The 144,179-nt window shown below is 37.2% G+C and overlaps 2 protein-coding genes across 4 annotated transcripts in view; one reads left to right on the top strand and one right to left on the bottom strand.

Annotated features, from left to right (window-relative positions):
• Nucleotides 1–17,558: 17,558 nt before the first annotated feature.
• LOC121369221 lies at nt 17,559–90,684 on the bottom strand. Of its 3 annotated transcripts, none has more exons than XM_041494163.1 (19): nt 90,597–90,684; nt 68,989–69,852; nt 66,073–66,280; nt 64,958–65,181; nt 63,478–63,659; nt 62,252–62,693; nt 59,656–59,904; nt 57,116–57,320; nt 53,955–54,117; nt 46,270–46,338; nt 45,693–45,755; nt 44,376–44,457; nt 43,179–43,321; nt 42,511–42,700; nt 35,553–35,706; nt 31,952–32,098; nt 30,384–30,490; nt 25,813–25,905; nt 17,559–22,165 (listed from the first exon to the last, which is right to left on the bottom strand). In XM_041494163.1, exons 2-19 carry the CDS (start codon nt 69,785–69,787, stop codon nt 20,913–20,915), a joined length of 4,773 nt encoding a protein of 1,590 aa, XP_041350097.1. In that variant the 5' UTR covers nt 69,788–69,852; nt 90,597–90,684; the 3' UTR covers nt 17,559–20,912. The 3 variants fall into 3 exon arrangements, with proteins under 3 accessions (XP_041350097.1, XP_041350098.1, XP_041350099.1); XM_041494164.1 differs by having other exon boundaries at nt 68,989–69,849; nt 90,597–90,680; XM_041494165.1 differs by lacking the exon at nt 90,597–90,684 and adding an exon at nt 83,151–83,271.
• A 6,003-nt stretch (nt 90,685–96,687) lies between these two features.
• Nucleotides 96,688–144,179, top strand: part of LOC121369223 (endoplasmin-like) — a 60,269-nt gene continuing 12,777 nt past the window's right edge. Inside the window, exons 1-9 of the mRNA XM_041494167.1 lie at nt 96,688–96,841; nt 100,273–100,384; nt 112,079–112,220; nt 112,697–112,813; nt 126,436–126,634; nt 127,113–127,242; nt 128,248–128,359; nt 141,552–141,772; nt 142,682–142,871. Of these exons, the coding sequence (XP_041350101.1) occupies nt 96,793–96,841; nt 100,273–100,384; nt 112,079–112,220; nt 112,697–112,813; nt 126,436–126,634; nt 127,113–127,242; nt 128,248–128,359; nt 141,552–141,772; nt 142,682–142,871 (1,272 nt within the window). The 5' untranslated portion in view covers nt 96,688–96,792. The remainder of the gene's footprint in view (nt 96,842–100,272; nt 100,385–112,078; nt 112,221–112,696; nt 112,814–126,435; nt 126,635–127,112; nt 127,243–128,247; nt 128,360–141,551; nt 141,773–142,681; nt 142,872–144,179) is intronic.

The following is a 144,179-nucleotide window of genomic DNA, read 5'->3' on the forward strand; positions in this document are numbered from 1 at the left end:
AGTATCACCATAGCCGGCTATACAGTAAAAACAAGCATCACCATAGCCAGCTATACAGTAAAAACAAGTATCACCATAGCCGGCTATACAGTAAAAACAAGTATCACCATAGCCGGCTATACAGTAAAAACAAGCATCACCATAGCCGGCTATACAGTAAAACCAGTAGCTGCATAGAATTAGCTATCGTGTCTCCTTTTGAACACCACAGGACGACGAGCCGGGTGCCTTATTTATTTCCAGTCTGTGTAACTATGTACAATTATCGGGTTCTTGTTAAAAACAAAAACCATATATATTATGTACAACAACTATAGTGTACCATTTATACTGAAATATTGAATATCAGAATTAATATTAAAGCAAAAATACATTTATTTCATTAGCATTTGTACTTAAAATGTTTTTTGTTTCTTCATACAAATACAAATAAAAACCCCAATGTATTTTGAGTATTGCTTTTTGTACATATAACTAAAACAGCTTTAGCTATAAATACAAATTACCAAGGGTTTTGTTTTTTCTTTCTTTCTTAAGTTGTAAATACCAAACCAATTACCATCTGACTTGATTGTAACTAACCATTAATCTATGTTTAGACGGTAGCAGTAAGTACTGTTGTATCAGATCTCACCGGGTCAAAGTTGGAAGTGCATCTAACTTCCAGTTAAAATTGACCATGTGTGCCATTCGTCACAGGACTTGTCATAAAAGGTTTTCTTTCATCTGGCCAGTACATTCCTTTACCGGCCTCGGTGGTGTCGTGGTTAATCTATCGGACATAAGGCTGGTAGATACAGAGTTCGCAGCCCGGCACAGGCCTCGGTGGTCGTGGTTAATCTATCGGACATAAGGCTGGTAGATAAAGAGTTCGCAGCCCGGTACCGGCCTCGTTGGTGTCGTGGTTAAGCTATCGGACATAAGGCTGGTAGATAAAGAGTTCGCAGCCCGGTACCGGCCTCGGTGGTGTAGTGGTTAAGCTATCGGACATAAGACTGGTAGGTACTGGGTTCGCAGCCCGGTACCGGTTTCCACCCAGAGCGAGTTTTAACGACTCATTGGGTAGGTGTAAGACCACTACACCCACTTCTCTCTCACTAACCACTAACAAATAGCCACTAACCCTCTGTCCTAGACAGACAACCCAGATATCTGAGGTGTGTGTGCCCAGGACAGCGTGCTTCAACCTTAATTGGATATAAACACGAAAATAAGTTGAATTGAAATTCCCGTAATTTAATGTGAACTAGTATAATTCATGTACCGACTATACTAATGCGCTTGAAACATGTTCTGGGTCCTACTAAAACAGAATGACAATTTTTGTGCTGGGCTAGGGTAGTCAAAGACGTATCCCGTCATGTCTGACGTGGACGTGGACCTCTATTAACGTGCACAATACCGGCCTTGGTGGCGTCGTAGTTAGACCATCGGTATACAGGCTGGTAGGTACTGGGTTCGGATCCCAGTCGAGGCATGGGATTTTTAATCGAGATACCGACTCCAAACCCTGAGTGAGTGCTCCGCAAGGCTCAATGGGTAGGTGTAAACCACTTGCACCGACCAGTGATTCATAACTGGTTCAAGAAAGGCCATGGTTTGTGCTATCCTGCCTGTGGAAATAAAAGATCCCTTACTGCTTGTCGTAAAAGAGTAGCCTATGTGGCGACAGCGGGTTTCCTTTAAAAAAAACAGTGTCAGAATGACCATATGTTTGACGTCCAATAGCCGGTGATAAGATAAAAAAAATCAATGTGCTCTAGTGGCGTCGTTAAATAAAACAAACTTTACTATTAACGTGCACATGTCCCAAGAGAGGTTCGGGCACGTTTAGCCCAGGGTTGATCTCTGGCATGGCCAGTGGCCTGGTTTGAGACAGAAAAGTCATGTCTTAAACTAGCAGCTTACCCCCTCCATTGTTTTCTTTTTGTACTTTAAATGTAAGAGGTTTTAATATATATATATATATACATGGTATATTATTTGTTCATTTCTACGACTGCTATTCATATTTTTGTTACTAAATCGGTATAATGTTTACCTCACAACTACAAATAAGATACGCAATGTATATACGAATACAATCGACACAAATGCACGTATTTCCGATATCGGACACTGACAAAAGAACTGGTAAGATCTTTTTGTTTAATCTAAAGATACAGACCCATATCTAAAATAAATGTCGCTGTGGTAGAGGTAGTATTCTATGTCTCTAAAGGCATAAACGCTAAAATTAATCATTTTGAATTGAATGCATTTGTACTTATTGGTTTTGGTTGTTAAAATGAAGGGGGGGGGGGGGGGGGGGGCTTCATCGTATGTCTCATTTGTTGCCACTAACGCGTGAATTTGATACTAATCTGCAGCATTTTGTTTTGTTTTGTTTTAATTTTCTTGTTTTGTTTTGTTTTGTTTTTATTTTAGTATTTAGTAGTAGTACCTAAAATGTTACAATATCTCGACTACGTTGTACAGGGTGGATTATTTATAGTCTGCAATGGTCTTCTGCTATAGAATGTTGAAGCGTCATTTCTCAAAAAAAAAAATTATGGTACCTTTTACTTTATTGTTGGGAATCGGTTGCAAGTTCATGATGGATTATCGGTTATAATCGATTTGCACCAACCTATCAACTTTCGATTATACAATCGGTTAGAATTGAATGCACTTAAGAATTTAAATGCTAAGGACATGACTTTGTTGACAATATAATTTTGGGGGGTATTCCGAATATAATTTAAACTAATATTAATAAAATATAAACAAATAACAAGTTAAAAATAAACATAAAGTAATTTCTTAAATATTATTAAAACATAAAGAAATTTCTTAAATATTATTAAAACAGAAATAAATTTAAAGGATTAACTTAAAATATAATAAAATATCTTACCGAAGGATCAACTTGAGCAATAGACTTGAATGACGTTGAAACTCAACGTCGGTGAAATTTGTATACGAAATCAACGTAATATTCTTCCAAATTCACTTTTGTTTTCTGTTTACAACTGTTTAAATATCACTGGAAGTCACTATAAAATCCACGAATGAGTATGTCACAACGAAACAACTTGAGCGACGTTGATGTATCAGCATGATAACGTGTTCAACAAATGGTTTTCTCTTTAAGCCAAAATGTAGGACTCTGAAACTGAGGTGAAGGTAACGCCAGAACACAATACAGTTACAACACTACCTGACAGGTAACTGTTTTCAAGTGACTTTGATCTCGCCGCTCGCTGGGTAAAAAGTGCAGCTACCATCAAGCAATCACCACGACAACTTGCGGCCAACGTCACAATTTAAATTTAGCAACGTAGGTGCTCGCCTAGCCAGTGACATTCGAACATCACCTGTGGTCCGGGTCACGTGACGTCGTTCTCGTTTTCGGCTGGTTCATGGTATTTGCTGCCATGGACGACTGTTTGAAGGAAGCTTAGGAAGTTATTTGAAAGATTTCGGGACCAACAGACAAGAAATGTTACGAGACTGACATCATTTCCAAACAAACATGGACAAGGGGGAAATAAACTGCCGGTGTCGGTGAACACCTTTAAGAGAGTTTTGTAGCTTATTTGTTTTGAACTTCTTGATGAGGGATCCGGGGTAAGGAAATGGTCAGTTGTTTTCAGCATTGCAATGTCAGCCATGCTTGTTCTAACATAGTATAGAATATTCTATGGTGAACTTCTAAGTCGTATTATTCTAACACTGAATTTATGTCTCTGTCTCTCTCTGTCTCTCTGTCTCTGTCTCTCTCTAGAGAGAGAGAGAGAGAGAGAGAGAGAGAGAGAGAGAGAGAGAGAGAGAGAGAGAGAGAGAGAGCACGCGCAAAATCCAGTAGGTCCGTCGAGGAGGTTAGATCCTACGGCTCAATCACCTGAGGCGAGCGCTTTGCCGACTAAGCTTAATTAAACGCCGCTCTCTTGAAATAAGACATATACACGGTATGAGTCTCCAGATACCCTGTCAGGTACAGAGAAGGAAACGAAAGAATGCAGTTTCAAAACATATACCCCCAAAAACATAATATTGGCGTTTCATTTCTTGTTAACTAAAATGAATAAAATACCGTATATGATATTGTTAAAGTGTACATATCAAACTTAAAGAATAATCCTCGTTGCGGTATTTATCCTGTATGTGCACAATAATATATTGTCATTGTCCTTGTAGTGTATTGTAGTGTAGTGTAGTGTAGTATACGAGGGGTGTTCTAAACGTTTCCGGCTTGACTATGAAACGCAGCTCGCACCAAATATTTTATTCCATCATTCTACTTAGTCTCCTTTGAGTTCAATACATTTTGTCTCACACCCCTAAAAACTCTTCTACATCACCTATCACCTCTTCAGCCGTCTCAAATGTACAGCCCCTGAGCTCAGATTTGACCTAGGAAATAAGTAGAAGTCCGAGGAAGCGAGATCTGGAGAATAAGCAGGGTGGGGAAGACTTCGAAAGCCACAGTCACTGACAACTCCAACCGCAACTAGCAAGGAATAAGTTGGAGCATTGTCCTGAAGCAACCAGACACCTCTTCCCTGTTTTTCATGACGTTTTTTCTTAATTTCCTCTCGGAGTTGGCGAAGCTCGTTTGCATAATATCCACCAGTGACTGTGGAACCTGTCTGTAGGTAGTCAATCATGATAACACCTTCGCAATCCCAAAACACGGATGTCATGACTTTGCCACTGCAAGCGGTTGTCTTGAACTTTTTGGGAACGGGTGATTCAGGGTGTTTCCATTGCATGCTTTGACGTTTTGTTTCGGGGTCACAATATGCGCAAAAAAGCTTCTGGGTCAGTGCGGTATTCCTCTAGACGTTGACGCGATATGTATATCCTGGCCCATTTCTTGTTTGCTGTTAACAATCTTAGCACCCACCTTGCAAACACTTTCTTCATGTGTAGATGCCCATGTAGAATTCGTTCCATCGATGTTTTACTAACATTATGAAAACAGGCTAACTGTCTGATGGTGATTCGCCTGTCCTGCATGACCTTGTCAATGACAGCATTAATGTAATGTCAGTGGACACTTCACATGGGCGACCAGAGCGTGAATCATCTTTAGTGTTTTTTCTACCCCGTGTGGAATCAGCACACCAATACTTTATGGTACTGTACGAAGAAGCATCATCCCCTTATGTTTCAGACATATCCTCATTAATTTGCTTTGGCGTTATTTTCTTTAAATGAAAGTAATTAATTACTGCATGACAGTCAGTTTTATCCATTTTCTGTGAAATTCAGAGGGTATCTGGAAAAATGTATTGCTCTAATAGGTTGTACACAATGGAATCATTTAAAGGGGCATTCCTGAGTTTGCTGCAATGTTTATAGATGTTATCGACAAATAAAATAATTCTACGACTAAACTTACATATTAAATATATTTTCTTGTTTAGAATATTAGTGGCTGTATATTAAACGTGTTTCTGATCGTTCTAATATTTGTACTAGGTTAATTTTCATTTTATTTCCTAAAAAATATGTTTTCGTACGTACGAAATTATTTGAAGACAAAATCCAGTTTGGGCTTCTTACAAATATTAAGACGATCAGAAACACATTGAATATACAGAAACTGATATTCTAAACAAAAAAATATATTTAATATGTAAGTTTGATCGTAGAAATATTTTTTTACTCGGAAACATCTTACAATACAGCAAACCCAGGAATGTCTCTTTAACATCGACCATTCATCACTTCAGATGTGGTTCGACTTCACTTAAAATTTTGGAATCATTGTGACATCTCTGTCATAGACAGGCCGGAAACGTTTGGAACATCCCTTGTAGTGTAGTGCAGTGCAGTGCAGTGCAGTGCAGTGCAGTGTATAAAATACTGTATATTGTAATGGTGTATATATGAAACTAGAAGCATCAAGGTAGCGTTTATTACTCAACCAATCAGCAGAGTATCAAGGACCCAGTTTAAACGTATATATTATCAGGCGCATATGCAGAAATGTATGCAGGAAATGAAGGGTCTAGACTGTGGCGAGCAAACTGTTAGGTGTGTGTGTGTGTGTGTCTGTGTGTGTGTGTGTATGTGCGCGTGTTTGTGTGTGTGTGTGTGTGTTTGTGTGTGTGTCGTGTGTGTGTGTGTGTGTGTGTGTGTGTCTGTGTGTGTGTGTGTGTGTGTGTGTGTGTGTTTGTGTGTGTGTTTGTGTGTGTGTGTCGTGTGTGTGTGTGTGTGTGTGTGTGTGTGTGTGTGTGTGTGTGTGTGTGTGTGTGTTTGTGTGTTTGTGTGTGTTTGTGTGTGTGTCGTGTGTGTGTATGTGTGTGTATTGTCTGAGTAGGTGTGTGTGTATTTGTGTGTGTTGTGTGTGTATGTATATTTTGTGTGTGATGTGTGTGTATGTGTGTGTATGTGTTTTGTGTGTGTGTGTGTGTGTGTGTATTTGTGTGTGTTGTGTGTGTATATGTGTGTGTGTTGTGTAAGTGTGTGTATATGTGTGTGTGTTGTGTGTGCGCCTGATTTTATTGCTTTGTGTTGTATTATATTGTATACAGTACTGTATATTGTAACGGTGTACATGTGGCACAAGAAGCAATGAGGTGGATTTTATTGCCCAACCAATCAGTAGAGTTTCCTGGACAGTGTTTACATTTGTACATTATATTGTGGTGTGGTGTAGTGTATATATAGCATTGTAAAAGTGTACAAATCTTACTAAATTAATAAAGTTGAAGTTTATAGCTCAGCCACAAAGTACTTTGGATGGTGTTTATATTTGAAAAAGTGTCGCGTATTCCTCTCTAAGACAGTATGTCAGAATTACCAAATGTGTGACATCCAGTAGCCGATGATTAATAAATCAATGTGCTGTAGTGGTGTCGTTAAACAAAACAAATTTAACTTTTAAAACTGTTTAAATTTGTATATTGTACTATATTGCATTGCATTACTTTATATATTTTATATATGTCTTGCATTGCAATTGTTTTGTTGCATCGTGTTGTATTGAATAGTATTGTATTGTATTCATTATTGTATTGCATATTGTTTTGTATTGTATAGGTGTACTTGTGGCAATAAAAAAAAATACCTATGAGGTTTCTTACCCTGCTACAGTTAAATACTCTGGCCGGATATTAAATTGCAATATTACATTGTTTTGTAATGCATTGTATTTGCATTATATTTATCCTAGTTGTATTTTGTATATCTCTCGTTCCAACCAGTGCATCATATAAAAGAGTCCTTGCTGCATTAGGAAAAATGTAGCGGGTTTCCTCCGATGACTACGTGTCAGAATTACTAAATGTTTGACATCCAATAGCCGGTGATTAATTAATAAATGTGCTCTAGTGGTGTTGTTAAACAAACAAAAAAAAGAAAAAAGTATTGTATACAGTATTTTTAAGGTGTGTGTATATATGACACTAAAAGAAATAAGGCAGGGTTTATACTTGAACAATCAACACGCTATAACGTTTCTTTCTCATGTTACGATTCTCTAACATCACCAGCTTCAGTTCCGCGTTGTTCCAGTCAAGGTCAAGTCCAGTTTTGACTTTACGACTTCATCGCCTGTTGTTTGTCCTCGTTTGGGCAGAGCCAGGCATTGTTAATCAAGGGAGGGGAGAGAACGGATCAAAGGAATTTCACTCCAGACAAAGAAATCATTCAGGCGAGTTTGTCAGCCTGCACAACTTTGCACATCGGCTGTTTGTGCCCGCTCGCTGAAACAACAGGTATGGCCGGATTTTGTCGCGAATGTCAAAGTTGGCTAATTTGGACAGTACTGATTTGTGTAAAAAAGGTAACGTTGTTTCTACAACGACACCCTGTCACTTTTGGGGGAAACATTTGAGAAAACTGTTTTATCATCTAACTTGTCGTTGTTGTTGTTGCTGTTGTTGCTGCTGCTGTCTTTGTTATTGGTGTAATTATTAACAAAAAACTTAATATTTTATGTTGTCAAACAATTGGTTTGACGTCTATGTTACAAAGACCCAGCCTAGACGAGGTTTGATGGACCTTAATTAACGCCTCATCAGTACAGTTGCCAGAACTAAACCTATATGGGGCGGAGTGTAGCCTAGTGGTACAGCGTTCGCTCGATGCGCGGTCGGTGTGGGATCGATCCCTGTCTGTGGGCCCATTGGGCTATTTCTCGTTCCAGCCAGTGCACCACGACTGGTATATCAAAGGCCGTGGTATGTACTATCCTGTCTGTGGGATGGTGCATATAAAAGATCCCTTGCTGCAAATCGGAAAGAGTAGCCCATGAAGTGGCGACGGCGGGTTTCCTCTCTCAATATCTGTGTGGTCCTTAATCGTATGTCTGACGCCACATAACCGTAAATAAAATGTGTTGAGTGTGTCGTTAAATAAAACATGTCTTTTTAAACTTATATATATACATGTGTATATATATATATATATATATATAAACCATCGTTGCTGCTACTGGACCCAGATTAGCCACGTGCCCTCTTCCTACGCCAGTGGCACTGAAAATGTTTTGGAACATTATAACCATATAGATAATATTGCGTTTTGCAGTCAGTCGTCTCGGGGTCCGTGTGGATTCCAATCGAAACTTGTATATACGGATCCTCTGGCTATATCAAAAATCAAACAAGCTTTGGTCCTGGTGATTGCATGTGTGGATGTCACAACTACATAAATAGAAAGGAAACAATAGCTAATTGATCAGCAAATATCTATTTTAAAAAGAAGAATATATTCCTGGTACTAATGAAGGTTAATGTTGTAGCCGTATCTGCCATTCGACATGACGTAAATAATCCAATAGGTTCGCCAAGATGGTTCGATCCTACGACCCACGCGTTTCTGATGAGCGATCTACCGACAGATCTAAAGGGCGAATACTCCAAATCCAAATGTGACTCCAACTGTTACACACATCGTTTCAGTCAACATAATTTTTTTTATACACTATGTATATAAATACTACCACGTTAAAGTATGGCCCCAAAACACCAGATATGGGTCTGGCGAGTATGGTACAAAACACACCTCGAACTTGCAACAGATCACATTGAACATGCGCTATAGTTTCAAAGTGCTGGATTGGTAGTTGCACAATGTTCGAATTAAAAAATTTCTTCTCTTTTTTTTAATAAACAGGAGAGGTATATAATAATGAATCAATGTGGAATTCAATTCAGTTCTCATAATTATAGTTGGTGTTTTTAGAAGAAAATAAATCTAAAGATATGAGCAAAGTTAATGTATATTATATTGATTTAAAACAAATAAGTTACATACCCAGACGTCAAAATACACTAGAGATGGTGTCTTTGCCACACTCGCTAGGCCCAGATTCAGTTCCAGATCCAGCTTTGGGCTTTAATCAGAAAAAAGGGGTGTAAGCTGCTAATTTCAGACATAACGGGAAGAGTCTTTTACTACACAGGTTCCGCATAAAACTTGTCATCCAATGTTCTGTAGGCCCGCGCACATGTTTCAAACAAAAGAGTATCTGGTACATTGACACTAGTTAAATCAAATTATAGAATTTCAATTACTGTTTGTACTTAATTACGTGCTGTGTGTATATTGTTTAGTTTTTTCCTTGTATTTTGTAATATATGTTTTGTAAACTACCTTTACCAATAAAAAAAGAGAAAGAATAAAAATTTTTTTTTTTAAAGTTACTGGTCAGATGAAGTATTTTTTTTTATATAACAATGACACTGTCACATTTATGACAAATGACAGGACTGATAATGGTAACTGTAGAATCAGAAGATAGATGTACCATGAACCTTGACCCGCTCAGGTACTCTTTGGTGTAGGTCTACTGCTACCTCCCACCCTCTGTAATTTTACTTGAGGTGCTTGCGTCGCAGGATCGAGCCACCTGATTGGGTTTTTTCTCGTTCCAACCAGTGCACCACAACTGGACAGAGGCCGTGGTATGAACTTTCCTGTCTGTGGGAAAGTGCATATAAAAGATCCCTTGCTGCATTAGAAAAAAAAATGTAGCGGGTTTCCTTTGATGACTACGAGTCAGAATTATCAAATGTTTGACATCCAATAGCCGATGATTAACTAATCAATGTGTTCCAGTGGTGTTTGACTCAGTCGGTATAGCGCTCGCCTGAGGTATGCCTACATGGGTCGTAGAATCGAAATCCTCGGCGGACCCATTAGCTGTGATATTTGTTTGTTGGTCGCGCATATTAAAGGCAGTGTTATGTGCTGTCTGTCTGCGGAAAGGTGTATATGAAAGATCCTTTCCTGCTAATGGAAAAATATAGAAGTTTTCTTTAAGATTATATGTCACAATTATCAAGATGGTTGACATCTAATAACTGATGATTAATAAATCAATGTGCTTTAGCGGTGTCGTTAAACAAAACAAACTTTAACTTTTAACATGCAATATGCTATCCTGTCTAGCATGGCGGTGGTGGTGGCAATAATATCATTGCAGCTGATATGTAATATAATCCTGGGGTTTGCTTTTTTGGAACATAAAGTTATTTTGGTGGGGGCTTCCTTAATCCCCCCCCCCCCCCAAAAAAAAAAAACAACAACAAAAAAAACACAACAACAACATACATATAAATCCATCATCCATCCATTCATTCATACGCACGCACGCACGCACACACACCCACATACATACTAGCCAGTGCCAGGTATGCCCACTGTTTCATGCACGTAAGCGGGATCGACCGCGTAGCTTGTAGGCCCCATGCATATAGCCCCTGCGTGTGCTGTAACCTCACCGTGGTGCAGGGGTGTAACATTCTCTTTGAGAATGGCCAATACAGCACAAATTGAAGTTTAGAGTAAAATTCAGTATCCGTAAAATTCTGTGATATTTGTATTTGTATTTTTGCACAGTTCTTTACACTGTTTTTGTTTAAACCTTGAATTTTTATATTGATGTTGATCATCACTTTATTTATTTGCATTACCATAGTTTGACACCCAATAGCCGATGTATTTTTTCGTGCTGGGGTGTCGTTAAACATTCATTCATTCATTCCATGCATATAGTTGAGTTAAAGAGCATCCGTTTTATGGATGCCTCAATAGTTCAAAACGTAGATTGTAGGCCCCATGCATATGGTTGAGTTAAAGAAACTTCCTTTATATGGAAGCTTCGATAGCTCAGAGCGTATCGTGGTTAGTCTTGCAATTTGTGGGCGAATCGGTGCCACAGGCTCGAGTCCCAGCAACGGCATGGGACAATTTTTGAGGCCAGAAAGGATTTAATTATCCCCTGCGCCAGTGCGTTAATATCTATGTATGTAATAGTCAACCTCGACATACATACAATATATAGATATTCATACATCAATACATACTAGCCAGTGCCAGGTATGCCCACTGTTTCATGCGCGTAAGCGGGATCGACCGCGTAACTTGTAGACCCCATGCATATGGTTGAGTTAAAGAGCATCCGTTTTATGGATGCCTCAATAGATCAAAAGGTATCGTGACATGTATGTAAGTTGCGGGCGATTCGGTGCCATAGGTTCAAGTCCCAGCAGCGGCATGGGACAATTTGTAAGGCCAGAAAGGATTTAATTATCCCCTGTGCCAGTGCGTTAATATCTATGTATGTAATCGTCAACCTCCACATACATATAATAAATAAATATACATACATACATACATACATACATATACGTATTCATCCATGCATACACACATACACACCCAGATGTATTTGAAATCGATGATCACGACTGAAGTTCACATAAAGGGAGACATTTCAGCGTAAATAAATTCGCCAAAAGGAAAGACCAGACATGTGGGAATCCGGAGCATTCGATATGCAGTCCGGTGCAGCCGGAAGCAAACAGTGGTCTTAGCGCCGTGCTGCCACCTGGCGAGAAATCCCTCAGGAAACACACGCCGACTCGTTTGCATTTGGGCGCGCCGTCGACAATAACGTAATTCATTGAATGAAAGTATTTTCGCACTGCATTTCCTTGTTTGCGCAAAATGAAATTCTATCACATTGCACAACTCGAGAAATTCAACGACGATAATTATGTTAGCACGTTATGAATGTTCAAAACCCAAACACAAAAATGTAAGTTGGCTCATAATATCCGGGTAAATAAATACACAAAGAAACTATTATTCAGGCACAATGGAGTAGAATTTTAGACATTTTTATTCCATTTCTAAAACTGCTATGAGAAATAAGCCCTTAATGCATGTCCAGCATGAAAGGTTTGGCGGAAAGAAAGGAAACATGCATTTCTCTTTTCAAAATGTCCTTAAAAGGTGTTAAAAACCTCATTTTGGACTTATCATGGTTCGGTTAAATAAATCCAGGTTTACTATTAAATAATTCTCAATGTCTTCTGTGTTATACAGAATAATCACATCATACTATCCTTGAAAAAACCCACCATATTTTATTTTATTTATTTTATTACCATTCAATATTGTATTTAAACTTCAATGTAAAAACTGAACCATGATATAAATTTATAAAGTTATTAATTTGAGTTTAATAATGTTTAAAATCTCAGCTGAGTGACACCGCATTGCATATATTGATATTCTTAATTTAAAATCTCAGCTGAGTGACAACGCATTGCATATATTGATATTCTTAATTTAAAATCTCAGCTGAGTGACAACGCATTGCATATATTGATATTCTTAATTTAAAATCTCAGCTGAGTGACAACGCATTGCATATATTGATATTCTTAATTTAAAATCTCAGCTGAGTGACAACGCATTGCATATATTGATATTGTTAATTTAAAATCTCAGCTGAGTGACAACGCATTGCATATATTGATATTCTTAATTTAATTTTGAAAATGTTATTTGTGGGATGGATTAATATGTAGATATTATCACAATAACCTGAACAAATAGCTACACAGAATGCACATTTATATATTGCTTAATCATTCTAAGTATTATCACGATCACCTGAACAAATAGCTACACAGAATGCACATTTATATATTGCTTAATCATTCTAAGTAAAACTAATTTTTCAGTACACATCTTTAAGTGTCGGGGAATATTTTGTTTTCGAAATCTTGATGTAGTCAGTTCATTAGCAACTGCTGTTTAATATTTTAAAATTATGTAGTAATCTCTAAACCTCACATAAAGCGATGCGCGACGCAATTCTGTACAAAATGTTTCCTGAGTGTTATGTAATATTTTTAAATGATGCTACTCCAAGAATACGGAAATTGTTCAAATTATTACAAAAATCAACATGCTTGCAAAATACACACAAATACATTGAACTAATATTTTGTTTTGCAATTATTCTTCCTGGAAGTGACTTGTACTAACATAATTTATGTGAAATATAAAGTGCACCATGTGACACAGAAAGACGTGTAATCCTGCACTAGTAATCGAGCCACATGCGCGTTAGTTTCGGCCGGCCAATAATCGGTCTATCTTCCGAACACACGCCACTCGCAGGATCTCGAGATGATCCACAAATCCATTCTTCCGTCGCGTCTCCAGCGCAACGCTTCATGTCACACAAACGTCGATGTTTGCTCGCTTATTATTTTATGAATTCTCATGTTTTTAAAAATTAAATATTTTGGCGAAAACTCAAAAGACAAATAACGGGAAGTTATAGGTTCTGTTGTACCGGGGTAGTTGCATTTGTGTGTGCCAAATGCAGAGTTATGAAATATTTATTTACACGAAGAATCTTGAAGAGGTCGGATGTAATGGTTCTAATCTCGAATAATTAAAGACATCATGTTTTAGGCACGGGTTTAATTAAGCGCGTGGTTTTGTTTGGAAGACTTAATTTCGCTGATCTTAAAGAATGCAAAATTCCATATGCTAATTTGGTTGTAAAAGTAAAATCAAAACAAGTAATATGATTCCGTATTTAAGAGGATGGCTGTTAAATGAATGTATTTGACATTAAGATAGAAGCAGTAGTTGCATCATAAGTTACATGTATGGCTAATGATATTCTGTTTATTTTACCAGCATGACAAACCTCCACGGACAAAAGTTTGGTAAAAGATATATGTACCATTAAGAAGGTTTGTGTAATTCAATGTGACTGTGCGGATTAGTGCTTACCTCATGATCATCAACAGCACTACCCTCACCACCTCCTCCCCCAAAACAAACAAAAACAAGCAAACAAAAAACTAAAACGTTTGCAATGACTCACAAAATAGTAGATGTTCTTCAAGCTCAATAGAACGTGCGACCACACGGGGTCGATACTTAGCCCGGGTACTCTTGACGGTAAGAGAGCTAGACGGACATTTGGATGGTAACTGTCGAAATATCCGTCTAGCTATTTTACCGTCAGAGTAGTCGGACTAGGGGTCAATATATACTTGACAACATCATCTCATGAACTAAATTTAGTAATCGTGTTCTACAACATAACTAGGAAGTTGTGTCCACCTCTACAAGGGTCTGCTGCAGCTGCCGAATGTTCATCGATTAAAGTTAAAAGTTAAAGTTTGTTTTGTTCATTGACACCACTAGAGCACATTGATTTATTAATCATCGGCTATTGGATGTCACACATTTTGTCATTTTGGTCTTAGAGAGAAAACCCGCTACATTTTCAGTGGTTAAAGCGTTTGCACGTTAACATGTCCCCACGTTCATGCCATAAGCGTTCTATGGGACTGAGGTCTGTTTACACAGCTGGATAAGGCAACACGTCCACTCGGTTAACTATATTCGCAAAACAAGGTACCATTCCGTATAGTATTATAGGATGTTGTACGGAATGATACCATGGCTTGTGAAGATGTATGTCAACGTGCAGATGTGCGTTATTATGTTAAAAGATCATATATGCGGGCGTGGTGCAAGATATGGAAGAACAGCCGTCATTCCTGGGTGTTGTATACCCTCAGTTGGTTTCTTACAGTTTGGGCAATGGTCAATAATGATGGGCGATTGAACCCAGTTTCAAGGGGTTGTAGTTCGAATTTACCGCTCTCCTGCGTAACTGACACATAACTCGTGACCAGCCACTGCAAGGACGGTTATTGGTGGATCCAGTGACATTTAGTTGATTAACAAGTCTGTGTACAGTCGATCTAGTCACACCAAAACGTCTGAAAACGTCACTGATACTAACTAGTGCCTGCTTGAAGAATTCTAACTACTCTCACGGCTATATAAAACACCCTTTCAAATTAAATGTTTTAAAATATACATTAAAAAAAAATCATGATAAATCATCGGAGGTTGGTGAAGTTGCAACGGTGAATCTGTGCCCCCTCCCCACTTGCGACGCCTGTAATATCTTAACAGAAATAGTCGTGGAACTTTTGAAGGTCATTAGTTTAGATGAAGCCCCTCACCTCGTCTATGACAAAAATGACGAAAGAAAAAATAGGACGCATAGATCTTATATATACATATAATATGAAAACTGGCATAGCCGAGGAGTGGGGGAGGGGGCAGAATTTTTTTTACCCCACCACCTTTATATTTGCCTGTACAGTAACCACACAAAACGAATGTGTGAAACACCCCCCCCCCCCCCCCCGACCCCCGTATAAAAGAACTGATTACGCCAATGACAAGAAGCCATCTATAGGGATTAGTACATACACGTCCAAGTATCATAAACAAATGCTATAATATTAAGTCATGTGCAGTAAGATTTTTTTTTAAATATGCACCATCCCACAGACAGGATAGTACATTACATGACTTTTGATATACCAGCTGTGGAGCACTGGCTGGAATGAGGGATCGACACTAGATTGAACACGAATCGGGTATGCATTTTATTACTTAGTCTACATCCCACCCCATAGTGGAAACAATTACACATTTATATATACTCTTCAAAAAAGTAGGGGAACTATTAGACCACAGATATCCTAGTAAAGAACGTTCAAGTCTGTTTATCAACACACAGAAACACATTCCATATTTTGCATCACGCAGTTGCCCCGTACACGTGCGTGGGGTGTCATTGTCGATTTTGACAATTTCCAGGAAGGTCCATTAATCACTGTGGAACATTATTTCTGTCAATCCTTTTTCATTCTGTTGATCATACAGTTGTTATTGTTTTGTTTTTAGTCATTTTTGTTTGAATTTGCGATTTACGGATAAAAAACGTCAACTTTCAAATTTCACTTCTGACCCCAATCGTCCTTCAATATCTTTGATGGTCATAAAACCTACTGTAATACTGAACTACCGGTTGTAATGTTTGCCCAACTAATTCACTATTATCATATAACCATTCCCCACTGCTAATATACCTTACAATTTTGGCAGTAAAATCTTATTAGAGTTCCCCTACTTTTTTTGAAGAGTATATTTTGACATGTCTGTGAGCAAATAGCAGAATCTTAGCCTTATGTGGATAAACCTTTTTTGGCTTTAGTTTCTTCAGAAACTTGTTTGTGCAGACATTCAACTATTGTGTAAAGAGGTTGATACCACAATAAGACTTGCTAGCGACAGTTTTATTGAAAAGGCGTGTCTGGAGACAAGAGAAATAATACTGTCATCCCACCATTCATATCTCTATTGGATCTTCAAACCCATACTAGGTTGTAGCCAGCCTTACATGGCAGTTCTTGCTTCCATGTTATTGTATTGTGTATTTTATTATACGACTATGGGTAGGTCTATCTAGTTTTTGGAAGGCAATAGCTTGTCAAATACGTATTTGGTTGTTCATTTGGCGATTGCGCTTAATACCTCAAAACACAATACCAGGAAGCAAAACTTCCCAACCTCCAATATTTCACTACGCCAGTGGTTAGCAAAGAACGAATTAGAAAATGCATGTAGAACAATCAGAGCTGCTTAATTGTTCAAAACAGCCTTGTTTTTCAATCAACAAGGGTTGAGCCCGCGTCGCAGCGTGTTGCCTGGCATCAAATAATTACCTTATCCAGACGGTAAGCAAAAGACCTTCACAAAGCAACGACTCAACAGCAGCCAAGGGTAAGCTTTGTTTGCGAGCAGACCTTTGTCACACTGCCATCGTGGGCATTCAATGGAGGCTTCTTGGCAGCACGTTAGTTTATACAGCTGAGGTCAATGTCAGAAACCACCCTTTGTTGGTCTGGTCACACTGACAAAAGGCAAATTTTAATTTTAAAACAAATTCAGGAAAAGAATGTATTTTGTATTAACTGTAACCTGCGTCATTTAAATGGCATTCTAGTCAGCAAGTGACAAACTGACTTGATTATGTAGGGGATTTTGTCAGTAATACGATTCTGACAATGATTATGGTGATGACGTATTATAATAATTTTATGGTGACAAGTACTTAAAGCTGTATCTAGCGGGGAGTGGGGGTGGGGTGGTGGTGATTAGAGACCAAAAATATGAAAAAGTGATATTTTTTGTTTTAAAATGTCCATTTTGTTTTGTATTACTGTGACTGTCTTTGGTTGGTTTAGGCTACATATGACCTTGGTACCGATGAAAGCAAGTCATCGAATGAAATTTGAAAGGGATTATTTGGCAACAAATGCTAAGGAGCAGAGGCATTGTATACATCTTTGTATCAATACAACAAATTACAATTTTTAAATTCAAGTCTAAATATGTAATAAAACTATCATCAAACAACAAAAACACAGAAAAAAATATAAATTGTGGTTTAATTTGCATATACATATACAATAATAACTTAGAATAGCTCGATGTAGATGTAAATAAATAGCACGGTAGAGAATCACTAGTATAAATATGTGTTCATATTGTATTATCTTATAAATTATTAAAACCACTTATACATCCACTAGGTTGACTAACATTGTGAAGTGGGAGGACTGCTGTAAATAGATTAAATTAATGTAGAGGATATTCTATTAAATACTGTGTGTTAAACACAAACCACAGACACTTTCTTGTTCTTTCACAGTCTTGTATATCTATTAGCATGTTTGTACATTATGGAAATTACTCAGGTTTAAACTTAACAGAAAATATTGTTAGCTGTTTGGCAAACTGTGTTTAAAAATGTGTAGCCAAATTCAATTTTAATTCTTTGCCAAACAAAATGCAAAAAACCCTGAAGGTTCCGTAAGGCCAGTCGTTTTTGATTAATAGGTTTACGGATCCGCCGAAGTTCATTAAAAAGTCCCGCTGGAAAAAGAAAAATGCAAACCTACATTTTTTTATTTTTTTTACCGCCGTTCTGACCAAAAAAAAAAAAAAAAAAAAAAAAGTAATTTAAGGGTATTTTTCCCAAAATTATACTTGTCAAATCATATTCTGTCTTTGTTAAATTATTTATTCAGAAGTACGTTGCGTTTTGACTTTGCCGTGTACTGTGCGGGTACTGTAGACCCTTAGACCCGTTCACCCAGGGTTGGTTCGTTGTAAAATCTTATTCGTACGGAGTCGTTTTGCCCCAAAAGTGAGTCGATTCGCCCCGATTATATATTTATTAGTGTAATTGTTTTGAAATAACATGAATATATCCACATTAGTTATTTAAACGAGATATAAATACTGTAAAACCCGGGAAGCAGAATGGTAGTGAATGAGAAAGTACATGCAACCACAAAATCCATTTGCAACATATACGTGTGTGTGTGTGTTCATGATGAATAATCTGGATTTGAACATTTTCTTTTTTTTTCCTCCAACAGAAAAAAATTGGTCAGAATTTTTTTTTTTTTAAATGGATCCAAAACTTTTATTTTTATTTTTATTTCGACCACCTACATATATTTTGTGGAAAAAAATCCGTAAACCATTTAATAAAAAATAGGTGGCCTAAATATGCAAGCTCTCAAATTAGCTGTTAAGACAAATCATAATGAAAAATATTTTATTTGAATTTGGCAAACAGCTTCAACTCTGGCTGTAAAGGAAATGAGAAGAATTGGCCCAGTGCTTAAATGGGTTTTTTAAAGTCTTGACTCAAATCTTTAATAACGGTCTTGAGACTTTCATGTAATGGCAACACCATACAAACTGATTATATGGGACACCATAAAAGATTTGAGTTTAGGCTCAAAGTCTTTGGGCATTTAAAGAATCACATATGTTAAAGGTTTCTTGTGTTTAAAATATAACCTGCTCCACAATGTCTTGAGACCATTACTATCAAGGTCATGCATAATAAACTTTGAGTCTGTTATCGGGACTTTGAGTCTGTTATCAGAACTTTGAATCTGTTCTCAGGACTTATTCTTGGCCATCTAGATAATACAGCCAAACAGTGCTGTGCATACATGTCTGAGCTTTCAGTTTAAACCCCAAAGGCTAATTTCTCATTCAGCTGTGATTACATTTGTAAACCTTCATTTTTAAGTTGATATCAAAATCCGATTGGCAACAAGAAATTCATATTTCAGCTGACTCTTTTTCAATAATTCTCTGAAAATGAGATTAACTACTAATGTTGTTTTTGTGGGATTTTTTTTTTTAAATAAATATCTATAGGCATACAGTAATTAAATCATTGCAATATCAAAGACTACAATCCTAATTGTGAGAGTGCAAACATAGAAATATACCATGACTAAAACTCCAGGTCTGATGTGAAATGTCACACACCAATATGTTTGACTGCAAGATCCCAATACATGAACCTTAACAGTTATGTTATATATGGACGGACAAACAAATTGTTGGACAATAACAATCATTGACTGTTTTTTCCTAAAATATTCACTAGATGTAGATGGTATCGAATCAACATTAAAGACAATAATTCTAAAATGTCAGACAATATTTATAACATGTGTATATCATATGAAATAAAACAGACATGTAAATAATTTTAACAATAATGTTATAAAATGGTTGAATAAATCTTTGTTTTAAAAGTTACTAGAATGGACAAAAATTACCTCATACATCAATGTTGTTCTAATGTGACTAACAAAGATGAAATATATCACAATAAGCATGTTGAGAATAAACATTTAGAGCATGTCGTATTCTGTTCATTGATCTGGCTATTTGCTAATGTGACTAACAAAGATGAAATATATCACAATAAGCATGTTGAGAATCAACATTTAGAGCATGTCGTATTCTGTTCATTGATCTGGCTATTTGCTATAAGAAACCATATGACCTGGATTATTACTATTTGAAAGGCATGTAGGTTACAAATGGCTCAATTTGTCAATGCTGAATCAAAGTTTTTATCTTGTAATCTCATTACTTTTATCAATCAAACAGGAAGTTTCAATTTATGCCTCACCAACTTCAAATGTATATATAAGATTGCCTAGCAAAAGGTTATGTATTGTAAGTTTTATTCTTTTAAATTTTGTTGGTCAATTAATTTTGATGTTTGTATCTTTCTGAATAACTGATATCAAAGATATTCACTTAAAGACAATAATTTTTTATTTGGAAATAGAATTGTTCCAAAAAGGCATTTATTTTAATATACATGTGTCTTTGATAAAAAAAAAATTGTATGTCAAATATCCTTAAAAAGTCTATTTTTCAATATAACAAAAATATGTTTTAAAGATACCCATGTTATGTCTTAGATGTGCTAAATGCATTTTTACATTATTTATAGGTTAAAGTTGCAAACTGAAAAACAAGACAGCATGTATTAAATAATATATTGATATTTGTCTTTCATCAAAATGATTCAGATAAGTACCTTTTAAAATCAACCAAAACGACCAGATAAAAGTATTGACAAAACAGACTTGAACTTCGATAATACTTTTTATGAAAGTCTTTTCCTAATGTTTTACTTAAATATGTTATGCAGTTATATATTTTTTTTTATTTACTTAAATTGAGAACAATTTGTTTATATGTTTTATTAATTTTAGTTCTTTAATTTCTTAGAACCTTTGTGAAATGTAAAAACATCAATTTTTTAAAGTTTTATCTTATTCCTATAACCATCAATCTTTCTTCTTATAATTATTTTTCTGTTTCAAAATTAAGTTTAGTCTTGTATTAACAAAATGTTTCCTAATGCCGATATTCACAGTAGTTTGGGGATTTTAGCCAACACTGATGGTTTCTTGGAAGGTCACCATCGTGGAAGAAATTCCGTTTTGCATGCATTGTTTATTTTCCATCAACTGTGCCACCTTCTGCTCTGAATCTTGCTCGGACTGGTACGACTGTTCGAACCCTCTTCCCAACTTATACTCCGACTGTTCACCCTCCCTACCCGACGGCACTGACAATGAGACGTTGTTGTTGCTGTCCCCTCGACTTCCCTCTGGTCTCTTCCGACTCGACTGACTCGACATGCTCCTGGTCTTGCACTTGTGCGAATACCCCGACACCACCGATGATGGTCTCGTCTGGCAGCGTTTGGGTGGGTACGATGCCTCGGAAGTCGGGTACCGCCCGGGCACGTGGTACCATGCTGACTGGTGGTGGATCTTCCGGCTCGAGTCTGGGAAGGGGTAGTCCATCAGACAGTTGAGGGCACTGTGTGGGCCCACCACCGCCTGCTGGTTGCTGAGTTGGAGGGACTGGCGCCCCGGCACGGCGCACCGCGACTGGTGACCCCGCGAGCTGCTGCCGTCTGTGGAGCCCGGCGTTATCGAAGATACAGACGACTTGCTGCGACCCTTGCCGGAGCTCGACAGCCGCTTTGAACCGCGACTCCGGTCGCTGCTGGCACTGGCGAACCTCATGAACATTTTGAACGGATCGTTGCGCCCCGACATGCTGCTTATACGAGACCGGACCAAGCTTTTCTTCGGCTGGATCTGCTTGTCTGGACCCTCCATGTCGCCACCCAGAGCGAAACTGTCAATGATGAGTTCTTTGTGCAGATCACTGCTGTCTCCCGTCGTGGAATCGGCCACGAAGTTCATGTCCACCGTCAGGCGCGACCTCGGGACAGGGGAAGTGGGTGACTCACCGCTGGACGAATGTTTTAGCTTCCGTTCAATGGAATTTCTGTGGAGCAGTCGGTCGCCTTCTGAGAACAACTTTTCCGAAGCACTCAGGTAACTGTTTGTGCTGCTCATGTAACTCATGGGCCGGGTGTGTCGCAGTATCTCCTCCCGACTGACCGCGCGGATGGTCAGCGACTCCTGTACTGGTTTGTCGATGCCGTACTTCTGCTGGATCCGTTTCAGATCTTTGTCCCTCAGAGTAAGAGTGCTGAACGGATTCCTCCTGTTCCTCGTGTCCAAGGGCTTGGCGTGTCCAAACTCGTAGTTACCAAGCCGCAACATCACTTCCTGGGTCGTCAGTTCCTGCTGGATTCGCTTGGTATCAGTATTTGTCAATCCTTTTGAAACAAAAAAACATAAGCAAACAACAAGTTATTAAATCAATTTTCAGTTTCACACTTCTTTATATACTGATGGAAAGAAATAAAGGATCACACAGATAGCAACAAAAAATAATGACTGCATCAAAAATCAATTCATATTGTCAGAAGTTGACTGGGAACATATAGGCAGCTCATTCAACACTACATACATTCAATCCCATGTTACAACTTGATATGAAATACAGACATTATGCTAGTTGTGAATTAAATTTGGTCTACAATTTGATGTGTTCCCTTATTTCTTTCCATCAGTATATATACAATCTAAAATGCATTAAAAGCATATGGTTCTCTTAGAATATACTGTACAGTATGTCTGGCAAAATGTTGGGGGGGGTTTTGCTTAAAATAGTAACTGCTCCACATCTAGTCATGAAAAATATACACTGTGCTACTGACTTTCAATCTCACATCACATCTTTGTATTTTACACACACATTATGCAGCTAATTTCATTTCTCAATCCAGTGAAACTTGTCTAAACCGGACACTGAACTGAACTGGAATCCTGTCAAAACCAGCCAAGTTTCACGATCCCAAATTTTCTAAATTTCAAAATCAAGACCTTCTAAACACCAGATCCTGTTTTTCTAAATTCCAAATCGAGACTTTCTAAACACCAGATCCTGTTTTTCTAAATTCCATATCGAGACCTTCTAAGCACCAGGTCCTGTCTAAATTGGATAAATTTTAGGTCCCCGGTGTGATCCTGTTTAGACAGGTTTCACTGAATAAGCAAAAAACCTGTACATTTTAACCAGAATTACTGTATAGTGTTACACTCAGTTTGAACTTTGACCCAGCCGTATATTATTTGGTACAGTGCTACCTTCTGTGTAGTTTACAACTCGTATTTGCTTAATGTTATGTATCTCGGGAATGACACTACAAAATACACAAAATTACAAAAACCTTTTCATTTTACCAGGATAAAATCTTACACAGAAATGTCATTAACCTGGACTTTCTAATAATCTGGAAATTCTTCCCTGTAACTGAATGATGAAACATTTTTACTCTCCAAATTAATTCGGCTTCCAGAACCTATTTTAGATGCAAAATCAATGAGTGAAAAAACAATAAGGGCAATTTGATTAATTTGATCAGACATCTCTAATACAACAAATTGTTTAATCACAAACAAAAACATTAACTTGCCCTGTTTTCATTAAACATTGCTACATCAGGACCTCGCATAGTGTACACTCAAGCTAAGGGTGAATTTCTCTGCTCAGATTTTCATCATTTCTGATTCAAGGGGGGCAACTTTTGATAGACAAATTAGTAGTGAAGAACACAAATTCTTATGTTAGACATTTTTGTGGAAAACCATGATGTCTAGATTATGACCTATATATTGGTTCCCCAAAAACCCAAACTAACCCAAACCAAACCTATAATAAATAATAACAGTTCTATAAAGCAAGGCTTAATATTGAGATTTCATTCAACTGTGTCTTCTGCCGAATCACACTTCTTTATTCCTACCACCTTTCCTGTCACACATAATATTGATATTTCATTCAACTGTGTCTTCTGCCGAATCACACTTCTTTATTCCTACCACCTTTCCTGTCACACATAATATTGAGATTTCATTCAACTGTGTCTTCTGCCGAATCACACTTCTTTATTCCTACCACCTTTCCTGTCACACATAATATTCAGATTTCATTCAACTGTGTCTTCTGCCGAATCACACTTCTTTTTTCCTACCACCTTTCCTGTCACACATAATATTCAGATTTCATTCAACTGTGTCTTCTGCCGAATCACACTTCTTTTTTCCTACCACCTTTCCTGTCACACATAATATTCAGATTTCATTCAACTGTGTCTTCTGCCGAATCACACTTCTGTTTTCCTACCACCTTTCCTGTCACACATAATATTCAGATTTCATTCAACTGTGTCTTCTGCCGAATCACACTTCTTTATTCCTACCACCTTTCCTGTCACACATAATATTCAGATTTCATTCAACTGTGTCTTCTGCCGAATCACACTTCTTTATTCCTACCACCTTTCCTGTCACACATAATATTCAGATTTCATTCAACTGTGTCTTCTGCCGAATCACACTTCTGTTTTCCTACCACCTTTCCTGTCACACATAATATTCAGATTTCATTCAACTGTGTCTTCTGCCGAATCACACTTCTTTATTCCTACCACCTTTCCTGTCACACATAATATTCAGATTTCATTCAACTGTGTCTTCTGCCGAATCACACTTCTTTATTCCTACCACCTTTCCTGTCACACATAATATTCAGATTTCATTCAACTGTGTCTTCTGCCGAATCACACTTCTTTATTCCTACCACCTTTCCTGTCACACATAACACAACTCATAGAGAGTGTGGTGCCCCATCCCACCCACCAATAAAACTCCAGTCTACTGCAATCGAATCTCATACCATTACCAAGTGATCATACTATTTATAAATTACTTGTATACAAGTATTTAATACACAAGGTACACGTAACATACATGTAGATACTTACCACTTGGTGACATACATGTAGGTACTTACCACTTGGTGACGTACATGTAGGTACTTACCAAGGTGACATACATGTAGGTACTTACCAAGATGACATACATGTAGATACGTACAAGGTGACTTACATGTAAGTACTTACCAAGGTGACATACATGTAGGTACTTACCAAGGTGACGTACATGTAGGTACTTAACAAGGTGACGTACATGTAGGTACTTAACAAGGTGACGTACATGTAAGTACTTTACCAAGGTGACGTACATGTAAGTACTTACCAAGGTGAGGTACATGTAAGTACTTAACAAGGTGACATACATGTAGGTACTTACCAAGGTGACGTACATGTAGGTACTTAACAAGGTGACGTACATGTAAGTACTTAACAAGGTGACGTACATGTAGGTACTTACCAAGGTGACGTACATGTAGGTACTTAACAAGGTGACTTACATGTAAGTACTTACCAAGGTGACATACATGTAGGTACTTAACAAGGTGACGTACATGTAGGTACTTACCAAGGTGACGTACATGTAGGTACTTACCAAGGTGACGTACATGTAGGTACTTACCAAGGTGACGTACATGTAGGTACTTACCAAGGTGACGTACATGTAGGTACTTACCAAGGTGACGTACATGTAGGTACTTACCAAGGTGACGTACATGTAAGTACTTTACCAAGGTGACGTGCATGTAGGTACTTACCAAGGTGACGTACATGTAAGTACTTTACCAAGGTGACATACATGTAGGTACTTACCAAGGTGACATACATGTAGGTACTTACCAAGGTGACATACATGTAAGTTCTTACAAAGGTGACATACATGTAGGTACTTACCAAGGTGACATATATGTAGGTACTTACCAAGGTGACATACATGTAAGTTCTTACTAAGGTGACATACATGTAAGTACTTACAAATGTACCAAGGTGACGTACATGTAAGTTCTTACCAAGGTGATGTACATGTAGGTACTTACGAAGGTGACATACATGTAAGTTCTTACTAAGGTGACATACATGTAAGTACTTATCAAGGTGACATACATGTAGGTACTTACTAAGGTGACATATATGTAGGTACTTACCAAGGTGACTTGTTGTAATATCCAGAGCTTGTCTTAGAAGGTCGATGGAGTCATTCTTTGCTGTAAGACTTGTCTGATTTCCAATTAACTGACCTATAGTAACAGAACAAACAGTTAATAATTTTGATACCATAAAATCATAATTATTGATGGTAGAATTCTTGTTAAGCCGTCAGACGTAAAGCTGGTAGTTACTTGATTCACATCCCGATAATGGCTCCACCCAGAGTTAGTCCTAATGACTCAATGAGAAGGCTTAAGGCTACTTCACTGATGTCTCTCTCAGACAGCCCGCATAGCTGATGTATGCCCAGGGCAGCATGCTTTGACCTTAATTGGTTATACACATGAAAAATAAGTTGAAATGAAAACAGGTAGAATCCCCAGATTCTTTAGGGTGCTCAAAATAATAATACAATGTTTTTGTGTAACAAAATCCCATAAAATAATGTGTTCATCTGATAAAATCCATGACATAGCTTTAACATTAGAAATAATAAGTCACAATTACAAAACAGATATGCACATTTATCCTACTCAATAATAAACCAATGAAATGATTATTACATCTAATAAACAGAAGAAGACTGGTTATCATGGAACATTATTGGTTTGATCATTAATGGAGTAATCCTAACAAACCCAGAAACTGGTGGTACAGGTTGGATTGCAGCTTACAAAGGCAATAGGATTTGGAATATTAATGTATGATCCACCCAATATATGACCCACCCAAAATAAAGGAATACAGTTAAAGTTTGTTTTGTTTAATGACACCACTAGAGCACATTGATTTATTTTGGTCATTTTGACAGTCATAGAGAGGAAATCTGCTACATTTTTCCATTAGTAGCAAGGGTCTTTTATATGCACTATCCCACACAGGATAGCACATACCACGGCTTTTAATATACCAGTTGTGGTGCACTGGCTGGAACGAGAAATAGTAATACAGCTCAGCATATATTGCTGAAAATATATATTATATTTAATTAATCACTTGTTAATAGATGTACTACTGACTAGATCATTAGATGTTGGGTTTTATAGAATGTTTGTTTTACTTGGACTGGGTAGACAAGGTTAAAGACGGTTGTCAGTATATGTGGATAAATTAAGTATGTGTTCTAAGTATCATATAATCAGTAAATGTATAATTTGTCAATTGTATTGTTGGTAATTATTATTAAAACACGTTCTGTGATATTTGTCGGGTTGTTCAATGGGATTAACTTCAAGTCAGACATTATTTGAGAGATGAGAACACCTTCGATAAATTGTTAAAGCATGTTTACTTGTTTGTAATCATTACTGTAAAAACAAACGTGGTGCATCACGTTTATTGCTTTTGCGATGTCCAAGTCATATGGCTGGCGACTGATTGAAGTTTGCTTAGTTCACGTGAGCATGTGGCCAGTAAAGTAATTGAATGTCCAAGTCATATGGCTGGCGACTGATTGAAGTTTGCTTAGTTCACGTGAGCATGTGGCCAGTAAAGTAATTGAATGTCCAAGTCATATGGCTGGCGACTGATTGAAGTTTGCTTAGTTCACGTGAGCATGTGGGCGGTAAAGTAATTGAATGTCCAAGTCATATGGCTGGCGACTGATTGAAGTTTGCTTAGTTCACGTGAGCATGTGGCCGGTAAAGTAATTGAATGTCCAAGTCATATGGCTGGCGACTGATTGAAGTTTGCTTAGTTCACGTGAGCATGTGGCCAGTAAAGTAATTGAATGTCCAAGTCATATGGCTGGCGACTGATTGAAGTTTGCTTAGTTCACGTGAGCATGTGGCAGTAAAGTAATTGAATGTCCAAGTCATATGGCTGGCGACTGATTGAAGTTTGCTTAGTTCACGTGAGCATGTGGCCAGTAAAGTAATTGAATGTCCAAGTCATATGGCTGGCGACTGATTGAAGTTTGCTTAGTTCACGTGAGCATGTGGCCAGTAAAGTAAATGAATAGTAATTTCAAATATTTTGCTTGAGAAGAGGTATTGGGGTGGGATTTTAAAATTATATTTTAGGTGTGGGGTTGTTTGTATTTAACGTGAGCATGTGGCCAGTAAAGTAATTGAATGTGGCGAATGATTGAAGTTTGCAGTAGTTCCGTGGGAGCATGTGGCTCGGTAAAGTAATTGTATTTAAAAAAAAAAATTCTCCCAGTAGCCCGCCGGGCTTACGTCATGAGCGAAACTGGTTGCCCGATATTGAAATCTGGTAGCCCCGGGAGTCCAAGCATGGTATTTTTCCAACCCTGCTACAGCACTGTACAAATTCACTGAAAATGAAACCTGTGTACCACAAAATATGATTCAGTACAATTTGTGGATTAAAACAAAATTCTAAAAATTAGTCCCGTTCAGTTTAGAAACTGAATATCTGTTTATACCATACCCTGTTGTTTACGTTATATTAAAATGTATACTGAAGAACAAAAAGAGAAGAAAATAAAAAGGAATTATTGATGAAACAAAATGAGCTGGGGTGTTTTTTCATAAGTCTCCTGGGTAGGATGCATTTCTTCCAAGAGATCGTCAACACAACTATGATCTCAAATGTGAATGAATGGGTTCTATATCCAACAATTCATTTCCACCAAGCAAACATGAACATGAAGGTGAAGTGGCTCGCAAAAGCAAATGCAAACTTCCTCTTTTGCATTTCTCTGCTTGATCTACATAGCAAAGTCCTAAAAAAAAAATTATCTAATGTAAAAGCTCAAGCTGTTGGTGGAAAATCTTTGCTGCTCATGTTTGCGATCAGTCACATTTGCATTTACTTGGTGGAATAATACTTAGGCCCTGTTTTACGAAGCAATCTTAGTGCTAAGATCACTTTAAGTGCATAGCTACCTTATACACTTAAGGTGATCTTAGAGCTAAGATCGCTTCATAAAATGGGGCCCTGTACAACAAATAGTTTTAAATTTCACTTCAACTTCAGCTGTACAGTATATGAAGAAAGTGGACCTTTGTTGTACCATGCATAAAGTAAGTGATTAACAAGGGAACCTCTGCAGTTACGTAGTGAAAACAGGACCTCTACTGTACAGTGCATAAAGTAAGTAATTAACAAGGAAATTTCTGTAGTTACATAGTGAAAACAGGACCTCTACTGTACAGTGCATGAAGTAAATGATTAACAAGGGAACCTCTGTAGTTACCTAGTGAAAACAGGACCTCTACTGTACAGTGCATGAAGTAAATGATTAACAAGGGAACCTCTGTAGTTACCTAGTGAAAACAGGACATCAACTGTACAGTGCATAAAGTAAGTAATTAACAAGGGAACCTCTGTAGTTACCTAGTGAAAACAGGACCTCTACTGTACAGTGCATAAAGTAAGTAATTAACAAGGGAACCTCTGTAGTTACCTAGTGAAAACAGGACATCAACTGTACAGTGCATAAAGTAAGTAATTAACAAGGGAACCTCTGTAGTTACGTAGTAAAAACAGGACCTCTACTGTACAGTGCATAAAGTAAGTAATTAACAAGGGAACCTCTGTAGTTACCTAGTGAAAACAGGACCTCTACTGTACAGTACATGAAGTAAATGATTAACAAGGGAACCTCTGTAGTTACCTAGTGAAAACAGGACCTCTACTGTACAGTGCATAAAGTAAGTCATTAACAAGGGAACCTCTGTAGTTACCTAGTGAAAACAGGACCTTTACTGTACAGTACATGAAGTAAATGATTAACAAGGGAACCTCTGTAGTTACCTAGTGAAAACAGGACCTTTACTGTACAGTACATGAAGTAAATGATTAACAAGGGAACCTCTGTAGTTACCTAGTGAAAACAGGACCTTTACTGTACAGTGCATGAAGTAAATGATTAACAAGGGAACCTCTGTAGTTACCTAGTGAAAACAGGACATCAACTGTACAGTACATAAAGTAAATGATTAACAAGGGAACCTCTGTAGTTACCTAGTGAAAACAGGACCTTTACTGTACAGTACATAAAGTAAATGATTAACAAGGGAACCTCTGTAGTTACCTAGTGAAAACAGGACCTCTACTGTACAGTACATAAAGTAAATGATTAACAAGGGAACCTCTGTAGTTACCTAGTGAAAACAGGACCTTTACTGTACAGTACATAAAGTAAGTCATTAACAAGGGAACCTCTGTAGTTACCTAGTGAAAACAGGACCTTTACTGTACAGTACATGAAGTAAATGATTAACAAGGGAACCTCTGTAGTTACCTAGTGAAAACAGGACCTCTACTGTACAGTGCATGAAGTAAATGATTAACAAGGGAACCTCTGTAGTTACCTAGTGAAAACAGGACCTTTACTGTACAGTACATGAAGTAAGTAATTAACAAGGGAACCTCTGTAGTTACCTAGTGAAAACAGGACATCAACTGTACAGTACATAAAGTAAATGATTAAAAAGGGAACCTCTGTAGTTACCTAGTGAAAACAGGACCTCTACTGTACAGTGCATAAAGTAAGTAATTAACAAGGGAACCTCTGTATTGGGTAGTTTCCTAGTGCAAACAGGACCTTTACTCTACAGTATATGAAGTAAATGATTGACAAGGGAACCTCTGTAGTTACCTAGTGCAAACAGGACCTCCGCTGTGAGCAGGTGTTGGTTACCCAGACACTCCTCCCGGATCTGTATGGCCCGGCGATACAGATGTTCTGCCTGGATCCTATCCCGTCTGAAATATACATGTAGATACATGTATCTCTATTATTACCACTACTTTTACTAACACTAAAACCTGGAGTCTTTAACAAACAGAAAAGCACATTCTCAGTCTGGTAAAATCTTCTCAGTTCCAGCTGTTTAACATAATACCTTTTCTTTAATTTGATGACTTTGATTTAGCACAAAAGCAAAATATATTTACATTAAATTTAATACCTTTTTAATTATTTGATTTAGTACATTATCATAAGAAGAGTTACATTTGATGACTTGATATACATATGTATATATATTTCAAATATAAAGCTTAGCACTGAATGTTAACCCTTTGTAACATAACAAAATATTAATGTAGGTTTTTTTTAATCTTATAACTTACCCATAATATCCACGTCATAAACTGTCAACAGGTCACTTGTTTACAATCCCAAAAGACCAGGACCCATATTCACAAAAAGGTGTAAATTTACGTCTACGACTAGCACTTACGTCTGCCCTAGATTTACGTTTACGTGCAAGAAGCACCTTATTCTCAAAGACAGTCGTAAATGTAGACGTAACTTAGTTGGACATAAATCCACGATTTAACACTCTCACCGGAGAAATTAAAAAACCCACATTAGAACGATGGCTACTGGGTAAATAACAAATGTGCAAAATGCAATTTCATTTGTCTTCTGCTAATAATAACATCGCGAACGGCGAACCATGACATTTTGGTATTTGTGAGGATCTGCGTTTTGGTACGAACATGAGGATATTTCTTAAAAAGGAAAAGATAACTCAGGAGAAATTGGCTGAGTCGAAAACATCCGTTTGATCACCAACAGAAATATGTTAAATCCGTGGGTGTTTGCCATCGCAAACTGCTTCAATTATTGGAAATGCTGCCAGTTTTCGTAAATAATAGTAAATAACAGTGATCGTGCTTGATTTATTATATGTATACAACTTACGTGCAGCGTTAGTTGTAACTGGAGGCACTCTTATGTTTATGTCCAACTTTACACGTAACTTACGTTTTCGTTGTTTCGTGAATAGCTCTTCAGTTGTAGATTTACGTTTACGTGTAAAACTAGGCTTACGATGTTTTGTGAATATGGGTCCTGTTCACCGAGTGTAACATTTTAACAAGATTTAGTTAAAGAGTGTGACGTCAAACTACATGTACATTTGTGCCAATCGTGATGATGTCATATTACCGGTGAAGGCAATTTTACAACATGATTTACTAAATAACAAATTAGAATGTTATTTTAGAAGTGTCATATGATAAACTACAATTCGCTACGTGTGTTTTAAAATGTAAGATGTAAAATATCAACCATGTGTAATTAATCGGTGTTCGTCTCGGCAGAGTCTCGACAAATACTGGTAACATAGACTTGGTTGATATTTTCTATGTTAAAAAAAATCTTGTGACGAATCCTCTATTTCTATAAAATTTAAACAGATTACACAAAACACCAACCCTTTGTACTCATGCAATGACAGGAGTTTTGCTAGGTGGTTGAGAACATCTGCCACCAAAGGGTGAGTTTTTCCAAACCACGTTTCTCGAAGAGTCAGCGACTGGCGTAGATTGGACTCTGCCCGATGATAGTCACCTTGCTTCAACCTACAATAAACAAATGCTGTATAACATACACACAACAGTACAGGGCTACAACAGGCACATGCTGTATGACATACACACCACAGTGCAGGGCCACAACAGGCACATGCTGTATGACATACACACCACAGTGCAGGGCCACAACAGGCAAATGCTGTATGACATACACACAACAGTGCAGGGCCACAACAGGCACATGCTGTATGACATACACACAACAGTGCAGGCCCACAACAGGCAAATGCTGTATGACATACACACAACAGTGCAGGGCCACAACAGGCAAATGCTGTATGACATACACACAACAGTGCAGGGCCACAACAGGCACATGCTGTATGACATACACACAACAGTGCAGGGCCACAACAGGCAAATGCTGTATGACATACACACAACAGTGCAGGGCCACAACAGGCACATGCTGTATGACATACACACCACAGTGCAGGGCCACAACAGGCACATGCTGTATGACATACACACCACAGTGCAGGGCCACAACAGGCACATGCTGTATGACATACACACCACAGTGCAGGGCCACAACAGGCACATGCTGTATGACATACACACCACAGTGCAGGGCCACAACAGGCACATGCTGTATGACATACACACCACAGTGCAGGGCCACAACAGACAAATGCTGTATAACATACACACCACAGTACAGGGCTCAAACTCAAGAACTTGTTAACTACTTGTTAAGAAAGGGAGGGGGCGGAATGTAGCCCAGTGGTAAAGTGCTCGCTTGGTGCGCCATTGATCAAGGATCGATCTCTGTCTGTGTGCCCAATGGGATATTTCTCGTTCCAGCCAGTGCACCAAGGCCATGGTATGTGATATCCTGTCTATGGGATGGTGCATATAAAAGATCCATTGCTACTAATGGACAAATGTTTCCTCTCTAAGAATTACCAAATGTTTGACATCCAATATCCAATGATTAATTAATCAATGTGCTCTAGTGGTGTCATTAAACAAAACAAACCTTTTTGGTTAAGAAATGACTTCGCCAAAAGCAAAATGCTCACCTACTGCGTATCTACAGCAATTTTAATACAGTACCTTTTACAAGCAAACAAAATTAATAATAAAATAAAACATTATTCCTTTAAAGCCGCACACCCTAGTTCCATCCAGCGAAAATAAATTATAATTTGGTTAATCTACAAACCTGTAACACACTTAGATCACATTTTTATCAAATGGAGTGAAAAAGCAGGTTTTATATCGATAAATACCATGGGAATCCCCATGTCCCAATTGCTTGAAATAATTTTGAAAGTTAGTATTCTGATGTCACCGGTAGATGTCGCTTGAAGCACAACAATGCCTACATCACGACAAATTTCACAGACTTGGGGTGCATTCCTTTCACCTCTCCTGGACATGTTCCAACTGTTCTGTCCTACTTGTATCCCCTCTCCAGATATCGTAAGACTTAGCAAAATCATTGGTTTTAAGGGTTTGTAACGTTTTGTATTGAGACACTTACTTGTCTGAACTTTATTGTTACTGAAAATGTTCACGAACTGTGAAGAAAAATCTCACAAACGAACAACAACAAATCGGATGTTGATTGCGCGAACCGTGCACGAGAAAACAAACCGAACCAAAATGATAACGGTCACATGGTATACCAACGTCTGTTACATTGAAATGGAAATATCCCCTCTAAAAATAGATTAGACCTTGTCTGCTCAACATTTTTTTCTCAGAGGCCCATGCCATTTTATGAAATACGAAAAATGCATTTTGTTGTATTATAAAAACCAGGATTACCAGGATTACCAAAAAACACTTCAGGTGAATGGAAATGTATATTCTAAATAATAAACGGTAAGTAAAGTGCAATTTTATTTGTGAAAAAATGGGTTTAATAGCGAAAAACAACGCCGTAATGGTTAACAACTAGCCGTAACTAGGGTGTGTCCCTTTAACCATGCAACAGTAATAACGTTTAATTTAGTGGCAAAAAGCTGCCATCAGTAAAAGCCCTGACCCTTTGACAATTCACATCACAGCTACAGCAATTGCTGTTGGTGTAGCTGTTAAGTTCAAATCCTGCAGCAGACCTGCTTGGAAAGGGAAATGTCAAATCTACCGTGGTGGACTGATCATACAATGGAGATCACACCAGCAGGCAACATTTTGTTCAGTATCTCACGTCGTGATTCACTAAGCAAGTTTTAGAGATCGCTACACAATTTTAAAAATTAAACAGTAGTTGTTAATCTATTTTCAATTGACTAGAAATATCACTAATGAAGATTTCCAAAACAAAATGTTCCCTGACCAGGCACCACCATGTTAAATGAACGGATGAACAAGACATTGGACAAATAATCTGGACAACCGTGCAGGGTTTTCAACAGTAGGAGATGGTTAGCTTCTTTCTCATCAAAGACCAAATAATCTGGACAACCTTGCAGGGTTTTCAACAGTAGGAGATGGTTAGCTTCTTTCTCAGCAAAGACCAAATAATCTGGACAACCTTGCAGGGTTTTCAACAGTAGGAGATGGTTAGCTTCTTTCTCATCAAAGACCAAATAATCTGGACAACCTTGTAGGGTTTTCAACAGTAGGAGATGGTTAGCTTCTTTCTCATCAAAGACCAAATAATCTGGACAACCTTGCAGGGTTTTCAACAGTAGGAGATGGTTAGCTTCTTTCTCATCAAAGACCAAATAATCTGGACAACCTTGCAGGGTTTTCAACAGTAGGAGATGGTTAGCTTCTTTCTCAGCAAAGACCAAATAATCTGGACAACCTTGCAGGGTTTTCAACAGTAGGAGATGGTTAGCTTCTTTCTCATCAAAGACCAAATAATCTGGACAACCTTGCAGGGTTTTCAACAGTAGGAGATGGTTAGCTTCTTTCTCAGCAAAGACCAAAGACAGTTTTTGGGTAGTGGTAAAATTCACAGGATTTTTATCTCTGTACATAATTAAATAGAATTTAATAATCTTATTAATAAAAAAAACCCTCAAAAGTGTACTGCTTGAACCATTTGATACTCTGAAAATGAAATCTTTATACACATGTAACAGTTTTAAAAAAAGGAACAAAGAAAACAAAAGCAAACTGTGAATTGTTTGTAGAAAATATTAAGCATGGCTTCTAGATTATGGTAGCCCCACTCCCATGGCTAGTGATATTTAATGTTGGGCTAGTAAATAAATACCATCATCATGCCCAACGGCTAGTAAAAAACTAAGTTGTTAAATCTTGCATTTATGTCTGTTTTGTAAATATGACTTTCCTGCCCCACGCACCTACCCAAATCAAAGGGGTTTTAAGCTATCCCTCTTTGGGTGACATACCTGCATCTAATTGTATTTATTAAAGTAGGGCTAGTGAATTTATAATCATGGCTAGTAAATTTTCTAAATCACCGATCCCATGGCTAGTGGATTTTTATAAAATTCTACAAGCCCTGTATTAAGACTACCTCAGCAAGCCCAGGTTGTACAAGACGGTGGCTGTTAGAGGAATGTTCTTCAAGGAATCATCTGTGTATTCCAGGGCTTCCTTCAGCAGTTCCTGGGCGTCATACAGTTCATCCTGTTCTAGAAGAATGCTGCCGTGGTGACATAGCATACGACCTGTGGTCAAAAACAAGAATTCCGCAGAATTAAATGTCTCGCCTACCATAAACATTTTCTGATGCACTGTGATGAACATTCATAGGTGCAACTATAAACCAAGTTTCATTGACCTATAGGATTTAGAGTTTGTAAGAAATAGATCTAACCGCAAAACTTTAACATTAAACATTATAACACAAAAGTTGACGAGACCAAAAAACCTATAGGACTTACAGTTTGTAAGAAATGGATCTAACCCCAAAACTTTAACATTAAACATTATAACACAAAAGTTGACGAGACCAAAAAACCCCCAAAGATAATACTTACAGAGCAGTTATAACTACAGTACACTATGGAGAAGACAGAGTATTTTATTCTGCTACCAGTGTTTGTATTGGATGATTACAATGGCTAATTAAAGCAGAATGATCAACTGCTAATAACAATTTATGCAGACACGTGAGCCGCGACTACCTCGTTTACTTTAATTCTTATTGTTAATTGCATTGTCATAGTCTATGACTCATAGAAAAAGAAATTAATGACACATGTACCGGTACATGTATTTATTATAAATATTGAGCTTACAGTTCTACCATTATAAAAATTTAACATTAAAATGTCATCATGAATCTTGTATCATGTCATACAACAAAAGGCTTGTGTGGTTTTTTTGTGTATAAGTTAGGAACAAAGAAGACTACCCCATTTGTTTTGTTGTAGGATAAAAACAATGATAGCCAAGTTAATATTGCAAAGGATATCAGCTTCATCTACATTTAGTTCAGGATGACCTGGGGAACTTGGCAAGCCTTGCACAGTTCTTCATTTTTACCCTCACAGCTACGATAAAGTCAACATGCAATGTCATTATAACCAGTTATTCTCTATTTAAAAAATATTAACTGAGAGTCTAGCATTTTAATGGTCTATGACATCGCAGTTATTTACTTTCAATAGGTTTACATTATAATTATAGACTTAATGGATCAATAAAGTTTAGCTAATTTTTAATCCAAAAATAAAAAACAATTCTGAAAAATGTATAATTATGTGGTATAATTGTATATATAGATTTACTAAATCAACTGCCAGCATATACATACATGTATTTATGTTTTATAACTGATTCAGTGGTGCTGAAAATGGAGGGAGGGGCATGACGTAGCCCAACGGTAAGGTGCTTGCCTGATGCGTGGTAGGTTTAGGATCAATCCTAGTCGGTGGGCCAAATGAGCTATATCTCGTTCCAACCAGTACACCAGTATATCAAAGGTCATCGTATGTGCTATCCTTCTGTGGTATGGTGCATATAAAAGATCCCTTGCTGCATTAGGAAAAATGTAGCAGATTTCCTCTGATGACTACGTGCAGAATTACCAAATGTTTGACATCCAATAGCTGATGATTAATTAATCAATGTGCTTTAGTGGTGTCGTTAAAGAAAAACAAAACAAAACTGAAAATGAAGGGTTTTGGGTTTGTTTTCTTCAAATATTGTAACATTATGTTTCAACCATTTTGAAAACAATATGAAAACATTAAGTTTATAACCTACTCACAATGGCAAATAATCAATAACATCTGCTAAATGCAATCTATGTATAGTGTGAGTGAACATGCTATTACTTTGTTTAACTTTAATATACTGTAATGTTCATGCATGATACTGAATGGCTTTTTAATTCTGGATACAATCAAGAACAATATCCAGAATTACTAGCAATGAAGGTAAGTAAAATAAATTATTACTAAAGTAGTGATCAGCAATACACCAAACCATTTTTTTTTTTATTATTATTATTATTTAACAAATGTTTAATAGAGAGACAAAAACTTTTTTTTTTTCTTCTTTTTTTTGGGGGGGGGGGGGGGGGGGGGGGGGGGTATTACAAACATGGATGATAAGATGAATGATGAAGGCACAGTATTTCCATTTCAGTATGGGACTACTTGACAGGTCCATGCTCCATGCTTGCTGTCAGTTGAGCTATCTCGGTATTACACAAGCCCGGGGTATATGGAAGTTAATGTTTGCCTGGTTATCATCCCGTGTGTGTTGTCATATACTCGGGAGACACATTCATAATTGCCACAGTTATGTGGTTGAAACTTGGTGCACTCACTCTGGGTTGGAGCTGGTACTGGCTGGATACAAACCTAGTACGATACCAGATACCAGCTGCAAGACCAGGCATACACCATGCAAAATTACTAAACATACATCTATTGTTATTATACTGAAACCTTTCATACTTTCAAACTTTCAAACATTCTAGCTTCTAGTTTTTCATCATTCATCATAAAAGCTAGTCATACTATGAAAATGGGATAATGCAAACAAATAATATTATAAGTGTCACTATGGTCAAAAATACATGTAATGCATACTATTTTTTAAGAAAACTTACCATCAATGTCACACTATACAGCTATCCACCCTGGTATAGTATTGTACTCATAAAGAAAGCTATATTTAATGAAGCTTACGGGTAACAGTTGTACATGAACATCATAGGGGTCATCTCAAAAAATTATTTATGTTTCTGCTAGGACAATCATAATTATTTAAAAAAAATTAATATCTAAAGTATTGTACATGTATTCCTAATATGTTTAATGCAATTGTTGTTTTTTTTAAACAAGTGTTTGTCATCCAAAATTAATAAGGTTATGTATTCAAACATTTTATTTTTGAAAATTAAGGATCTAGTTATAAATTAGTGATCCATCTTTTCTAAAATATACATCTTTGAATGTATGAGATTTCTTTTATTCAATTAATTATAATTAAATTTCTGTTACATTCATTACAACGTAACATCATCCGATTGGTCCAGACATAGCAACGGGAGTTTGTTCATTTTTCGATGAACGTAAAAATTACGTTGTCAGGGAACGTCATATGTGATGACGTCATTTTATATGGGCAAGTTGTCTTAATGAGCGTTATTGTTTATGGATAAAAAATAATTCAAAATAAAGTATGATGTTTTAGTGTTATTATTAGCATGTATGATTCAAATTTAATTATAAGTATTGTCTGTTATTTCTTTTACGTTCATCTGGGTATGAACAAAAAAATCATCTGCAAACTGTATCGTTCTCACATAAGTTGATTTTTTTTGTTCATACCTCAATGAACGTAAAAGAAATAACAGACAATCCTTAAAAATTTGAATAAAAAATATACATATATCTGCATTATACCTACATTATATGTGTACATAAACCTACTTTTGAAACACTGAAACGACCCCTTCAGCTATGGTATATGAATATGAGACAGAAACAAATGAAGCATGACAAAGGGTCTTATTATAACATATTAACCAGCCGTGATCCAGTAAATAGGTATTGTGTTCTTAGCTTGAGGCAAAAATTAATCCCATGATCCCCCACACAGTAACACGAGATTGATAATAAATAATATGAAGCTGTTTCATTTACAATCATGTACTCTCTGATTGTTGCATACAGCAGTCCGGCAACCGTGTTAACAAAACGTTTAAGGGTTCATGAATCATTACACATTCAAACTGAGACTTGAATACACTTCGTGTTCCTGTCAACTTTATTTGCAGGATCAATCAATCAGTTCAAGAAAAAAATATATATACATGTATATATGAATTAAGACTTATAATACTGATTCATAAGAAAAGATAAAACTGTAGCACATTGTCTTTTCAAATTGTTCATATAATCATATACAGGTATAAATCAAATTATGTATTCCAGCAATTAAAAAGAAAAATGTAATTTTGTTTATTGACTGACATCCACAATAACATTTAATACATGTATATCAGTTTGATCTTAAAAAGCCACTACATTTAATATTTGTAGTTACATTCAACATCTAACAAATGCCAATGGCAGGTCATGTTCACGTGACCTTTCATATTCAACCAATCAAACAAGAGTTGACAAAAATATGCCAGCAGCTCAATGCATTTGGAATACAGGTGCCTTGTCCAGTTCACCAACTGGCTAATGGGTTTTGCACATGCTATTCACTGGCTCATATATTGCAATAAAACCAATATTTAGTGGAATTAATAAAAATTCTAATGTAACTGTCATATAAGCCTTTTTGCCATTGGTTAATTTTCGTGATAAATTGGACGATAGATGTACACTGTCATGGGCAACCAGGATTTATCACGATGAAAAAATTCCAAAAACTTGTCCGATATGCTATCACTTGGCCTCATGTGTGGTGTTTTCATTAGTATATTAATTCTGTGCATTCCACTGTATTTAAACATTGTAATAAGTAATTTTCCAAAATATTACTAACTTCATATCAAAATTATGTTATTGTTCCTATTTTGTTATTGTTTCGTGCATTGTAATTTTTTTAAATATATTGCGTCATAATTTTACTTACTACAAGTGTTTTCATTGAAGTAAGTAAGGAGAATAGATAATTAGGGTTTTAAAACTTGTGGGATTTCTTTAATTAAAAAAAATTAAATTGCTTACAGAACCTCCTAATAGGTCTAGTATTAGAATAGGGATAATATCACTGTGTTTCATTGTTAAGGATTTATCACAAAATGTTTGGATTTAGGGACTCGATATCGTCTCGTCCCTAAATCCAAATTTTGTGATAAATCCTTATAGTTAACAACGAAACACAGTGATATTATCCCCTAAATGTACTATAATTCCGTCAACTATCATTAATCCACTTTCCTAGACATACAGCACAGATATCTGTGTGATATTTGTTTGTTCTGGACAGCATGCTTGAATCTTAATTGAAAGTCAAAATAATATTTTTTGCACAATATACAGATTTTCCACTATGGGATTTAGTTTCTTTTGTCAGGTAACCACAAGCAGGTAATTAGTTGACTAACTTCTAATTGAATTTAATAACATTATGTAATTGCAGTCCTTTGATTTTTGCTTGTCAGACAGGCAGTAATGAAACCAGATAGACCATCCACATTTATGCACATCAGTCTTGATTTTGTATTTTACAAGAATACCTCCTACTGTACCTATTAGCTCGAAAGTGGTACATTGCTTGCCTGATACACAGTCTATTGGATCAATCCCCATCGGTGGGCTCATTGGGCTATTTCTTGTTCCAACCATGCAGTGCTACACAACTGGTATGTCAAAGGCCATGGTATGTGCTACCCTGTCTGTGGGATAGTGGGATAAAAGATCCCTTGCTAAATTGGAAAAATGTAGCGGGTTTCCTCTCTAAGACTATATCTCAAAACTACCAAATGTTTGACATCCAATAGCCGATGATTAATAAATCAATGTGCTCTAGTGGTGTTGTTAAAGAACACAAAGTTTAATTGTTTCCAGAGGTTGGTCCCAGGGTGGACGTGCCTGAATCACTAGTGGTATATGGGAACGTTAATAGAGTTCTACTCCTCTACCACTGAACTACAGTGTACATCCTGCCTCACACATAGAAGACAAACTTTAATTGTTTCCAGAGGTTGGTCCCAGGGTGGACATGCCTGAATCACTAGTGGTATATGGGAACGTTAATAGAGTTCTACTCCTCTCAACTACAGTATACATCCTGCCTCACACATAGAAGACAAACTTTAATTGTTTCCAGAGGTTGGTCCCAGGGTGGACGTGCCTGAATCACTAGTGGTATATGGGAACGTTAATAGAGTTCTACTCCTCTACCACTCAACTACAGTATACATCCTGCCTCACACATAGAAGACAAACTTTAATTGTTTCCAGAGGTTGGTCCCAGGGTGGACGTGCCTGAATCACTAGTGGTATATGGGAACGTTAATAGAGTTCTACTCCTCTACCACTCAACTACAGTGTACATCCTGCCTCACACATAGAAGACAAAAACATGGAAGAGACCAAAGATTAAACAAGCTGAGAATGCAAGAATATTAAGTCAAAGCTTGTTTTGTTTAAGGACACCACTAGAACACATTTATTTATTAATCATCCATTATTAGATGTCAAACATTTGGTAATTTTGACATATACATGTAGTCTTAAAGGAAACTTCTATATTTCATCTGGATGGAGCAGGGAAAAAAAAAGAATCCGAGAATGGGTCACCCGAGGGGTTTGATCCTACAACCCACGCACCTCAGGTAAGCATTATACTAACTGATCTAGATTCCACCACAGAACATTGAGACATTGAGAATGAAAGACTGATCTAGATTCCACCACACATCAATAAGACATTGAGAATGACAGACTGATCTAGATTCCACCACAGAACATTAAGACATTGAGAATGACAGACAAGACAGAACACAAAGTCGAATGCATGTGAGCAAGCCTCTGCCAAGATTTGAACTCATTTCCTTCATCTTCAGAGTTCCAACTCTAGGACACACAACACATTGCCTACTAGGGTGGGCTAGTTAGTCACTGTGTTAAGATAACTCAAACTACTTACTTGTCAGTTTACGAAATTCTGGCCGGGCTAGTTAGTCACTGTGCTAAGATAACTCAAACTACTTACTTCTCAGTTAATGAAATTCTGGATGGGCTAGTTAGTCAGTTAAGATTCTGATAACTCAAACTACTTACTTCTCAGTTCAAAAAATTCTGGGCGGGCTAGTTAGTCACTGTGTTAAGATAACTCAAACTACTTACTTTTCAGTTTACGAAATTCTGGCCGGGCTAGTTAGTCACTGTGCTAAGATAACTCAAACTACTTACTTCTCAGGTTACAAAATTCTGGGCGGGCTGGTTAGTCACTGTGTTAAGATAACTCAAACTACTTACTTTTCAGGTTACAAAATTCTGGGTGGGCTAGTTAGTCACTGTGTTAAGATTCTGATAACTCAAACTACTTACTTCTCAGTTTACGAAATTCTGGCTGACTTGTCAGTTCGTCATCAGCGTCCATTACATCGACAATTATTTTCAGCGCCTCCCTGTAGCTAGTCTCCGCTTTCCCCATTTTAACTCCAGCGAGATTTATGTCGCCAATCACTTCAAGAGTCTTAGCACGCATAACCAAGTGGTCCAGTGACAGAGGGTAGTTCTATTTAGTAAAAAAAATTACAATTTTTAAAATTAAATTTTCATTTTCAGTACATACAAATTATGATTCTAGTTGAAATATATATATTATTTTTTAATATGAAAAATATCAATTTCAACTGGGCCTTCATCAGTAATATGACATCATCATCATTGGCACAAATGTAGTTTGACATCATGCACATTAAGTAAACAAACCACTGACATCAAATGGTTAAATGGTTTAATACGCTAAAATATTAAATGCTATTGTCTTTATGACATGAGATGCTTAGGGAAAGTTAAGGAGAGATTCTGACATATTACTCTCTTCAGAAGAAACCATTATATTTTCCACTAGAAGCAAGGAATCTTTTACATGCATATTGTGTACATTGTATAAAACAATTTCTCTCTTTTTAAAATTCATAATTTGTGTAAAGCACATGAATTCAATTGAAGAATTTGCCACATGGATGTCCGAAGTAGGATGCAATTACCTTGTTGAGAAATGTAATCAGTGCAGACAGGATCTTTTCAGTGGACTCGCTGTAACCCAGCTCCAAGAGCAGCTGTGATGCGTGCCACGCGAGGATCACCACTTTCTTGATTCCATTTTTAACATTCAGAACCTTTCCATCTCCTGTCAGAATCAAACACTAATACTTGGTAACAATGATACTTGGGAAGAGAGATACTTGGGAACAATGATACTTGGTAACAGAGACACTTGGGAACAGAGATACTTGGGAACAATGATACTTGGGAACAGAGATACTTGGGAACAGAGATACTTGGGAACAGAGATACTTGGGAACGATGATACTTGGGAACAGAGATATTTGGGAACAATGATACAGGGGAACAGAGGTACTTGGGAACAGAGATACTTGGGAACAGAGATACTTGGGAACAATGATACTTGGGAACAGAGATAACTGGGAACAATGATACTTGGGAACAGAGATACTTGGGAACAGAGATACTTGGGAACAATAATACTTGGGAACAGAGATACTTGGGAACAGTGATACTTGGGAACAGTGATACTTGGGAACAGAGATACTTGGGAACAATGATACTTGGGAACAGAGATACTTGGGAACACCGATACTTGGTAACACCGATACTTGGTAACAATGATACTTGGTAACAATGATACTTGGTAACACCGGTACTTGGTAACAATGATACTTGGGAACACTGGTACTTGGTAACAATGATACTTGGGAACACCGATACTTGGTAACACCAATACTTGGTAACAATGATACTTGGTAACACCGGTACTTGGTAATAATGATACTTGGGAACACCAATACTTGGTAACACCGATACTTGGTAACAATGATACTTGGGAACACCGATACTTGGTAACACTGATACTTGGTAACATCGATACTTGGTAACATCGGTACTTGGTAACAATGATACTTGGTAAAACCGATACTTGGTAACACCAATACTTGGTAACAATGATTCTTGACAACAATGATACTTGGGGAAACCGATACTTTGTAACAAGAAGTGGAGGAAGTTACTAACAACTAACAAAACAGATACATGTAGCTTATCTGAATGTCAAAACAAATGCCAACTTCTTTTGTGAAACCAATGTGAGAAAAATTCAAGTAAATTTATAATACATAATGGGAATGCAAGATTTTGGCTTTAACAAAGTAAGAAATATAATTTACCTGTTATAAGAAGGGAATGTTTTTGACTTTCTGCGATGAAAAATTGACTGTCTGTCATTCCTTGTAGACCATGCTCAAATGACTGCAAGTTCAAGAAAAAAAGGCATTCTGAGAATACTGCTAAAGTAATACATGTCTCCTACTGGGCTAATTTTGTTTTTATATCTCCTAACTTCAAGGGCCATAACTGTAAAAGAAATTGTTAAATTGCCATGAAAGTCAAACGTGATCTGTATGAGAACTTGATAAAGCTATACACAAAATTTCAGCTCAATATCTTAAGGCAATGCAAAACAAAAACAGCTAGGAAAACAAATTTTCATATCTTATAAGTTCAAGGTCCATAACTGTGTAAAAAATGGGTAAATCACCATGATAGTAAAACAATTTTTTTATTTGTAACAGTACATGATAAAGTTATACACAAAATTTCAGCTTAGTATTTCAAGACATTGTGGATTTTTCCGGAAAACTATATGTAACTATATGTGGGACAGCTAGACAGAAGTACAGAGATGAAACCTATAAACATTATGATGGTATTCTGTGTCAGTAATTACAAGAGAGATAAACATGATGATCGTATTCTTTAACTGTAATGACAATAGAAACAAGCATTACATGTCCCTTACCGAACCAAACAATTTTTCGTATCTCCTACAATTAAGGGACATACCTTTGTGAGAAGTGGGTAAAACACCATAAAAGACAAACTATTTGATCAGTAACAGACATTGCAAAACAAAAGTCCGGAAAACTAAATTTTAAATCTCCTAAGTTCAATAAAAGTCAAACTTCATCAGTAACAGTAAATTATAAAGCTATACAAAAATTTCCAGCTCAATATCTCAAGGCTTTCTGGAAAAAAAAAGAGTCTGGAAAACAACTTTTCACATCTCCTAAGTTCAAGAGCCATAACTGTCAAAAATGGGTAAATCACCATGAAAGTCAAACTTGATCTGTAACAGTACCGGTATATTATAAAGCTACACAATAAATTTCAGCTCAATATTTCAAGGCATTCTAAAAAAAAACATCCGGAAAACTATATGTGGGACAGACACATGGATGGACACACAGACAGAAGGCCGGACAGAGAGACAGAAGGACGGAGGTGAAACCTATAGTCCCCTCCAGTAGGACCGGTAGGGGACAAATAAACACAATGGTATTCTATGACTGCAATTACAAGAGAAATACACAATATGAGGGTATTCAATTTATACAGCTTGCCACAAAATACATACATGTCGGCATGCAAACACACACTCACACACACACACATATGCACAAACATACAAGATTTAAATACAGTACCTGGTACGGACTTCCACATATTTTCTTTCTTCTAAACTCAGTAAAACATTCATGGCAATCCACCTGAAAATAATAAAAAATGAATGTCAGTATTTACAATATGAAAACCCAGAACTAAAACATTTTCAGAGCTGTAAAAATCATTGAACTTGGAATGATGACTAGCTGTTTAAACTGCAAAAATGTATTCAAGGTGATAAAGTCTGTACCAAAATTAATTTGTCCAAAATAATGGTTCTCAAATTAATTATAAACATGTTGACTACTAAACTAATTGACCATAAATCCAATCAAATATTAAGCCTTAACCAGCTTATCTTAACTAGAACACGTCGCTGCATTTTGTAACTTCTACAACCTTTTATGGGGTCGTGGTTACCCACTCCCCCTTTTTCTCTATCAAATGCTCTCTCACACACATACACACACCACAAACACACACACACACACAAACACACACACAAAAACAAACAGACACAAAAAAGTTAGGTTAAATGCACTGTATCAAACTTTGCCAAACACTTGATAAAAAAAAAAAAAAAAAAAAAAGACAGACGAAACCAGGTGTAAGATTTACCGCACTTTCTTCATCATCTTCAATGGGCTTCTCTTCAATAACAGTCAGGCTGCTGAGAACTGATGGCGACTGTTAAAAATAAACATTACAGTCAAAAACTCTGTATTTACATACACAGTCAAATGTCCTGTATTTACATACACAGTCAAATGTCCTGTATTTACATACATAGTCAAATGTCCTGTATTTACATACAGTCAAATGCCCAGTATTTACATACACAGTCAAATGTCCAGTATTTACATACAGTCAAATGTCCAGTATTTACATACAGTCAAATGTCCAGTATTTACATACACAGTCAAATGTCCAGTATTTACATACACAGTCAAATATCCAGTATTTACATACACAGTCAAATGTCCAGTATTTACATACAGTCAAATGTCCAGTATTTACATAGTCAAATGTCCAGTATTTACAGTCAAATGTCCAGTATTTACATACACAGTCAAATGTCCAGTATTTACATACAGTCAAATGTCCAGTATTTACATAGTCAAATGTCCAGTATTTACATACAGTCAAATGCCCAGTATTTACATACAGTCAAATGTCCAGTATTTAAATACACAGTCAAATGCCCAGTATTTACATACACAGCCAAATGCCCAGTATTTACATACACAGCCAAATGTCCAGTATTTACATACACAGCCAAATGTCCAGTATTTACATAGTCAAATGTCCAGTATTTACATACAGTCAAATGTCCAGTATTTACATAGTCAAATGTCCAGTATTTACATACACAGCCAAATGCCCAGTATTTACATACACAGCCAAATGTCCAGTATTTACATACACAGCCAAATGTCCAGTATTTACATACACAGCCAAATGTCCAGTATTTACATAGTCAAATGTCCAGTATTTACATACAGTCAAATGTCCAGTATTTACATACAGTCAAATGTCCAGTATTTACATACACAGCCAAATGCCCAGTATTTACATACACAGCCAAATGTCCAGTATTTACATACACAGCCAAATGTCCAGTATTTACATACACAGCCAAATGTCCAGTATTTACATACAGCCAAATGTCCGTATTTACATACAGTCAAATGTCCAGTATTTACATACACAGTCAAATGTCCAGTATTTACATACACAGTCAAATGTTCAGTATTTAAATACAGTCAAATGTCCAGTATTTACATACAGTCAAATGTCCAGTATTTACATAGTCAAATGTCCAGTATTTACATACACAGTCAAATGTCCAGTATTTACATACACAGTCAAATGTCCAGTATTTACAAATGTCCAGTATACACACAAATGTCCAGTATTTACATACACAGTCAAATGTCCAGTATTTACATACAGTCAAAAGTCCAGTATTTACATACACAAATGTCCAGTATTTACATACACAGTCAAATGTCCAGTATTTACATACACAGTCAAATGTCCAGTATTTACATACAGTCAAATGTCCAGTATTTACATACACAGTCAAATGTCCAGTATTTACATACACAGTCAAATGTCCAGTATTTACATACAGTCAAATGTCCAGTATTTACATACAGTGAAATGTCCAGTATTTACATACACAGCCAAATGTCCAGTATTTACATAGTCAAATGTTCAGCATTTAAATACTAAGTCAAGACTCAAATGCTCTGTATTTACATAGACAAAAAAAGAAAGAAAGAAAGAAATGTTTTATTTAACAATGCACTCAACACATTTTATTTATGGTTATATCGCATCAGACATACATGTATGGTTAAGGACCACACAGATATTGACTTAAGATGAAACCTGCTGTAGCCACTTTATGGGCTACTCTTTTCCATTAGCAGCAAGGGGACTTTTATATGCACCACCCCACAGACAGGGTAGTACATACCACCACCCACGATATACCAGTCGTGGTGCACTGGCTGGAACGAGAAATAGCCCAATGGGCCCACTGATGGGAATCGATCCCACACCGACCGTACATCGAGCGAGCGCTGTACGACTGGGCACTCAATTGTTTGTATTTACATGCATACACAATCAAATGCTCAGAATTTATATACACAGTAAAATGCTCAGAAATTATGTACAGTCAAATTTCTTATGTTCTCTATTTACATAGTTAAATGCTGTGTATTTATACAATCAAATGCTCTGTATTTAAATACATGTCAAATGTTCTGTATTTATATAGTCAAATGTTCTGTATTTAAATACATGTCAAATGTTCTGTATTTATATAGTCAAATGTTCTGTATTTAAATACAGTTAAATGTTCTGTATTTAAATACATGTCAAATGTTCTGTATTTATATAGTCAAATGTTCTGTATTTAAATACAGTTAAATGTTCTGTATTTAAATACATGTCAAATGTTCTGTATTTATATAGTCAAATGTTCTGTATTTAAATACAGTTAAATGTTCTGTATTTAAATACATGTCAAATGTTCTGTATTTATATAGTAAAATGTTCTGTATTTAAATACAGTTAAATGTTCTGTATTTAAATACACAATCAAATGCTCTGTATTTAAATACACAATCAAATGCTCTGTATTTAAATACACAATCAAATGCTCTGTACTTAAATACACAATCAAATGCTCTGTACTTAAATACACAATCAAATGCTCTGTACTTAAATACACAATCAAATGCTCAGTATTTGCTTTTACTTGAAGGCATATGGTTTGATTATTTAACACCTAATATTAAATCATGTTGTTCGGTAGCAAGAACTTGTTTACTATAATGACACCTTTCATGCAAATTGATTAAGATGCCAACCAATTGGTAATTCTGACACGTATACGTAGACTTCAGAGGAAATCTGCACCATTTGTCCACTAGCAGCAAGAGATCTTTCAAATGCATTTTCCCACAGATAGGACAGCACATACCATGGCCTTTGATACACCAGTCGTGGAACTCTGGCTGTGATGGAAAAAAACCTAATGGCTCTGCTGAGAAGTTTCGATCCTATGACCCAAGCACCTCAGGTGAGTGCTCTACCATCTGAGCTAAATCCTGCTTTATTTAACAACACACTCAACACATTTTATTTACAGTTATATGGCGTCGGACATATGGTTAAAGGTCCACAATCATGGCACATTATTAATACACAGTATATACAAAAAATACATAAAGGTTACATTATTAAACATAAAAAACAAAAATATCACCCCAATTATTAATAAAGCGACTTTTTGTAAAATGCTTCGGGAAAAAATACTGATCCAATCGATTTGACCCGCATCTGACCTGTGACGCAGCATCCGGTGAATTCCACTCATTCATTAGTAGGTTAGCATGGCGACAACATGTAATGATTTTTTGGTAAATAGCTCATTATTATCGGACATTAGTTTGGACATTTTGGACTTGTCACATTTGTCTATTTATTCTAATGCTACCTCAATTGGTGAGGAAGAAGGAGAAAATCTGTTATGGGTACTTCCCTATCAGTTTGATCTGGAGTACACCGACAATGATCTGGCGAGTCAAATGCGGTCAGCCTATTTGCAGCCCGGAGCCCGAATGTTACCCGGAGACAAAAACAAAGCCCGAATGTTAATGCCGAGGTGTACATTGTTCATATTTGGCACAAAGATTCACCTCAACACGATGCATTTATATATGTTAAAAAAATAAATGTAGAAAAAATATTTTTTAGAAAAAATCGCATTAACATTCGGTAGGCCTATCTATTTTTGTCTTCGTGCGATGTTCGGGATTTCGTTATGTACAGCCCGAACATGAAAAATGTGATTTTTTTTCTAAAAACTATTTTTCCTACATTTTTTTTTTTTTAACATACATAAATGCATCGTGTTGAGGTGTATCTTTGTGCCAAATATGAACAATGTACTCCTCGGCATTAACATTCAGGCTTTGTTTTTGTCTCCGGGTGACGTTCGGGTCCAGGCTGCAAATAGGCTGAACCGGAGGGTACAAGCATGGGACCAAAGTTTTGGTGCCATTCCCATCGACCATCTTAGATAATTGTCGTAATCCCCAGGTGTGAAGTGGTCACTGCAAATGGTATCCCATCTTGACGATCCTTTCCAATACACACGTGTTTGGTTTAAGAACCGCTTCCATGCAAACAATGTCTGTTTGTTTTTCGGAAAAATATGCAAACTTCTTTTGCCTTTAACTGCAGCTTTTGTACATCCATACACCAAACATTGATTCACCATGTTTCACATTTGAAAGATATCTTCAAAATAACATTCCACACATACAATTCAATTCAACAGAATAACATGTTTGCGTTTTAAAAAAACATGTGTTCCACTTCCATGTAAAATGTATGAAAGGCTGCGAATCACGCTTTCATGTTATGCCGGTTAGCGCGTCACGGGGTCACGTGACTTAACTCTTGGAGTTCAGAGGCTTTTTGGCAAGCGATGGGAAAAACGCGACTTTTTATTGCGAATATATTAAAAACGGGTAAATTTTTAAAAATTTATTTTACTGATACTTCATATATATTGTAAAAGGTATACGTACATGTAGATACCAAACAATAGTGAATTATGTTTTTGATAAATGTAGACCTTTAAGGACCACACAGATATTGAGAGAGGAAACCCGCTGTCACCACTTCATAGGCTACTCTTTTCGATTAGCTGCAAGGGATCTTTTATATGCACCATCCCACAGACAGGATATTACATACCACGGCCTTTGTTACACCAGTTGTGGAGCACTGGCTGGAACGAGAAATAGCCCAATGGGCTCATCGACAGGAACTGATACTAGATTGATTGCGCATCAGGCGAGCGCTGTACCAGTGAGCTACATCCCGCCATCCTGTAGCGGTAAAACACTAGCCCAAGGTGCAGTGGATCACAGGATCGATCAACCTTGGTAGACAAATAGTTTTCCACCATTCAAACAAGAGCCTTATGACCAGTACATCAAAGTCTGTGGTATGTATTGTCATGCCTATACTGGAAAGTCAGGGCTTAGCTCTGCCACTTGCCAAATTCGCCAATTGTGAATTTTGATAACAATTAGTAGATTTTAGTTTAATTTGGCGAAATAATTTCATTTAATAATTAATATGTTGTTAGAAAATAACTGGGTTCCTGCAATTTTTAAAGTTTAATAGATAATTTGGTGAAACATTCTGCTCAGCTGGAAAGTGCATATAAAAGATCCCTTGTAGGAGTAGTCAATATATGGAGGCAGTGTGTTTTCTCTCGTTATCTAGACCAAGTGTCAAAACGACCATCGGTTTGACACCAAACAGACACAGTTTATTAAAATTAAAATGTGTTGTGGTGTCATTAAATAAAAGTTTCTTTTACTTCTGTATTAAAAGTATCTGGCAATGCAAAAATAAAGTTCTAATTCTTTTATTCTGACTTGCTGCATTGTAAGATGTTTCTGACTAATAAAATCTTTTAACAACTAAAATTACATATTAAATATATTTTCAGGTTTAGAAGATCAGTGTCTGTATATTCAATGTGTTTCTGATCGACCTAATATTTGCAAGAAGCCCAAACTGGATTAGGTCTCCCAATAATTTTGTTATAATATAAATAAATATTTGGAAATAAAAATGAAGTATGACATAATACAAAAACTAGGACGATTTAAAAAATATATTTAATATACAGCCACTAATATTTTATGCAGAAAGATATGTTTAATATGTATAGTCGTTAGTCATCAACATATTAACAAGAGAAGCAAGCTCAGGATAGTCCCTGTACTTATTAACTTAACTTTAAATGATCATTCATACTTACCAGTTTAAATGTGATGATGAATTATTTCCCTTAGTCACCTGACAGGTGGAGAACAATAAAAATAGATGAAACTCACATGAAGATATTTCCGATTTTACCATGAGATAAAATTCAATTACAGTAATCTTAAAAAAATAAAATAAAACTAATTAATTAAAAAACCATGGCGTTATTGGTGATATTACCTGGATACGTAAGTCTCAATTAAACCCATATCCATGAATAGTGACAGGTATTGGTGATATTACCTGGATATGTAAGTCTCAATTAAACCCATATCCATGAACAGTGACAGGTATTGGTGATATTACCTGGATATGTAAGTCTCAATTAAACCCATATCCATGAACAGAAAGAAAGAAAGAAATGGTTTATTTAACGACGCACTCAACACATTTTATTTACGGTTATATGGCGTCAGACATATGGTTAAGGACCACACATATTTTGAGAGGAAACCCGCTGTCGCCACTACATGGGCTACTCTTCCGATTAGCAGCAAGGGATCTTTTATTTGCACTTCCCACAGGCAGGATAGCACAAACCATGGCCTTTGTTGAACCGGTTATGGATCACTGGTCGGTGCAAGTGGTTTACACCTACCCATTGAGCCTTGCGGAGCACTCACTCAGGGTTTGGAGTCGGTATCTGGATTAAAAATCCCATGCCTCGACTGGGATCCGAACCCAGTACCTACCAGCCTGTAGACCGATGACCTGCCACGACGCCACCGAGGCCGGTATATCCATGAACAGTGACAGGTATTGGTGATATTACCTGGATACGTAAGTCTCAATTAAACCCATATCCGTGAACAGTGACAGGCATTGGTGATATTACCTGGATACGTAAGTCTCAATTAAACCCATGTCCGTGAACAGTGACAGGTATTGGTGATATTACCTGGATACGTAAGTCTCAATTAAACCCATGTCCGTGAACAGTGACAGGTATTGGTGATATTACCTGGATACATAAGTCTCAATTAAACCCATGTCCGTGAACAGTGACAGGTATTGGTGATATTACCTGGATACGTAAGTCTCAATTAAACCCATGTCCGTGAACAGTGACAGGTATTGGTGATATTACCTGGATACGTAAGTCTCAATTAAACCCATGTCCGTGAACAGTGACAGGTATTGGTGATATTACCTGGGTACGTAAGTCTCAATTAAACCTATGTCCGTGAACAGTGACAGGTATTGGTGATATTACCTGGATATGTAAGTCTCAATTAAACCCATATCCATGAACAGTGACAGGTATTGGTGATATTACCTGGATAGGTAAGTCTCAATTAAACCCATATCCATGAACAGTGACAGGTATTGGTGATATTACCTGGATATGTAAGTCTCAATTAAACCCATATCCATGAACAGTGACAGGTACATGTATTGGTGATATTACCTGGATATGTAAGTCTCAATTAAACCCATGTCCGTGAACAGTGACAGGTATTGGTGACATTACCTGGATACGTAAGTCAATTAAACCCATATCCATGAACAGTGACAGGTATTGGTGATATTACCTGGATATGTAAATCTCAATTAAACCCATATCCATGAACAGTGACAGGTATTGGTGATATTACCTGGATACGTAAGTCTCAATTAAACCCATATCCATGAACAGTGACAGGTATTGGTGATATTACCTGGATACGTAAGTCTCAATTAAACCCATATCCATGAACAGTGACAGGTATTGGTGATATTACCTGGATATGTAAGTCTTAATTAAACCCATATCCATGAACAGTGACAGGTATTGGTGATATTACCTGGATACGTAAGTCTCAATTAAACCCATATCCATGAACAGTGACAGGTACATGTATTGGTGATATTACCTGGATATGTAAGTCTCAATTAAATGTAAGTTAGCCTCTATTAAACCCATGTCTATGAACAGTGACAGGTAATGCTGATATTACCTTTACATGTAAGTTAGTCTCAATTAAACCCATGTCCATGAACAGTGACAGGTAATGCTGATTTGCCTTGTAGCCACGCGCTTCCAGAAACTTCCAGTACACCAACAGATCTCGCTTGTTAGAAGGGTTGTTGCCACTTTTGCTCACAAAGTCGAGAAAATAGCTGAATAAAAAATTAGATATAATAATGCTCACAACACCGAGAAAATAGTTAAATAAACAAATTAGATATAACAACTCTCACAAAGTGAAGAAAATAGTTAAATAACAACTTTGTTATAATAATGCTCATAAAGTCGAAAATAGCTAAGTACAAAATTAGATATAATAATGTTCACAAAGTCGAGAAAATAGCTAAATAAAAAATTAGTTATAATAATGCTAACAACATTGAGAAAATAGTTAAATAAACAAATTAGATATAATAACGCTCATAAAGTCAAGAAAATAGCTAAATAGAAAATTAGATATAATAATAAATGGTTTTGCTTTTTTCAAATGTCAATACGGCATGGGACCCTTGGCGTATGAAGATAATTACTTGACAGGCACTGCAGGTTCTAGGTATCCTGGATCAGGTGATTTCAAGATACAAAGTCATGTACAGGGGTAGTTTGACAGCAAGAGTGGACAACAGCCCTGTCAAGTGGTCTCATACCAAAAAGGAAACAATGCGGTTTCACCATTATCTTATTATCATCATCTATATATACTACTCAAAAGAATTTAAGGGTTAAAAATGTATAACCAAATAAGTTTCAGAGTGTATTAGACTGATGATGTAAACTACACCAAAATTTTTATTTATTGTTCCATATTTACAAAAAAACACAAATAAACGTCACTGTATACAAGAAAGTCACATGACATGCTGTCAAAGTTGAACGTTGTCAAACATGGATTTTACACATTAGAACATTCGTTTAATAGTGTGTGAATCCACCCCTGGCGCGAATACACTCGACACATCGTTGCCTCATGCTGTTGATCAGACGTCTGAAGAACTCTTGGGGAATGGCCTGCCACTCTTCCATAAGAAGTTGACCCAGATCATGAAGATTGGCCGGAGGGGCATGGTTATCCCGAACTCTCCTGCCTAATTCGTCCCAGGCGTTCTCTATTGGGGCCAAGTCAGGTGAATATGCTGGCCAATCCATCCTGGCGATACCTTGTTGTCTGAGAAAGTCCGTTACCACCCTGGTGCGGTGGGGTCTGGCATTGTCATCCTGCAGAATGGCCCCGCCGCCAATCTGCTGAAGGCCTGGGAGAACCAACGGCCAGATAATCTCATTCAGATAGCGGATTCCATTCAGATTGCTATCCACCACATAGAGGGGGGTCCTGTGGTGGATAGAGATGCCGTCCCACACCATGACACTGCCACCACTGAACCGGTGACGTTGTCTGACGTTAACGTCAGCGAAGTGCTCCCCAGGACGTCTGTAGACACAAACCCGACCGTCGTTGAATTGGAGACTAAACCTGGACTCATCAGTGAACATCACTCGACCCCACTGAACACGTTGCCACCGCAGATGAAGCGTGCACCAGTGACGTCTGGCCGTTCTGTGACGTGATAGGAGTGGTGGTCGAACAGCCTGGCGACTGCAGCGTAGATTATTGGCTTTCAGACGATTGCGTATGGTTTGATCAGACACTCGAGTTCCAATCGCAGTCCGCAGATTGTCACGTAATCGGCGTGCAGTGGTTGTGCGTTGACGTAGAGCCATATTGGTGATGTAGTGGTCCTCTCTATTTGTAGTGCTTCGGGGTCTTCCCGAACGTGGACGATTTCAAACAAAATTCGTTGCTTGGTACCGTTGCCACAGTCGGCCAACGACACTCTGACTGACACCAAGTCTCAGAGCAACATTTCTTTGCATATTGCCATCCTGAAGCCAAGCAATAGCCCTTCCTAGATCTTCGATAGTCAGTTGAAGTCGTACCATTGTCGAATTTGGAGTGTGCACCGTACACGAACGCAAGCTCCAATTATACGGAAAATCAGCATTGGGAACATGGAATACACGTGCAAAGCGTGCAAATGAAGCGCTTTGTGAAAAAGCAAGTTATGGGCACTTAGCAGACCTTTCGCTTTCGCCCTAATTTACGTGTAAATGTAAGCATGTTTTCGCCATTAGAACTAGTCGACAGTGTCAATGACAGTGGATTTTAATTCATTTATGGGCTGCTTAGACCCACTTTCGTCAAAATGGAACAATACCATGCGTGACATTATGGTCTAGCTAATATAATTGACATTCAGAAAATAATGTAGAAAATATCGTCTGACCCTTAAATTCTTTTGAGTAGTATATATGTTGGTTATCCTTGCTACAAATTTCTTTGTCTCTGTGTTACTACTTTTGACACCCAATAGCCGATGTATTTTTCGTGCTGGGGTGTCGTTAAACATTCATTCATTCATTCATTCTGTGTTACTACTTGAAAAAAAAAAAATGAAAAAAAAAAAATGAAAAAAAAACAACAACATTTGTCATCAAAGATAAGAGAATTATTACTTGTAATCAGAGAGATAACAAAAATAAATTCATGATTAGAGACAAGTATGACATTTTTTGGGTACCACATCTTAACTAAAGGCCTGATGATTTATTGCAGTTCAACATATTCGCAGTTTTAGGCCCAATGTTCGATGATCATCGTTCAATCTGTGTAACACAGTTTATTTGTATTTTTTGTTTCCAATGGTAGATTAGTATTTCCATAGCTTGCACTTTGCTGGAAATCCCTATCATACAGTCAGGTGTTTCAGCCAATCACAGCACTCAACTCCACTGCACGTGACATGTGTGCAGAGACTAACCCAGACACCACACCCTATGCCCTACATATGGCAAAGTACCATGGTGAAAATGTTATTTTGTTTGGTTGTCAAGACATAGATTTTCCCTTTAGTTTTGCTTTTCATGATAAATTTATTTACAATTATTTTACAAGTGACAATTAAAAATTTGACAAACAAATTGTTGTTATTAAAATAGTTTATTAAAATGTATATGCATAACTGGCGTACTTGTGGATAAATCGATCCGTGCACCAAATATCAAAAATATATTCACTTCTTTTTTTCTTTTTTCTTTTTTTCTAATCTCAACCTTTGAAAAATGCAAAAGAACAAAGTTGAACAATATACTTACTCAATGTTTTCTACGACCCTCAACAAGTTGAAGCAGTTTCCCGACATCATCAGCTGCCAGGGCAGTTCTTCGACTTTCCTCTGAGAATGCGGCAACCGTGCAAAGAACCACGCAAGGTTTTCGTGCAGCTTTCGTTTGTACATTTGAAATGGAATGTCAGACTCTTGAGACACAACCGAGCCTTCAGGGCCATTCTTGAAACATTCTGCAGATATAATATATCACAGATTCATTTCTGTTCTTCTGAAAGCTAGAAACACATCTGTGAGTTAAAAAGTTAAAGTTTGTTTGTTTGTTTAATGACACCACTAGAGAACATTGATTCATTAATCATTGGCTATTGGATGTCAGTCATTTGGTAATATGTATATACAGTGAAACCCTCTAAACTGGAAACCCACGAGATAAAGTAAAAAGTATCCAGTTTAGACAGGTTCTATTCTGTAGTGATATTTGAAAAGGCACTGTGTAAAACATCCAGTTTAGACAGGTTCTATTCTGTAGTGATATTTAAAAAGGCACTGTGTAAAACATCCAGTTTAGACAGGTTCTATTCTGTAGTGATATCTGAAAAGGCACTGTGTAAAACATCCAGTTTAGACAGGTTCTATTCTGTAGTGATATCTGAAAAGACACTGTGTAAAACATCCAGTTTAGACAGGTTCTATTCTGTAGTGATATCTGAAAAGGCACTGTGTAAAACATCCTGTTTAGACAGGTTCTATTCTGTAGTGATATCTGAAAAGGCACCGTGTAAAACATCCAGTTTAGACAGGTTCTATTCTGTAGTGATATTTGAAAAGGCACTGTGTAAAACATCCAGTTTTGAGGGAATTCTGGTTTACAGAGATTCGCTTTTCAGATGTTTCAATGTACAATGTATATATTTGACAGCAATTCATGTACAGTGAAACCCCGCTATTAAGACCACACTGGGACTTAATAAATATGGTCTTATTAGTGGGGTGGTCTTATTAGTGGGTTACTATCTTTTAAAGTTGATTCCAAATTATCTACAATTATAACATAAGAAATAGATTGCATATATCATGTATTTGAATTATTTACAGTGAGCACTAAAATAGAATTAAGAACTGTCAATATGAATTTATAAATACTGAATATTAGTTGAATTATATGAAAGACGTGTCTATTGTTTATTGTCGAATTTGACATTTCTAATAACGATGATGCATGTAAAAGTATATCGAAATAGCGATAGTACGACTACAACATTCATGTTTTGTTTTCAGCGCTTTGACACAACTCGCTCAAAATACACAAACACAACATTGTTACTGTCGCCTCTCTAAATAACACTTGTTTTGTTACCTATTGGATTAGTCGGTCACCTTGATGGAGCGATATTCCAATTAACAATTGGATTCGCCCTGTCTCATTGAGATGACGGTGAATGTGTATCTTCAACTAAACAATAATACACAGATGTCGAGGCAACTTCAGAGTAATTAACGTTCTGGGTTGGGCATTAAAAGCAATTGCAGTGATGCTCTTCTTAATAAGTTACATAATTTGTATAGTCAGTGTGTTTCTTTATAAATGTATTTAATTAGCATGTCACTGTAGTCGGTATGTGTGCAGGCTTGTGGGTCACTTGACTGACTGCAGTATGAAAACAACCAATCAGCGTGTTACATCACTGATTAATATTAACTAGGTGACAATGTGTTCCGGAAACTAAAAGTACCGGTATCCTTTTTATGCTCCACATATTAAACTAACATGATTACTCTTTGACTGGTCTACGTGTCATACAATCAGCAAGAACAAGGAAACCATTAGATGTGTGATGTTTCAACACTTGAGTGAACGAAAAATGCAGAACATTTGCTATCATAATATGGTCACTTTGACAGGGTGAAAATGCACTAGAAACAACCACTGGGACTGACTTTTCTGGTCATAACCCACATTAGTGGGGTGGTCTTAATACCGGGGTAGTTTTACTTATAAAATGACAAGGAAATATTCCGGTCTTTACAAAAGTGGTCTTAATAGCATAGTGGTCTTAATACTGGGGTGGTCATTAGGTGGGGTTTCACTGTATTATACTTCCATAAGCAGTTTTGAGTTCAAACTGTGGTCTTGTTGTCTAAGAACATAACTTCTTAACCCTTTTGTAGTTTGAAGGCATGGAGCCAGAACTCAATTTATTTATGTTGTGGATGCGACAGTGCTACCAGTTTGACATCACAAAATGTTTCAGTCCATGACTTCCTTACAGTAACGACACAAAACAGTTAATTCAAAAGTAAGAAACACTTCTGGGCCTAGGCTTAAAAAAACGCTTAAGAATCTAGGCTCAATCTCTAATGGCGTCACATGCATGTAGTTTGTATGGCATTGCCAGGACGATAAAATCCCATCTGACACTATTAGAGTCTTGAATTTAGACTCTAACAGTTTTATAAGCACCAGGCCTGAATCCATTTAATGCCATCTGTTTTTAACATATTTTAAATGAGATACAGTATTTAAAATTGTGGGGCAAAACAAAGATCAACAAACCATGCACTTACTTAAGAGAATGAACTGGACTATTTCCTTGATGTGATGATGAGAGAAGCAGATCAGACCATCAGCTTTCTCGTAGAGCGCCGAGCCGATGCCGATGCGGAACTGGAACCAGTCAAACTGAGACACCTCGAGGCTGCCCGTGTAACCGAGGCTCCTGAGTAACGTTAAAACCTCCTTTTCAGTGAGTCCATTGCGTGATAAAAGTATCAAACAAAGAGCATCTGGTATCCAGCCAGAAAAGCCTTCAAACTCTAAAAACAAAAATAACAAGCATTCTGAGAGTATTGCTAAAGCAATATATATGTCCCCCTACTGGGCCCAAACAAATCATCAAATATTTCAGGCGGTGACAGTGTAATATTTCTTAGTGGTAAAGCGCTCACCTGATGCATGGTCAGTCTAGGATCAATCCCCACCAGGCCAAGATGGGTATATGACATGCTGTGGTATGTGCTATCCTGTCTGTGGGATGGTGCATATAAAAGATCCCTTGCTACTAATGGAAAATTGTATTGTGTTTCCTCTCTAAAAGACTAAAATGTCAAAATTACCAAATTTGACCTCCAGTAGTCGATGATTAATAAATCAATGTGCTCTAGTGGTGTCATTAAACAAAACAAACTTTACAGTCAAAAATGGCTAAAACTTCTCAAAAATAAAACTTGATATGTAACTTTTAGGAGATTACAATATGGAGTCTTTAGATTTGCAGGTGTTATTGTCTATTTGATCCCACAAATGTCATTTTTGACCGAAAGCGTTAAACTGAGGTTAAAATTGAAATATTTGCGGGCATCAAATAGACAATAGCACCCACAAATCTAAAAACTCCATATATTATGTCCATTGCAAACTGAATCATTTTTCTATGGAACTAACTGTATATTTGGTATGTCTTGAACAAAAATACCTGGGTCAGTGGCTACAATCTAACTGTAGACCCTTGAACCATCAACTTGGCCTGTTCCAATTGCTAATGTCACTTTCTAATGATGTCATTAGCTTTTGGGTGTTATTTTCATTTGATCCCAGAAAAATAATGTAATTAACCAATCACAATACAGAACACAGTTGCCATTAGTTTACAATACATTATAAAGGTAGATTAAAATTTCAACTCAATATCTTGACGCATTGCAATGAAAATTCCAGAAAATTTGATGGGTGTAGTATCTACTAAGTTCAAGGGGCATAATTCTGTCAAAAATGGGAAAATCCCCAGGAAGCTCAAGTTGATAAAGCTATCCACAAAATTATCTTGAAGCATTGCAAAAAAATTAATCCGCAAAACTATATGCCGAATAATATCTCCTAAGTTCAAGGCTGATGATAGGTACACACCCACGAAACAGCATCTGATCTGTACCTCTACTTGATAAAGCTAAATACACAATTTCAACTCAGTATCTTGAGGCAGTGCGAAAAAACATCTGGAAAACTAAACACGTGTATGTGTATGTGGGCAGATAGAAAGACAAACAGATCAACGGACAGACAAACAAAATAAAAACAGACAAACAATGTGAGCTCCGTGGTCTAGTGGATGAGCTGCTGGACAATCAAGCTGACGACAGTGGTTCAAATCCCATCAAAGCTGGCTCACACTATCATTCTTCTTTCTCATCTGTCACCCTCTGTCTACCATTCTCATTATCTTAATATAAAAAAAACTTTCCAACTTCTCCCACAATTTCAATCTGTTTCGACCCTTTCTGTCAGTTTCCTCCAACTCTTGTCTCCAACTCATACTTCTGTCTCTGTGTACTATCCTGCCCCCACCTGACAGCCTCGTCCTCTGTCGTTAATAAAGATGGTCTGACCCACAGCACTAACGACCACTGGTAGTAGGGGAGCATAGTAGGTGGTTACAAGTGCCTCTTAACAAAGCCAGAAGTAACTACTGAACACTCTTTAAAGTGGTCAGACTAAGCCAACAGCTAAAGCTGATGGGGAATGACAGGTGTGTGGCATGGATAGCCACAAGAGACAAGCACCTGTCATAGTTGGAGAGACAAGAACTGGGATGTGGAGGCAGACAGCGAAAAAAGTTGAAAGATAGGAGTTGCCATATTGGGAAGAAATGAGATGGAATTCAAAGCAGTAAAAGGAAAGGGGGCAATGGGATAAAAAAAAAACCCCAACAACACACAGATGGCAACAAAATCTATCTAACCCTCCATTTATCATAGATGTTTGAGATACAACATACATACCGTTATCATGGGCATCTGAGACACAACATACATACCGTTATCATGGATGTCTGAGACACAACATATATACCGTTATCATGGACGTCTGAGACACAACAAACATACCGTTATCATGGACGTCTGAGACACAACATACATACCGTTATCATGGATGTCTGAGACACAACATACATACCGTTATCATGGAATGTCTGAGACACAACATACATACCGTTATCATGGACGTCTGAGACACAACACACATACCGTTATCATGGACGTCTGAGACACAACACACATACGATTATCATGGATGTCTGAGACACAACACACATACGATTATCATGGACGTCTGAGACACAACATACATACCATATCATGGACGTCTGAGACACAACATACATACCATTATCATGGACGTCACAATGCAGCGACGAGTCGACCTCTGGGAGCCAGCTGTACTTCTTGATCCAGCGCCTCAGACTCTTCATCCAGAACTCGCGCACCGACGACAGCTCCTGGTGCTCCTCGAGGAAGGCGTCGATGTTGTAATAGATGCTGTAGCACTTGAGTTCAGCGGCCAGCGTCGTGAGGAAGAGCGGCTTGGTGCACACGCGGATCTCCTGCAGCTGGACAAAGTTCTTCACAGTGAGCCGCGCGAAGTGCTGGCCCATGTGCTCCTCCAGGATCTCCTTCTGCCGTTCTACGCTCGAGATGATGGGCACAGCAATGAACGTCACGTCCGGCCGTCTCGCCAGGCTGCGGTACGTGATGTCAGAGTTCGTTGTGCTCAGAATGATCTTGCACCGCGGTGGCAGAACTGCAGGAAGCCAGCCGAATTCCTTTACCTGTCAATCAAAGTGAAATGTGTTACTTGCATGTATTACTTTTGGCTATCAATGTGACCTGTGCTGCGATTTGCAGCCATAAAGATGGAATACAGCATGTTGTTTTGCCACTGTCAGTGTTACCTATTATATTAATTATATGAGTATTTGGTACACATATTTTACAAAAATATATACCCTCTGTAAACCCAAATTCTCTAAATAAGGACATTTTTTTCACGGTCCCTTTGTAATAATCAGCACAGAACTTAACCTCTAAATCGGATACCTCTTAAAGGCATACTGTCACGGATTTAAGGACCTTATTTCTCTAAAAATGGATAATAAATAAAAATTACATCAATTGTTGCAAACCAAATCTACCTATCGCATCACCGTAACTGAACCATAATGGAGTGAAATCCATGTCAATGCTCTCGGCAATTTTAGTTTTTTAATTATGGACCATTGCAATAATTCAATTATTTTTTTACAAAATGGAGTATGGTAGTTATGAAGATGATTGAATAAAGTACATTTATTGACAAATCAAATTATTTTTGTTACGGTAATACTTTGTTAGGCCATTAAATAGGTCAGTGGTCTGTGACAATATGCCTTTAAAAGCTGGCTTTTTTCTTGGTCCCGAGGGTGTCCAGTTTCACCATAATATATATATATAGCATTAGCTCTTCTTTTGTAAAATTCTTTTAACCGAGATGCAATTCTGTACCAACATTAATAAAACATGGCTACTTGCATCAAGGACAGAAGATGTTATGCTAATTCTCTGAAGTCACATTACCGTTTCCTGTGACAATTTGACGGTCCCACACAGTTCGTCGACCCCATCTATGACAAGAACGCAGGGCCCAAGCGACACGGCTGACATGAACATCCCACACAGCTCTTGGAACGTCTTCGGCTCATAGTCGTCACCACAATACGCGTGGGTGCCGTCAGCTATCTCTTCCTGCTCCTCCTCATCTTCAAGATGAAAGATTATAAGACTCCATCATATGTGGTCATGTGGGATAGAAAAAGTACACCCGAGGTGGCTGAAATTTCGACTTAGGACGAGGCTTGCCAAGTCCCATGGTTGAAAGTTTCACCACCGAGGGTGTACTTTTTCTATCCCACATGACCGCATATGATGGAGTCTTTTTCTCTCATTCATTCGGTAAATAAAATTTAACACTAAATTATTAAATAAAATTTAACACTACAAATTAACAAAATAGCTTTTATTATGAAGGTTTCAATAACAAAATATAAATTTAAAACTGTGTCTAATGACCTCACGTCACAATCTCACATTAATATAACATCATATATTACCAACGGTGTCATGTTAAACTCAAGCACATGATATCCCATGTAAGATAGAAATTTCTAACATAGCTTTCTTTAATGGGGTAGCTCTGTCCTATAAACCTGAGGATGAGAGAACATACAGTGAAACCTGTCTAAACCGGATCATGCCACAGATCTAGTATTTATCCAATATTGACACAATCCGGTGTTTAGAGGGTCTCGTTTTACAATTTAGACAATTCGGAACCGTGAAACTTAGCCGTGTTGACAGGATTCCAGTTTCCTCAGGGTCCAGTTTAGACAGGTTTCACGGTACAATAACTAGATTGAATGTTTACAATTTCAACAGAAAGGAAAGGAATATTTGTTTAAAGACACATCAGCTGGATGGGACTTTGAAATTAAAACAGAAATCTTAATTATACCGATGCCAGTTGGGACAGACTCCGCTGTTCAGTAAAAGTAGTAAGTTAAACATAATAGTTCATCAAGATAAACCTTGAGGACATTAACCTAATAAATAACTCACAGCTAATGCAAATTCGTTTACGTGAAATATTTAAGAATGTATTAAAATATTAATTTTTAAAACACTATGCATAACCACTTCTTATTTCAGCCACTGTATATATTAGTAATTATTAGTCGCCTACTGGTTCAATCTGAGGGGACTACAGGTTTTGTCTTCATCTGTCTGTCTGTCTCTCTGTCCATCTGCCTGTTCCGTGTATAGATTTTCAGACTTCTTTTAAACAAACGCTTGAGATATTGAGCTAAAAACATTTGTATAGCTTTATGTAAAGTTACAGACCGAGTCTGACTTTCATGGGAATTTTCCCATTTTTGACAGAGTTATGGCCCTTGAACTTAGAAGATACAAAAAATATTTGGGCCCGGGTAGATGACACATATTGCTTAAAGTTTCATTACAATACTGGAAAATGTTATTTAACAAAGCCACTGTGACTTACTTGCTGTTTTGAGAAAGCGTGAGCGTAGTTCCGTGATGCACCGCTCGAGGAACACAGTGATGTCTGTGCTGTGAGAACTACAGCCGACAAAGTGGTGCACGAGTTGGAGCGGTAGGCTCGTGTCGTCGAACTCATCCAGCCACTGGGCAATGATCGACGACTTGCCCGCCCCGCGCTCCCCGCTCAGACACAACACCGACTTGTACTTCACAAGGGAGCCTAACCTGCAGGTCAGAACAGACAGTTGCAATTTAGTTAACAAAATAAACATAGAAAACAACACACATTTAGTAAATAAGGAATCTAAATTTTACAGAAACTTTTCACGTAGTTCAGGAGTTCCAATGGTCCCAATTAAATGGTTTAAGGAATTCAAGCAGACATCGATATCAGCCAGTCTCATGTATAACACAGCCACTTCTATTAAGCAGCCACTTGTAATAAGTAACCACCTGTATTACTCAGCCACATTTTAATCAGCCACCTGTATTAATCAGCTACCTGTATCAAGCAGCCACCTGTATTACTCAGCCACATTTTAATCAACCACCTTTATTTAATCAGCTACTTGGATCAAGCAGCCACCTGTATTAAGCAGCCACCTGTATTAAATAGCCACCTATATTACTCAGCCACATTTTAATCAGCCACCTGTATTAATTAGCTACTTGTATCAAGCAGCCACCTGTATTAAGCAGCCACCTGTATTACTCAGCAACATTTTAATCAGCCACATGTATTAAGCAGCCACCTGTATTAAGCAGCCACCTGTATTACTCAGCAACATTTTAATCAGCCACCTGTATTAATCAGCTACCTGTATCAAGCAACCACCTGTATTAAGTAGCCACCTGTATTACTCAGCCACCTGTATTAATCAGCTACCTGTATCAAGCAGCCACCTGTATTAAGCAGCTACCTCTATTATATAACTATTCAATCTTACTATAGTGATGAGGACAATTAATAATAACATAATTACATGCTGCCACTGTTGAGGAGAGTGGTTGACGTCTGGTACTTGGAGAATTTTGTGTTTATTTATCACCACTCCCTGTTAGAAAGGCCTACCCCCCATCCATAGCTTCCGTTAATTTCGAGGTCTGCGCTCTCACCTGCTGCCAGTGCTGAGAAAAGAGGTTGACGTCCGGTACTTGGAGAACACGGGTTCGCTCATTTCCTGCGTCGCGTCATCCACTGCCTTCATCGCGAAGCGTGTCATGCGACTCATCACCACGTTGTTATCCGGACTGCTGACGTACACCTGGCGGCGGCTTTCTGCAAACGACTCCTGGACCAGCCATTCACGGTACTTCTCGGTTTCTGATTACGGAATTAATAAGTGAATGATTTCACAACACACCAGCATGAAAAACATATCAGCTACATTGTATTGTGTGTTAAAGAAAGTTAAGTCCAGTGAAACAGTTCAAACCAGGCTCTCAGTACATGTAAACCAGAATGGTCCCTTTTTAGATATGTTTTTCTCGTTTCAACCAGTGCACCACAACCGGACAAAGGCCGTGGTATGTGCTTTCCTGTCTGTGGGAAAGTGCATATAAAAGATCCCTTGCTGCATTAGCCGTTGTGGGTCTGCTCTAATGAGTATAAGTCAGAATTATCAAATGTTTGACATCCAATAGCCGATGATTAATTAATCGATGTGCTCCAGACACTTGAACCTTTAATTATCAGGTCAACACATTACAATTACTTAGAAGGAAATCAAAGGGCAACTATAAAAGAATGTGTCCAGGACAAAGAGGGTTGAACCTTTAATTATGAGATCAACACATTACAATTACTTAGAAGGAAATCAAAGGGCAACTATAAAAGAATGTGTCCAGGACAAAGAGGGTTGAACCTTTAATTATCAGGTCAACACATTACAATTACTTAGAAGGAAATCAAAGGGCAACTATAAAAGAATGTGTCCAGGACAAAGAGGGTTGAACCTTTAATTATCAGATCAACACATTACAATTACTTAGAAGGAAATCAAAGGGCAACTATAAAAGAATGTGTCCAGGACAAAGAGGGTTGAACCTTTAATTATGAGATCAACACATTACAATTACTTAGAAGGAAATCAAAGGGCAACTATAAAAGAATGTGTCCAGGACAAAGAGGGTTGAACCTTTAATTATCAGGTCAACACATTACAATTACTTAGAAGGAAATCAAAGGGCAACTATAAAAGAATGTGTCCAGGACAAAGAGGGTTGAACCTTTAATTATCAGATCAACACATTACAATTACTTAGAAGGAAATCAAAGGGCAACTATAAAAGAATGTGTCCAGGACAAAGAGGGTTGAACCTTTAATTATGAGATCAACACATTACAATTACTTAGAAGGAAATCAAAGGGCAACTATAAAAGAATGTGTCCAGGACAAAGAGGGTTGAACCTTTAATTATGAGATCAACACATTACAATTACTTAGAAGGAAATCAAAGGGCAACTATAAAAGAATGTGTCCAGGACAAAGAGGGTTGAACCTTTAATTATGAGATCAACACATTACAATTACTTAGAAGGAAATCAAAGGGCAACTATAAAAGAATGTGTCCAGGACAAAGAGGGTTGAACCTTTAATTATCAGGTCAACACATTACAATTACTTAGAAGGAAATCAAAGGGCAACTATAAAAGAATGTGTCCAGGACAAAGAGGGTTGAACCTTTAATTATGAGATCAACACATTACAATTACTTAGAAGGAAATCAAAGGGCAACTATAAAAGAATGTGTCAAGGACAAAGAGGGTTGCACCTTTAATTATGAGATCAACACATTACAATTACTTAGAAGGAAATCAAAGGGCAACTATAAAAGAATGTGTCCAGGACAAAGAGGGTTGAACCTTTAATTATGAGATCAACACATTACAATTACTTAGAAGGAAATCAAAGGGCAACTATAAAAGAATGTGTCCAGGACAAAGAGGGTTGAACCTTTAATTATGAGATCAACACATTACAATTACTTAGAAGGAAATCAAAGGGCAACTATAAAAGAATGTGTCCAGGACAAAGAGGGTTGAACCTTTAATTATGAGATCAACACATTACAATTACTTAGAAGGAAATCAAAGGGCAACTATAAAAGAATGTGTCCAGGACCAAGAGGGTTGAACCTTTAATTATCAGATCAACACATTACAATTACTTAGAAGGAAATCAAAGGGCAACTATAAAAGAATGTGTCCAGGACAAAGAGGGTTGAACCTTTAATTATCAGGTCAACACATTACAATTACCTAGAAGGAAATCAAAGGGCAACTATAAAAGAATGTGTCCAGGACAAAGAGGGTTGAACCTTTAATTATCAGATCAACACATTACAATTACTTAGAAGGAAATCAAAGGGCAACTATAAAAGAATGTGTCCAGGACAAAGAGGGTTGAACTTTTAATTATGAGATCAACACATTACAATTACTTAGAAGGAAATCAAAGGGCAACTATAAAAGAATGTGTCCAGGACAAAGAGGGTTGAACTTTTAATTATCTGATCAACACATTACAATTACTTAGAAGGAAATCAAAGGGCAACTATAAAAGAATGTGTCCAGGACAAAGAGGGTTGAACCTTTAATTATCAGATCAACACATTACAATTACTTAGAAGGAAATCAAAGGGCAACTATAAAAGAATGTGTCCAGGACAAAGAGGGTTGAACTTTTAATTATGAGATCAACACATTACAATTACTTAGAAGGAAATCAAAGGGCAACTATAAAAGAATGTGTCCAGGACAAAGAGGGTTGAACTTTTAATTATCAGAGCCCTGTTTTACGAAGCAATCTTAGGGCTAAGACCACCTCAAGTGGATAACTAGCTTATGCACTGACGGTGATCTTAGCCCTAAGATCGCTTAGAAAAATGGGGTCCAGGGCCCTGTTCCACAAAGTGAGCTTAGCCCTAAGATCACCTTAAGTACATAAGCTAGATATCCACTTAAGCTGATCTTAGCCCTAAGGTCGCTTCGTAAAACAGGGGCCCTGGTCAACATAATTGACCACTCACCTTGGAATTGAAAGGGTTTGACAGGCGTTGGGTACAGCTGATCGACAATGTCTATCCAGTCATTCAGTACCAGGTTGCCCAACTCCTCGAGTGTGGTGAAGTACTGCACGGGCAGGCCCTTCTTCACGATCCTCTGCCTCAGGTCCTGTATCTTCAGCCCCGCATACTCGCTCTTCGGCAGGTAGACACTGTCCAGCCTCTGCATCTCCGACTCTCTGCCGCCAGCCCTCATGTACTTGTCCTCCAGGTGATCCCTCTGTCGGAAGTAGAAGCGGCAGTGCGTGGAGTCGCCGAGGAAGGCCGCGTGGATGATCTCCAGCTCCGTGAGGCTGCACGCCTGGTTGTCATCGTGTAGGAGCCAGCCATAGCAGGCGGTGGCGGCCATCAGGTAGTTCCGGTCCAGGGGGTTGCACTTGTCCATGTTGATCATCCTGGTGTAGGACAGCAGGGGCTCGTCCTCGGGGCGGTGCGGGCCGTAGCAGTCGCCCAGCAGGCAGATGAAGAATGGCGAACACCGGTCGATGGCGTCCAGCAGAAAGCGCAGGAGTTGTCCGTTTGAGAAGACCTTGTCTTCAGGGCTCCACCGGATGTCCGTGGGAGAGAACAGTGCCCCCCGACCCTGGGCGAACTCCACGATGCTCGGGTAGATGTGATCAGCGAGGAAATTGCGCTCTTTTATGAAGTCCAGCGGGGTCGAGCAGATGTAAGGGCGGACAGGCTTTCTGAATTCAAAGCCTTCCTTTCTTTTAGGGGGCGGCACCTCCTCCTCCTCATCTTCCAGATCGATACCCTCAAACATGGCTGAAGCCCATTACCCCTTTGCGTCAAGTCCCATAGTAGTCATATTGTTACAAAAGCCGCCTGCTAAAAAGATAAAAGAAATCAATATTGTATCAAATATATCTATAGGTATCATCAGGAATTTGTGTAAGGGGTTCATTACCATAATAATCTATTACACTTTATGACTAATGTGGTGGTTTTAAAACATATTTAATGAAAAACTACAATAATAATCACAAAACAAGAGTACAGTTGCATTCACGACCCTCTCCCTTCTTGATACACCCGAAATACACACTAAAGCAGTGCACAATTTTGGAGTTTACAAAATTATTAAAGTCTCATATGTATACCCTAGTTTCAACCCATAAAAATGGACACTAAGTCTAGTTAATCTACAAACCGTTATCACATTTGGATAAAGAGTAAAACAAGAGTCTGTGACATTGAAACAGGAAAATATCCTTAACAATAGAATAGAACTTGACTATATAACCATTACTTAGATGCACGTGCATTTTAAAAAATATAAAAAAATTCATTTTGTGGTAATTGATAGTCTAAACACTAAAATATAAGCAACGTTTGATTTCAGTGATCATAAATGGCTCTAATTGTGAAAAATGTGTCGTAGTGTTTAAAATCTAGTGTCTGTCACGTTAAAGACCTATAAGGACACAAGTCACACATTTTGCAGCTATCGAGAGCCCAACACCAATCCAATGAACTGTACCACACACCATAGAAAAAACTTGCGCACTACAAACTTGGTTTTATTGTCATTAATTTTATTCTAAATCTGTGTTCTGCAAATCAGAAGGAAAAATAACTCACTAAGATTTTGACAAAAATACAAGACTTCGTAAGTAAACTAGAAATATCTCATTACATATGAGTCAAAGCACTCACTATACAAGCCGAATCAATAAACAAAATGGCATTTTTCTTTTTTAAGTTCTCATTGTTATATTCTTACTATAGTCCGTCCCACAGAGAAAGCCTTTTTTCATACCATGACATTTACTACAAGTTAAATTTATTTCTGAGCTGACTGATTTGTATATTGCAAACAAAATTAGCATTTTTTATTTTATTTATAAAAAACTTTTACTTTTCTTCTTGCATCAGTCCAAACTGAAATTATTTACAGAAAACAGTTTTATAGAATGATGGGACAGACTATAGATGTAACCATACTATGCATGGGAAAGTTTAGATGAGGTGTGGTGGCTTAACACTGGGCTTTCCCCTAAATATGGCCGCTGTGTAGATAGCCAGCCCTCACTATCCAAGGCTGTATAAATGATGGGACAGTCTATAGATGTAACCATACTATGCATGGGAAAGTTTAGATGAGGTGTGGTGGCTTAACACTGGGCTTTCCCCTCAAATATGGCCGCTGTGTAGATAGCCAGCCCTCACTATCCAAGGCTGTATAAATGATGGGACAGTCTATAGATGTAACCATACTATGCATGGGAAAGTTTAGATGAGGTGTGGTGGCCTAACACTGGGCTTTCCCCTCAAATATGGCCGCTGTGTAGATAGCCAGCCCTCACTATCCAAGGCTGTATAAATGATGGGACAGTCTATAGATGTAACCATACTATGCATGGGAAAGTTTAGATGAGGTGTGGTGGCCTAACACTGGGCTTTCCCCTCAAATATGGCCGCTGTGTAGATAGCCAGCCCTCACTATCCAAGGCTATATAAATGGTCGCTGTTGTATTTCTGGAATTCATCTTTGTACACAATACTTAACACAATGTCTGTTCGGTAGTCAATTGCACTTGAGTGCAAAAGATACTTGCCAAATGCAGTATCAGGTAAGTGCATACATGTAGAAGACAGTTGGCAGAGCAGATTTAAAGAGAAGAAGCTATCAGAACGTTTAGAAACTGTTAAAAAGGCCTTACATACATTACATTATAAATTATTAAGAAACTTATTAGTTAGAAAAATATACAATTCAGATACAGCCAAATGATCAGTGACTTGGGCAAGAAGCCAAGGAACTGAAACTTGGATTAAGTGTTGATCTTATTAATACTTTTTTTATTGATTGTGGTTCCGAGATCATACTGAACACAATGGCAACCATCTTGAGGTGATGAACATAAGCAGATTAGCAGCCCTTCGTGACAGATAAAACCAGATTATAACCAGCTTATCTCTAACCCGCAGGTTGACCAGACTGTGACAAAACCTTTTGACACTGTTAAGCCAATAATCATGACAAATCCATAAGGTGTCATGTCTGTCAGTGCTTGTTATTGGTTGTTTTGACCAGAGGCTGACAAGTCAGAAACACCATTATGGTATATGTGGTATGTATGATATGATATCTAATAAAAATGATAGTCCCCCATATAGAATATAGCCATGTAAAACACAACATATCTCTCTCTATCTCCTTCTTTCGTTCTATACAACTGTGTCCGGTGTATCGGCGCATCCAGTGATTCGGCGCACTTGGTATTTTGCTTAAGTATGCTTTGGAAGTTGTCATGTTCTCGGTGTTTTTAACAAATTAAAGTTCAATTCCTTTTTTCAATGGTTAATCAAGTATCAACATATTTGTTACAGGTGCAATTAAAAAAAAGATTAGATTTATCAATAATTATATCATAATTTGAAAATAAATCATTCACCTGTTTTCGTGTATATAAACGCGAAGTAGGTCAGCCGTATTGATATTAAGAATGTTAAAACCAGTCGAAAACACCTTTCCCGCATTTTTTAAATTATAGTAAACAGTATAAATGTAATTATTTTTATTCGGTTATTTTTATTTAAACTGAAAAGGAAAACACAGGCAAATGCAAACAAAAGGAAAGTTTTACACCTTAATTGACAGTCATTTCAGTTCACAATTGTCACATTGTTATAAAAAAAATAAAAGCGAAATAAGATTCACGTGTGTGCACAATCTACCCGAGAAAAATAAAATCCATGTAGGCATCTTAGCCATGAATGACAATGAACATGTATGCATCTGCAGTATTGTGCCACTCAAGAAAACGATTTTGAAACTGATCATGAGATGGGTCATGTCTGATCGTTCATTTTCATAGTAATATTTTTAACAAGACAAAACAAAGTACTAAAATAATTCTGGGACAATAGTGTAGCATTTAGGGATAAAAGTGAGGTCATGGGCGGTCTATAAATAGTGGGGTCAACAATCCACATCTACTGCGCCGAATCACCGGACATGCAAATCGTTTCGGATACAAGTGGGTGCCTATATTTATGCACCATTTTAAAATGTTTATTTACTACAGACATAAACCAATTTGTAGTGTATTTGAGATTATGCACTGCTTCATTGGTGAGAGACACATTTTATTAAGTATTTCATAGTGTTCACATTGAAAATGGTCCTTGAATACTTAGGTGTGCCGATACACCATACAGCACTGTATGTGGATGGATGGATGGATGGATGGATGGATGGATGGTGGATATAATATATGGATTTTACATGGATGGATGGAAGAATGGATGGATGAATGATGAAAAAGGCGGGTGTGTTGAATGGGATGGATTACAGGATAGATGGACAGAAGGATGGGTGGATGGATTTTACAAATATGGATGCATGAATGGAGGGGTGAATGTGATGGACAGGTAGAGTTTTACATTAATGGATGAATTAATGGATGGGTAGAAGGATGAACAGTTGTATGTATGAAAGAATGGATGGATTGTGAATGGCGAACACCCAGATATTATCTCCCCCTTAGAGGTCGCGTCGTCACTATGCACCTAGAGTCTCGCATTAAACAGCTGTTCAATAGTGTGATTTGAAGCCACTGGTCGTATAAATTACTTGTCCACCTCTGTACGAACAGGAAAAGTGGTCATATTTTTTCAGATGATGATGCATTGCACAAAGAATGAATGTCTGGACTGCATAACAGATCTAGTATATGACAAAATACAACAACAACAACAAACAAAACAAACAGTGAATCGCTGAAAAACGAGGCATTTGTATGTCATTACCAAAAACCTATCCATTCTCGGTATGTGGATTTAAAACAAAATTAATTATTTATATATTATTTGAATAAAATCTAGTTGAAATATTATATTTTCTTCCTTTTATGTATGCTATGTGGACATTTGTTTATTTGTGTGTTTTGTTCACTGCTTTTTGGTGAGGGGGAGGGTTTAGGTGAGTTCGTCCTACCCCCCATGGCCTTGATCATGTTTGTTGTCGATTATTTAATTAATTAATTAATTTATTTTTAATCAATAATTTCACAGACTAAAAGAAAAAATGTCTTAGAAACACTTTTTTTTATTTATGTACAGAGCCAGCGGAGTGTATTTGAAAGTGGGGATGGGGTGGGGGTACTTATAGTGTGCTGTTTGTTAAAAGGTTGTCATGTGTGTGTGTGAGAGAGAGAGAGAGAGAGAGAGAGAGAGAGAGAGAGAGAGAGAGAGAGAGAGAGAGAGAGAGAGAGAGAGAGAGAGAGAGAGAGACCGAGACACACAGAGAGAGAGAGAGAGAGAGAGAGAGAGAGTGTGTGTGTGTGTGTGTGTGTGTAGATGTATTTGAGGGCCCAAACCTGTTGGTGGGGGTTCGGAGGCATGCTCACCCAGAATAAGTTTAAATATCAGATGTTAACATAGGGCCTATGACATCTCCAGACTTTTGAGAACAGTAACAGGAAAAAAGAGGAGACCATGGCCCTATCAGCCCTCACCTCTTCCACAGCCCCTAATACACAATTTGAAGAAGAAGAAAATAATAGTTTGAGACATGCAAATAGCATACATACAATATAAACAGAATAGTGAGATGTGGAGTGCCCATTGAGGTGTAAAAACAGTTGTTTCTTGAAACCGACCCTACCTAAAAAAAAGGCTTACCCTGATTATTTTTCCCAATTTTTTTTTAAGTTAAAAAGAGTACAGATGTAGTTTTTTTTTTTTTTTTTTTTTTTTTTAAAGTTTAGACTGGCCCTACCTAATATTTTTAAGTCACGTTCCCAGAAATTTTTTTTAGGTACAAGGCAGAATAAAATTTTCTTTTCTTCATTTGTTAAACTCTACATTTGATTATTCCTTTGTTAATCTATCTATAGGGGGCCTATTAGTTGGGTATCTCTTTTGTAAGCTGTAATATGTATGTAGGATGCATTTTCTTTTTATACTAAGCATATCAGAAATTACTGACAAAAACACTACCAAAGGATGCTGTGATGGTGGTGTAAACAAATAAACTCCAATGAAAGTGAAAATGCTGAAATTAAAGTAATTGGTAGGAGTAGCCTGTGTGGTGGCCATGGGTGTACTTGGTGAGTCAGTATCTATGCCAAGTGTCAAAACCATGGGTCAAAATTATGAAGGCTGTTTTTTCTGAAACACAGATGTTTAACACCAAATTTAAAATGTTCTGAGATGTAAAAAAAAGATTAATTTCTTTTCATTATTGGATATTCTAAAGAGACTGCGGAGCTTGTTTTGCAATGTGAGATTTGATTAAATACTTGAGGCATAACAGAACAAACTGTTTTGTTTTTGCTACTGACCCAAAAACAAACTAACCATAACAAAATACTTTCCAAATTATAATCTATAATTTATTTACATAAATATCCTGAAACTGGAAATTATAATATTTGTTCAAAAAATAAATTTCTTTTTTTTTCTTTCTTTTTTTTTGAGTGTGTGTGTGTGTGTGTGTGTGGGGGGGGGGGGGGTCTCTTTTTATTCTTTGTCTTTTTTTTTATTATTGCCTAACTGGACTATTTTGGACAAATGTAGCAAAATCCCAACATTTTATTCTCCAGTGACTGTTTAAGCCTATAACAGTTTATAATACTTTTACTTTTTGGGGGAGTATGTTGACTACATTGTGATAAATTCTAGCATGGCATTGAAAAAACCCACACTGTTGGACTGAAAATATAAATACCAGATAGGTATTGTTTATGTACAGTTTATCAAACACATGTACATGTTAAGCAAGTAACTCATCATACATTGAACATGAAACAAGCCATGTGTGAATACTGCATGTAATGCATCTCTTGAAATTAATGTAAGTAGTGTTAATTGGTGTTGTACCTATGTTCACTTTAAACTATTAGTAAACCATAAGTGTACTTTTATATATAGTCATAATTATTTCTTGCTGCATCTGGTTTTAGAAATCCACATTTGTAAAATAGCAGTATTTTGTTTCTTTAATTTATAATTTATTACTTTAGTATAATAGTATAATGTTTAAAGCAGTTTTCAATTGCTGTTAATTTCATTATCAGTGCAAATCATGGAAAGTCATGAATTTTCTTGGTAAATAAGTGTATGAACCATGATAAAGATGATTTACATTGGACTTTTCTTAATATAAGTACTGAAAAGTATAAAATTTAGATACCGGTAGGTCAAATAGATTTTTGTTAAAACAGGCTCAGTGAAATCAGAATTCCTATCAGATTATGTCATTTTGTACACACAAATTAAATTATTTACATTAACAAATTATAAATATTGAAAAACAATACCACTGTCATTTCTAATTTCATGTAAATGTGTAAGAAAAAGCATTGTTATATTTCTACTTACACGTGAAAAAAAACAAACAAAAAAACCAACTATATATTTAATATTTTAAATTTCCTATTTATTTTTCATCATTTCAAAATTTAATATTTATATCTGTAATTATATATGTATGTTATTGATTTTTTTAAATTTATTACATGTATACATATAAACATTTTTTTTTTTTTTTATTTTACATTGAATATATAATATATATATTCAATGTAAAATAAAAATAAATAAAAAATGTTTATATATTGTTTATATTTATTTATTTATTTATTTATTTTATTTATTTTGTTTGGGTTGGGTTGGCTTGGCTACTGGGTGTCAAACTATGGTAAACAAATAACATTGAATAGAACCCGGAAGTAAACAGCAAAGAATGGAGCGTGGCGTTTTACAAATTAAAACTTTATTAAATGCTGTTACCGGGTTTTTTATTGCAAACACTCAAGTATTATCAGTCAAATATGTATACATTTAATGGTTTTGGCATGGTGGATATATGTTAGAAAGTTGTAAGAATGGTAGGGAGTAGCCTACGTGGTTGGGGAAAACCCACGATTTAGCTGGACATTATTTTGTTCTTTTTTATTCTTCCATTTTTTATTTTTTTTTACTACCCACTGCGGAATTTCATAGATTTTTATTATTTACTTTAATTTTTAGCCGTTCTACACTTTAGTCACATACATGCTGACAATTAGGTCGAGAACAATAGAGTGGATATACCGATCGGTGCTTTACGACAATACAAATTTAGAAAAAGGAATGGTGTATAGTGCACGAGCGCCACCTGTCGGAAAGTTTCTGATTGTTCGCCATTGATCGATGGATGTGTGAATTGTGGATGGCTGTCTGCATGGCTGGGATGGAATGGATGGAATGGACGGGATGGATCGATGGATGGATGGATTGATATAATATATGGATTTTACATGGATGGATGGAAAGATGGGATGGATGGATATAATATATGGATTTTACATGGATGGATGGAAGAATGGATGGACGAATGATGAAAAAGGCGGGTGTGTTGAATGGGATGGATTACAGGATAGATGGACAGAAGGATGGGTGGATGGATTTTACAAATGCATGAATGGAGGGGTGAATGTGATGGACAGGTAGTTTTACATTAATGGATGAATTAATGGATGGGTAGAAGGATGAAGAGTTGTATATATGAAAGAATGGATGGATTGTGAATTGATCGATGGAATGCGTGAATTGTGGATGGCTGTCTGCATGGCTGGGATGCAATGGATGGAATGGATGGAATGGATGGGATGGATGGATGGATGGATGGATCGATGGATGGATGGATGGATGGATGGATATAATATATGGATTTTACATGGATGATGTATGGATGGATGAACGAATGCATTGATGGATTTCTAGCTGAGCAAATGGGCAGATTAAATAAAAAAATAACATATGAATTTATGATCACTATAAGCAATGTACATGTAACATATGGTCAAGAAATTGAGACACGAAAATCCACTACCACTAAAGGGGCTTAACAACAATCAGTTAGGGGTAACACACAGCTGTAACTGTTATATATACATGCATTGGCCCTGCTGTCAACATAGAGTAGATGGGTAGGGTGGGGGAGGGGGCACTGAGATAAGTACATGTGTATACACACCCTACCAATGGCCCAAAGACAAAGTCTTTACAAAATTTAATTCTAGAGACATGTATTTCCCCAATAAAAGGAGAAATATTTCTAAAACATGTGGTCTCAATCTTAGACAAATGGTTTGGCAGAGCATGACAAGCAGGTGTGTTAAGAAATGAGGTACATCACGTGGAACCAGTTCCATTATCTCTTATGCTGGGACACACTCTTCCTATTTACTGTAGTGCTGTACTTAGCTTTATCATCATTAACACATTCAACATGCTGTTAACATCGCTGAACAACATAGAATAAACATGCACCAAGGCCAGTGTTATTAATAAACAAAATATTAACAAACTCATTAAATGCACATGCACACTTTTTCCCAAACATATTCTACCCATTAAACATTTGTGTATGTTATGTTTTATATCACATGTATACACCTCGAAAAAGGCAACAACCACTGCTATTTTGGTCATATGGCACAGAAACCAAACATGCGATTTCCTTGTTGATAAATAGGGTCAACAATCATGACATTTTAGGAAGTGGTATTCATAATATTGGTCGGGCCCACTAATTGGGCTATTTCACATTCCAGCCAGTGCACCACGACTGGAATTTCAGTCATGACTGGTATATCAAAGGCAGTGGTATGTGTTATCCTGTCTGTAGGATGGTGCGTATAAATTATCTTTTGCTACTAATGGAAACATTTAGCAGGTTTCCTCTTTTAGACTATATAATCCATCCATTCTTTCATCCATCCATCTGTTCATCCATCTACTCTTTCATTAATTTATCCATTCATTTAAAACTCTACCCATCCAGGGATGGGACATAGCCCAGTGGTAAAGCGTTCACTTGATGCACGGTTGGTTTGGGTCTATTGGGCTATTTCTCGTTCCAACCAGTGCACCATGACTGGTACATCAAAGGCCGTGGTATGTGCCATCATCCTGTCTGTGGAAAAGTGCATATCAAAGATCCCTTGCTGCATTACAAAAAATGTAGTGGGTTTCCTCTCATGACTACATATCAGAATGTTTGACATCCAATAGCCAATGATTAATAAATCAATGTGCTCTAGTGGTGTCATTAAACAAAACAAACTTTAACTTTTCTACCCATCCATCACATCCACCCATTCATTCATCCATATACGTAAAATTCATCCATGCATCCTTCTATCCATCCATCCTTTAATCCACTCAATGGACAGGATTTAGCTCAGTCGGTTGAGGTGCTTGTGTCGCAGGATCAGACCTACTCGATGGATTCATTCAACTGATTCAATTTTTTCTCATTCAAACCAGAGCACTATAACTGGTCAAAGGTTGTGGTATGTGCTTTCCTGTCTCTGGGAAAGTGCATATAAAATATCTCTTGCTGCTAATGCAAAAATGTAGCGGGTTTCCTCTGATGACTACGAGTCAGAATTACCAAATGTTTAACATCCAATAGCCGATGATTAATTAATCAATGTGCTCTAGTGGTGTTGTTAAACAAAATAAATTTTAACTTTAATCCATTCCATTTATCACACCCACTTTTCCCCATCATCCATCCATTCTTCCATCCATCCATGTAAAATCCATATATTATATCCATCCATCCATCCACATATAGAGTGAAAGATAGAGACAGAGAGATTATACAAGATTTTTTTTACCATACCTCAAATCATCTAGAATAGTAAACACTGACTAATAAATGAATATTTAGATTCACAAGAGGGTATCTTACCATACCCCAAATCATCTAGAATAGTAAACACTGACTATTAAATGAATATTTAGATTCGCAAGAGGGTATCTTATCATACCTCAAATCATCTAGAATAGTAAACACTATTAAATGAATAATTAGATTCACAAGAGGGTATCTTATCATACCTCAAATCATCTAGAATAGTATTAGTAAACACTGACTATTAAATGAATATTTAGATTCATAAGAGGGTATCTATACCTCAAATCATCTAGAATAGTAAACACTGACTATTAAATGAATATTTAGATTCGCAAGAGGGTATCTTATCATACCTCAAATCATCTAGAATAGTAAACACTATTAAATGAATAATTATATTCACAAGAGGGTATCTTATCATACCTCAAATCATCTAGAATAGTATTAGTAAACACTGACTATTAAATGAATATTTAGATTCACAAAAGGGTATCTTATCATACCTCAAATCATCTAGAATAGTAAACACTGACTATTAAATGAATATTTAGATTCACAAGAGGGTATCTTATCATACCTCAAATCATCTAGAATAGTAAACACTGACTATTAAATGAATATTTAGATTCGCAAGAGGGTATCTTATCATACCTCAAATCATCTAGAATAGTATTAGTAAACACTGACTATTAAATGAATATTTAGATTCACAAGAGGGTATCTTATCATACCTCAAATCATCTAGAATAGTAAACACTGACTATTAAATGAATATTAAATGAATATTTAGATTCACAAGAGGGTATCTTATCATACCTCAAATCATCTAGAATAGTAAACACTGACTATTAAATGAATATTTAGATTCGCAAGAGGGTATCTTATCATACCTCAAATCATCTAGAATAGTATTAGTAAACACTGACTATTAAATGAATATTTAGATTCACAAGAGGGTATCTTATCATACCTCAAATCATCTAGAATAGTAAACACTGACTATTAAATGAATATTTAGATTCACAAGAGGGTATCTTATCATACCTCAAATCATCTAGAATAGTATTAGTAAACACTGACTATTAAATGAATAATTACATTCACAAGAGGGTATTTTACCATACCTCAAATCATGTAGAATAGTACCGGTAAACACGGACAATTAAATGAATTAGTATCCAATATAACTCATAAAAACAATCCAGTCAATGTTGAGATTATCATTCAACCACAGTCCTTCTGGTCCTCTTCAAATAATCTACTGAACTTCACAGACTGAATGTGGTACTTAAAGTAAAACTTTATCTATCTGACCTGCTTATAAAACCTCTTCATTCTTACCGAGTGAAATCACTGGAATCGTTTCTACCGGTCACAAACGTCAGAAGACAAACACAGAATTAATGTGATTGATTTGCCACTGTACATGAACAATCATGTTGGTCGATATCAATAATATGTATATGATATTGAAGATTGATATAACGAAAGGGGGCGAGATGATAGCTCAGTGGTAGAGTCCCAGGCTGGGGTGAGATGGGTTGGAGGATGAAACAACATGAATGGACTCGAGCTCTTTCTATGGACTCTTGATTTTTCCTACCCCAACCACTGCCTCATGACAAAGGAAGGAAGGAAATGTTTTATTTAACGCTGCACTCAACACATTTTATTTATGTTATATGACGCAGGATATATGGTTACGGATCACACAGATATTGAGGGAGGATACCTGCTGTCGCCACTTAGGGATCTTATATATGCACCATCCCATAGACAGGATAACATATACCACACCCTTTGATGTGCTAGTCAGTAGTCATGGTGCACTGGCTGGAGCGAGAAATAGTCCAATGGGCCCATTGATGGGAATCGATCCCAAACCGACTGCGCATCAAGTGAGCACTTTACCACTGGGCTACATCTCACCCCTGCCTCATGACAAGTGCATCAAAGGCCAAGATATACATGTATACCATTCTATGAGGGAGTGTGTATAAAAGATTCTGTGTTGCTTTTTGGAAAGAATAACTTGTGTGGTAAGAACAAATTTCCTCCCTCCCTCTCTAATTTGGCATACTCACATGGCATTTAAAAAACCCACAAGTGACTCCACCGACTATCTCTTACCCCACCCCATGACTATTTCTGGAACATTCCCATTGAAGACACATTGTATCCAGGGATCAAAGAGACTTATCTCGATGGAAGGTGTCACAAGTGGATATTGCATTGTTGACTAGAGACTGGGGACTTTAATATGACATGAAAACCTGTTCAGGCTAGACACAGGCTGCATGTCACCGACCAGACGGCCTTAATAAATCACCGCTTTATGGATCTCACACACTGCCTGATTGAAGTATAATCGATACAGGGGATTACATACTCATACACCACACAGACTGTCAAGTTATGAGGTGTGTAGCAGTATTTGTTTGAATAATACAGGCTAGTCAGAGAGGCCCATTCACGTGGCATGGCACATAAAAACACGGTATAATCAGTTAGATTAGAGCTGCATTAAGTTGAAACACTGGTTCTCGAAGATTGAACTGAATTTAACAACACACTAGACTCCACTTGTTCTTGAATGGGTGGTTTAATTTATTTAGAGTCACTGAGTGATGTAAACATTTCAAGTGCTTTAGGATGTGTGTGTATATGTATATATGTATATATATATATATATATATTTACTTGGGTTCCGAAATATGCATGTGTGATAACCCATGTGCAGGTTACCACAAAATACACACCTGGTTATGACACATTTATAAAGTTTACATTTACCATTATTATTAAGTACTATAAAATTTCTTAACACACACACACACAGACACACACACACACAGAGACACACACACACACACACACACACAGAGACACACACACACATACACAAACACACATACACACACTGTTATTCATTCGAAACAGCACTTTTCTCATTGTACTCATATCTGTATGCATAAACCTTATTTTATATTTTAATAATACCCAACTGGTCAAGATTTAGTGGTGGTATTTTTGTTTCATAAAATTTTGTGGAGAACAATTTACCAAAACAAAACAATGGATCCACTGAGGGGGTTCGAACCTTCAACACAAATACCTCAGGTGAGTGATCTGAGCGAGTAAAGGGAAAAAAAATCAATAGGACAGAATGGAATAAATAAATAAACATATAAATAAATAATAAAAAGAAATAAATAAATTTAAAAAAAAAATATATTTAAGAAAACATATCAGCTTGTTAGTCTCTCAGATTATTTAATACAGTACAAACACCACAATCTGTATTCAACAGATATCTGACATAACAGGCCACTTTACCACACTGCCATATAGAAAAGCTGCCCAAACAAAATTTCAATAGATATTTAAATTGAAATACAAGTACATGACTGTATGGTGTGTAATTTAGTTTCAAATTTAATATTTTATTAAGACAATTGTTTCCACTATTAAATGAAACTCTACTTACACGCCGAATGGTCACAAGGTATAAAACATAATAGAATTACCAGTATTAATAATATACTTTAAATGTACTTTAGACCCAAACATGAATAACCAAGTGGCAGCATGTGTATTGGTTATGTTTACAAGTGAATAAACCTGTCTACTATGAATACTTTTACACTGTACGTCACCGCTGGACATGCTGTCACCACATGACAACCCGCGAATGTTTCCTATTGTACTAGCACAACAAATGCAAACATGACACCACCAGTCAGATTCACTCTGCATGTAGAAAAGACTATGTTGATTCCTAAATGGAAAATGCTTAAATACACTATAAAAAAGGCCAAGGTTCAAAGGAATAAAAGAATCAGTGTTTAATAACCCACCAGCGTGGAGGCCAAGGTTAATGTGATAGAAACTGAATAATCAATTAACAAGTACTGGTACACACACACACACACATTAAGATAAAATTAGTATGTTGTTATGTATAGTTCAACATTGTCACAAATGTCACAAGAAAGGGCATGTTTTTGACGGTTAAATATATAATGTATGTACCTCCAATACACACCTCAAGGATATCAGAGCCAGTCGGATCAGAAGGCAGTCTCCTGCACCCCACCACCACAACCCCAATCTCCCCCCCCCCCCCCACCCACAATCCTTGGCCCACAATTTTCATACTCAGTATAACAAATTATAGAAAAAACATTTTCAATTCACAATATCTCAGAATGCTCTCAGGAAATCTAATCAAGGATATCTGCAGGATTTCATCTGTAAATCCTTCTAAACAGATTTAATCCTTGTAGTTTTAACATTAATTACTGTGTATGCGCCCATCCAATGGGTCTACACTCTTACAAAATGAAAACAAACTGAAAACTAAAACTAATTTTTAAGAACATTTTAGACCAAAACCAGTTTGTAGACCTACTGGAGCAAATTTACAAAGCATACATGTTTATCTTTTACAAGCGTGTAACTACATACATTTACATTGGAAAAAAAACATACTTCATAAATTCAGCCCATTATGTTTTGACATGTGTCAATTTTTAAATTTAAAGTAGTATTGTCAACACTGATATTGTTTGTCTACCTTCATATACAAGCTCAACAAGATTAAACAGGTGAATAAAGTTTTCACAGATAGAGGAAGGAAATGGTTTATCCCACTGACGGGGATCGTTCCCAAACAGACCACACATCATGCGAGCACTTTACCACTGGGCTACGTCTCGCTCCCACAGACAAGAGGAAGGAAGAAGAAGAAGAAGGAAATGTTTTATTTAACGACGCACTTAACACATTTTATTTACGGTTATATGGTGTTTCAGCCCATTATGTTTTGACATGTGTCAATTTTTAAATTTAAAGTAGTATTGTCAACACTGATATTGTTTGTCTACTTTCATATACAAGCTCAACAAGATTAAACAGGTGAATAAAGTTTTCACAGATAGAGGAAGGAAATGGTTTATCCCACTGACGGGGATCGTTCCCAAACAGACCACACATCATGCGAGCACTTTACCACTGGGCTACGTCTCGCTCCCACAGACAAGAGGAAGGAAGAAAAAGAAGGAGGAAATGTTTTATTTAACGACGCACTTAACACATTTTATTTACGGTTATATGGCGTCACACATATGGTTACAGACCACTTCATGGGCTACTCTTTTCAATTAGCAGCAAGTGATCTTTTATGTGCACCATCCCACAGACAGGATAGTACATAGTTACATTTGTTACACCAGTTGTGGAGCACTGGCTGGAACGAGAAATAGCCCAATGGGGCCATCGACGGGGAATGATCCTAAACCAATCGTGCATCAAGCGAGCGCTTTACTACTGGGCTACGTCCCCCCCCCCCCCCCCAAGACTAGAGTGTCAGTAAGTATTAAAATAAAACAGTAAAATATAAAAATTAAAACCCACACTTAACATCTGTTTTAGACAATTATATCTTTTTATTTTTATATAGTTATTTCAAATATAATTGCTCTAGATATTTCTAACATTATACATATAGTGGTGTAGTCAGGGGGACCACGGGGGGCAAAGACCACCCCCCACCCCCAATCAAACTTTTGTTTTAAAAACTGTATTAAATTTATAAAATCATACATACAATTTTTTTACATACATGTACATGTATACAAAGATACAGTGTGGTCCCCCCCCCCCCCCCCACTCCAATATATAAAATCCTGGCTATGCCAGTGATGTACACGTACATTCATGTAAATATAACCAATCAATAATTCACAAAAATATTCAAATGACTTTAATATGCAAAATGGATGCTACGCATATATGTAATATGAGTGTACTGACTTGAAGTTAACCCGTATTATGGTGCAGATGTTGTATACGTGTAAGAGATAATTTTCCTAACAACTAACTCCAGTTGTGTAAATGACAGTCAACAGGTGATGCAATAATCAGCATCGAAATATGCAATGACTCTCAGGGCTAGCGCTGGGTGAGCAAAACAATTTGCCAAATTGTCTACTAAACTTCATAAATTGCAGAAATTGTCAGTTATTTTCTTTAAAATGTCAGTTATTAGATGAAATTATTTCACCAAACTAAAATAAAATTTTCCAACTGCTTTCAAAATTCGCAATTGGTGAATTTGGTGAGTGCCAGAACTAGCCCTGTCTCTGGTAACCCATAGGTTATAATACATAACCACTAATCAGGCCCGTAGGAACTGTGTGTGTGTGTGTGTGTGTGTGTGTGTGTGTGTGTGTGTGTGTGTGTGTGTGTGTGTATCACTCGTGAATCTTTTTCTTTCTTTTTCTTTTTTTCCTACACATTAATGTTTGTCATTGTAACCAAAATCCAATATAGAGTTTGTGCCACCCCACTCCCAAAGTCATTCCTATAGGTCTGCTAATACTTTGAAATTAATATTCTCAACTTGCCCAACTTGTCCAAAACTCTGTTTAAAACTCTTAGGTAACTTAAAGTTTGTGCACATGATTTTTACCAAGGTAACCAATTGTCAATACATACTGGTAATAAGAAACTAAATAATTTTCGGAATCTTGATATTAATTATTGTTATACATTCAGGGAACACTCTTTTTTTTTAAATCTTGATTAGTAATATTTCTGGTCAATTAAAAATTTATTAGCAACTGCTGTATAATTTTTTTTAATTGTGTAGCGATCTCTGAAACTTATGTAGCGAATCATGACACAATACTGAACAAAGCATTCCCTGATATTTAAGTAATTTTATCACAAATCTTGCATTTTGTTACGTTATTCACAAGCTGACAGCGTATATCATTTCAACAGGTAATAAGACAGTGATAATCCGAAGTTAGAAATGTTTTAATTATTTATTTTCATCAGGCAAATATAAGAGACCAATGGATTCCAATGCTATTACAGTTAGAATAGAGTCTGAAATTCTTTTTGGAAGAGTATCGAGGCTCCTGGACTCGCTTAAAATTGCACACAGTGCATCTAAACTTTGTCAGTCCAATTGGAAAGGACAGAAACACTTTTATCTTGCAATCACTATATATATATAGTGGCAAGATATGATGACTTGATAAATTTCTATAGTTTCAGTCACCGACCAACAATATAGCTTTTGGGCACGGAACTACTTTTACACTAGTTAAGATTTGCAAAGAAATGGTGTATTGTTAAATGTTACTTATTATTTTATTTTCAGTTGATAGTTTTGATTTTTTTAAAACATTTCTAAAACAATTTTTATTTTAAAAATAAGAAATAAACATTAAATTAAATTTTAAGAGCTATTTTGTTTTGGTTTATAGATATTGTAGATGAAAGGCATTCAACACGTGCAAGCCTTCTACTCTAAACAAATTTTAAAGTTCCTAGTGTAATAAAACGGTTCAAATTATATAGGATAGCAGGATAAATAAAATAGCCGGTCACTGTTGTAAGATATCTGCTTTATATATATCCTGCTCAGCATTCGCCATTCTAACTGTCACAGGATGAATCCAATATCTAAGACAGTATTAACCAGTCTGTTCAACAACAACCCAACAATTTGTTTAGTCAGCAACTATTTAGTATCGCATGTGTAGGCCTAATTGTACTAATTTGAAGCTCATGGTCTAGTGGAGAAGAAAGACAATGCCACCAGCTAGGCTATTCTTCTTTATTGCTATTAAAGGACGGGACAATTAAGGCATTTGGCCTGGTATGCATATTCAACAATATATACTACTCAAAAGAATTTAAGGGTCAAAAATTTATAAGCAAATAAGTTTCAGAGTGTATTAGATTGATGATGTAAACTACACCAAATTTTTTATTTATTGTTCCATATTTACAAAAAACCACAAATAAACGTCACTGTATACAAGAAAGTCACATGACATGCTGTCAAAGTTGAAGGTTGTCAAACATGGATTTTACACATTAGAACATTCGTTTAATAGTGTGTGAATTCACCCCTGGCACGAATACACTCGACACATCGTTGTTTCATGCTGTTGATCAGACGTCTGAAGAACTCTTGGGGAATGGCCTGCCACTCTGCCATAAGAAGTTAACCCAGATCATGAAGGTTGGCCGGAGGGGCATGGTTATCCCGAACTCTCCTGCCTAATTCGTCCCAGGCGTCCTCTATTGGGACCAAGTCAGGCGAATATGCTGGCCAATCCATCCTGGCGATACCTTGTTGTCTGAGAAAGTCCGTTACCACCCTGGCGCGGTGGGGTCTGGCATTGTCATCCTGCAGAACTGCCCCGCCGCCAATCTGCTGAAGGCATGGGAGAACCAACGGCCGGATAATCTCATTCAGATAGCGGATTCCATTCAGATTGCCATCCACCACATAGAGGGGGGTCCTGTGGTGGATAGAGACTGCCACCCCACACCATGACGCTGCCACCACCGAACCGGTGACGTTGTCTAACGTTAACGTCAGCGAAGCGCTCCCCAGGACGTCTGTAGACACGAACCCCGACCGTCGTTGAACTGGAGACTAAACCTGGACTCATCAGTGAACATCACTCGACCCCAATGAACACGTTGCCACCGCAGATGAAGCGTGCACCAGTGACGTCTGGCCGTTCTGTGACGTGGTAGGAGTGGTGGTCGAACAGCAGCGTAGATTATTGGCTCTCAGACGATTGCGTATGGTTTGATCAGACATTCGAGTTCCAGTCGCAGTCCGCAGATTGTCACATAATCGGCGTGCAGTGGTTGTGCGTTGACGTAGAGCCATATTGGTGATGTAGCGGTCCTCTCTATTTGTAGTGCTTCGGGGTCTTCCTGAACGTGGACGATTTCGAACAGAATTCATTGCCACAGTCGGCCAACGACACTCTGACTGACACCAAGTCTCAGAGCAACATTGCGTATTGCCATCCTGAAGCCAAGCAATAGCCCTTCCTCGATCTTCGATAGTCAGTTGAAGTCGTACCATTGTCGAATTTGGAGTGTGCACCGTACACGAACGCAAGCTCCAATTATACGGAAAATCAGCATTGGGAACATGGAATACACGTGCAAAGCGTGCAAATGAAGCGCTTTGTGAAAAAGCAAGTTATGGGCACTTAGCAGACCTTTCGCTTTCGCCCTAATTTACGTGCAAATGTAAGCATGTTTTCGCCATTAGAACTAGTCGACAGTGTCAATGACAGTGGATTTTAATTCATTTATGGGTTGCTTAGACCCACTTTCGTCAAAATGGAACAATACCATGCGTGACATTATGGTCTAGATAATATAATTGATATTCAGAAAATAATGTCGAAAATATCGTCTGACCCTTAAATTCTTTTGAGTAGTATATAATGCACATTATTGCTTAATATCAACAAGTAAAATTGTATAGTTACATGTAACAATGCATGCTTCCGTTCTTGACACATGTGCAGAAAACTTTGCTACATAAGCATGCAGCCAGTTTAATGCTCATTTGAAGCATAGAAATACTTATAAAAATGTAGCTATTTGGATAACAACTGTCTGTTTATAAATATTCATGTGAGCATTTAGAAAATTACAAAATGCAGTCCTCATGAACCAGTGTTAACAGACAAAATTTTTAGAAACAAATATAACAATTCTGATGTTTTGCAATTGTGTTATAAGTTGATCCAATGAATGGTTATAATGGTAAACTTGCTAAGTTAAAAAATACAAGCTGCATTCTCTCAGTCAGAGATTATTCTATAAAGAAAACACGGTAGACAAAGATTCCCACTCTGCCATTCAGTGTTTTTGCTATATAGTAATATCTAGACTGAGAGAGCGATCATAAGCATCCAAAATGTCCATCTAGCTCTCGAACGGCAGAGTACACAGGTTAGCATCAAATGTATGTATTGTTGCTTGATACTGAAACAACCACCAAAACAGGGTAACAGACAAAATAAAATATATCATGTTTTGGCTTCGTCTACCATAAATATAGTGTATCTTACGGTAATTTCACTTGAAATCCATATTTCGTAAAAGGTACAATTTTTTAATCACACAATTTTCTTCAAACACATTCAGGTGCATTAGTAATTAGTAATGTTCAAACAAAAAAACTTCAACAGTACTTTTGCATTGGAAACTTTCAAGCATTCTTAAAACGGAACGTCATTTACCATGTTTATGGTTATTGTAAGGAGATGTAAAGTGACATCATTGAAATACTGATGTCATTCTAATTCAAAATTAGCTATATTATTACAGTGCTTTGCCACAATTAAAATAAAAACTGGTCTATTAATCGTGACCCCTGTAAAATTTCCATAACAAGCAGACAATGCTGTTTACTGGTCAGTATTTTTTATTTTTCATAATTCTAGATGCAATATTAATTTTAAGTTTTAAAATATGAAAGAAATAAAAAGTATCTTTTGTTAAATATATATCAAATCAAAATATTACCGTTGGATATGTTTTATTTATTGTGTATGAAGCCAAACCAAGGGTCCTAAAGTGACTGTTGTTGACCTTAAAAATTACTGTTGGATATGTTATATTTATTGTGTATAAGCCAAAACAACGGTTTTATATTGGGGGCATGCATTTTGGAGGGGGGAGCAGCAAAATTTTCTATAGGTAATTTTATGGGGCAATAGGAAAATACATAACATGGTGGGGGTATGGTCACAATAGTGTGATTAGGGGGAAGGTATTGACCCTCCCCCATCAACCTTACGGCTGGTTTTAAACAGAGCTAAGATATATCCAATTTTCCAAACAAAATAAAATGTGAATGTATATATCCACCTGTCACGCTGTGTAAAGTGTTTGTGCTTCTCACCGTAGATTTAGTTTGTTTTAGTTTTAGCTTGTGGTCGATATGCAAACGTAAACGCTTAAAACGGTAATCACAGTAATTTATTGTTATTGTTTTGTTTTTGCAAATGAATGAGTACAGATCACTTTCAACTATTAGTGCACCTATAACCTATATCCTGGCATGCTGTGCCCATACTGTGAGTGTGCTTACAAAATATTATGTTCTCTTGAATAAGTTAGACAAGTTTGAAACTTTCCATTTCAGCGTCGATCACCAAGCACAACATTTCTGAACCGGAAACATATCATTTAAGGTCGAGGTTAGCGAGGTTATAAAGCCTCGTTTGTTTTCGTAACTGTTCGTTATGCAACGGAAACATCCGACATTCTGACCCAGTTAAAACAAATGAATATATTCTAAACAACTAATATATATACATGCAATAAGTACCAACATAACACAATTAAATAATGTTTATTATTTTTTGAAAATTGGTAGCTTCAAATAAATTGATTAAACATAATAATACTAAACTAGTCTGGTATAAATATAGGTAAAATTAAATATGTTATTTATCTAAAACAAGATTCTCACTTGATTCATTTTGCTGCCCATGTGTTTAAACTTTGTTTTGTTGGAGGGTTGGGGGATTGTTAGTGTTTTTGGTGGGGAAAAGTGATACATGTTATATATATATATATTATAACAATTGTAATATATAGCTGATTTTAGCAAACATCAGTCAAACTAGTTATCGTTATTTTATTTAAAGAGAGCCACCATTCAATAGATCGTATATTATTTACATTCCCAGTCTGGAGCTCGACGCGGTAAAACGTGTTTGTTTCGCTTGTGCACACTGCACGGGGATCCTTCATTTCGTTGTTTTTGTCAGTGAAATGAAGTTTTCTACTGGAATGTATGCGGCCACTGGAACTGATTGAACGCTGGAACGCTTCTCGTTTCGACAGTCTGCACCACCAGGTTGGATTTTTTTTAGCGAGATTCCTTGCCTCCACGTCATTTCTCCGTCTGACTATGTTGACTTGTTTTTTTCGTGACTCGTATGACGGCCATTCTGCAGAACACCACGGTTGTTCGCGTTTAGTCTCTACATGTCCTAGCAGCACTGGAAGATTGACCGCCCCACTCTAAGAAGAAATAGGAAGCGGGGTCGGCCCCTACTACTCTTTTCTAGACTTTACTTTGTTTTATTGTGATACCATCTCGTATCCTCCGGAGTCGGGCCCGTCCGCACCACTATACCAACCCATGACGACTGGACTATATCCTAGTCTGAGTCTCTCTCTCTCTCGTTCAGACGGATTCGGCTTCTCAAGATCTGTATTTCAGCACAGCACTACACCTTCAACGTCTACTGACTGAGATGCAACCCCTCTCGTCCCTACAAGCTGTGCACCCTAACGGCCTTAACGAGGCCACTCACGTGAACATATAGATCGGACTTTAAACTTTTAGATCTACGTTCAAAAGTTTATGTCGAAATGACTTTCTTTTTTTTAATATTATTAAATAGTCCGATCCTCTCTTCTTTCTCTTATTTATTTTTAGACTGTCCTTCAAAAATGCCCCAAATTATATAAATATTCGACCGAGCAGTCAATTCTTTTTATTTTAGCTTGTAACTTTTTTTTTTCTTTCTTTTTTAAATTCTATTAACTTTTTACTAATTTTTATTTTCAAATTTTGCCCATTTTCAACTCTACCCCTCTCCCCCCCCCCCCCCCCCCATCCCGAATCAGGTCACCGATTTTATCTAATTTCTTTTTGCCCACCTAATCTTGCCGAGTTTTCTTCTCAGAACAGTGTGCTTAAAGGGACATACCCTAGTTTTTAAACACTAACGCTTATTTTTGACTGTTATAGACGTTTTTGATAACTTAAATCATACTTTTATTGTTTAGATTATCAATTTCCTTACATTCGAAGTGTTTTTGGTCATCCTGGTGTTTTTAATATTACAAAATGCATTTTTTATATTTTTAAAAACGCACGTGCGTCTGAGAAGTAACAGTTATGGAGTCGAGTTTTAGAGGGTATTTCACCATTTCAAAGTCACAGACTCGTGTTTCACTCAGTTGTAACTTTATCCAAATGTGTTACAGGTTTGTAGATTGATTAAACTTTATGTTAATTTTCACGGGTTGAAACTAGGATACGTCCCTTTAAACTGTTGATTGATATAGCCTAAACTGGTGTTGCCACCAGGCATTATCATTATCGTCGTCGGTGACGTCTCCGTCGTTGTCGCTGCCGTTGTTGTGACCCTAATCATTATTAGGTATCAGTGCAACACGAACTATATAGTTCACTTTCCTTTTCGTACTTTAAGGCCATACCCATTTGTTATTTTGATTATTGATTTATTTCTTGTGATTATATCCACTTTTATAGGAAAAAAAAGAAAGAAAGAAAAACAAAATGTTTGGGATCGATCCTCGTCGGTGGGCCCATTGGGCTATTTCTCGTTCCATCCAGTATATCAAAAGTCGTGGTATGTGCTATCCTATCTGTGGGATGGTGCATATAAAAGATCCATTGCTACTAATAGAAAAGTATAGCAGGTTTCCTCTTTAAGACTATATGTCAAATTTACCAAATGTTTGACATTCAATAGCCGATGGTTAGTAAATCAATGTGCTTTATAGACGTCATTAAACAAAACAAACCTTTACTGAATATGAATTGTATGAATACACTTTGAATGCCATTAGCCTATATGGCATCGGACATATAGATCTATAGGGTTACATGAAGATAATTAGAGAGAACCCTCGGTGCTGCCACTCATGGGCTTGACATAGGCGTCGGAAACTGACTATTATGTCGACCTGTACTGACTAATACGACACGTCACGAAATAGTGTCAGAACAAAGTGTCGCACTGAACGTGTATTTTATTTCATTAACCACGCAGGTGTGCTTATCATACTGATATTCAGTTTCACTCGTATATTCAGCCAGGCGCGGATTTAGGCAGGGGCCTAAGGGGCCCGCCCCCCCCCCCCCTCCCACAGACAGACACACATATACACATAGACACACACACACACACACACACACACACACACACAGAGACACACTCACACTCACACAGAAGCAGACGGACACACAGCGACAGACAGACACACACACCCACATAAATACACACGAAGACAGACAGACACACACACATAAATACACACGAAGACAGACACACACACACACACGCACTGTCACACACATACACAGAGACATAGACACACACACACACACACAAGTACAAACATACACATACACACATACATACAAATACACATACGCACACACACATGCGCGTACACACACACACGTACACACAGACATACACACGTACATACACAACAACAGACAGACACACATACACACGCAGTCATACACATAGAGAGACACACACTGCCCTCTCCCTTCACACACACACACACACACACACACACACACACACACACACAGAGACAGACACACTCCTACACAGACAGGCACAGGGGCAGACGGACACACAGCGACAGACAGACAGACAGACAGACACACACACACACACATAAATACACACGAAGACAGACAGACACACACACACACATAAATACACACGAAGACAGACACACACACACCCATACACACATATACACACACACTGTCACACACATACACAGAGACATAGACACACACACACACACACACACACACACACACACAAGTACAAACATACACATACACACATACATACAAATACACATACGCATACACACTTACACACGCATACGCATACACACTTACACACGCACATACACATACACACACACACACACACACACATACATACACACACACATACCTACACAGACACACATACACATGCACACATATACACATACATACACACAGACACACATACGTACACATACATACATGCACAAACACACATACACACACATACATACATACATACATACATGCACACACACATGCGCGCGCACACACACACACACACACACGTACACACAGACATACACACGTACATACACAACGACAGACAGACACACATACACACACAGTCATACACATAGAGAGACACACACTGCCCTCTCCCTTCACACACACACACACACACACACACACACACACACACACACACACACACACACACACGGTATCATATTGTTGATATTAATCAACAACATATGGTTCTAGGTCTAGTGGTCAAAAGTATGATATTACATATACTCATGCTCAAAATCATTTATGCAGACTCGTGGGAACCGAAGGGGCCGGGTGATAATTATGATGGTGGTGGTGGTGGTGGTGGTGGTGGTGGTGGTGGTGGTGGTGATGCTGGTGATGGTGATAATAATAATTATTATTATCATTGTACCAAAAAAGAAATAACTCAACAGTATGATATCACATATACACATACAGACAGACACACACACGTCAAAGGTCGCAGTAAATATTTGTATGTTTAAAACAGCTGCGGCTCTGGGACCTAATTCACAAAACTCTCGCAACTTTGCGACATGTCAGTGCAATGCAAAAAGACTTGCAAAGAGGATGCTTTGCTGTCTAGCAGAGCCTAAGAGACCTTTGTGAATTAGGCCACTGATTGGTAGTAATATGTGACATTGATTATTTGTGTAAATCTATTTCCAATAAATAAATACTTTTTTATTTGTTATACTGTTATTATGCAGCATACACAAGATGTTGAAACCAATGCTGGGTACCCTCAAGAATGGCTCTGCGATTTTCACCAAAAATTAGGGCTGCGAATAAAATATTTCATAAACTATCTTAAATGGTATGTTATCCCCTATTTTCTTGCAGGTAGATTAAATTTTATTTACGGTTATATGGCGTCAGTCTTATGGTTAAGGACCACAGATATTGAGATAGGAAACCTGCCGTCGCCACTTCATGGGCTACTCTTTTCGATTAGCAGCTAGGGATCTTTTATATTCGACCGCGCATCAAGCGAACGCTTTACCACTGGGCTACGTCCCGCCCCTTAACAGAACAGAAGGCCGGGATTAGAATATCGTTCCTATGCAAAAGTCCAAAGTTAAAAAAATGCTTATTATTAGTAGTACATTCGAGCAAAAACGATAACCAATTAAGTGACACAAGTTTTCCGTATCTTTGGCAGTACGTGATTGGTCACTTCTGTGATTTTAGATGGGAATGTCTACTTAACCAATAGTATGACAGAACTATTTACACTAATAAACCCTGCCGGATGATAATGTCCATTGCCATTTCAGGGGTTACAGGTTATTTGTTGGATAACGTTTTAATTTCCTTAAGCAATATGGTGACACGGGTCATAATCCACAACATGCTAATAACATAAGTGCCTAAATTTTGTTCATAACATTGAACAAAGACTAATATTAGGACATGATGAGCCATCTGATCAGATTGGTAAACAAAATATACCACAATACCCTGTGGTGTTAATAATACCGGTACGTATTCTTTTTGTGTCCAAACGGCGTCGTCGATATCAGACAAATACAACATCTGGTAATCTAACAAATACACTCCTGCCAAACAGAAGTCACAGGTGGAGACAACTAAAATAATATACCAATTAACTAAAACTTGTAGTCATTTAATTTATTATTTCAGTATGTACGTTTCTGAACTATACCGTTTCTTCATGGTCAAAACATGATACATCACTGAACATTACTTCGATTTGTGTTGTAGCCAGTTTGACAATGGTGGTTTATTTTGTATAAGAAAATTATGTATACTAATTTTATCATTCCGCAAAAATCAACTGACCATTACATTAGTTTCTTCATTTCAAAGACCTGAAGTGACGAGTTAAGTATTTTGTAACTAAGTGGTAATGTGCATGATTAAATATCGTTGAATATGTATATACAGTAAAAACAGCCTTGCATAATCATCCCCTTAAAATAATTACTGTTGTTCTTTCCACACACACCTTAGCACATATGTATGCGAGTAGGGTTTTAGAAAGTAGTATATATGTTGGTCGTTCGGATATATTCGGATGTCCCTGCCCCTTCTCCAAGTCATTCGGAGAAATCCGACATGGGATGCAAAAATCCGAAAACAGACGAAGTAATCCGAAAGATATTTTTACTAAAACTTGTTCCAGTTGTTGGTCTATTTTTATGCATATTCATCCATGAGCCAATCAAATAAGGCCAAGTCGAGTCTGAGTTCATCTACTTGGGTGACTTCTATTGGCTGAGGTAAAGGAATGTGGGGATTGCTGATTGGTCTGTTCTGTTAACGGAAGGGATTCCCCAGAAATTTCTTGCTTGCCAAAACGTGCAAGGACATTTCTCATCAGAACTAACACTCGTTTCGTGTCCTCCTCCCTTTGAGGGCAAACATGAAATATATACTTGTTTTAGGAATTATAGGTTTACTTTTTATATCTGGTAAGTTATATAATTCCACTTTATTATTAAGAAATTTAACTTTTATTTAAGAAAACAACTAAAAAAAACTACACGTGCAAAATTCTTAGGATGGTCATGGTGGTCTTTCCACCAGAACTGTCAATTATAAGTCAATTTTAATTCAGTAAAGGTTTTATTTATCAACAGCACTACTAAATGTTTCTGATAATATCTAACAATAGTAAATACCTGGAATACCGTATAAAAAACAAAAAAAATCTCAAAACGAAACATTTTAAAAACTTGTACTTTATAGCTGTTTTCATTAGGCTAATCATTGTAAAAATAATTATATGGAGTTGCAGACAGTATCGTTGTAATCAACATTCCCTCTAACAATATATACATTCTGTAGACAATAATGGGTTAATGACATGTCACATAGGTATCAGCTTTGGAAAGTTTGACCTGTACCGCTATATCAAAGGCTCTAAGTCTAACGACTTATCCCTAAAACTACCCTAGCCATTTAAAGGGGGGTAAGGGTCGAACTCATGCCGCTACAATAAATGTTCTGCATCCCTTAAAATATGCAACAGTGAGTTTCACTTGTTAGTAGGTTATTAGCCGGAGTACTCTGGTGTTCGAGAGCTAGATGGGCATTTGGATGGTTATGATCACATTCAGCCAGAGATAACAAATATTAATTACTAATACGCACACTATATAGGAAAACCCCCCGACAGCACTCCATTTCAATAATGTTTCGGTTAAATACGTAGGTGCTGACTATTCTTCCTGTAGTATGTATTAATTAGTGATTATTATGTCAAATATTTGTAATCCATGAACCCGAAAATGATCAATATAATGGTATTTAACATCACGCATTGGGTTATTGTATTAGAATGGGAATCTTGGTCTACCTAGTGGTTGGCAGTAATTCTGTATTTTCACTATAAAGCTGTCTGGCTGACAGCTATCATAACTGTTCAAATGTCAGTCTAGCTCTTGAATGGCAGAGTACTCAGGCTATAGTAGGTTATAAATGTGATAAATAGCTTTTTTATAATCAGTTGAGTTACAACTCTAGTTTTGAACCTGAACCAAAATAACACTTTTTACATTGATCAATAAATTGTTTTAAATAACAGTGAAGACAACATCTTTTAATTTTATTCATCTCTTTATATAATTGCCTGTTTAAATTTATTTTATCATGATATATGAAACTGCCTGCATGTGACATTTTTATTCATTTTTAAATCCATAATTAGTTTTCGGTACTAGCTGACAAAACACTGAACCGGAGTGGTTTGTATGTACATATGGATATGACCTGGTATCTAGAATGAGAAATGACGTGCTGTAAAGTGTCTGTTTAGTATGACCCATTCAATTTTTATGAGAGATAATATTTCAAGACGTTAATGTCACTTAAAATGGTATTAATGAGCTAAAAACCTGTATTGTTTGATAACAACATTGCTTTATTAATCATCGGCTATTGGATGTCAAAGTTGAGATGTTTGGTTCTCGTTAAATCCATGGTACTGGAATGGGTTTTTTTCCTTTGGAGGCATTTAACATCATGGTAGAAGAGGGTGCGTTTTATCAGCCACAGTGTAGTGGAAACTTTATTACATAACTCCATTATAATTTATACCGGCCTCGGTGGCGTCGTGGCAGGCCATCGGTTTACAGGCTGGTAGGTACTGGGTTCGGATCCCAGTCGAGGCATGGGATTTTTAATCGAGATACCGACTCCAAACCCTGAGTGAGTGCTCCGCAAGGCTCAATGGGTAGGTGTAAACCACTTGCACCGACCAGTGATCCATAACTGGTTCAACAAAGGCCATGGTTTGTGCTATCCTGCCTGTGGGAAGCGCAAATAAAAGATCCCTTGCTGCCTGTCATAAAAAGAGTAGCCTATGTGGCGACAGCGGGTTTCCTCTAAAAACTGTCAGAATGACCATATGTTTGACGTCCAATAGCCGATGATAAGATAAAAAAATCAATGTGCTCTAGCGGCGGCGTTAAATAAAACAAACTTTACTTTACCATTATAATTTATAGCAAGTGGCTGGACGTAGCTCAGTCAGTGGTACAATTCTTGCCTGATGCGTGATCGATCTCAAATCAATTTGCATTGGTGGGCCCATTGGGTTATTTCTCGTTTCAGCCAGTGCTCCACAACTGGTGTAACATAGGCCATTGTATGTACTATCCTGTCTGTGGGATGTTGCCTGTAAAAGATCCCTTGCTGCTAATCGAAAAAGATAAGCCCATGAAATGGTGAAAGTGGGTTTCCTGTCAATATCTGTGTAGTCCTTAACTATACGTTCTACGCCATGTAACCGTACATAAAATTATTTGAGTGCATCATTAAACAAAACATTTCCTTTCTTCTATTATAGCAATTGGAAGTATTTTGCTGACGTGAAAATGTAACACAAAACAAATGGAAGCAAACCTTTTGTCATTGTGATTCTTGTAAAGCTAACTACTACTGTCCATAAAATGATCCATTTATCAGACCTATATATGTTTAACACATGTCTGTAAGGGCTTGAAGTAAAGAATTGGTTACCGATGACGATTTTTAAAAGAATTGCCATGTGTGAAATAGCCCACCAACAGCAGTTTCTTCAGGTTAAGTTCAAGCCTTGTTTATATATATATATATATATATGCCTGACCATACCTAGATATTTTATCATGTGCCAACATTACTTCCACCAAATATGAAATCTTCACAGTTAAATGATTACAATTCCAGCACCAATACAACAAAACTGCAATTTCCTAACTTACGATCAGTGGCGTAGCGTGGGCGGGGCCACCAGGATGGTTGCCCTGGGTGCAAAATTCTGGACTGGTGGAAGGGACTCAGGGAGTGCTAACGGTCCACTGGTTAGGGGGTGCAATACTTGCCTTGCCCCTGGTGCTGGCAACCCACGCTATACCACTGCTTAGGATAATTATCTTTACGGCATCTTAAAATGAGAATCCTTAGTCCGTCAATCGGAGCATTTCCAAGCATTGGTCGAAACATGGGAAATTAAAATCCAACAAATAAACTTTATGATCATGTGTGTCGGTCTTCATTGAAAACCATTGGTTAGAAACCATCGGGTTATCGGATGTGATAAATGGACCTTTAGCAGATCTACATGTTCAGGATTTAAGCTGGCTGTCGCTCACCAAATTGCCAAATTCGAATTAAAGTTGGTGAACACATGCTGAGGCAAACATATTTTGTTTTGACCTAAAATAAAATTTGACTCCAAATTTATTTTTAAATATCTCCTATATTAAATTATCTTATCACAATAATAAACAAATCAATTTTACTTTCAAGAGCTTTTACATCAGCAGTGCTGAATGCTTGTCATGAATTGTAAGGGCTGCATTAATGTTAAAATTGATACATTGATTGTAATAGGGTTTTTTTTGTTTTTGTTTTTCAGTTGTGTGTGCAGCAGATGAATCCAGTAATAAGGATGATTCTAGTGCGACTGTTGAGGATGATCTGGGTAAGAGCAGGGACGCAGCAAGAACTGACGATGAGGTAGTACAGAGGTAAACAAACATTCTATTAGATTCACAATTGTACTACAATTGCCACACATTGAATATGGGATGCTTTTTTTTTCTTTTGCTTTTTTTTTTACATCTTTTACAGAATCGTAAAATAATGTAATATAGATATTTTGGGATTCCATCTCATGTTAACCTAAAATCGAGGATTTGCGAAGTGAGGAATCTCACTTAATTCACAGCCATAATGCATTGTTCCATGCTTGGGCCAGCAGGGTGTAAGTCACAAATGCAAGTTTGGTCTCGGTTATACACGTTTCATATATCCACATTAAGAGAAAGATTTCATTTGCACAACCTTTGCAGTTAAGAAAATGTACTGTGGAAATATGGTCTGCATGGCATTTTCCACAACAGTTTGCGATTAATAACAAAGAAAAGTGAAGAAAAAAATAAGTTCCACATGTTTGCCGATTGCAATGCTTATTTGCCAGATTTGTTTTCATGGTCAAAAAAAGCTATAGAAAATCAAAAGGATTACTTTAAAGTAATAATTTTGTAATTGAATCCAATTTTTATTCAGCTTTTGAAATCATAATTTTACTTGCAATACAAACACTTGTGATGGACTCATCATGGAGGCATATTTGTTTTAGCAGTTTCTCAGAAATGTTTCCAAGAAAGCCCGATTTTATTCACTGTGAATAAAAAGTGACACTAGATGTTGGATCTAGGATATTTTGTCAAGTCTGTTAGATGATGGGCATTATTAATGTCATTGGAGGGGCAAATATACAAGTTTGCTGAATGTTTGTCCAGATTGTCATAATTGGATTTAACAAACATACAGTATACTTGTGTATGTATATATATATATATATATATATATATATATATATATATATATATATATATATATATATTATACACGTAAAATTTTATATATCTGGGCTCTAAATAGGAAGCAAAATATGGCCTGTTAATTTTTTTTAACTAAATGTAGGCATGGTAAAACGGGTATGGCGCCACACCCAGATTCTTTTTTTTAAAGTTACTCTTATCGTTACTGTATAATTTTCTCAACCTTACCTTAAAACCCATTTTATTTTTTGGGAGGCCCCCGATACTCACTGTTGACTGTGGTTGCATTCAGTTCAGTTGCACCATACCTAAACATTTCTTACTGGTAGAAACACTGGTAATGAGACCTGCTGAAAGTATACTCAAAGGCAAAAGTTATTGTGACATGGATTGTTTGGAGTAATAAATTTATGAATGGATTTATGGATGTAAACCAGAGAAAATGTGCATGAAGCAGCTCAAAGAAATGCAACCAAGCAGTTGCAGTGATTGCATGCAAGAAACATGGAATATTTGGGAGAAATGCTGTCCAGTGTCAGGTCTCACCCTGGATCAAAAATACCTGTAGCCAAAATATTAGCCAAATGGAATTTTTATTAGCCATATTAAAAATGCTTTAGCCAAATTTGTTTTATGCAGTACTGTACAGAGTATTTATATATGAATAAGAAAATGTATCTTTTTCGGCTAATTGTGTACAAACTGGAATAAATAGGAATAACAAAACCTCAATGGGGGTAGGGGCAGTTAATATATTACTTCGATTTTTTTCAGCGGGAGTGGGGTGCTTCTAAGGCCTATGACATTAAATTAACAAACATACAGAAATATGGGGGTGGGTGGATGTTTATTGAGGGTAGTTGTTTTTTCTTTCTTCCTTTTTTCCCAAATAAAAATTTGAGAGCTTTTTTTTTTTAATATAGAGCTCATTATTTCTTTAAATAGCAATCTTTAAATGTTAATTTGAATTATATTTTTTTTGTTTAATTCCCCACCCCAAACAATTTCATAATTTGTGCCATGTTGTTGCTGTTGATTTCAGTGTCGTGTTAAATGCTTGTGATTTCTGCTTGCAAAATACCTCGGCTAAGAATACCGACTTCACAGTATACTCCATTTATTTAAAAAACCCCAACAACAACCGTTAATAAAATTAAAATGTATGGTCTTTTTAAAATCCAGCTAACTTATTAAATGTCACCTCACAGTCTTACAAATTTATAGCTAAAATTATCTAACAAATATGATTATTGTAAACTACTTTTATTCAGTGTACATTTAACTGCAATTTGTATGAATAGTATTTAAAATACCGAATGTTCATTTTCCGCGATAGCAATCTGCATGCGTGCTCTCGACCATGGGTACGAAATTAACGAAGACAAAGGAATAAACAAAAACTGCAGTTAGGTATTCATTGATGCGAACAACTATTGTTTTTTTACAAATTTACATCAAGATTTACTTTTGCGTAATCGTATTGTTTAATGTCCGCAGCGATAACTCTTGACACGCGGGTGTCGGTTGACTCTGAAGCGTGACGTATATTCGCACCGAGAACTGTCCTCAGTTCAGCCAACGAACGTTCTTCCTAACGTTCGCGAACTATTTGATTGGTATTCGTCATGTCCATTTGGTTTAACACGAAGCGCACAAACCAGTCTCGCGAACGTTTTGTTTTCGCTCGGTCTGCCTGAACTCTGCCCTTGAGATAGCCTACACGTCTTTCGGCCCTGAACTGTCATGTGTATTAAAATTGACACGCTTTGTCGGGCTGTTTTTATTACTTTGGTTCAAAGATTTTACAAAGTAAAAATAACAAGTTACATATCTTCCAGACATTGCTGTCATACATGTTGAATGCATGCCATTAAAATTAATAACCATGATTATTAAAATAAGCAAACATTATAAGGCCTACGCTGAATTCTACATGACACCATTTTTTTTTTTACCAGTCGCGAGATCGCCATTACGCTAATTGAATATTTGGTATTATTATTATGTTTGATGTGTCGGATAGATTATGTAACCGTTTGTTCACATCAGAAGACAGAAAATGGCTTAGCCAAAATTTTAGCCACTTGCAAATTTTATTAGCCATTATTTGTAAAATACTCAAGGTGGACACACTTGCTACTGACTGTGAATTTCGCTCTGGGCCCCCTCTAGTGATGTGGCTCAATTGCATATGGCAGGTGCACCCTTTTCATGGACTATTGCTCGTTTCCATACCTTTGAACATTTCTCTTTCCATGTAATGTTTAATACACGGCAGTAAAAACCTATCATCAGTTATCTTTGTCTTTTGTGTGTCACAATAACTGTTGCCTTTTAGTATAATACAGCCCAGGGTAAGGAGAGGGTTTTGGATAGTGTGTGATAAATAAGAACCTCCATGAGATAGATTTGAGAAAATTGTGGAATTAAAATGTAACATAATCACAAGCTCAGAGTTTTAAGCTGTCACTCGCCAAATACAAGTTGGAATTTGACAAATATATTTTATAACTAATTAAAAAAATCCTAAATTCCAAAGTCGTCTGTCATTTATAGATATACTGCCACTTTTGTTATTTGGCTAAAAGACTTTTAACTTGGTGACAGATTTATTTTTAGCAAATTAGATAAATTGCTAATCTTTTACAGGTTACATATATGCAATGGTAATGTTAATGCTTAACGTGCAACTCAAGACAGGAATTAGTGGGAATATTAGGGATAATGTTGCTAATTTAATTTACCTAAAATTACTGTGACTGACATTGAGTGCAATTGCTCACCTACTTATTTTCGGGAGAGCAGTATGTTTATTGTTCCCCGTCGATTTTGAAACCAGAAACACTGGAACTATGATATTGCACCTTAAATGTGACATTTAATTTTCATTATGTATGTATGTCAGTTAGAACCTTGTTATTCTCAGTTTGTGACTTTGTGAAACTCATAGCTCATTGGTACAGTGCTCGCCTGATGTGCGATCGATTCCCGTCGGTGAGCCCATTGGACTATTTCTAGTTTCAGCCAGTGCTCCACAACTGGTGTAACAAAGGCCATGGTATGTACTATCCTGTTTGGGATGGTGCATATAAAAGATCCCTTGCTGCTGATCGAAAAAGAGTAGCCCATAAAAGATTATAGTAGCTTTCCAGATGGTTCGTGCACTGGACAATTCGTCCACTTACCTTGGACAATTCGTCCACTCGATGACTGCATTTTTTTCAAACATATTAATAGTTATTTTTTTGACATTGTAATCATTTCTTAACATTATTTTGTGGTATACTATAACCAAAAAAGTAAAATAGAGTTAGAATTCAACATTACTATCCAGTTTTTATTAACTGTTTGTATTCATTATCATGCGGATGATTTGTCCACGGACGATGTGGTAAATAGGTAATGCAAGCCTCCGCGTCAGAAGACTTTATTCCCCCCTCATGTTCTCCTTCAATGGCGTAAATTCTATCCACTGTACCCTCCCTCGTCACGTTATCCCCATATGCCTAATAACCTCGAAATAAAATAAAAACTTGTTGTCTTCAATTCCAATTTAATTAAATGTACATTAAAAAACAATTCAACAAAACAACAAATGTCATTCAAAAGTTAACATATTTGACAGTAGTAGAAATGCACAAGTGAATGTTTTTGGTCAATTAAATCAGTGTAGAATCGATAAATGGTATTGCGTCGTTGTTAACTGCACAAATCACTGTAGGAGATTATCCATTCAAATATCACTGGAAGAGAAACGTCCAACAGTCAGCCGACTAATGAATGGATAATCTCGCAACAGCACGAATCAATTCTTTGGCAGTAATTTCGTCATTGGTGTAGCGTCTCCAAATGGCAAAGAATTCTCCCTGCCGGGTCCTATGCTGCAGCCGTTGCATCCGTCCATACACCCCTGAACGTGCTGTAACCTCACCGTGGTGCAGGGGTGTAACTTTCTGTTTGAGAATGTCCAATACAGCACAAATTGAAATTTTGAGTAAACGTCTGTACCTATCTGTGATATTTGTATTTTTGCACAGTTCTTTACACTGTTTTTATTTAAATCTTGAATTTTTATATTGATGTTCAGCGCCCTCAATAGTTTAAGAAGTAGCAGGCTACAACAGTGATGATAGCAGGGGGCAAAGCGGGGGGTCTGGGGGCCCTCCCCTAGAAACATTTGAAAAATCGAACCTCTGAGATGCATTCTCATGGCCTCTGTTAGCGCAAATCAGTCACCATCCATTAAATGCAGCAACTGACTTTATTAAAGAAGAGAAAGCACTTTTTTTTACCATCAACGAAAAGTAGGCAGCGGCAAAAGCTGTTTCAGGCGGCGATTTGCCGCCGGAGACCGGGTACTTTTGAGGGCTCTGGATGTTGATCATCACCTTATTTGTTTGCATTACCATAGTTTGACACCCAATAGCCGATGTATTTTTCGTGCTGGGGTGTCGTTATTCATTCATTCATTCATTCATTCATTCATTCCGTCCATACAGGTAGTTAACGGTGCAGCTTTGAAATAAGGCGTGTTGTTTTAGACGCTACTGGATCCAACTTGGTGAAACAAGCTTAAGCAGTAATGAGCCTGCATTGCTAATTAGTTCACGATATCACAATAGAGTACACCTGTACATTTAATTGGTAAAGCAAACAGAAACCAAACAAGTTGAAAGGGAAGGGCTAAAGATTATCTTTACTGGGCATATTGTACTAAAAACATCCTACGACATGTAGCATGAAAGGCGTACATTATAGAAACAAAATAATAACCGAATAAATAGAAACACCAAAGAATTATGTCTGCAGAGCATTGTTACAAAAACATCTACGAAGCGTAATCTAATGCAATATAATTTATTTTCACCTTTGTAAATTTATGACACAACAAAAAAAAATACGTGGTAAAATATATCTAATAATTTATTTAGCCCCCACGTACATGCAGTACACATTATTTAGGCCGTGGACGAAATGTACTGGGGAAATAAAAACCCAATGGACGAATCGTCCGGAACTGATTTTGCGTAGTGGACGAATCGTCTCGAGCTCCTCAGTGGACGAATTTTCAGTGGACGAATTGACTGCATCCCTTATAGTATAACACAGTTATAGTCTGAGGACTGATATTTAAAATTTGTCAAAATACTGTACATGAAATGCATTGTCCAATTTCAAAATATTTGTAACCCATAACTACCTAGTAGTACTAAAGTACTGTCGGAAATAGGATAAAACAGATTTTCATCGATTATTTCTTTCATAATAAACTGACAAGTAAATATCAATTTAGTGATACTCTACCTAATTTAGCATGTACTTGTTTGGGCTCTCATTGATGTACAAGGTGGTGTTTACTCTAGAAATTACAAGAAAGATATCAGTAAACAGGTGAATTGTATACTTTACTGAAACAGACTAATACATTTTGATCAACATGTGTCAATTTCATTTACCCTTAAACAAACTATTAATTTAAAACTGCAAGTTTACTTAATATTTTGAATTGCAGCATAAATTATTAATTATGATCATCATATTTAATTAATATAAATTCAATTTAAGTACATTAAAAATTTACATAATCTTGCAACCACTTAAAGGTGCTATATCATAGTTATATGTGAGCATCTGTTTGTGATAAAGATTCTTCATTAAAAATTTATTTTCTACTAGTAGATAAAATTATTTTGTTAGTTATTTATGGGCATATAGTTGAAGGTGTAGTACTTAAATTTTAAAGCAAAATGTAATTTTTTTTTTTTATATTTGCAATAGTTGTCATTATGCAACTTGGAGATAGCACCTTTAATACATAGCACCTTTAATATCGGTATAATAGATCACACACTCAGAATGGTTTTTGACAGTTTTGCTCAAAAGTTACTTAGAAATGTCTACAGATATTTAGTTTTGGAGAGGGATAGGGGTAAACCATCATCAGAGACAGTCCCTCACATATTGCAACAGCAATGAAATTGACACATGTTGATCATAATTTGTTACCTGTAGTCTGTTTTAATAAAGTGCACAAATCACCTGTTTACTGACATCTTTATTTTAATTCCAAGAGTAAACACCACCTTGTACATCAATGAGAGCCCAAACAAGTACATGCTAAATTAGGTAGAGTATCAATAAATAGATATTTACAAAATATTTACTTGTCAGTTTAATATGAAAGATATAATCGGCGAAAATTGTTTTTATTCTATTTCCGACACTACTTTAGTACGGGCACTTATGATATGATTTGTTTTTATCACTTAATCTCAAATTATTTTCTGGCAGAAAGCCTGTGGTTTGGAAAAGATATCACTTTCAAAAGCCTGTTCTACACCTGTAGTGAAGAACTGTCTGAAACTGTTAGACTCGATAGAATAGATTATCACTTACAGAGTTGAACAGTTGTACATGAAACTATTATAAAAACAAACAAATCAACAGAAACAACAAACATTTAGTTTTGGTATTCTGTGCGGTGTGTAACTTTACTACATATATATATCTACATTTAGTTTTGGTATTCTGTGCAGTGTGTAACTTTACTACATATATATATCTACATTTAGTTTTGGTATTCTGTGCGGTGTGTAACTTTACTACATATATATATATCTACATTTAGTTTTGGTATTCTGTGCGGTGTGTAACTTTACTACATATATATATCTACATTTAGTTTTGGTATTCTGTGCGGTGTGTAACTTTACTACATATATATATCTACATTTAGTATTTTGTGTATTCTGTATTCTGTGCGGTGTGTAACTTTACTACATATATATATCTACATTTAGTTTTGGTATTCTGTGCGGTGTGTAACTTTACTACATATATATATCTACATTTAGTTTTGGTATTCTGTGCGGTGTGTAACTTTACTACTTCTACATTTAGTTTTGGTATTCTGTGCGGTGTGTAACTTTACTACATATATATATCTACATTTAGTTTTGGTATTCTGTGCGGTGTGTAACTTTACTACATATATATATCTACATTTAGTTTTGGTATTCTGTGCGGTGTGTAACTTTACTACATATATATATCTACATTTAGTTTTGGTATTCTGTGCGGTGTGTAACTTTACTACATATATATATCTACATTTAGTTTTGGTATTCTGTGCGGTGTGTAACTTTACTACATATATATATCTACATATATATACTCTACATTTATTTAGTTTTGGTATTCTGTGCGGTGTGTAACTTTACTACATATATATATCTACATTTAGTTTTGGTATTCTGTGCGGTGTGTAACTTTACTACATATATATATCTACATTTAGTTTTGGTATTCTGTGCGGTGTGTAACTTTACTACATATATATATCTACATTTAGTTTTGGTATTCTGTGCGGTGTGTAACTTTACTACATATATATATATCTACATTTAGTTTTGGTATTCTGTGCGGTGTGTAACTTTACTACATATATATATCTACATTTAGTTTTGGTATTCTGTGCGGTGTGTAACTTTACTACATATATATATCTACATTTAGTTTTGGTATTCTGTGCGGTGTGTAACTTTACTACATATATATATCTACATTTAGTTTTGGTATTCTGTGCGGTGTGTAACTTTACTACATATATATATCTACATTTAGTTTTGGTATTCTGTGCAGTGTGTAACTTTACTACATATATATATCTACATTATAAACGAAAAGGAAGAAACCTTTTTCATGTTTTCCAAAAGTGGGGGTGAAGTGTGCAGTCATGGTTTGGCCGTAATTTTATTCCATTTCATATTTAAACACTGTTCAACCAAGTGTATATATCTATAGACAGAAAGAAAATTTAATTTATTCTAATATATATAAATTCAAAATCAGTAATGTAATTAAGATCTATTTTTAAATGGGCTATGCACATACACACGTGTAAAGGGTATGCAAAATATAACAATTCTTCCCTCTTTTTTTTTTTGGTAAACATCTATAGTATACCTATATATACTACTCCATACATGTATGCACATGTTTGTATGTTTGTGACTGATGGGTTCATGTGTTCATGTATTTATATAACAGTAATGGAACTGGCACCTAATATAATCTGATTGCTCCGTCTTGAACACAAACGCTTACCTTGATATATGCAAACCACTAACTATACATGTATGGATGAGGTCAACAAGTGCATACACCTGTACAGTATTACTGATACCTCACAGTAACACCATAGTCTTCATCTGACTGAACAGTACTACTGATACCTTACAGTAACACTGTTCTTCAAGATCTTTACTGTTTACTGAAATTAAACACATACAGGGGAACATTTTCTTCAGTATCGCATCATGATTCCCTGTGGAAGTTTCATAGATTGCAACACAATTCGAAACGTTAAATGGTAGTTGCAAATCAATTACCAACTGTTGCTAATTAAAATTTTGAAAACAAAAAATTCCCCTGATGTGCGCAAAGCTTTATATTTTATATTGTTGATCCATTTTGTATACCACATGTACGTATTACTCTACGATGCATCTTTCTTTTCTTTTTTGGGGGGGGGGGGGGGGGGGGGGGGGGGGGTAGATACTAATATTAGATTCTTGGTAAGTCTCCAGCAATTTCTTTTTTGTCTGCATACCTGGTTTAAATAGTTATATTTTTAGGGGTGGGTATACCAAAACGTTGCTCCTTCTCTCCCCCCCCCCCCCCCCCCCCCCCATTGTATCAGTGCTGGTACAGCCGTTAAGTTTTGAAACACGTGCATGTGTGTTTGTGGAATGGAACTGTAAGACAGTATGTATAGTGTAGTCCTGTGTTAGAGAGCGATGCTAAGTGGTGATGCATGCCCAAGTTTGGCTGCCACCGGTCGTGAGATAAAGGCGGCAGACTCAGCTTGTGTAGTCCCTGATCATGTTTATTACACACTCACAGCAGGCTGTGTGCGTATGTTAACCCTGGCAACCAGTTTAACTCACAGTATTAAACAAAATTTGCTCATCAAAAGACTGCGTTACATAAATATTGAGTTTACTTGATTTATCCTGTTTACACTCCACAATTTTTTTTTTAAGCAACTTATTTTTTTTCTCATAAATCACTTTTTAAACTATGTTGACTTATTTTAATAATAATACTTAATATATGATCATACACATATGCCTGTACCAAAACACCCCAAAATGTCAGTCAATTGATCTGTATCATTGCGTCTGCAATAATAATAAAAATATTTATCAGTGATTAAAGTTTTGCTTAATATTTTTGGTTGGCAGTTGGTGAGCAGGCATATATTATTTTAGGGTAAAAAAAATCTACATGTATATACTGCATACATTTTAATAATGTTGCCTGCCTCAAAAACTATATAGTTACATATTTAAAATACTTAGCCGTTTCATAACTGATTACATGACATTGAGTGTTGGTACCATAATGTTTTAGGCCTATTTTGAGGGTAAAGAACTTGTATATTACCACTCGCATACACATGTGTACACGCATATTAATGAATATTAAATACAAGCATAATTGTTTTTGGTTCATTATTTACAATGTCCTGTACATAGTAATTGATCATCTTCATGTAAACAAACACCATATCTGTTCATTACTTTCTTTGTGTTAACTGGCAAGACTCAATGTTAAACACCAGGGATTATCGAAGACAGATAATTCGGCAAATCAAGTGGTTTACCTGATGGTAATACCTGTAAAGTATAAAATGTATATGTACAAATGGTGTTGTCTTTGAAAGTAAGTGGCTGTTTAGGTGCCAATATCTTCTGAATACAGTGATCGAGGTATATGATTATAAATAGGTAGTGTTAGGTAAAGCAATAGGCAGATAGTATCGCTGCCTGCTAATGAACACATTACATACAGAACATGTACACAGGCCGATAGTCATATGAGTGAATTACAGAGTTTTACAAGCATTACCTTTATATTGCAGTGTATTAGCAGACTCCTTGGATAAGCCGATCTCTTAGTTTAACCCTAAATATCAAGTACAAAATCATCGGTTTCCAGTATAGGCCGAAGTCATCTTTTGTCCAGTTGTACCGTGTGTTGATGTCAATAATACTGTCAGCAAATAGACTTGTTCTTTTCTTTTTCATTATATTTTGTTTCCCTTTCATTATTACAGACACTGTAATTGCAATGTTAATGTCTACCATGCCATGCAAAAGTAATTTAGCACCAATAAATCATAACAGGAAAATAAACAATTCAAGCTGTAACGAGATATCACTGCATACAAATAATTAAATTATTCACTGGACAGCAAAAAATAAATTCATTACGACATGTTTAATCCCTTTTCTCCACACACACTGTCATGTTCTGGATTTGTTCCAGTTAATAATGAGCTTAATTTATTTATGGCCTTACTTTACAGTTTAATGCACCCTCCTAACAAAACAATATAAGAAATATAAAACATTTTTGAAGAAAAAGCATCATTTTGTATCTTAAATTTGCTTTATGAAAGAGCATGTTTTTACCATTGAAATGACTAAAACCAAATAGATTTTTAAATTCTTCATCAAACTTATAATGCATTCAAGAACAAAAGGTACATATTATTGCATGATGGGATGTTTTATTTAAATAGTGTGCACAAATTATTGTTACATAAGTTGTGAAAGGCTTTAAGGGTCTGATCAAAAGTTTTTTCGATAGGAATTTTATGCACCAATTTGTTGCCTCTGTGGAAAGTATTTCTAGACTTCAAAATTCAGCTATTGTTATTCACAGCAATATACGGTAGCTTAATCAGTATTTGAACATCTGTAGATACAGCGGCACACATGTTTATAAAAAGATATGAAAATGGTGCTGGACATGTTTCTCTTTATGTGAATTGTGATAGAACTAATTATTTCTTGTATTATGTTTCAGAGAGGAAGAAGCAATAAAACTAGATGGGTTGAATGTTGCTCAAATGAAAGAACTCAGGGAAAAATCTGAAAAATTTGCATTCCAAGCAGAAGTAGATCGAATGATGAAACTTATTATCAACTCCTTATATAAAAATAAAGAAGTAAGTATAATATTGTGTGAGAGTTTTCTGCATGCAGTATAAATATTTGTATTTGCAGAGTCTCTACAGGAAATATGATTTACTACTGATTTATATTCTCTAGCTAGGATGTTACTATTAAAATTATTGTTTTTAAACTTCATTCTCCCAACTAGTTTAATAAATGCCATACAGTACACCTGCTAGTGTAATATGTTTTTCATACGACCTATCATATACACAAATATACTTCTTGAGAATAAGAATATTCCACATCTTAGATGATGCAGTTTTTCTTTTTTTAGCTGAAAATACTTTTTCATAAACTAAACTGATTTGACTTAAAATTGATGAAAAATTATTATTTAAAAATGGTATTTAGCTTTTTAAAGATCATCACAGCTTTCAATTTTAAATGGGTATCTTAGCCCTGATAACTGAACTTCATTGTCATAATATCGTCATTTTCACCATTTTCTCTCCTTTTTTGTGGACAGATTTTCTTGAGAGAATTAATTTCCAATGCATCTGATGCCTTGGACAAGATCCGTTTCCTCTCTGTAACGGACAAGGATGCGTTGGGCGACATCACCGAGATGAGCATCAAGATCAAGGTAAGGTGATGTTTCTACTTCATTATCGGCTAGTTAACCCACACGAAGGTCTCGCGCATCCCGTGTTTTGTCTTCTGTGTGCCGTGTTGATGTGTGCACTGATCTTCAGTGCATCCGTCTTAATCATTACCCGCTGTCCAGCGAACATGCTGTCAGAATGTCTAGTTTATATACTCTCCGTTGTTAACAGGATATAATTGTGGTGTCTCGGGGTCATTTACAAGATACTGCTAGAGTGCTTTATGTTTTACAGTGTGTCCAAAATACTAGGTGGCTGTGTTTACTGATTGCAGTACTCCACAACTATGGTGTGTTTAATCTAGTCAAGTGGGAATGTTTTGTTATTTGTAAACAAAAATTCCATGGAATTAATGTCTCACCTACCAAAAACTTTAATGATAATTACAAAAAACATGGAAATTATATAAGCATATATCTTCATAACTTGTCGAGGAACAATGACGGATGCAACACTGACCACGGTGGACATAAAAAGTGAATAGCAAAAGTTTAAGAAAAAGATTTTTTGATTTTTTATTATAATTATTATACATTATATAAAAAAAACTAAAAAAACCATTAAAAATAATGTCTCAGGTGTTTCATCATCCGCCAATTACTACTTTGGAAAGGAGAGGGGGGGGGGGGGTCATAAAGTGGCCCATTAGTGCACAAGAGGTGCGAAGTATCAATGCAGGAGATGGATTACCAGCTGCTGAAACAACAGGAGTGAACATTTAACTATACCAATGGAGAAAATGTAGCCATCAGAAAGTCATGTAGACGTTCATTTGATGGGTTAAAAAAAAAATGAATACCTATTGTTTTTCCATTGCCAATACAGATACTGTATCTATAATGACATACTGGATGTAGGTTCATACATGTATATAAAGTTTGTTTTGTTTAATGACATCATTAAAGCACATTGATTTATTAATCATAGGCTATTGGATGTCAAACATTTGGTCATTTTTACTTGGAGGAAACCCACTACATTTTTCCATTGATAGCAAGGGATCTTTTGTGCACCATCCCACAGACATGATAGTATATAACATGGCCTTTGATATACCAGTCATGGTACAGTGGCAGGAACGTGAAATGGCCCAATATGTCCACATACAGGGATTGATCTTAGGCTGACAGCACATCAGGCGAGTGCTTCACCACTGGGCTATGTCCCGCCCCAGTTAATGTATATAAAAAACACAGGTTTACTCAATATGTTAATATTAGCCATGTTTACACATGCTAATTAATACTCTAGGTACAGGTACAATTTATTTATTGCCCATCATCTTCGATAATGTTATCTATTGACACGTACCTATAAATTGTTTTGCATGTAGCTGGACAGAAGTGTTTGCATTTGGGCTGATGTTTTTGGTGAAAAACTGCCACTAAATTTATTTTCCTTGCCCAAACCAAAGATTAAACACTTTAATTATGAAACAGGCTTTTCTGTAAACAAAATATTTGCAATATTCAATTCAACTTTGGCAAAGGACCGCTTCAGCATCTTTATTTGATAAAATTAATGCACATGATGGTTTGGATCAACGCAGCACACATATTGACCAGACTACCACTTTGCCTTTTGATATCACAGCATCAGTATGCTTCATCTTCGATCTGGGGAGTAAAAAAATTGGTTCCTTTTCTAAAACAGTCTTTCGTGTAAATATTATTGGAAGCACATTGTGGTTTCGATGAACTGGTATGCTGCTACCAGCGTGTATGTGCAGCCCATTATGAGAAGTAGCAGCATGAGGTGCCTATATGTCATGCTTGTCTTCACAACAAGCCCAGTGTCTGACATTACTGCATAGATACGTAGAGCTGAAGCAGTAAGACAGTGACACCGCATGATTTGAACTTGATTATTTAATTAAAATTTATTTCCATACCCAACGAATGTTCAAAACAAGTTATTTTACAAATACTGCAAGCAGGGCTTAAATTTAACAGTGGCACAGATAGTTGTTGTGCTATCACTAGGTAATTATGAATAATAATAAGAATTAGAAAAAAAAATCTAAATGGTTAACATTTGTTGAAGGGATAATTTTTGGTTTTTTAATTTGTTTATTTGTTGTACAAATTATTGTTTTAAAGTTGCTGTAGACAGGCTCAAAATTGTCATGTGGTAGCATTTTGCGTACGGAATAAAAACATGAGAATTGTCATAGGTGATACATTCTTAAGTTTGAGCCATGTGCAGTTGTCTTAGTTTCTGACGACATATAACTGTAAATAAAATGTGAGTGCGTCGTTAAATAAAAATTTCCCTGTCTTCAGTTTAAACCAAGGTACTTTTTCTTTCTTTTTTTGAGCTGCAATTCACTGCAAGTTTCAAAGATTGTTATACAATTATAATACAATAAACAGTAGTTTCTAAGCAATTTTCGACAGTTTGGAAATTATATATTCATGCAACCCAACACCCTATCGACCATAAACACAGTGGTTAAAGTGTGCCATATAGACATCAGTTTGCATACTGCTTTTGATAGAAGTAGCCAATATGATGAAAACGGGTGCACAATGTACATCAAAGGCTGTGGTATGTGCTGTCCTGGGTGCAAAGTTCATATAAAACATCTCATATGGTTTTAGTAGGAGTAGCCAGTATGGTGAAAACTATTTTCTTCTCCCATTCCATGTGAAAAGACGCCAAATAGCTATATATGTAAATATATGCTAAAATGACTATAAACAAATATTCTTTTCCTTTATGAAAGATGTTTGTTTTCTTTTAATAAATGATACAGTGACTATTATAAATTAGAAAACATTCTGGTTCCAAGCAAAATGTGTTTTTTTGGTGTGTTTTTTAAGTATTCTGTTTGTATTGGTCAAAATTTAGCCGTGCAATAAACTAGACTGGTTCAAGACAGTTGTTAATTGGCATGAAAAAGACCGGTCCGAGTATATTGGACCAGTGAAGAACAAGGCTAGACTATCTGCTGGCATCATGAAACAGAACTTGGCTGAATCATCAAACAATGCTAACAGGATATTCCCCCAACTGGTGGGCATTAGTTCATGGATCACTGATTTCTATAGTGTCTATACTGTGGCTGGTGTCTGATAAAATAATTAGCACTTCATTCTTATTCCTTGTTTTTGTTAAACTAGGTTACTTTAACATTTACTTAATTACTTTGTTTACCATACTAGTAACACTGTTGTTGAATGTAGTAGGTTGTGTTAAAAAGTTGTTTTGTTTTTAAACTGACACCACTAGAGCACATTGATTTATTTATCATTAGCTACTGAATGTCAAACATTTGGTAAATCTGGCATGTAGTCTTATGGGGAGACCTTCTGCAGTTTTCCCGTAGGTTTAAGTGATCTTTTATGTGCACTTTCCTATTGACTGGTACCACCCCTTTGTTATCAGTCATTGGGTATTGGTTTGGGTAGGGGGAACCACATCAGGAAATAGGTCCACTGAAAGGGCATGACCCTAGCACCTCGGGTGAGCTATGCTTTCTGAATTAGATCCTGCCTCCTTTAGGTACTGGAGACGGGGCCTAGCCCAGTGGTAAAAGCACATGCATGTCTGATGCATGGTCAGTCTAGGATCGATCCCAGTCAGTGGGCCCCATTAGGATATTTCTCGTTCCAGCCAGTGCACCATGACCGGTCTATCAAAGGCTGTGGTATGTGCTATCCTGTAGGATGATGCATGTAAAAGATCCCTTGCTACTAATGGAAAAATGTAGCAGGTTTCCTCTATGACTGTGTCAAAATTACCACATGTTTGACATCCAATAGCCGATGATTAATAAATCAATGTGCTCTAGTGATGTCATTAAACAAAACAAACCTTTTTTAACCTTTAGCTACGGAGTTTGTGAATTTCAAGCCCTGATACCTATTCTGGAATTGTTTGCTGTTGAGTGAGTTAATTCACTGTACCCCATAGTGCTACAAGGTCATGCTGTGAATTCTTTGATCCTTTCGTCTGGTCTCACTGTATTTCCACTCTAGCTAGAGTGGGTGACTGCATGAGGGGAAGATGTGTCGAGTATCCAGCAGTGCACAACACTTTGGTTTATTCATACATTCTTTCTTACCTTTACATGTACACAGCTTTAATTGACTCAGGTGTTCAAGGATATTTAATTAGTTCTTACATTACCATATGACTTGTTTTAATACTTGATATTTTTGACACTACACTAGATATTTTAAGACTGAGAACATTTGAATGTGCCATTGGTAAAAAAGTGTGTGTTCATTATATACATATTATACTTACAACATAAAATAATTTAAAACTTTCAGTTCTAACATTCAAAAATTAGTTTTGACAAATTTCCATTATTATTGGGTTGGCTTCGTTTAATATAAATTGGATACTATTTGTTTTATTGGTCATGCAAGAAATGCATTGGCCTTCATATCTTTCTCCTCACCCCCCACCCCCCCCAAACAACAACAAATAAACCAAAACAAAAACAAAAATAAAAAAATAAAATGTGGAAGGCAAGTTGTTAAACATGCAATACTTGATTGTTTTGCTTATTAATTTCTCCCTAAATTTTTAACACCATGATTCTATCAATTTTAATTAGCAACAAAAAGTCCACTCTATTCATGTACAACTGTAAATGTAGGTCATTATTACAAATTTGCATGTCTCTTAAATTAAAAGTTGATACTTTGGAACTACATGTACACATACATATGAATGTGTTTTTGCCAGAGGGTGTGGATGGTAAAATAACATATACTTCAAAATCTTGGAATTTAATGGATATAGTTTAAAATAATAATTAGATATATTATTATAATAATTATTGTAAGAATACTGTTTACAAATTGTTAATGCATGAAATCAGGAATATATCCAGGCATTCTGTAAGTCCGAACATAGTCATTCCCAAAAGAAAGTGGCACTGAAGATTCTCAGTTTCTGTGCTAAAAATTCCCATATATATTTAATTATGTCTGTTGTGCATAATCAATTCATTTAACAGTGGTGTTCTGTGTTATTAAGTAGCCTTAAAATATATATTCCAATTATGCTAATGTTCCCAATTCCATCAAATGTAGGACCTTGGTGAAACATCCTGGATAAATCCCAGGAAATGCAGTGTCCAGTGTCAAAACATTTCAAAACCCATAATCACCTAATAGCGGTACTTATGGTCTGTTTTGTTGTTATAATGTAAATGTACCTGCACATTTTTTTGGGGCAGAAATGTAGCACACGTATGAATATTTATCCACATTTGTTGGTGTTATCACATGTTTAACTACATGTGCACTATGTAATTACAGTACAGTATTTGTTAGCTGTATCCGATGGTATATTTCTTATCTTTCCGTCGACTGCAAACAGTATGTGTTTTTGCTTATTGCTGGCTGGCATCCAGCAGTATTCTAGACTGAAATCAGCAACAGCCAGAATGTGTCTTAATGATAAATAAGTCTTCAAGTTGGATATTTACAATTGTGTGTGATAAACATTTATGAGAAAATTAGAAACAGAATTATGCTGTTTGCAACATTTTATTTTGAGTTCTTACTGGTAAACCATATTTAAAATCCATGCACAATTATATACATGTACATACATGTGATTTTGAAAGTGCCTGTAATATTAATCATAAATTTACATAACAGCAGGTATTATATTCTGTAATTTTAAAACATCTTGGAATTATACGGCCACTAGAGTTTTACATGAGATGGAATCATGTTGAATATTTTTTGTTAATATCCATAGCTGTGATGTCTGGGCCATGTTTCATGCTCTCCTGTCAGTGGGAAAGCATGCAGGTGTGTATAAAAGATTCTTTGCTGATAATTGGTACCAGTAGCTACATCTGTATATAGCCTAGCTTACAGGTATGTGGTTGCAGTGGCTATCTTCATTCTCACACAGTCTAATAAATTCTGCACTGTTCAAGATGTCCATATTACTTAATCATTTCAAATTTACGATGTGGTTTCATCTGCCATCCGATACTTTACATACAGTGGGGGCAGGACATAGCCCAGTGGTAAAGCACCCGCTCAATGTGTGGTCGGTCTGGGATAGATCCCCTTCGGTGGGCCCATTGGGCTATTTCTCGTTTCAGCCAGTGCACCATGACTGGTATATATCAAAGGCTGTGGGATGGTGCATATAAAAGATCCTTTGCTGCTAATCAAAAAGAGTATCCCATGAAGTGGCGACAGCGTGTTTCCTCCCTCAATATGTGTGGTCCTTAACCATGTCTGACGCTATATAACCGTAAATAAAATGTGTTGAGTGCGTCGTTAAATAAAACATTTCCTTCCTTCCTTTACATACATGTATATTGTGAATGGGGAATGCTATTATAGACCATTGTACCACCATAACCCTGGCGATAATTTCAGTACCTACGTTGGCAACCCATGTATCTTGTATTATGTCATGCATGTACATTCTGAATGGGGACTGCTATTATAGACCATTGTACCACCATAACCCTGGCGATAATTTCAGTACCCACGTTGACAACCCATGTATCTTGTATTACGTCATGCATGTACATTCTGAATGGGGACTGCTATTATAGACCATTGTACCACCATAACCCTGGCGATAATTTCAGTACCCACGTTGGCAACCCATGTATCTTGTATTACGTCATACATGCACATTCTGAATGGGGACTGCTATTATAGACCATTGTACCACCATAACCCTGGCGATAATTTCAGTACCCACGTTGGCAACTAAAAATATTTAAAATGTCTGGATTTGTTTCATAATTGCTTTCATCTCAGTATGGACACCTATAAAAGCCAAAAACATGTGTGGTCTGTGTCGATGAAGTAATTAAATTTTGTGTACACATCTCACAAAACCAAACAAATTCACTCGTTAAGATCCCCAAAGAGAAACATGTTGGTGTATATATTTGAGTAGATACACATGTATGTATACATGTACGTGTAGCTGGTTTTAAAATTGATGGTAAACACATGTTTACAATATCTAGGAGTTATTGACATCAAAAATAATTGAGATGGATATTTTCCACTACATAAAAAAGGTTGACTGCATGTGGGTGCCATAAAGCAGGTATAATTAACATGCATGCTGACGTACATTTTACAATTTGATGTACTGTTCAGGCTGCACAGTATAAATAACACATTGACATTGCTGCGCACTAGATAGAAAACCAAAACAATATGTATATTCTGTCTCATCAGCTGACAATGAGCAGCTTGGTATGACATGTTGATCTTTTTGTCTGTTTTCTTTTTTGGAATGAATGCATCAATTATAGTAAATGTTGCAGTGTGCTAGCTTGTGTCATGACAATTGCAGCACTGTGCAGTAATAGTGCAAATGACTGATATACTATACTATACCTATACATGCAGCCAAACAAAGAGGGAGAATCATGAATTCCTACTGTTAACGTTTACTAATAAAACTGATATAAGCAGTGTATCAACACACCCAGGAAGTACAGGGAAACAAAATGTGGCACCTCACATCTAATCTACATGCAAGAAAATAGGGGGTCACACACCATTTAAGAGATTTAATTAATGTTTTTGTTAGCAACCGCAATGTTTGCTGAAAATTGCAGTTCCATTTTTGGGGGTACCCTGCATTAGTTTCAACCTCTGGTGTATACTGCATAACAACTGTATAATAAATAAAAGTGTATTTATTTATTGTTAATGGATAATATTTGACGGTACACCTCAAACTTTGACATGGAACTCTCTTCTTTGGTACCATGCAATGTCCAGTGCAAATTGTAAACAGTTTTCAAGTGTAAATTTAGGCTTTGGTTTTTAATAAAAATATTAACATTAGTGAACTAGTACTCATTGTTCATTGTCAGGGTTTCTGCCAGAAAGAAATTTTGGGTATGGGCACTATGGACTTGCATTCAGCACACATATTGTAAATATTCAACTACAGTCGACAGGATATAGGGGGCCTCGCCCAGAAAGAAAATGGGTTAGGTTAATAAAAAAATATAAAAAGGTCAAACGGTTAGCTTAAAAAAATAAAATTGCAAACATTTGAGTATGGCCCCACACCTATTTTACCCTCTGACAGAAACCCTGATTGTGTATTTATTATGTCATACAGCATGGTTGTCATTGCATCCACTTTTAAAATGCCAAAGGAATATGATAAGGCTTAAAATTAAAACATTAATAAAAAATATATTCCCTTGATATATCGGTTTGGTTTTTGGTTTTGTCTTATACTTAATTATTTGGCAGTTGTTTTAAACAGTTACATAATATTCTTGCAGCATTAGTACAGTGTATTCAGTGGTCTGTGTTTCAAAAGATGTTTGTTAAAGGTGTGAAATTGTTTCTTTCTGTCTGACCTGGCAGCCAGTAAAGCATCCATCTATCATAATACTGCAAGGATCCTTTAGGTTTACGCATTATCGGATCATTTCACACAGCAGGTGCTCTGCATTAGAAGGGTAGGAAATTGAAATAGCAATCGTGCCCTCGGATAGCACCGTTTTTAAGCATGTAACCATTTATACTTTTGGCTACGGTATTAAAACACCTGGAACTAGTGCGGTGAGATGTCGGTTTTGTCATATACTAACTGCACCATGAGATTGATTGTTTTTAAAAAATAAAAAAAAACCCCAAAAACCCCTTTACAATATAAATCATTAGACCATCCTCCTTTAAAATGTTTGCTTTATGGCATGTCAGTTTGTGCCAGAGAAAAGGTGGTGGGTGAATGGGGGAATAACTACATGCCGGAGAATGACTCAATGTGAGCACTGTTGGCAAAATGCCAAATGGGGGTCTGGGGGGTACCTATCTCCATTTAAAAAATTATTTTAACTTGAAAATCTTGGAAAAACACTGTTTCTACATATTTTGTTGTTAATTAGGACTTCATATTCAGTTTTTTAAATTGAGAATTTAAGTTTATAGTTAGTGTTTTATGTTTGTTGCAAAATACATTTAGTATAAATTAATAATGTGTAATTGAATTTACAAAATTATGTAAATGACAATGAATGTAAATGTAGCTCACATGTGATCTAGCTAGCTGCTATAATATGTGTACCTGTATCAAGGTCGTTTGCTGGTATTATCATTTGCCAGTGTTTGATATGGTGGGTAATCATTTTGCTATTTACTGAGCATTCCACTGGTGAGTGTTAAGCTGTTAAGCATTACCTGTTTTACATCAACCTATTACTCGAAAATCATACCGACTGAGAGGAAATGGACAACATGTTCATTGTCATGTGGCTTGTTGGCAGTCTCAAGTGAGACGGTTACCTGTGATTCATTCACCTGAAGAAGAAATGAAGAAATGCTTTAACGACTCAGGCATTGGACATGTGGTCAGGACCAGACAGATGAGAAAACCTACTGCTGCCATGTCATAAGTTATTATTTTTTATTAGCAACAAGGAGTCTTTTATATGCATCATACCATAGACAGCATAGTACATTCCTATGCCTTTGTTATACCAGTCGTGGAACACTGGCTGGAACGAGAAATAGCCTAATGGACCCACCGACTGGGATTGATTCCATACTGACAGTGCGTCAGGCAAGCACTCTTATCACTGGGCTATGTCCCACCCCAGATGATTTACCTTGAAGTAAGCTTGAATGTCCGTTTTGAACCATGTGTCTTTTCTTCCCCCCACACACATACACATATACACACCCCACCCTATATTGCTACTGGTATATCAAAGAGGTCTTCTGTTTTGTCAAAACAATAAAAACATATATAGCAATCATTATACATGTGTATGGTAACTTTTCTACATACAAATTTACATTTAACCATCAGTTCTAGTTCACATGTTCATAATGTGCTGGGGTGTCACTGAAACATTCCTTTTTACGGAAGTCTTGGAAATAAACGTAAATCTAAGTTTAAGTAGCTGATTTATACAGGTTATTGTTGGCACTGAAGTGCATGTAGGGTTAAATTATAGTTGCACGCACGCACACATGCACACACACACACACACACACACAAAACACACACATATATTATATATATATATATATATATATATATATATATATATATATATACTCTTCAAAAAAAGAAACGCAAAAGGGTACAAATGGGTTATAACTCCGATTTTATGTTTCCTACCGGTTCATGCTTTGTGAATATAAGGTCATTGCATGTCCCAAACGCATTCCCACGGTTACATTCGATAAAACGCAGCTGCTGTACAATAAAGTTCCAAAATGTGAATATTCGCAAAAACGCAGCCACGTGCAAACCATGTCACCACTGCACGTGCGTTGTCTGCACGTGCAACATGAACACCGACAGTATAAAAGTGCAGGGTGTTCGCTTGCCTGGCCTCTGTATCTGGCCGACAGTTGACAATCCAGGACATGCCACGTCTCAGTGAACCGCAGAGAAACAATGCCATCGGCCGACTAGACGCAGGCGAATCCAGAACGGCCGTTGCCAGGGCATTCCATGTGTCCCCAAGCACCATCTCCAGACTGTGGGGACCCGTTACCAGCAACATGGATCAACACGTGACCTCCCCTAGATCCGGTCGACCACGGGTCACTACCCCCGGGCAGGACCGCTACATCCGGGTACGCCACCTTCGGGAACGATTGACTACTGCCACCTCCACAGCCGCAGCAATACCAGGTTTGCGCAGGATATCCGACCAGACCGTACGGAACCGCCTACGTGAGGTAGGAATTCGTGCCAGACGTCCAGTTCGAGGTGTCATCTTAACACCACAACACCGTCGACTCCGACTGCAGTGGTGCCAGATTCATCGACAATGGCCTCAACTGCGATGGAGACAGGTGTGGTTCAGTAGTCCCGATTTCTGCTCCGACGTCATGATGGAAGATGTCGCGTGTATAGGCGTCGTGGTGAACGTTATGCGGCAAACTGCGTGCAGGAAGTGGACAGATTCGGCGGGGGTAGTGTCATGGTGTGGGCAGCCATCTCACACACTGGCAGAACTGACCTGGTCCACGTGCAGGGCAACCTGAATGCACAGGGCTACATTTGACCAGATCCTCCGGCCACACATCGTTCCAGTTATGGCCAACGCCAACGCAGTGTTCCAACATGACAACGCCAGGCGTCACACAGCACGTCTCACAACGGCTTTCCTACAGAACAACAACATTAATGTCCTTCCTTGGCCATCGACATCACCGGATTTGAACCCAATTGAGCATCTATGGGACGAGTTGGACCGACGCCTCCGACAGCGACAACCACAGCCCCAGCCCCTGCCCGAGCTGGCAGCAGCCTTGCAGGCCGAGTGGGCCACCATCCCCCGGGACGTCATCCGTACTCTGGTTGCTTCAATGGGCAGGCGGTGCCAGGCAGTTGTCAACACACGCGGAGGCCACACCCGGTATTGACTCCAGATGACCTTGACCTTGGTGGTGTGTCCTATCACTTACTCACAATGGACTAGAGTGAATTGTGAACAATCCTGCAACATTTGGTAATTATCGGACTCACCATTCAATAATTAAATCAATTCTCCAAATGTTACGACAATGTGGTTTTGCGTTTCTTCTTTTGAAGAGTATATATATATATACTGTGTAAGTTCCACTTAAAATACAAGTGATGCTTTCATGTGTGTAAGTGGATAATGGAATTCCGTCTTCCTTGTCTGTTAGAAAAGGAGTTGAACATGCAACTTCTCACTTTCTCTGTTAATGCATTTAACAAGAAACCAGTGCTATTTTTATCAATAACATTGAATTGGTTTTCTGTGTTTTTCTTTACAAATAGCAGATGTTAAATGAAAATTTGTAAAAGTCTTATCTCTTTTCTTCTTTTTTTGTGCGTTAAAAATTGTTTTTTCATGAGTTGTACTTCCTTTCTATTCCCTCTCTACTCAGTACATAGACAAGCCTATGTACACATGAATCTTGAATTCCCCTCCTGATTGCATCCATTAGTTTTTTCTGTTTATTGTTGCCCTGTGCGAGTTGGCCATCTTTTGACATCTTCCATTGTTTTACGATGAGAAAGCACTAGCCTAGAACAGTGGTGTGGGTCCTGTTTACCTGCACTGGTAGCAGAGACTACAGAAATAACTAGTTCGGCCATGAGCTTGCTGTAAATGTTTGCCAGCCACAGTACTTTTCTGTGGCATTTTAACTTTTAACGTCACTGCAAGTTAGACACAGTGCACAGCTGGTGATACTATTTTCAGAGATGGAGGTGGTAGGGAGAGATGTCATTGTACCAAGGCCTTATCATCTAACTTGCTTGCATGTATACTGTGTAATATTTAATGCACATGTACATTATACAATAATATACAGAATGAGTGTATATGAGAAAAGTGCATGCATACAATACATACAGACTGTTAAAGGTTTGCTGAATGCATGGCTCAACCTATTCATTGCCATATTACTCAATTGTCATATAATTTGGCTACAAAATGTAGTACTTGGCTAATGAAATTTCTTTAAATTAGCCACTTTTGAATGATTTTCAAGGAAATATTCTACATAAGTGAAAATTAGATAAACCAAAATTCTTTGAATGTCAGTGTTAGTAGTAAAGATGATATCAACTTGAATCATGTGCAGAATAGTTAATAGTCCCCTGTCAGTCCAACCACAGGAGACTATAGGTTTCATCTTAGTTTTCTGGATTCACCACCTTCAAGCTCCACAAAACTTCAAGATATTGAGCTGAAATTTTCTATATATACATGTAGCTTTATCGTGTACTGTTACAGATCAAGTTTGACTTTCATGGCAATTTACTAATCTTTCACAGAGTTGCATGTAATGTAAGGCCCTTGAACTTGGGAGATAAAAACAAAATTGCTGGGCTCGGTAGGGGACATGTATTGCTCTAGCAATACCTTCAGAATGCGCAATTTTTTGTTGTTGTCATAAACTTTCACATAGTTACTGTACCACTTTGGCAGTATACATTTTTATTCCAGCCAGTGCCCCACAATTGGTGTAACAAAGGCCACAATTTTCTCATTATCTGTGTGGTGTCATATAATCATAATTAAAATGTGTTCCGTGCATTGTTAAGTAAAATCTTCCTTTGACAATATATATTTCTATAAGCTAGGATTTGACAAAAGTTCAAGGGCCTAATTCACTAAACTCTCACAACTTTGCGATCTCGCAGTGCAATCCTAAAAGACTTGCAAAGAGGATGCTTTGTTGTCTAGCAGAGCCTAAGATACCTTTGTGAATTAGGCCTTAGGTCATATATTATGGTGCATATGCAGGGTTCTACATGACTGTAAACCTGTGCTTGTCCCACCCCTAATGTTTTAGCTGAAATAGTCTAGCAATATGCAAGCCGAGTTCACTTGTCCTGTACAACCAAAATGTACAACCAAAACCACTTATCCCGAACAAGTGGACAAGTTTTGATGTAGAACCCTGTAATGGTATAGGATTCATGAAAATGTTGAGCAGACATCTTTCTGTGTCACATGATGATCAAACTCGATGAACTGGTGGTAGGTTGTTATTATTATTATTATTTTTTTTTTTTTTTTTTCTTTGGGGGGGGGGGGGGGAGGGTGTTTTTTTTTTTTTTATTATTGTATAATCAAGAAAACTAATGGAACAAAATTCTTGACATTTTAATTTTTATGTTGCAGGCAGATAAGGAGAATCATGTTCTGCATATCACAGACACTGGTATTGGGATGACCAAAGATGACCTGATCAAACAGCTGGGAACAATAGCCAAGTCTGGAACCAGTGAATTCCTACAGAAAAAACTCGAAGAAGCTCCTACTTCAGATGCCAGTGATTTCATTGGACAGTTTGGTGTCGGATTCTATTCCTCATTTTTGGGTAAGATTTTGTTAAAATTTTATTGAAAAGAAACACTTTTTCCAGTTCTTTGCCCTTTGATCATCGAAATCCATATGAACTTGTGTTTCAGTAATAGTGAATTATGTTATGTGATAATGTATAATGGACTAACGGACTATCGTTCCCTGATTTTACTGACATGCTGCTTGAAACAGCTGGCAGAAGGTCTGCCTTCATTTAGTTTGTTGGAGTGGGGAGTGGGTAGAATCTAGCCGTCGAACGCACTCGGTCAGTCCATTTAAAAAAAATGTTCACCTCATCTCTCGTCGGTGCTACATAACTGGTAGATCAAAGGATGTGCTGTCATGTCTGTGGGATAGTGCATATAGCTGATCCCTTGCTACTAATGAAAAAATATATAGTGAGTTTTCTCCTAAGAGTTTATATATTTTTTTTTATTTTGTTGGTATGTTATTTTATGAAAAATTCATTGGCATGTTATGTTTGTTACTTGCAGTGGCTGACCGTGTCGTCGTGACGTCAAAGAACAACGATGACGAGCAGTACATCTGGGAGTCTGACGCCAGTCAGTTCAGTGTCATCAAGGATCCCCGGGGAAACACACTGGGCAGGGGAACCACAGTCAGGTAACGGCAATATATATTATCTGTAACGACTAACCAGGGGAACAACAGTCAGGTGACTAACACACAAATATTTTGAAGAAAACACATGTGAAAGCTACAAAATCAATAATAATAAAACAATATGTATACGATAAATGAATGGAAAATGCTATAGCAAAGTAGACCTGTAGATGCATTGATTTAAAAAAACAAACACACACCTTTGCTAATCATGACATGTCGGTGTAACTTACTTGTAAGCGATGTTCTACAGCTGTTGGCAAAAATTAAACTGTTCCACCGACAGCATAAATGTTAGACACGTTCCCTTCATTTACTTGCATAAAATATAAACTAAACACGAATAGGACAATTCCTTACAATATAACTAAATAATTCGTAAAAATGCACAGCAGCTACAGGAAATGGTGTCACTTATCAAAATGACGTCATTTACAAAAAATCACCTGATTCAAATAATAGTGAATGAACGTTTTCATAAGTATCAGTGAAGTTTACACAAACAATACTACAGGCATATTTAAAGCTAAACAAAATAAATTCAGTTATGTATTGTTAAAGTACGCATATAAATTTAATTATAAGAGTTGACCTCAATAATATTTTGGTTCATGCAAGTATGAACCAAAAAATAATTGCGGTCAATTCTTAAATGAACTTTTACTGTTGTTGTTAGTATGTATGAAATTTAATTATAAGTATTGTTTGTTATTTCTTTTATGTTCATCTGGGTATGGGTATGAATAAGAAATCATCTGCGAACTACTGTGTCAGTGAGAACGGCTTTTCAGATCCAGACAGTTTGCGGATGATTTGGGGTTTTTTCATACCTCGATGGAACGTAAAAGTAATAACAGACAATCCTTAAATAGCAAATAAAAATGCATCTGACATAGAGCATCAAGCATTTTTTAAACATGACCTAAGTTGAAGCATTTGGTTGTGATGCAACTTTTTTTGTTAATTGTGAAAAGCTTTGACCTAATGTGAATGTTTTGATTGTAGTTTACACCTGAAGGAAGAGGCCCACGACTTCTTGGAAGAAAACACTCTGAAGGATTTGATCAAGAAGTACAGCCAGTTCATTAACTTCAGCATCTACTTGTGGACTAGCAAGGTAGCAATTTGCTTTATAGTGACAACTAATTAATTTATTAAGTTGTATGTTGCATGTGAGGTTTTTCTGTGACATTCTGTTCAGTATCACATCGTGATTCACTATGCAAGTTTCAGACATCACTACACAATTTTAAAACATTAAACAGTAGTTGCTAATCAATTTTTAAATGACTAGAAATGTTGTTAATCAAAATGTTCCCTCTATAGTGATGGTGGTGACAATGTTGATGTTTATGTTTCATCAGTATTGAGTTTTGAATTTTTGCATTTTTTTTCTAAAAATTTCCTATTAATAATACATTTGGTCATCAAGCTTCATACCTACTCAGCATAGAGATCATCGTGAGTCATTTGGACAGGACAGGGCTCGAAACAGCAAGAGAAGTATACCCTGTAGAGAAAATGTTTTTGGACCTGAATGAAATAAGAGCATGGGAAGGATTTGGGATAATGTGTGAACAATTAGGTCCTCTGGGGTGTATTTCAGAGCATTGTGGGTTTAAAAGTAACAATTATGAGCTGAATAGTTGATGAGATAATCATACATCAACCCCTGCAATTATAAAAAATGAAAAAAACTCCACCTGAATAGTCCCACGGCAAAAACAAAAAATGCTGTGGGCAACTTACTGCAGGAGTTGATACCTACATTTGTCTTAGTGACGGGATGTAGTCCATTGGTAAAGGTGCAGTCGGTCTGGGATCGATCCCCGTCGGTGGGCCCATTGGGCTATTTCTCGTTCCAGCCAGTGCACCACGACTGGTATATCAAAGGCCATGGTATGTACTACCCTCTCTGTGGGATGGTGCATATAAAAGATCCCTTGCTGATAATCGGAAAGAGTAGCCCATGAAGTGGCGACAGCGGGTTTCCTCTCTCAATATCTGTGTGGTCCTTAACCATATGCCCAACACCATATAACCGTAAATAAAATGTGTTGAGTGCTACGTTAAATAAAACATTTCCTTCCTTGAAAATGGCCTGTCATTTTGGCAGGTGAATTTCCATTTCATTTGCTAGATCTTTAAAAATACTTGCTTCCTTCTTATTGCAGGCCATTATTTTGAGCCCTGCATATGGTAGGTCATGGGATAAATGCCGTAATAAATCCACGGTAGTGGTAGGATATATCTTGGTGGTAGAGCAGTTTTCTGATATAATGATAGGTCATAGGATAAATGCCGTAATAAATCCACGGTAGTGGTAAGATATATCTTGGTGGTAGAGCAGTTTTCTGATATAATGATAGGTCATGGGATAAATGCCGTAATAAATCCACGGTAGTGGTAGGATATATCTTGGTGGTAGAGCAGTTTTCTGACATAATGATGGGTCATAGGATAATTGCCCCTTGATAAACTAGTGTATCATTTTCTGATCCCAAGTTATGACTTTATTTTCACATTTACTTTAGTTTTGACACGTATTTGAGATGTATTTCTCGTTCTGGTGGTGTCGTTACACATTAATTTATTCATTCATTTCCAAGAGGTGAAATATGATGAAAACAATTTCATCTTACAGGTGCAGATATATATGGTAAAATCATGCAGGGTTTCTGCCAGAGGGTAAAATGGGTATGGCGACATACCCAGATTTGTTTACAATTTAAAAAAAAAAGTTTACCTTTTAACAAAAATTAATGTACAAGACCTTGTTGCAGAGCACGTGAAATCTACACTAATGTGTAATTAATAAAGCGGTACATTACGAGGGGACTGACTCTAGTTATTAAGTGTAGGCAGGCTAGATGTACAAGACCTTGTTGCAGAGCACGTGAAATCTACACTAATGTGTAATTAATAAAGCGGTACATTACGAGGGGACTGACTCTAGTTATTAAGTGTAGGCAGGCTAGATGTACAAGACCTTGTTGCAGAGCACGTGAAATCTACACTAATGTGTAATTAATAAAGCGGTACATTACGAGGGGACTGACTCTAGTTATTAAGTGTAGGCAGGCTAGATGTACAAGACCTTGTTGCAGAGCACGTGAAATCTACACTAATGTGTAATTAATAAAGCGGTACATTACGAGGGGACTGACTCTAGTTATTAAGTGTAGGCAGGCTAGATGTACAAGACCGTGGTGCAGAGCACGTGAAATCTACACTAATGTGTAATTAATAAAGCGGTACATTACGAGGGGACTGACTCTAGTTATTAAGTGTAGGCAGGCTAGATGTACAAGACCGTGGTGCAGAGCACGTGAAATCTACACTAATGTGTAATTAATAAAGCGGTACATTACGAGGGGACTGACTCTAGTTATTAAGTGTAGGCAGGCTAGATGTACAAGACCTTGTTGCAGAGCACGTGAAATCTACACTAATGTGTAATTAATAAAGCGGTACATTACGAGGGGACTGACTCTAGTTATTAAGTGTAGGCAGGCTAGATGTACAAGACCTTGTTGCAGAGCACGTGAAATCTACACTAATGTGTAATTAATAAAGCGGTACATTACGAGGGGACTGACTCTAGTTATTAAGTGTAGGCAGGCTAGATGTACAAGACCTTGTTGCAGAGCACGTGAAATCTACACTAATGTGTAATTAATAAAGCGGTACATTACGAGGGGACTGACTCTAGTTATTAAGTGTAGGCAGGCTAGATGTACAAGACCTTGTTGCAGAGCACGTGAAATCTACACTAATGTGTAATTAATAAAGCGGTACATTACGAGGGGACTGACTCTAGTTATTAAGTGTAGGCAGGCTAGATGTACAAGACCTTGTTGCAGAGCACGTGAAATCTACACTAATGTGTAATTAATAAAGCGGTACATTACGAGGGGACTGACTCTAGTTATTAAGTGTAGGCAGGCTAGATGTACAAGACCTTGTTGCAGAGCACGTGAAATCTACACTAATGTGTAATTAATAAAGCGGTACATTACGAGGGGACTGACTCTAGTTATTAAGTGTAGGCAGGCTAGATGTACAAGACCTTGTTGCAGAGCACGTGAAATCTACACTAATGTGTAATTAATAAAGCGGTACATTACGAGGGGACTGACTCTAGTTATTAAGTGTAGGCAGGCTAGATGTACAAGACCTTGTTGCAGAGCACGTGAAATCTACACTAATGTGTAATTAATAAAGCGGTACATTACGAGGGGACTGACTCTAGTTATTAAGTGTAGGCAGGCTAGATGTACAAGACCTTGTTGCAGAGCACGTGAAATCTACACTAATGTGTAATTAATAAAGCGGTACATTACGAGGGGACTGACTCTAGTTATTAAGTGTAGGCAGGCTAGATGTACAAGACCTTGTTGCAGAGCACGTGAAATCTACACTAATGTGTAATTAATAAAGCGGTACATTACGAGGGGACTGACTCTAGTTATTAAGTGTAGGCAGGCTAGATGTACAAGACCTTGTTGCAGAGCACGTGAAATCTACACTAATGTGTAATTAATAAAGCGGTACATTACGAGGGGACTGACTCTAGTTATTAAGTGTAGGCAGGCTAGATGTACAAGACCTTGTTGCAGAGCACGTGAAATCTACACTAATGTGTAATTAATAAAGCGGTACATTACGAGGGGACTGACTCTAGTTATTAAGTGTAGGCAGGCTAGATGTACAAGACCTTGTTGCAGAGCACGTGAAATCTACACTAATGTGTAATTAATAAAGCGGTACATTACGAGGGGACTGACTCTAGTTATTAAGTGTAGGCAGGCTAGATGTACAAGACCTTGTTGCAGAGCACGTGAAATCTACACTAATGTGTAATTAATAAAGCGGTACATTACGAGGGGACTGACTCTAGTTATTAAGTGTAGGCAGGCTAGATGTACAAGACCTTGTTGCAGAGCACGTGAAATCTACACTAATGTGTAATTAATAAAGCGGTACATTACGAGGGGACTGACTCTAGTTATTAAGTGTAGGCAGGCTAGATGTACAAGACCTTGTTGCAGAGCACGTGAAATCTACACTAATGTGTAATTAATAAAGCGGTACATTACGAGGGGACTGACTCTAGTTATTAAGTGTAGGCAGGCTAGATGTACAAGACCTTGTTGCAGAGCACGTGAAATCTACACTAATGTGTAATTAATAAAGCGGTACATTACGAGGGGACTGACTCTAGTTATTAAGTGTAGGCAGGCTAGATGTACAAGACCTTGTTGCAGAGCACGTGAAATCTACACTAATGTGTAATTAATAAAGCGGTACATTACGAGGGGACTGACTCTAGTTATTAAGTGTAGGCAGGCTAGATGTACAAGACCTTGTTGCAGAGCACGTGAAATCTACACTAATGTGTAATTAATAAAGCGGTACATTACGAGGGGACTGACTCTAGTTATTAAGTGTAGGCAGGCTAGATGTACAAGACCTTGTTGCAGAGCACGTGAAATCTACACTAATGTGTAATTAATAAAGCGGTACATTACGAGGGGACTGACTCTAGTTATTAAGTGTAGGCAGGCTAGATGTACAAGACCTTGTTGCAGAGCACGTGAAATCTACACTAATGTGTAATTAATAAAGCGGTACATTACGAGGGGACTGACTCTAGTTATTAAGTGTAGGCAGGCTAGATGTACAAGACCTTGTTGCAGAGCACGTGAAATCTACACTAATGTGTAATTAATAAAGCGGTACATTACGAGGGGACTGACTCTAGTTATTAAGTGTAGGCAGGCTAGATGTACAAGACCTTGTTGCAGAGCACGTGAAATCTACACTAATGTGTAATTAATAAAGCGGTACATTACGAGGGGACTGACTCTAGTTATTAAGTGTAGGCAGGCTAGATGTACAAGACCTTGTTGCAGAGCACGTGAAATCTACACTAATGTGTAATTAATAAAGCGGTACATTACGAGGGGACTGACTCTAGTTATTAAGTGTAGGCAGGCTAGATGTACAAGACCTTGTTGCAGAGCACGTGAAATCTACACTAATGTGTAATTAATAAAGCGGTACATTACGAGGGGACTGACTCTAGTTATTAAGTGTAGGCAGGCTAGATGTACAAGACCTTGTTGCAGAGCACGTGAAATCTACACTAATGTGTAATTAATAAAGCGGTACATTACGAGGGGACTGACTCTAGTTATTAAGTGTAGGCAGGCTAGATGTACAAGACCTTGTTGCAGAGCACGTGAAATCTACACTAATGTGTAATTAATAAAGCGGTACATTACGAGGGGACTGACTCTAGTTATTAAGTGTAGGCAGGCTAGATGTACAAGACCTTGTTGCAGAGCACGTGAAATCTACACTAATGTGTAATTAATAAAGCGGTACATTACGAGGGGACTGACTCTAGTTATTAAGTGTAGGCAGGCTAGATGTACAAGACCTTGTTGCAGAGCACGTGAAATCTACACTAATGTGTAATTAATAAAGCGGTACATTACGAGGGGACTGACTCTAGTTATTAAGTGTAGGCAGGCTAGATGTACAAGACCTTGTTGCAGAGCACGTGAAATCTACACTAATGTGTAATTAATAAAGCGGTACATTACGAGGGGACTGACTCTAGTTATTAAGTGTAGGCAGGCTAGATGTACAAGACCTTGTTGCAGAGCACGTGAAATCTACACTAATGTGTAATTAATAAAGCGGTACATTACGAGGGGACTGACTCTAGTTATTAAGTGTAGGCAGGCTAGATGTACAAGACCTTGTTGCAGAGCACGTGAAATCTACACTAATGTGTAATTAATAAAGCGGTACATTACGAGGGGACTGACTCTAGTTATTAAGTGTAGGCAGGCTAGATGTACAAGACCTTGTTGCAGAGCACGTGAAATCTACACTAATGTGTAATTAATAAAGCGGTACATTACGAGGGGACTGACTCTAGTTATTAAGTGTAGGCAGGCTAGATGTACAAGACCTTGTTGCAGAGCACGTGAAATCTACACTAATGTGTAATTAATAAAGCGGTACATTACGAGGGGACTGACTCTAGTTATTAAGTGTAGGCAGGCTAGATGTACAAGACCTTGTTGCAGAGCACGTGAAATCTACACTAATGTGTAATTAATAAAGCGGTACATTACGAGGGGACTGACTCTAGTTATTAAGTGTAGGCAGGCTAGATGTACAAGACCTTGTTGCAGAGCACGTGAAATCTACACTAATGTGTAATTAATAAAGCGGTACATTACGAGGGGACTGACTCTAGTTATTAAGTGTAGGCAGGCTAGATGTACAAGACCTTGTTGCAGAGCACGTGAAATCTACACTAATGTGTAATTAATAAAGCGGTACATTACGAGGGGACTGACTCTAGTTATTAAGTGTAGGCAGGCTAGATGTACAAGACCTTGTTGCAGAGCACGTGAAATCTACACTAATGTGTAATTAATAAAGCGGTACATTACGAGGGGACTGACTCTAGTTATTAAGTGTAGGCAGGCTAGATGTACAAGACCTTGTTGCAGAGCACGTGAAATCTACACTAATGTGTAATTAATAAAGCGGTACATTACGAGGGGACTGACTCTAGTTATTAAGTGTAGGCAGGCTAGATGTACAAGACCTTGTTGCAGAGCACGTGAAATCTACACTAATGTGTAATTAATAAAGCGGTACATTACGAGGGGACTGACTCTAGTTATTAAGTGTAGGCAGGCTAGATGTACAAGACCTTGTTGCAGAGCACGTGAAATCTACACTAATGTGTAATTAATAAAGCGGTACATTACGAGGGGACTGACTCTAGTTATTAAGTGTAGGCAGGCTAGATGTACAAGACCTTGTTGCAGAGCACGTGAAATCTACACTAATGTGTAATTAATAAAGCGGTACATTACGAGGGGACTGACTCTAGTTATTAAGTGTAGGCAGGCTAGATGTACAAGACCTTGTTGCAGAGCACGTGAAATCTACACTAATGTGTAATTAATAAAGCGGTACATTACGAGGGGACTGACTCTAGTTATTAAGTGTAGGCAGGCTAGATGTACAAGACCTTGTTGCAGAGCACGTGAAATCTACACTAATGTGTAATTAATAAAGCGGTACATTACGAGGGGACTGACTCTAGTTATTAAGTGTAGGCAGGCTAGATGTACAAGACCTTGTTGCAGAGCACGTGAAATCTACACTAATGTGTAATTAATAAAGCGGTACATTACGAGGGGACTGACTCTAGTTATTAAGTGTAGGCAGGCTAGATGTACAAGACCTTGTTGCAGAGCACGTGAAATCTACACTAATGTGTAATTAATAAAGCGGTACATTACGAGGGGACTGACTCTAGTTATTAAGTGTAGGCAGGCTAGATGTACAAGACCTTGTTGCAGAGCACGTGAAATCTACACTAATGTGTAATTAATAAAGCGGTACATTACGAGGGGACTGACTCTAGTTATTAAGTGTAGGCAGGCTAGATGTACAAGACCTTGTTGCAGAGCACGTGAAATCTACACTAATGTGTAATTAATAAAGCGGTACATTACGAGGGGACTGACTCTAGTTATTAAGTGTAGGCAGGCTAGATGTACAAGACCTTGTTGCAGAGCACGTGAAATCTACACTAATGTGTAATTAATAAAGCGGTACATTACGAGGGGACTGACTCTAGTTATTAAGTGTAGGCAGGCTAGATGTACAAGACCTTGTTGCAGAGCACGTGAAATCTACACTAATGTGTAATTAATAAAGCGGTACATTACGAGGGGACTGACTCTAGTTATTAAGTGTAGGCAGGCTAGATGTACAAGACCTTGTTGCAGAGCACGTGAAATCTACACTAATGTGTAATTAATAAAGCGGTACATTACGAGGGGACTGACTCTAGTTATTAAGTGTAGGCAGGCTAGATGTACAAGACCTTGTTGCAGAGCACGTGAAATCTACACTAATGTGTAATTAATAAAGCGGTACATTACGAGGGGACTGACTCTAGTTATTAAGTGTAGGCAGGCTAGATGTACAAGACCTTGTTGCAGAGCACGTGAAATCTACACTAATGTGTAATTAATAAAGCGGTACATTACGAGGGGACTGACTCTAGTTATTAAGTGTAGGCAGGCTAGATGTACAAGACCTTGTTGCAGAGCACGTGAAATCTACACTAATGTGTAATTAATAAAGCGGTACATTACGAGGGGACTGACTCTAGTTATTAAGTGTAGGCAGGCTAGATGTACAAGACCTTGTTGCAGAGCACGTGAAATCTACACTAATGTGTAATTAATAAAGCGGTACATTACGAGGGGACTGACTCTAGTTATTAAGTGTAGGCAGGCTAGATGTACAAGACCTTGTTGCAGAGCACGTGAAATCTACACTAATGTGTAATTAATAAAGCGGTACATTACGAGGGGACTGACTCTAGTTATTAAGTGTAGGCAGGCTAGATGTACAAGACCTTGTTGCAGAGCACGTGAAATCTACACTAATGTGTAATTAATAAAGCGGTACATTACGAGGGGACTGACTCTAGTTATTAAGTGTAGGCAGGCTAGATGTACAAGACCTTGTTGCAGAGCACGTGAAATCTACACTAATGTGTAATTAATAAAGCGGTACATTACGAGGGGACTGACTCTAGTTATTAAGTGTAGGCAGGCTAGATGTACAAGACCTTGTTGCAGAGCACGTGAAATCTACACTAATGTGTAATTAATAAAGCGGTACATTACGAGGGGACTGACTCTAGTTATTAAGTGTAGGCAGGCTAGATGTACAAGACCTTGTTGCAGAGCACGTGAAATCTACACTAATGTGTAATTAATAAAGCGGTACATTACGAGGGGACTGACTCTAGTTATTAAGTGTAGGCAGGCTAGATGTACAAGACCTTGTTGCAGAGCACGTGAAATCTACACTAATGTGTAATTAATAAAGCGGTACATTACGAGGGGACTGACTCTAGTTATTAAGTGTAGGCAGGCTAGATGTACAAGACCTTGTTGCAGAGCACGTGAAATCTACACTAATGTGTAATTAATAAAGCGGTACATTACGAGGGGACTGACTCTAGTTATTAAGTGTAGGCAGGCTAGATGTACAAGACCTTGTTGCAGAGCACGTGAAATCTACACTAATGTGTAATTAATAAAGCGGTACATTACGAGGGGACTGACTCTAGTTATTAAGTGTAGGCAGGCTAGATGTACAAGACCTTGTTGCAGAGCACGTGAAATCTACACTAATGTGTAATTAATAAAGCGGTACATTACGAGGGGACTGACTCTAGTTATTAAGTGTAGGCAGGCTAGATGTACAAGACCTTGTTGCAGAGCACGTGAAATCTACACTAATGTGTAATTAATAAAGCGGTACATTACGAGGGGACTGACTCTAGTTATTAAGTGTAGGCAGGCTAGATGTACAAGACCTTGTTGCAGAGCACGTGAAATCTACACTAATGTGTAATTAATAAAGCGGTACATTACGAGGGGACTGACTCTAGTTATTAAGTGTAGGCAGGCTAGATGTACAAGACCTTGTTGCAGAGCACGTGAAATCTACACTAATGTGTAATTAATAAAGCGGTACATTACGAGGGGACTGACTCTAGTTATTAAGTGTAGGCAGGCTAGATGTACAAGACCTTGTTGCAGAGCACGTGAAATCTACACTAATGTGTAATTAATAAAGCGGTACATTACGAGGGGACTGACTCTAGTTATTAAGTGTAGGCAGGCTAGATGTACAAGACCTTGTTGCAGAGCACGTGAAATCTACACTAATGTGTAATTAATAAAGCGGTACATTACGAGGGGACTGACTCTAGTTATTAAGTGTAGGCAGGCTAGATGTACAAGACCTTGTTGCAGAGCACGTGAAATCTACACTAATGTGTAATTAATAAAGCGGTACATTACGAGGGGACTGACTCTAGTTATTAAGTGTAGGCAGGCTAGATGTACAAGACCTTGTTGCAGAGCACGTGAAATCTACACTAATGTGTAATTAATAAAGCGGTACATTACGAGGGGACTGACTCTAGTTATTAAGTGTAGGCAGGCTAGATGTACAAGACCTTGTTGCAGAGCACGTGAAATCTACACTAATGTGTAATTAATAAAGCGGTACATTACGAGGGGACTGACTCTAGTTATTAAGTGTAGGCAGGCTAGATGTACAAGACCTTGTTGCAGAGCACGTGAAATCTACACTAATGTGTAATTAATAAAGCGGTACATTACGAGGGGACTGACTCTAGTTATTAAGTGTAGGCAGGCTAGATGTACAAGACCTTGTTGCAGAGCACGTGAAATCTACACTAATGTGTAATTAATAAAGCGGTACATTACGAGGGGACTGACTCTAGTTATTAAGTGTAGGCAGGCTAGATGTACAAGACCTTGTTGCAGAGCACGTGAAATCTACACTAATGTGTAATTAATAAAGCGGTACATTACGAGGGGACTGACTCTAGTTATTAAGTGTAGGCAGGCTAGATGTACAAGACCTTGTTGCAGAGCACGTGAAATCTACACTAATGTGTAATTAATAAAGCGGTACATTACGAGGGGACTGACTCTAGTTATTAAGTGTAGGCAGGCTAGATGTACAAGACCTTGTTGCAGAGCACGTGAAATCTACACTAATGTGTAATTAATAAAGCGGTACATTACGAGGGGACTGACTCTAGTTATTAAGTGTAGGCAGGCTAGATGTACAAGACCTTGTTGCAGAGCACGTGAAATCTACACTAATGTGTAATTAATAAAGCGGTACATTACGAGGGGACTGACTCTAGTTATTAAGTGTAGGCAGGCTAGATGTACAAGACCGTGGTGCAGAGCACGTGAAATCTACACTAATGTGTAATTAATAAAGCGGTACATTACGAGGGGACTGACTCTAGTTATTAAGTGTAGGCAGGCTAGATGTACAAGACCTTGGTGCAGAGCACGTGAAATCTACACTAATGTGTAATTAATAAAGCGGTACATTACGAGGGGACTGACTCTAGTTATTAAGTGTAGGCAGGCTAGATGTACAAGACCTTGTTGCAGAGCACGTGAAATCTACACTAATGTGTAATTAATAAAGCGGTACATTACGAGGGGACTGACTCTAGTTATTAAGTGTAGGCAGGCTAGATGTACAAGACCTTGTTGCAGAGCACGTGAAATCTACACTAATGTGTAATTAATAAAGCGGTACATTACGAGGGGACTGACTCTAGTTATTAAGTGTAGGCAGGCTAGATGTACAAGACCGTGGTGCAGAGCACGTGAAATCTACACTAATGTGTAATTAATAAAGCGGTACATTACGAGGGGACTGACTCTAGTTATTAAGTGTAGGCAGGCTAGATGTACAAGACCTTGTTGCAGAGCACGTGAAATCTACACTAATGTGTAATTAATAAAGCGGTACATTACGAGGGGACTGACTCTAGTTATTAAGTGTAGGCAGGCTAGATGTACAAGACCTTGTTGCAGAGCACGTGAAATCTACACTAATGTGTAATTAATAAAGCGGTACATTACGAGGGGACTGACTCTAGTTATTAAGTGTAGGCAGGCTAGATGTACAAGACCGTGGTGCAGAGCACGTGAAATCTACACTAATGTGTAATTAATAAAGCGGTACATTACGAGGGAACTGACTCTAGTTATTAAGTGTAGGCAGGCTAGATGTACAAGACCTTGTTGCAGAGCACGTGAAATCTACACTAATGTGTAATTAATAAAGCGGTACATTACGAGGGGACTGACTCTAGTTATTAAGTGTAGGCAGGCTAGATGTACAAGACCTTGTTGCAGAGCACGTGAAATCTACACTAATGTGTAATTAATAAAGCGGTACATTACGAGGGGACTGACTCTAGTTATTAAGTGTAGGCAGGCTAGATGTACAAGACCGTGGTGCAGAGCACGTGAAATCTACACTAATGTGTAATTAATAAAGCGGTACATTACGAGGGGACTGACTCTAGTTATTAAGTGTAGGCAGGCTAGATGTACAAGACCGTGGTGCAGAGCACGTGAAATCTACACGAGAGCCTGCTATTTGTTTGTGGTCTGACATAACTGATCTGGAAAGGTCATTATGTCTAGCATTTATGGGGATTTACTTACTTTTGACAGTTTTAGACCTTTAAAATACATGTAATAAAAATTGTTGGGCCTGGTAGGACATGTATTACCAGGGTTTCTGCCAGAGGGTAAAATGGTTATGGCACCATACCCAAATTGTCTGGCAGATTTTTATTTTTTTTCTGGCAAAAACACTCAGAATGCTTATTTTAAATTTGAGTCAAATATTAAGCACATATTTAAGTGAGAAATGGCAAAAATACCAGTGATATGTCACTATCACTTCTTTTTTTTTTTTACCCAATTGGGAGTTTAAATAAAAATACTTATTGCTTTCGTCACAGATTGCGCCCTACATTTCAGCAGCAACCCTCTGCCTTCATTAGGGGATTGCAATTCTCAGTTCTTCACGTTTCAGTGTTTAAATTATTACCATTTTGGGATAAAGTGAATTTAATATAGCTTCATTTCTTGTAACTATATCTAAGTTGAAGCAAAGATTAAAATTTGTACCTATGATATGCTTGTAATAATCCAAAATACCTTTAATCTGAAGTTCAGTTTATACACAGTACAAGAAAGAAAGAAAGAAAGAAGTGTTTTATTTAACGACGTACTCAACACATTTTATTTACAGTTATATGGCATCAGGCATATGGTTAAGGACCACACAGATTTTTTTAGAGGAAACCCGCTGTCGCCACATAGGCTACTCTTTTATGACAGGCAGCAAGGGATCTTTTATTTGCGCTTCCCACAGGCAGGATAGCACAAACCATGTCCTTTGTTGAACCAGTTATGGATCACTGGTCGGTGCAAGTGGTTTACACCTACCCATTGAGCCTTGCGGAGCACTCACTCAGGGTTTGGAGTCGGTATTTGGATTAAAAAGTCCATGCCTCGACTGGGATCCGAACCCAGTACCTACCAGCCTGTAGACCGATGGCCTGCCACGACGCCACCGAGGCCGGTACACAGTACAAATTCGTAACAGGGTTCATCAAATCCACTAGCCCTTGGTCCCGGCTACTGAACATTTTGTCTGGGCTACTGTAAATGATCAGCTGTATTGCTGTAATACATAGGGCACTAGTTAAAGCTTCTATGAGGGCTAGTGACATTCTCAAATATTTGTCGAACATGGTTATAATTTGAAAAAGTCACAAATTTATGAAAATTACCGTTAATTTTTGTTTTTTGCCCTGATAGACCGAGGAGGTTGACGAACCGATTGAGGAGGAAGAGAAGAAGGACGAGGATGAAAAGAAGGATGAGGACAAGGATGAGGACAAGGATGAGGACAAGGATGAGGATGATGATGGGAAGGTGGAGGAGGAGAAGGAAGACGACAAACCGAAGACGAAGAAAGTCTCCAAGACCGTCTGGGACTGGGAGCTCATGAACAGCGTGAAGCCCATCTGGACACGCAAGTCAGTTCACCGTTTCTTTTGTATATAGTGTGCTCACTCATGTATAAAATACAACCCCTGCAGTTGTCCACAGCAGTCGGCAATGCCATGCAGTTTTTAATTCTCCATGGTACTTTTTTGCCAGAGTTGGGTTTTTTTCACTGGCTTTTTTTTTTCTTTTCTTTTTCTGTGGACATTTTTGTAATTGCAGGGGTTGAAAATAAGAGGGGTTGTAGTATCAAAAATACTCTGGGATCAGTAATAGAGGGTAGACAAAAATGGCTCTCTTGAAAGGTGTAAAACAGATTTTCGTAATTCCGTATTACTAAATTAGTCTGTACAGTGTTGGGTTTTTTTGTTGTTTTTTTAGGGTTTCTTTTGAGGGGGAGGGGGTTGCTGCTCAATAGTTTTCATCCAAAACATGCAATATGGTTTCGTCAGATACTTTGCATACATACATTCATTTTAGACTTATACGACCATAACCCTGACACTAATCTCAGCGTCCGATCACCAATATGAAAATTTCTGGATTTCATCACTGTTTTCTGAGGGTGTATCTAAAAGATTTATATGTACACGTGCTAACTTTATGTATGCTCTGTTAAGCTACTTCATTGTATGCTACATCTGTTAATCAACACATTAGGAACTTCATTAATTACATACATCCCACCACCACTACCCTAATTTATAGAAGTTTCAAAGATGTTTTGTCTAAGTGCCTCTGGTTATTAATTTATCATATTCATGTACTTACATTTGACACCCAATAGTCGATGTGTATTTTTGTCCTTGGGTGTTGTTAAACATTTGTTTGTTCGTTCATTCATTCGTTCATTCGTTCATTCAGTTCATTCAGTCATTCAGTTCATTCAGTTCATTAATTAAAAAAAAAAAAATTAATTGCTAATTTTTTTGTTTATCCAGGCCAGCAGATATTGAAGAAAGTGAATATACTGAATTCTACAAGTCCATCAGTAAGGAACATGAGGACCCCATGACAAAGATCCATTTCACTGCAGAGGGAGAAGTTACGTTCAAGTCGATTCTCTACGTGCCCAAGAATTCTCCCAGCGATCTCTTCCACAACTATGGCAAGAAAATTAGCGGTATAAAGGTATTGATATATTCTAATTTCTTCAGTACTGAGTAAACATTTTTATTCATTGCACTGTTATATGTTGGAATTTGTGAAACCAAGTAAATTATGTAAAAACCATTGTTCACTATGATTATTTTGTGAAATATTATTATTTCTTAATATTGAGTAAACATTTTTATTCATTCCACTGTTGTAATAATATTTTTAAATTTATGAAGCCAAGTAAATTATGTAAACATTGTTGTTTACTGTGATTATTTAGTTTTTATAAAAATATGTAAATGCCAATTTTCGAAGAAAGTTAAAGTACCATTGAGAGGCTGTAAACCTAAGTAGCATGCATTTACAGAGTTCTTCAAAGATGTACATTATATTGTGATTCTATCTCAGATTTTCTGGCTGGAAAGTTACATTATTTATAATATTGATATAATATATACTCTTCAAAAGAAGAAACGCAAAACCACATTGTCGTAACATTTGGAGAATTGATTTAATTATTGAATGGTGAGTCCGATAATTACCAAATGTTGCAGGATTGTTCACAATTCACTCTAGTCCATTGTGAGTAAGTGATAGGACACACCACCAAGGTCAAGGTCATCTGGAGTCAATACCGGGTGTGGCCTCCGCGTGTGTTGACAACTGCCTGGCACCGCCTGCCCATTGAAGCAACCAGAGTACGGATGACGTCCCCGGGGATGGTGGCCCACTCGGCCTGCAAGGCTGCTGCCAGCTCGGGCAGGGTCTGGGACTGTGGTTGTCGCTGTCGGAGGCGTCGGGCCAACTCGTCCCATAGATGCTCAATTGGGTTCAAATCCGGTGATTTCGATGGCCAAGGAAGGACATTAATGTTGTTGTTCTGTAGGAAAGCCGTTGTGAGACGTGCTGTGTGAGGCCTGGCGTTGTCATGTTGGAACACTGCGTTGGCGTTGGCCATAACTGGAACGATGTGTGGCCGGAGGATCTGGTCAATGTAGCCCTGTGCATTCAGGTTGCCCTGCACGTGGACCAGGTCAGTTCTGCCAGTGTGTGAGATGGCTGCCCACACCATGACACTACCCCCGCCGAATCTGTCCACTTCCTGCACGCAGTTTGCCGCATAACGTTCACCACGACGCCTATACACGCGACATCTTCCATCATGACGTCGGAGCAGAAATCGGGACTCGTCACTGAACCACACCTGTCTCCATCGCAGTTGAGGCCATTGTCGATGAATCTGGCACCACTGCAGTCGGAGTCGACGGTGTTGAGGTGTTAAGATGACACCTCGAACTGGACGTCTGGCACGAATTCCTACCTCACGTAGGCGGTTCCGTA

This window comes from Gigantopelta aegis, chromosome 3, assembly GCF_016097555.1.
Source record: "Gigantopelta aegis isolate Gae_Host chromosome 3, Gae_host_genome, whole genome shotgun sequence".
Classification (NCBI taxonomy): domain Eukaryota; kingdom Metazoa; phylum Mollusca; class Gastropoda; order Neomphalida; family Peltospiridae; genus Gigantopelta; species Gigantopelta aegis.

Excerpts from the sequence above, each read along its gene's own strand:
- LOC121369221 (XM_041494163.1), bottom strand. The coding sequence starts at position 69,787 with ATGTTTGAGGGTATCGATCTGGAAGATGAGGAGGAGGAGGTGCCGCCC. Across the intron at positions 30,491-31,951 it reads TCATTGCATGAGTACAAAGG|ACGGGATAGGATCCAGGCAG; the intron begins GTTGGTGTTTTG and ends TGTATATTTCAG. Across the intron at positions 25,906-30,383 it reads GGAGGTCCTGTTTGCACTAG|GTCAGTTAATTGGAAATCAG; the intron begins GTAACTACAGAG and ends CTGTTACTATAG.